General features: G+C 47.3%; 2 protein-coding genes and 1 non-coding gene across 27 annotated transcripts; 2 read left to right on the top strand and 1 right to left on the bottom strand.

The window, feature by feature from the left end:
* Positions 1-6,190: 6,190 nt before the first annotated feature.
* Sbf1 (SET binding factor 1) lies at positions 6,191-33,075 on the top strand. 6 transcript variants are annotated; one of them, XM_028869162.2, is made up of 42 exons: positions 6,216-6,440; positions 13,522-13,607; positions 13,916-14,053; positions 14,231-14,389; positions 14,472-14,582; positions 15,120-15,143; positions 15,365-15,470; positions 15,596-15,728; positions 15,823-15,931; positions 16,010-16,123; positions 16,246-16,323; positions 16,691-16,804; positions 16,883-17,011; positions 17,094-17,192; positions 17,270-17,474; positions 17,557-17,669; positions 18,397-18,546; positions 18,863-18,931; positions 19,019-19,180; positions 19,260-19,528; positions 19,623-19,795; positions 19,876-19,949; positions 20,026-20,221; positions 20,433-20,560; positions 21,150-21,328; positions 21,437-21,573; positions 21,685-21,892; positions 22,219-22,415; positions 22,495-22,647; positions 25,307-25,384; positions 25,754-25,935; positions 26,016-26,195; positions 26,870-26,971; positions 27,046-27,231; positions 27,396-27,522; positions 27,596-27,726; positions 27,796-28,026; positions 31,074-31,181; positions 31,564-31,775; positions 32,247-32,334; positions 32,415-32,546; positions 32,634-33,075. In XM_028869162.2, exons 1-42 carry the CDS (start codon positions 6,386-6,388, stop codon positions 32,730-32,732), a joined length of 5,724 nt encoding a protein of 1,907 aa, XP_028724995.1. In that variant the 5' UTR covers positions 6,216-6,385; the 3' UTR covers positions 32,733-33,075. The 6 variants fall into 6 exon arrangements, with proteins under 6 accessions (XP_028724999.1, XP_028725001.1, XP_028724995.1 ...); XM_028869164.2 differs by having other exon boundaries at positions 22,510-22,647; XM_028869166.2 differs by lacking the exon at positions 15,120-15,143 and having other exon boundaries at positions 6,191-6,440; positions 22,510-22,647.
* A 1,346-nt stretch (positions 33,076-34,421) lies between these two features.
* On the bottom strand, positions 34,422-103,217 carry Ppp6r2 (protein phosphatase 6 regulatory subunit 2). 20 transcript variants are annotated; one of them, XM_028869182.2, is made up of 26 exons: positions 103,062-103,217; positions 101,677-101,828; positions 94,707-94,789; positions 92,519-92,628; positions 85,218-85,449; positions 81,251-81,391; positions 71,677-71,814; positions 68,288-68,353; positions 65,143-65,255; positions 64,673-64,786; positions 60,806-60,932; positions 59,336-59,488; positions 48,007-48,222; positions 46,573-46,637; positions 44,764-44,879; positions 42,650-42,735; positions 42,068-42,148; positions 41,603-41,700; positions 41,363-41,420; positions 40,934-41,058; positions 40,491-40,654; positions 39,189-39,345; positions 39,007-39,095; positions 38,203-38,398; positions 35,433-35,660; positions 34,422-35,342 (listed from the first exon to the last, which is right to left on the bottom strand). In XM_028869182.2, the coding sequence occupies exons 5-26, from the start codon at positions 85,431-85,433 to the stop codon at positions 35,294-35,296; spliced, it is 2,796 nt and encodes a 931-aa protein (XP_028725015.1). In that variant the 5' UTR covers positions 85,434-85,449; positions 92,519-92,628; positions 94,707-94,789; positions 101,677-101,828; positions 103,062-103,217; the 3' UTR covers positions 34,422-35,293. The 20 variants fall into 20 exon arrangements, with proteins under 20 accessions (XP_028725015.1, XP_028725002.1, XP_028725005.1 ...); XM_028869169.2 differs by having other exon boundaries at positions 81,251-81,437; positions 85,207-85,449; positions 103,062-103,216; XM_028869172.2 differs by having other exon boundaries at positions 81,251-81,437; positions 85,207-85,449; positions 92,519-92,632; positions 103,062-103,216.
* LOC114693094 lies at positions 76,932-77,033 on the top strand. Its single transcript, XR_003734508.1, has one exon. It is a non-coding gene; the product is annotated as a U6 spliceosomal RNA (small nuclear RNA).
* Positions 103,218-115,578: the final 12,361 nt, after the last annotated feature.

Raw genomic sequence — 115,578 nt, forward strand, 5'->3', positions numbered from 1 at the left:
GTACTGGAGAGTGAGCCAGGCAAGCACCTACCCCAATTACCTTATTTGCCTTTGTGTGTAGGTCGGGTCTCCCTAAGCTGCTCGGGACCCTCTGTAGCCTAGCGAGGGCTTCAACTCAGAGTCTTCCTGTCTCTGCTTCTTGAACAACTGGGACTGCAAGTCTGCACCCTGCGCCTAGCAAGCAGTCCTTCTTCTTCTCCTCCTCCTCCTCCTCCCCCTCCTCCTTCTTTTTACTTGTTTTTATTAAACTTCAGTGTACAAAATCATGTATTTCATTATGACAACCATCTACCCATAATGGATTCTACGCCAGTGGTTCTCGGTTCTCGGCATCTTTGTCAAGCCTGGTGGACTTAAAAAAAAATACCTCTAACACTGCCATAAGCATTCTCTTCCTGAAAGAACATTTCTGTGTCCATCCTTGTCTCCTCCTCTGTCTCCTCCTGTCCCTCTGTGGGGCTTCCCGGGGACTTGGTCACTCTGTCCCTCCGGCTGAACACACACGGATGCTCAGTAAACATTTGCCAGATGAACCCATCAAAGAGAGTTGAATGTAGGCCATGCTGGAGATCTGGCTTTACCTCCTGAGGAAAATTTTAGCAGATAATCACCTGTTTGCTTATTTCCATCAGTTGTGGGGAGAGTGGTTTTTTTTTTTTTTTTGGTTTTTCGAGACAGGGTTTCTCTGTGTAGCTTTTCGCCTTTCCTGGGACTCACTTGGTAGCCCAGGCTGGCCTCGAACTCACAGAGATCCGCCTGGCTCTGCCTCCCGAGTGCTGGGATTAAAGGCGTGCGCCACCACCGCCCGGCTGTGGTTTTTGTTTATGTTAGAAAAGAACAGTGCTCAGCGCGGCAGTGGTGCCTATCTGTAAACCCAACGCTCAGGGAACGGAGGTAGGGGGACTCATTAGTTTAGGACTAGCCTGGGCTACATAGTAAGACCCTGCCCCCACCAAAAAAAAAAAAGGAACAAACCAAGGCCTGGGAATGGACCTTTGTAGTAGAATGATTTTTCTATGTGTGCAAGGCCCTGGAGTTCCTTTACAACCCTTTCCAAAATAAAAAGGTGACTCTAACACAAATAAACATGGGGCTGAGGCAGGTGCTAGGGAGTCTAGAAAGAAGGGACAGTGGGGTCACAGGACAGGCAGGTCAGAGCAGAGAGAAAGTAGACAGGGACACGAAGGAACGTGAGGTTGAAGGTCTGTACACAGCTCTTCTGTTTGGTAGAGCAGGAAGCTGTGGAAGAGACTGTAAAAGAGGCTACAGTGTGGACATGCCCAGGCTAAGCCGCCTGTGGCTAGAGATGTCTGTCCAGGAGGCCTCCGGTCTGGTGGACCTAAGCGGGAGGGCAGGCTGGAACAGTCTTGGGTCTTCAGGGATGGTTAGGCTCTGAGAACTATTGTAAGCATCATCCAAGGGAAGGAAGAGACGACGACGGTGTGACTGAGTGCAGAATCAGTGTGCCAGCTCTCAAGGGCCAGCAGGGCAGAGGCGAGAGGAGGCTGCTGAGACAGACTCGGCTCTTCAGCTGTGCCTCCTTCTCCAGCCCGGCTCCACCTTCAGCATGTCTCCACGCTGCTGCTGGCACTGCCTTCCAAGCTACAAATGCCATCATGTGATTCACCCACCAGTAAGTACAAAATACATCCCGTGAGCTGGCAAGATGGCTTAGTGGATCAAGGCACTTGCCACCAAGCCTAATAACTTGAGTTTGATCCCCAGAACCCACACAGTGGGGGCACTGACGGCTCTCCTCTGACCTCTACACACATGCCATGGCACACACAATAAAAAACTTCGTAGTAATACAATTCTTGGAAAATATCCCTTGTATTCAAAGAGGCTGAACTTTGGTTGGACCTTAAAGTTAATGATATGCCTTGAGATCACTTAAGGTTTTTTCCCCCTGTTTTTAAAAATGATTTATTTTTATTTAATGCATGCATATTGGTGTTTTGCCTGTGGGTATGTTTGAAGGTTATCTGATCCCCTGGAACTAGAGTTACAGACAGTTGTGTGCTGCCATGTGGGTGCTGAGAACTGAACCCGGGTCCTCTGGAAGAGCAGTCAGTGCTCTTAAACACTGAGCCATCTCTCCAACCCCCCAGCCCCCCTTTTTGTTTTGTTGGTGTTGGTTTTTTTTTTTTTTAAAAAAAGATTTATTTATTTATTATGTATACAGCATGTATGACCAGAAGAGGGCACCAGACCTTATTACAGGTGGTTGTGAGCCACCATGTGGTTGCTGGGAACTGAACTCAGGACCTCTGGAAGAGCAGTCAGTACTCTTAACCTCTAAGCCATTTCTCTAGCCCGGTGTTGGGTTTTTTTGTCTGTTAGTTTGTTTCTGTTTTCTTCGAGACAGGGTTTCTCTGTGTATCTCTGGCTCTCCTGAAACTCACCTGCAGACCAGACTGGCCTGGATCTCCGCCTGCCTCTGCTGCCTGAGTTCTGGGATTAACGGCGTGTACCACCACCAAAGAGCACTTGAGACTTAACCTGCTATCCTTCTGAGAACTCCTTACTTTTTTTGTTTTGAGACAGGGTCTCACTATGTAGCCCTGTCTGACCTAGAACTTACAGAGATCTGCCTGCCTCTGTCTCCTAAATGCTAGGATTAAAAGCCCTGTTAATATATAACCTGCCTTTGGCCAGGCAGTGGTGGCACATGCCTTTAATTCCATCACTGGGGAGGCAGAGGCAGGAGGATCTCTATGAGTTTGAGGCCAGCCTGGGCTACAGAGTGAGTTCCAGGAAAGGCTCCAAAGCTACACAGAGAAACCCTGTCTCGGAAAAAAAAAAAAAAACTAAAGTGTGTGTGTGTGTGGTGTGTGTGTATGTATGTGTGTGTGCATGTGTGTGTGTGCGTGTGTGTGTGTCTGTGTGTGTGTGTGTGTGTGTGTGTGTATGTGTCCTGCCTTTAAAGAACAATTATAACGAACAGCCTTATATGCCTCAGATTTCCCATGCAGTCAGCTTTTACTGACTAAGCTAGGGCATAGCTTTAATCTTAAATCATTCTTCCATGCCTCCGACCCAGAGTAATGTATGTGTTGTAAACATTTGCTGAAAACAGTCAACAGTTCAAAGCAACCTTATACTATAAATATCTAATATAAATGTTGTAAATATTGTGTGGATATAGGTTGATAGCATTTGTTTGCAGTTTTTGTTTACTATTCTGGGCTAGTTGGGAATAGTAATGTTTCTTCCTTGTAAAAACTCTTTACAATTTTAGTAAAGAGCACCTCATTCCTTCCCCATGTGATTGACACTTTCTGTGTTCTTCAATAAATATAGAGCAAAGCCTTTTTTAGGGACAGATGGAAGACACAGGAAGAGAAGTAGAGAATTCAAATTTGAGTTTACTCTTGGTCAAACTAATCCAAGAGGAAGTCTGTGTTTTCCTTCCTTAAAGCATTAACTAGTACACTTAAAAAAAAAAAACCCAGCATTTAAATTCCCTGTTCTTATCAATGTGTTTTTGTTGTTGTTGTTGTTATTGTTTTGAGAGGGAATCTCATTATGTAGTCCTGGGTAGCCTGGAATTTCTGATGTAGATAAAGATGTCCTCAAACTCATAGAGATCCACCTGCCTCTGACTCTCATATGCTTGAGTAAAGGAGTGTGCCATCATGCCCAGCCTGTCTTATCAGGGTTGTGTGTGTGTAATATTTAAAAGTTTATTTTTACTACACGTATTTATGTGTGTGTGTGTAGTGACCCACAGTGCACATGTAGAGGTCAGAGGACAACTGGCAGGAATCAGCTCAGCTCTCTACTTCTATCATGTAGGTCCTGGGGATCAAACTCAGGTTATAAGGCTTGTTGGCAAGTATTTTTACCTACTGAACCAGCTCACAAGCCCTTTATCTTTTTGTTTGTTTGTTTGTTTGTTTTGTTTTTCGACCCACAGGTCGAGGACTGCTGCTTTAGAGAAATTTTCTTAGGGTAAAAAGGGTGGCAACTTCATCAAGAGATATTTTTTAAGGTGTAAATTTGAGGTTTGATCCTGATGGCAAGGGTTTTGAAGACAGGAAAAGACTGGGTGTGGGAGAACTGATAGGGAGCAGTGGGAAGTGGATAGGTAGGTGGGAGGGGCGGGCTGTCTCTGGAAGGAGAGTGGGTATAGATGGGCAGGTTTGGGGTCTATCATATTATGGGTATGCTTTTTTTTCCCTAGGGAAAGCTAACTCAAGCAGCTGACCATATCTAAGACAAAGTAGAATCAGAAGATAAAGACCAAAAGACAACTGTACATATCAGCAGGCCAGGGGAGTATGTTTGGGGAGTGCCCATCCATCATGGGTTAGGACCACTGTGTCACTGTGGGTCATTCTACTCTACAGGGGCATCCACCCATCTCAAGTTGAGATAGTTGTGTCATCATGGGTTCCCTCTGCCTTCTTAGGTCTGTCTGCAGGATATAGATGGTTAAGATAGTACATGGCTGGGTTAGGCATGAACAGTGAAAAACGGAGGCAGCAGTTTGCAAGATGACAAGCATTTGGAGGCATGCATACGTGTAGTGGTCGGGTCAAAGAACAGATGCAGGGAGCCAAGGAGCCTATGGGATAAAGACAGTGTCTTCTTAGAGGAGATCTGACTGGATGAAGAAGGGAGGATCTGAGGAGACTACAGGCCCTTGAGGAGAAGAGGCCAACAGCAGGTGACCTGGGAAATGTAGGGTCAGGCATTCAACTCAGTGGCAAGAGACTTGGGGATAGATTGGACCTTTGCCAGGATCAGGGTTCTTTCAGGTAAGGAAACAGGGCCTGGTGGTTATGGCAGCCATGGGGTACAGGGCCCTAATAGTTTCTAAGAGCGCCAGCCCGGGGTTCAAGCACCAAGTCAAACTTGCCAGTCACCATGTCTTCACTAAATGGTATAGAGAGGAGTGATTGACAGAAGCCAACTCAAGCAAGTTCAGATACATGTTAAGCAGAAAGGAAGATGTCACAGCCCATATCACCTGGCAGTGGCAAGGAAGAGCCAGGGCTATGTCTCTGTGCACAGAGTGTTCCTGGAAGAGTCTTCTTCACTCCCCCCCCCCCCCTTTTACAAAAGACACTTTCATTTTATGTGCTTTGGTGTTTTCCCTGCATGTGTGTCTGTGCGCAGTGCTCCTGGTTACCAGAAGAGGGCGACAGGTCCCCTGGAATCACAGTTAAAGATCGTTGGGTGCTGGGAGCCCAGCACAGGTTCTCTGCAAAAGCTAGTGCCCTTAACTGCTAAGCTAATTCTCCAGCAGGCCCTCATGCCCTGTTTATTGTTTTGTTTGCTTGTTTTTTGACACAAGGTTTCCCAGTGAAGCCTAGGAGGCTGGACTGGACGTCGTCATGGTCTACCTGCTTCACCCTCCCAAGGGCTAGATTATACACCTACACCACCAACTGGACTTCTCTCTCATTCTTGAGTTTGGTTTCAATTCATTCTCCAGATCCTGCAGGTGGAGGAAACAGGATGCTAGTAGGTGGAGGTAGCTTGCCTTTCAGTTCCCACAGAAACTAAATCCATCTACACAAGTCCCGCCCTCCGCTTGGACCTCCCTGGTCAAAGACTTTGCCTCTCCTACTGTGCCCGGCCCGTGACCCATTTCTGTGTCTAGACCACTGCTAGAGGTCTGGCTAACCCCCTGACCTCCAGGGTGGTCCGACCTGCCAGGAAGGTGACCCACGCTGGGACATGCTGCAAATGTTTTTTGTTTTTTTGTTTTTTTTTAATGCAGGTGTTGGACATCCCACCCACCCAAAAGTGAAGTCTCTCCCTTGGCAGCGTTTGAGGCGAAGCCCTGACGCCCCAACTTGAACCTCTAGTTTGGGAGACGAGCTGGACAAGGCCCGGTCTCCAGTGGCTTACTTCAGCCAAAGTGAGCCGGAGCCTCGGGACCACGCCCCTAGCCCTCGGGATTAGGATCTCCTAAGGGTGAGTTCCAGGCCTCTTTTCATTCCGGGGCTTCAGTCTGGACGAGGAAATATGCCCTGGTCCTGACCCGTGTCTCAGGTCGAAATGTTGGCTGCAGGATCAGGGTAGCTGACCCGCCCCGGCCGCCGTCGGCTTCACCCGCCCAAAGGGTTGAGCTGGTCCTTGAGCGTGAAGTAGTGGGCGGAGCAGCGCTCTCGGGACCCGCCCCCACGCCGGGTGGACCAATGGAAGCGTGTCGTACAGGGCCCCGCCTACACGGGAGGGGCAGAACTGCGCAGGCGCACGGAGCGCCCGGGCGGGCCGGCTGGCTGGGAAGATGGCGGCGGAAGCCCTGGCCAGCGGCGCTGCAGAGGAGCGGGCCGGGGGTGTCCCAAGTGTGCAGCTTAGGGCCAGCGCCGGGCCATGAGCGCGCCGCCATCGAGTCCTCGAGCCGTGGAGCCCGCCTGCGCCCCTTGCCATGGCGCGGCTCGCGGACTACTTCGTGCTGGTGGCGTTCGGGCCGCACCCGCGCGGTGAGTGCCGAGGCTCAGTGCCCCGGGGAAGAGCTGGGGTCTGAGGGACTGGGACGGAGGACTCGAGGCTGAAAACACCCGGCCGGAGGCAGTGTTAGAACTTGGGGCCGAGCTCTCCGGGCCTGCGAACAGAGGCCTCCGAGGTTATCGGCCACCGTGGCGTCCGGGGTAGCTCGCGAGGACCCCAGACTGTTTGGCCTGTGTCAGGGCCGTCCTCCCGCACCTGGGCACCTGCATCGGTCTCCTGAGGTGGGCAGGGGCGTGTGCCCCGGCGGCGCGGGAGGTGGGAGGGCCCTGCTGCAGTTCAGGTCTCCCCGATTCCAAGTTGGGTGGGATGGGCGCACCCGCCTTGGCCGACTGCCGGTGGCTGTATCTGGGAATTTCACAGAGGGGGGCGGGAACGTTGGTTTTCCAGCTTCTCTGACCCAGTGCTAGTTCTGAAACCTCAAGCACGCTTGGTGGGGTGCAGTGGGAGGGGAGGGGCTCAGAAACTGCTAAATGGATAGGTGGTATTGAGCTGGACTTCGGAAGAAAGTGTCAGACTTGGAGAAGAGCGTTCCTGGTGCTCGCCCTTGCTGTCCAAGCCTGCAAGCCAGGCCCTCCGTGGGGGATCAGTGTGGTGACTGGTGCTCATGTCTAGGAGGCCCTGCTCTGGGGTTAGCACCTGTGTCTGAGAGCCCTTCAGCCCAGGGGGTAGGAGAAAACGGAGCCTGACAGTGACATCAGCAACAGCCATGGAGACAACAGTGTTGGGGTGTTGGCTAGAGTCGTCAGTGTGCCAGGCCCTGCACAACCCTTTGTGTGTATGATCTCATTCCTCCCAAGAGCCCACTGATGTTGGCTTGCTGTTGCCCCTATCTTTAGAGTAGAATCGGGCACAGAGAAGTTGAGTGCCGTTCTGGGACAGAGACTGGGGACTTGCAGTCTAGCTGTCAAATCCCACCTGTAGAGGGGCAGTATCTTAGGGACAGCTGTGTGGCCAGACTAGGCAGCCCTTCGTTCCTAGAGGTCATGCCTCCCACCATGTTCTTCTACCATCATCTCCTCCACACAGTTACCCTGCCGCCTCTCAGTCACTGTCACCATTTAGGACCTAAACTTTCCTCCTGGCCTTCCTTCTTGCTAAGTCTTCAGTAGGACTGTTCCTTTGTTTAACGTCTACATGCTGGACCCCAGACCCACCAGGAAACATCTGCATCACCATCATCTTTGTCTCCAGCCCCTCTTCAGTGCCCTCTCATTGAGCACCTCCTTCTCTCTGTTCTCATGTATTCAAGTCTCTATCTCTTGGCACTCAGTCGTGAGCATCTGCCTTTCTCTCCAGAGAGGGAGTTCTCAAAAGCAGAGACCACATTGTCTTCCTCTCCCTGTCCTCTTCGAGCAGGAGGCTTGCCACCAGTGCTGTGCTGTCGCACAGAGGGAGAGCCTGGGCTCCAAGGCACATGTGAAGGTCAGCGAGGCTCCCCCTGGAACTGGAGTGCTGCTAGGGAATCAGGGAACAAAGCTGGCTGAGGGGCTACCTTACTCTTAGGGGTCTAGGGCTGGGTGCTGGGCCAGGGCTGGAGGAACAAAATGGACTTAGTTGGTGGTGAGAACAGTATGAAAAATGTCCCGTGAGGCCGAGACTGCAGGCAGAGACCAGGTCGGATAGGTGTGTGTGTGTGGGGGGGGTGAAGTTGAGGGTGACATGAGGAGGTGTAGGTGGTCTCCTCGAGAAGCTTGCTGTGATGCATGTGGACTCACTGATGGAGCCACACGAGAGATAGGTACCTCTGACCTCTGAGCGGGACAGAATAGAAGGCTGAGGCCAGAGGTAGCTACTTGTCCTGAATGATGTGAAGGAGTAATTCTCAAATTACCCATCATTGTGGAACCAGAAGGCCATGGAGCCCTCTAAGTGTTGCCTTCTAGGGTCAAAATTGACTAGTTGCTGGCTAACCACTCAGCCTCGAGGCATTTCTTGGAGGAATCAGTCCAGAATTGGGTCCCTGGGTGGGCTAAAGACAAGGGGTATGCGCATGGGGAGCTAAAGACTCAAAGCTGAGGAGCACACTGAAAATTAGTTTGTTGTGGAAGATTACTTTAACTGTGTAAAGATGTGTTGCATTTGTTTATGTAGCAGAATAGTTGTTTAACTGTGTAAAGACGTGTCGTATTTGTTTATGCTGCATTTGTTTAACGTGTAAAGATGTGTTGCTTTGCCTGCCTATGGCACCTGATTGGTCTACTAAAAAGCTGAATGGCCAGTAGCAAGACAGTAGAGGGATAGGCGGGGCTGGCGGGCAGAGAGACTAAGTAGGAGGAGGAACCTAGCGGGGAAAGAGAGAGGGGGCCCAGGGCCAGCCAGCCAGGCAGCCGCCAGCCAGACATGGATAGGACACACAGAAAGAAAGAGAGGTAAAAAGCACCGAGGCAAAACGTAGATGAACAGGTTAATTTAGGTTACGAGCGCTGGTGGGACGAACATAAGGTAAGTCTGAGCGTTCCTAACTAATAAAAAGCCTCCGTGTTGTGATTTAGGAGCTGGCTGGTGGGTCAGAAGAGAGCCTGCTACGTCGGTTGTCCTTCTTTGTCACTTGTCACCAGCCTCATGCCAGTCCTTGTGCTCTCTCTGCCCCAGTCTCCTCATCTTGAGATGGACGAATCCCATCCATCTAATGAGGCTGTCAGGAGCTCTCGCATACGAAGCTGTGGCACAGGACAGGCTGGGTAGCCGATGTGTGAACATTGCTTGGTGGGTGCCTCTGAGGAGCGTGAAGGACCCGCTGTACTGGCTACCTACCCTAGGACATTGGGGTGGGGATGCAGGGTCTTTTAGGGTGAGGAGTATGAGGGAGAGGATACTCATATTATTTTTGTTCTGAAGCAGAACTTTTTCTTTGGAGCTGCTAGGTATAGGACCTGGGTGCTGGGTGCCTTTTTGTCTAGGTTGGGTCCAGAGCCTTACCTGAGGTAGCATCCTGGTTGCTAATGGTTACAGTTGGTGACCTCTCAGGGAAAGTAGACAAGGTTACAGACAGTAAATGGCTGGGCTGTGTGTGACCCTTCCACTTTAGGCCCTAAAGTTTAGAGGATGCCGGCTGGCACAGCATAGGCCCCTCACCAGGTGAGTCAGGGAACACCCTGTGTGTGTGTGCCTTGTCTTATCACTGAACTAGACACCTTCCTTAGGATGAGGACCAGACAGCTTAGCTTAAGACCCCTTGCCCAGCTCCCAAAAGTGGTCAGTTAATTGTTGTAGCTTGGCCAGTGCTCAGTTATCAGACACTTTACCTGGCCTAAGCCTGGCAGGTACCCCCCTCCTACTGCTGGGGAGGAAGAGCTAGATCTCCATCACCCACGAAAACGACTTCTGTTCCATGACCCGGCCTCCTTCAGTTCCGATGATAATGAGGTGGCCACATTCTTGGGCCCCATCTATTGTCCCCACCCATGGCCCTGCCCTCCCTCTGGATCAGGTTGGGGCTGTTTGGGATGGCTGCAGTTCCCTCCCAGCCCCCCACCCCTGGAGTTTAAGGGTCCAAGGTTTTGCTGGGGTGGATTAAAGCTTCTGTGTCTGTTTATTATGGACTGGGGACAGGTCAGAGAGAAAAACTGAGAAAGCTGTAGGCTCCCTCTGCACATGTCCTCTGCTGCAGCTGGCCTGGGGCATTGTCTTCGTCTTGAAGTCTGATAGTGAGAAAAGCAGGAAGGTAGTATTCTTCTGTTCCCTCCCTTTTCCTAGAGCCGGGCTCCTTAGAGGCTGCAGCTGGTGCTGTCCAGCATGTGTGGTGAGGTGTGCGGTGGGCCAGGAGAAGCTGCCGTTCCTTCTTTGCCTTCCCACAGTGCACACTGTCCACGGTTGGCCCTCCAAGCCTCGGAGCCTGGCACTGGTGATGGGGTGCTGCCAGCAGATGACAGAATACATGGTCTGTGTTCTGCCACTCAGGCCCCCAGCCTGCATGGGCCTGGTTGCTGGAGGAAGCTCTTGCTGAGGTGCTTTGAGTACGGGAATCCCAATGTGTTTTCCTAGTATGGGCCCACCCAACCTGTGGGTTCAAGAGTGGGTCAGGGACTTCCCATCTCTGCTTCAGTGGACCTTGGTGTCTATCCTCCATAGGCTCCCCAAAGAGCACTGCTTTGCAGTGTCTGGCTGTACTGTTGCGATTAGTCCCAGCACTGTTGGGTTAGCGAGGGAGGGTGCTCATTCTCCTCTCTACCCAAAGTGGGCAGTACTTTGGTGGGTCAAGTATAGCCATTACAGGTTACTCTGGTTGCCAAAAGGTTTTAGTGGATGACAGACATAGAGACATGGCAAAACCCCTCACCTAAATGCAAGCCAGCAGTGTGGGGTCTCAGAGAAGCCAAAGGAGAGAGTTACAAGTCTTCCTTGTAAGGAAGACTTGGGAGGGCCTGCTGTGCCTCAGGGCTCCGGAAGTTGTTCTGCACTTCTGACTGAGGAACCTGTTTGTTGTGGGGTTGAGTTGGGCTGGGTGTGGGGAGCATGGTCATATAGCTGACTACATGAATTCAACAAGCCCTAATTAGGCTGTAGTCTGTGCCATGCACAGGAACTTGTTGTCTGGTCAGGCTACTGACAGGTGTACCAGTTGCCTGGAGACAGGGGCTATACTTGTTGGAGGGAAGGCTTCAGGGTCCTGCTACAGGCCCCCCGATTTAGGTTGAGAGTGGATAGCAAGCTTCTTAGAGGAGGAGGCACTAGACTGAAACCTGATGGTCAGATCCTGGGCTGTTGAAGGTACAGAGAAGGAGCTCAAGAGAGATGACCACTGGGCTATCTACCCATCTCCCCTTATGAGGCAGTTGGAAGTCTCAGGAAAGGACCTCTTTAGAGTGTGGAACCCTCAGAAGACTTGAAGACTAGTGGGAAGTGGGAATTAAGATTTCACAGGATGAGGGATGCTGGCAATGGATGATGACCATCCTGTGCCCATTCCCCTGGGAGGAGAGGCTGTAAAAACAACCCTCAGAAGGCTACTAGCCCTCTGGCCTTGGGAAGGCTGCAGAGCAGAGGCTGCTCTCCCTGGCTGCACACCCCCCTTCCTTCCTCCGCCTGCTGCCTCGTGGCAAGAACTGGGTGAGCCCTGGGTGCCAGCCAGGGCTGGGCCCAGATGGTGGTTTAGGGCCGAGCACAAGGAGGCTCTTGCCTGAGTGGGTTGGGGGAGGAGCCACAACTGGGGGAGTAGGTTGTGTGTGCGCATGTTGTGTGTGTGCTTGTGTGTGTATGTGTGCGCATGCATGTGTGTACGTGATCATGTCTTTGTGCATGCACTGCCCAGGCCTGTTGAGGGTGGGACCTGAGGGACCCCCTGGGGGTTTTGTCTTGGTGGGACAGGTGCGTGGGTGTGTGTAGGTAGGCATGACACCAGCAGACACCTGTCCCTTCCTTGTCTGTTGCCTGTCGCCTGCAGGGTGTTGGTGGTGGGAGGAGGGGAGCAGGAAGCTGAGGTTTTCTGAGTCATAATAGGCCCCTGCACCCCACCACCTCCAGCTTAGCAGCAACCTTCGTAGTATTCACATCCTTGATATTTTCTCCATGGTTCTAGAGGCAGAAGCATGGGTGATCTCCCATGGTTGCAGCTGAGTTCTTTTGCTTTTAGGGGACCTGGGGATTATGTCCTGTTGTCTTGGGCTTGTGTGTTCAGCACAACTGTGTCTAAATGTAGGCTGGGTGGATGTGAGGCCATATTCTAGCAGGCCCATTGCACACTGAAGTTTTCTGGGACTTAGGCTAAGGTGGGAAGGATCCATGAAAAGACTTCTTTTCTTTTTCTTTCTTTCTTTTTTTTTTTTGGAGACAGGGTTTCTTTGTGTAGCTCTGGCTGTCCTGGAACTAGCTCTGTAGACCAGGCTGGCCTCATACTCAGAGATCCGCCTGCCTCTGCCTCCCGAGTGCTGGGATTAAAGGCGTGCGTCACCACTGGCTGGCATGAAAAGACTTTTATGTTGAACACCCTCCCCTCACTGTCTGCTTCTGCTGCTTCTACTGGTGGGAGCATCAGCAGCATTGAGTCTGGGCCAAGTAAAGGATGGGAGAGCACTATGCCTTGGGGATCTTGAAGTTGTGTATGTGAGAAGCAAAAGTGAGGACGCCTGTCTTTCTTGCCATACCACAGCGGTTCTCAACCTGTAGGTTTCGACCCCTTTGGGGATCACATATCAGATATCCTGCATATTACATATTTCCATCATGATTCATAACAGCAGCAAAATTACAGTCATGAAGTAGCAATGAAATAATTTTATGGTTGGAGGTTCACCATAACGTGGAACACCATAACAAAGGATTGCAACACCATGAAGGTTGAGAACCACTGCCATACCATGTTCCATCTTCCATGAGTATATGAGGCAAATGGTATCCTATGTCATCGTTGTTACCATCACTTGGCCTCCTGATTTGGTGGTTTAGGAGTGAGCCCCAGGCAGGGACCTTCACTCCACCTACATAGACTATACTTAGAAGTTCTTTCCTTGCTGGTGCAGACAGGGGCCTGGGAGCTCCAGCCTTCAAAGGGGCGGGTCCCTGCTCAACTCTTGACTTCTGAGACTTGTGCTCTGGGAGGAACTGTCTCTGAGGTACTGTGGATAGGTAGCAATTTGGAGCCATGGTTGGTGTTTCTACCTGTGTAAGAGAAGCTGGGGCTTGAATTCCACACAGATAACAGTTGTGAGCATGGGCCCAGGACAGACAGGTGACAGGGATCACCAAGGTACCCAGTATATATCCAGACATGCCCACTGTCTGGCAGGGGCTTGAGGGCTAAAGCTGCAGGTTGGCAGTCAGGGAAGATGTTGAGTTAGCTATAAGTACTCTGCTCCCCCCTGAGAGGATCCTATACAGTGAAAGACTAGGCTGGGCTAGTAAGTGGGAGGAGAGGTCTGAGGCCTTCTCCATCTTCCTTATGGTGGCCTCTCTGCACAGAAGTATGTTTAGAGAATGATAGATCTGGGAGCCTAGGCTGATAGGATGCCAGATGAGAAGGAGCTGTTTCCATCCTGGGCCAGTCTTGACAGTATGAGGGGTCGGGGTGGGGATGGGAATTGGGAGGGCACTCTGACCACCTGCTCTTGTTCTCAGGGAGTGGGGAAGGCCAGGGCCAGATCCTGCAGCGCTTCCCGGAGAAGGACTGGGAGGACAACCCTTTCCCCCAGGGCATTGAGCTGGTGAGTGTGGAGGCCTAGCATAGGGGATATCAGGTCCACTGGGGGGCAGCTGGCCTGACAGGCAGGGTGTCTTGCTCATGTCACTGTGTCCCTTGTAGGCTTCACCCTAGATGGTAAGGCCAGAGCCCTCCTTCCAGAGGGCTAAGGCTAGGAGGCTAAGGTGTTCCCTGGGTAATAAAAAGGTGCTTCGTATACCCTGCAACTCCAGGTCCCGGCAGGGCAGGTGCTTGAGGGCAGGTGGTGAGGGAAGGGGCTGATTCTTACTGTGGGTGTGGGTGCAGGCACTGACTGCTGATCCCTCCCTGTAGTTTTGCCAGCCCAGTGGGTGGCAGCTTTGTCCCGAGAGGAATCCACCAACTTTTTTTGTGGCTGTCCTTACCGACATCAACTCTGAGAGGCACTACTGCGCCTGCTTGACCTTCTGGGAGCCAGTGGAGTCCACACAGGTCAGTTGAAGCTCTGCTGTGCAACATGTGAAGCTGAGCCTTGAGCCATGGCCAGCTTGCTCTACCTCTGGGGGTATGTTCCTGTTTGGGAAGACTGCACCTGAGTCACCTCTGTCTTCCACTTGGGCTCATGGAATGACTCGGATGAGAGCCAGGAGGATTGGTTTCTGTCTGCAGGAAGTGGTGTTCAATGAAGATACCACAGAGCAGGAGGAAGAGGCAGATGAAGGAGGCCAGGCACGGCTGTCGTCCACAGCACCAGCCCAACCCAGCCAGCTTTTTGCTCCAAAGACTCTGGTGCTGGTGTCCCGCCTGGACCACACAGACGTGTTCAGGGTGAGGAGGGCCACCGAAGCGGCGAGGCAGTACGTGGGGTGCCCTGTCAGCTGTACCACTGTTCCCTCTCTGCTTGTTGCAGAATAGCCTTGGTCTCATCTATGCTGTCCATGTGGAGGGCCTGAATGTGTGCCTCGAGAATGTGATTGGGAACCTGCTCACGTGTACTGTCCCTTTGGCTGGGGGATCGCAGGTAGGTCTTGGAGACAGCTGGGTGGCCCCAGGCCCTCCTGGTACAGTCATAGGAGGTGAGGGTGGGTACCTGTTGGGCACTCATAGTCCTGCCTGGCCAAGCACACAAGCCAAGGCCTTAGACACTCCCTTCTGCTCTCGTGCCGTCGTCTGTCGTCTCTTCTTAGCCCTGTCTGCTTACTTGGCTTTGAGCCTGCCTTTTCCGTCTCTGTCCTCTTGATCATTGGGTGTGTGCCTGTCTCTGGATGCCGTTGTCCGTGTATCTTTTTTTTTTTTTTGGTTTTTCGAGACAGCGTTGTAGCTGGAGAGCAATTTCACCAATACAGGGTTTCTCTGTGTAGCTTTGCACCTTTCTTGGAACTCTTTGTAGACCAGGCTGGCCTTGAACTCACAGAGACCCACCTGCCTCTGCCTCTGCCTCCCGAGTGCTGGGATTAAAGGCGTGCGCCACCACCACCGCCCAGCTCCATGTATCTTTCTGTCTCTTACTCTGTGCCTTGTGTCTAATGGTGTCTCTCTGTCTGTCTGTCCTGTGCAGCTGGACTCTGTTGAGGAAGGAGCGGTATGGACTCTTTGTTTCTTCTGCCCACTCAGGCCCTGCCCCACTCAGATCAGAGGCAGACCCCCCTTACCTTGAGTTTTCTCTGCAGAGCAGGGCGGGACCTTCCCCTCCAGCCGTCTAAGCCAGTCCCATCTCAAGACCTGTCAGCTTACCTGGGGCCAAGTGCTCAGAGCTGATCCCGGCTGCCCACACTCTAAGCTCTGGTCGTTTTCTTCCTACAGAGAACCATCTCTTTGGGGGCTGGTGACCGGCAGGTCATTCAGACTCCACTGGTAGACTCACTGCCTGTCAGCCGCTGTAGTGTGGCCCTCCTCTTCCGCCAGCTGGGTGAGACTGCCTCTTATACCCCACCCCCAATTTCCTGTTCTGGGACCAGTGGTCAGAGGTGAGGGTGCTCCCTGTGTACTGGAGTAGGGACGTGGGCCCTCACCAACCCTGTCTCCTTTCTTCAGGCATCACCAACGTGCTGTCTTTGTTCTGTGCTGCCCTTACTGAGCACAAAGTCCTCTTCCTGTCCAGGAGCTACCAACGTCTTGCAGATGCTTGCAGGGGCCTCTTGGCACTGCTGTTCCCTCTCAGATACAGGTGCTTTTCTGCCCAGCCCTTCTTCCTGGCCTCCCCGGTCCCTCTGTCTACCCTCTGTCCTCCGGGGCTTACAGTGTCTTCTGGGCCGTTGCAGCTTCACCTATGTGCCCATCCTGCCAGCACAGCTGCTAGAAGTCCTTAGCACGCCCACGCCTTTCATCATTGGGGTCAATGCAGCCTTCCAGGCAGAGACTCAGGAGCTGGTAAGGGCTGTGCTTTGTGTCTGCGTCACTGCCTGGGCTTGCTGATCTCTCACCACTTGCTCCCTTTGGTGCACACAGCTGGACGTGATTGTTGCTGATCTTGATGGAGGGACGGTGACTGTCCCTGAGTGTGTGCACATTCCACCCCTGCCAGAGCCACTACAAAGCCAGACCCACAATGTTCTGAGCATGGTGAGGGTTGGGGCCAGGGTGGGGCTGGAGCCTTGGGCTTGTGGGAGCGGTCACCTGACAGCCAGGGAACCCAGAGCCTAAGGTCACCATGCAGTTGTCTCTGCTCCTCTCTGCTTCCACAGGTCCTGGATCCAGAGCTGGAGTTGGCTGACCTTGCCTTCCCACCCCCTACAACATCTGCTTCCTCCCTGAAGATGCAGGTGAGGGTCACTGCTGCTTTGATACAGAGATTCCAGTGCCTCGAATGGCCAAGCTCATGGTGCTCAGACACTCGGCTTACCTCCAAGCTGACCTCAGGTTTCTGTACCCTAGGCAGGAAGGAGCCTGGGAACGAAGGAGCTATACAGATAGTTAGGTGTGATGATTGTGTCTGAGCCAGTACAGTGAACCAGTCAAGGGGCCGTGGACAGGAGCCACTGTTCAGCACTTGGAGGACTCACTTGACTGCACTGTAGGGAGAGGCAAGGGGGGCAGCAGAGGTGCCTGGGAAACCCAGGGCCTGGCTGTGAATGGGGATAGAGAGAGGACTTGAATGGACCCGATACCTGCATTGACTTGTTCTCTCAGGACAAGGAGCTTCGTGCTGTCTTTCTGCGGCTCTTTGCTCAACTATTGCAAGGTTACCGCTGGTGCCTGCACATTGTGCGCATCCACCCAGAACCAGTCATTCGTTTCCATAAGGTAGGCTCTGGGGCTGGGGCTGGGGCTGGAGACAGCTCCGTGAATCCACAAAGAGCTAACTTCTCAGTGTTCTCCCAGGCAGCGTTCTTAGGCCAGCGTGGGCTGGTGGAGGATGATTTCCTGATGAAGGTGTTGGAGGGCATGGCCTTTGCAGGCTTTGTATCAGAGCGAGGGGTCCCTTACCGTTCCACAGACCTGTTTGATGAGGTACAGCCCTGCCCCTGCCTGTCTCCCTGTCCCTGTCCAACCCGCTCAACTGACCCTCACTGTCTTGCCTCCTCCCCCTTAGCTTGTGGCTCACGAAGTAGCGCGGATGCGGGCGGACGAGAACCATCCCCACCGTGTCCTGCGTCACGTCCAGGAACTAGCGGAGCAACTTTATAAGAATGTATGGTGGGTGACATGGAGGGCATGCTGCCACTTTGGTCCTGGCCCGCTAGCCAATGCCTGCCTGTGTTCCCTCAGGAAAACCCATACCCAGCTGTGGCAATGCACAAAGTGCAGAGGCCAGGTGAGGCCAGTCACCTGCGGCGGACTCACCGGCCGTTCCCCCGGCTAGATGAGGGCACAGTTCAGTGGATTGTGGACCAGGCTGCGGCCAAGATGCAGGGTGCACCCCCAGCTGTCAAAGCTGAGAGGAAGACCACTGTGCCTTCAGGGCCCCCCATGAGTATGTACCTCGAGGGGGAAGACAAGCTGGTTTAGGATGGGTACAAGGCCAGGAGTTGAATGAGCATGTCCTGTCTCTGTAGCGGCCATACTAGAGCGATGCAGCGGGCCTCACGTCAACAGTGCGCGTCGCCTGGAGGTGGTGCGGAATTGCATCTCCTATGTGTTCGAAGGGAAAATGCTTGAAGCAAAGAAGGTGAGGCTTGTCAGGTGGAACGAGCCTCTAATCTGGGCTTGGGGCAGCGGCTCTTGGGAGACTCAGTTCTTTCTCCCAGTGCGGTAAATGCTGAGCCTGTGCAGGGGCTGCATGGACAGGAGGATGCTCCTTCGTCTGAGTGGACGGCAGTATAGTGTACCCACTCTACAGTGTAGACCTGTATATGCCATGGATGTGTGGAGTGTTTGTTTGTTTGTTTGTTTGGGGAGGAGTTTTTCAGACACAGTCTTGATAGCCCAGGCTGGCCTGGAGCTCACTATCTAAGCCCAGTGGGCTTTACTCTTACTCTGTCTTGGCCTCTTCAGTGCTGGGATTAGAGGCATAAGCCACCACGCCTGGCTTGGTTGCTTTAATAATCTTCTTGCATGCCATTCTGCCCTTCATTGTGTTCGCGAACACCTCCGGGGTGTTGTGTGGTGCTCCTGGGGCTCCCTCCAGAGCCCATGTCCACACTTGGTTGGGAGCCAGCACCGTGCATGCCTGGTGTCTCTGTCCTCTGAACTGTCACTTGTGGGGTTGCTGGGTCCGCTGGAGCCTTAAGTCTGTACTGGTCAGTGAAAAGCAGAGCCTGAGCACACCTGACTTACATCGGCTTTTGGGCTTTTCTGTGCTTGGAGCCTGGGCTTGGCCGTCTCCAGTCTGACGCTGGGTGAGGACTCCCCCGTGGTGCCTTGTGTTCTACATTTCCCCTTGTCTCTGCCTCCAGTTGCTTCCAGCTGTCCTCAGGGCCCTGAAGGGGCGAGCTGCCCGTCGCTGCCTCGCCCATGAGCTTCACCTGCACGTACAGCAGAACCGTGCAGTTCTAGACCATCAGCAGTTTGACTTCGTCGTCCGCATGATGAATTGCTGCCTACAGGTGAGGCCGGCCTTCATCTTACCAGGGATGTCACATGGGTGGGTAGACATGGGGCCTCTAGTGTCCCTGGGACTCTGACAGGAGAGAGTGAAGAGGGGGTGCAGGGGTCTCTCCCATGTGATGGGGTCGGGGAGGTCCATAGTCCGTGGAGAATGGGGAGCTGAAGGGAGCTCTTGTTGGCACTGACTTTGAAACCTGAGGGAACGGTTCCAGGTGGCAGTGGTGGGAGACACTGGCCTGTGATGGCCAGAGAGGTGGGATTGGGTGTGGATGCTCTCCGAGAGGGGCTCCCTGTCACTCGTGGCTCTGCTCACAGGACTGCACTTCCCTGGATGAGCACGGCATTGCCGCTGCACTGCTGCCCCTGGTCACAGCTTTCTGCCGGGTAAGTGTCAGGAGGGTGGGGGGGACGAGGTCTCCTCGCCAGTCTACGCTTGCTGTGTGCTCATGACCTTTCCCCTTCCTTCTGTAGAAGCTGAGCCCAGGGGTGACACAGTTTGCGTACAGCTGTGTGCAGGAGCATGTAGTGTGGAGCACACCGCAGTTCTGGGAGGCCATGTTCTATGGGGACGTGCAGACCCATATCCGGGCCCTCTACTTGGAGCCTTCTGATGAGCGTGTGAGCCCCTCCCAGGTGTGCAGGACTCCTGGGCCGGGCCGGGCCGGGGGCGGGCGCCTTGGTCCCCGCTTACTCTTGCGGTGTGCCCTGACAGGAGGCGGGGGAAGCGCAGTCTCAGGATGATGAACGATCTGCCCTGGATGTGGCTTCAGAGCAGCGGCGCCTGTGGCCAACCCTAAGCCAGGAGAAGCAGCAAGAGCTGGTCCAGAAGGAGGAGAGCACTGTGTTCAGCCAGGCCATCCACTATGCCAACCGCATGAGCTACCTTCTGCTGCCTCTGGACAGCAGCAAGAGCCGGCTGCTGCGGGAGCGGGCAGGGCTAGGAGACCTGGAGAGTGCCAGCAACAGCCTGGTCACCAACAGGTGGGGGGGGGCCGGTGGTGAGGCCTGGGCCAGGGAGAAGGTGTATGGTGGGGGCGTGGGGGTGCTGGTGCCCACACATCCCCTCCTGGCCCAGCATGGCGGGCAGTGTGGCCGAGAGCTATGACACAGAGAGCGGCTTTGAAGACGCAGAGACGTGTGATGTGGCTGGGGCCGTGGTCCGCTTCATCAACCGCTTTGTGGACAAGGTCTGCACAGAGAGTGGGGTCACCAGTGACCATCTCAAGGGACTGCATGTCATGGTGCCAGGTATGGTGGTCCTGGGCACGGGAGTACTGCTCAGATGGGTGGCTGTAGGGGCCCAGGGTATGAGACCTGCTCTCCCCTAGACATTGTCCAGATGCACATTGAGACCCTGGAGGCTGTGCACCGTGAGAGCAAGAGGCTGCCCCCCATACAGAAGGTAAATAGTGGCTGACAAGCTGTGGGTACCTGAGGCCTGGGCTGTGCTCTAAGTTTCTGCTCTGTTTGCTGAATAGCCCAAGCTGCTAAGGCCACGCCTGTTGCCTGGTGAGGAGTGTGTCTTAGACGGCCTTCGAGTGTACCTGCTGCCAGATGGACGTGAGGAGGGTGTGGGAGGCAGCGGAGGAGGCCCTGCACTACTCCCAGCCGAGGGTGCTGTCTTCCTTACCACATACCGCGTCATCTTCACGGGGATGCCTACTGACCCCCTGGGTAAGCCTCTGGACCTTTTTTCTGTGCCTCCCCAGCTCTCGGAGTAGATAAGACTTTCTTTTCCCTTCCCTTTTCTCAAAGAATCAAAGCCCTATAGGAGATAGGCCCCATGACGCTCCTTCCCTACCCACCCAAGACTTCCATGTCTGGCACCCTGAGATATGTGCCCTTGTCTTCTCCTCCCCCTTCACTACTGCCTGACCTGTCTAAGTGGGGGAGCAAGTGGTAGTCCGCTCCTTCCCCGTGGCTGCATTGACCAAGGAGAAGCGCATTAGTGTCCAGACCCCTGTGGACCAGCTTCTGCAGGATGGTCTGCAGCTTCGTTCCTGCACATTCCAGGTGAGGAAACTTACGTCTGCTGCAGCTAGTTTATGCTCTGTAAGTGGGTTCCTGCCAGTGGGTTGTTGACTTGGGGCTGTGACATTGGCTCTCAGCTTGGTATCATCTGACCTTTTGAAATAGTGGCCTCTGTGTATTTGTCTTTTTTTTTTTAAAAGATTTATTTATTACATATACAGTGTTCTGCCTGCATGTATGCCTGCAGGCCAGGTGAGGGCGCCAGATGTCATTACGGATGGTTGCTGGAGTTGAACTCAGGACCTCTGGAAGAGCAGCAAGTGCTCTTAACCCCTGAGCCATCTCTCCAGCCCCTGTGTATTAGTCTTTATCCTTGGGGCACTGACCTGAGTCTAAGTTTTGAGTGTACTGCCTAAGCTGAGAGACCTCGTCAAGTAGCCACTGAAATTTACAGTTGATACGCATTAGGACCCTGAGTTACATGGACATGATGCCTTTCCTTAAAAGGCACAGTTGGCCTGCCTCTGTGGTGTTGCGTGCCATCAGAAGGGAGCCTGTGAACTGAATGCTATCTGATTGGGGGGGAGCCTGGTAGCCACTTAGAGCCTGAGGGTTTATTTGTCTGACCCAGCTGCTGAAAATGGCCTTTGATGAGGAAGTGGGGTCTGACAGTGCTGAGCTCTTCCGTAAGCAGCTACACAAGCTTCGGTACCCACCAGATATCAGGGGCACCTTCGCCTTCACACTTGGCTCAGCCCACACAACCGGCCGGTCGCCACGGGTTGCCAAGGACAAGGGTCCTTCCCTGAGGTATGGAGTTGGGTCCCAGAGCCAGGGCAGCCAGGTGCTTACTGTGCACCTAGCATAGTCTTCCCTGGACCTCCTGCCCTCTCAGCTTTGTTGGACTTTTATACCTAGAAACTTCTCCCGGAACCTGGTGAAGAATGCTAAGAAGACCATTGGGCGGCAGTATGTTACTCGGAAGAAATATAACCCCCCTAGCTGGGAGCATCGGGGCCAGCCACCCCCTGAGGACCAGGAGGACGAGATCTCAGGTGGGAGCAGGGTCAGGGAAATCTGTGTGCTCTCTATCAGAGATGGTCCCATGGAGGCCGGGGCCTGGGTTGGTGGTCTTTAGAGATGGTCCCCAACTATACTGTTTGCAGTGTCAGAGGAGCTGGAGCCCAGCACACTGACCCCGTCCTCAGCCCTGAAGCCCTCTGACCGTATGACCATGAGCAGCTTGGTGGAGCGGGCATGTTGCCGTGACTACCAGCGCCTTGGACTAGGTACCCTGAGCAGCAGCCTGAGCCGGGCCAAGTCGGAGCCCTTTCGCATCTCTCCTGTTAATCGCATGTATGCCATATGTCGCAGGTGAGGGCTGGCCAGGACACGCCAAGAAGATTTTGCCAGGGCCGACTAGGGTGGTAGGCAGTGCTTGAACACCTTCCCTGCTTGCCATGGGTCCCAGCCGTGGATCCTGGAGAAAAACAGGGAGCCTGGGCAGGGGGTGGAGAGAGGGTTGGGCTGCGGGTTTGGTGGAGGCACCCAGATAAGCATAAGGTGCCTTTGGCCTTCCGATTCTGGGAGCCACGGGTTTGTGCCACTGTGCTCACCCTGTCGGCTCTTCTTACCTACTCTGTGGACAGGCACGGGGCAAGGCCTTAGAGCTGCCCTCCTGACACCTCCCACTCCTGCAGCTATCCGGGATTGCTGATTGTTCCCCAGAGCATCCAGGACAATGCCCTGCAGCGTGTTTCCCGCTGCTACCGCCAAAACCGCTTCCCTGTGGTCTGCTGGCGCAGTGGGCGCTCCAAGGCTGTGTTGCTGCGCTCTGGGGGCCTGCATGGCAAGGGTGTCGTCGGTCTCTTCAAGGCCCAGAATACACCTTCTCCAGGTACTCCTCCTTTGTTCTGCCTGCCTGCCTACCCTGCTTGTCCAGTCTCCACCTCCTGCAGCTCCAGCTCCAGCTCCAGCTTCTCCTTTCTCAGGCCAGACCCAGGCAGACTCCAGCAGCCTGGAGCAGGAGAAGTACCTGCAAGCTGTGGTCAGCGCCATGCCCCGTTACGCTGACTCATCGGGACGAAACACGCTTAGTAGCTTCTCCTCGGCCCACATGGGTGGTCATGGTGAGAGGGTGCTTTGGGGTGAATGGTGGCCGTAGAGCAAAGAGGACTTTAGGCTGTGGCAGCCAGCATTCATGGTGGGCTAACGAGCAGGGGCAGAAATGACTCTTTTGTGGGTGTTGGGTATGGGACAGAGGGACTTCTCTTCGTGTTCTGGGACAGGCAGGAATACTGCCCAGACCAGGTAGGTGAGTGTCCTGAGGCCCGCTCTCCTCTGACCATAAGCCTGTCCTTTCCTCTCCTTCCCTAAACCAGGACATCTCCCAGAGGTCTCTAGGTCCGGCAGGTGCTCCGTCCATACCTTGCTGTGTTTGCTGATGCCTAGAGGAACACCCCCAGTCATTTCTCCATCCTTCCTCTATCCTCTCCCTTCCAACTGCCACTCCGCCCACTAGGGGGCCTTCATGTTCTTCTGTCCTGGCTAATTGGATCTTGTCTGCTCTGCTCTGCTCTCAATGTCCTTGTCATCCCCTCCACAGCACCCTGAACACACACTGAAAGGGGTGCCAGGCCAGCCTTCTTCCCATGCTGACCTCTGCTTATGAGGCACCCACCCAGTTCCTTGCCTGAGAACTGCTGTCATAATTGTGTGCAGTGTCTTCTGTTGTTCTGATCTATGACAGCTGCGTCTGCTGTCTGAAGGAGGCCCAGGGATCAGGGGTGTGCCTCTGGCTATTCGTTGAGCCCCTTCTCGTGCTGCCCGGCACTAGCTTTGGGCTGACTGTGTTCACGTAGTTGTCTAGGTGGCAGCTCTAAAGGATGCGGCCCTGTGTGTGCTCTCAGCGCTCTCGGAAGGCGGACAGCCCGTGTCCAGTGGTGGTTGGCAAGTGAACTGTGGGGCGTGGGCACTGCTCTGGTCGGGCTCATTCTCACGGCCTGCCGGTAGATGCGGGGGTCCTTAGCAGTTGATTCTTTGATGACAACTCTAGCCACTCACTTGCATACCAAACCCAGTGGGTGTCAGGCTGGGTCCTTGTGCTTGGAACTCTGTCTCAGCACTGGGTGTGGCGTCTGCCAGGCTCTCAAGTCATCTTACCAAGCTAATGTGACAGTATCACTTGGAAGTAAGTTGCCCCAGTCCATCTGGTCTGCTCAACCTTAAACTCCAGTCCTTCCCTCCCCCTCTTGAAGTTGTGGGGCTACATTTTCTCTTCTGGGATCAGCTTCTGAGAACACAGTGGTACTGGGGCCTTTTTTAGGCTTGGTAGCACCTGCTATGAACAGAGCTGTCCTATGGCCCAGGGTCCTTAAGTTTGTCTGTCTTGTCTCTCTGGTTCCTAGAAGCTGACCACCCAGGTCCATTGTGCTTTTTGTTATTGCTGTTTCGAGACAGCATTTCCCTGTGTAGCCCTGGCTGTCCTGGAAATCACTCTGTAGCCCAGGCTGGCCTCTGACTCACAGATCCACGTGCCTCTGCCTCCCATGTGATGAGATTAAAGGTGGGAGCCAGCACACCAGGCCAGGTCTGTTGTTCTTGCCTGCAGCTGTCTGTCTGTCCTTCCCTCTCTCTGCACGCTCTCTACCCCAGGCTTCTTTACTCCCTGTTGAGCCCCTGGTTCTCATATGGACTCACCAGTTTGTCAGTGATCTTCATCTCTTGCTGGCCCCTAGTGCTAAGGACAGGGCAGCAAGCTGGCTCTCCTGGTCACCAGGCGACACCAGTCTGGTGGATAGGCCAAACTGACCCATGGCGCAGTTTCCTGAGAATACCTGATTTCTGTGTGATTTTTCTTCCGGAAATTCTGAGTGGTACTTCAGGCAGCATCCTCCCCTCAGAAAGTATCAGCCTGCACCTTCCCGAGTGTCCCCTGAGCATCTCTAGCCTTCCCTGGGGCTACTGTCGCCACCTCTGGTGTTGTGAGTTCAAGGTGTAGGGCCACCTTCCCTGACTGTCCAGTGATGAGCAGGAGTCTGCTTCCCCTCAGCCCTGCTTGGATCTCCAGCTTGCAACCTAAGTAGTCTGATGCTGTGGGCACTGCAAGCTGGGTAACTGCCATCTGTAATGTGGAGCTGTCCGAGAAATCAGGGTGTGGAAGACTGGCCTGGAGCTTGGCCGTAGTGACCCTTGCATTGGATGGGGTAATGGTGTCTTGCCCCAGACATTTTTTCTGTGCACTGCATGAGGCCTCTACATAGTCAGGTAGCCTGAGATATGACTCAGGCTCCCCCCAGACACTGCCACATTGTCGCAGCCTCTAACTGTGGTGGATGCAGTCCTGGGAAGAGATCCGCTTGTGTCCTCCTGTCCCTCTGGCCCTTCTTTCTTCCTCTTTCAGTTGCCTCTGGGTCTCCTCCAGGCCGAGGCTCTCAGGTACCTCTTGTGTTTTGTTCTGGGTAAGGCTACTACATGGTTGTATGTTGAACGCTTCTATCAGGAATTGTCTATCAGACAGTCCCTGGCTTAAACTAAAGGAAAGAGGGTCTAGGAAAAATCTGAAGACAAGATTGCTTGGAGCTGTTTGAAGGAGAGCCCCATATGGCAAAGCCTGACCCTTCCCAGCATCACAGGCCCTCTCTGCCGGGCTGCCCCTGGTGGGAAGGACCCTTCCTTGACAGACAAGGGCCGGTCCTGCTGCTGACCCCTGGGAGTGGGACTTGGTGGGAGCCTCTGGTAACCCAGGCCTGGGACCAAACCTGAGCCTTCTCTCTGCTGTGCCCTCAGTGCCCAGCCCCCGAGCCAGGGTCACCACGCTGTCCAACCCTATGGCGGCCTCGGCCTCCAGATGGACTGCGTCCCGAGGTACCGTACTGGGGCTTTCCCTCCCTGGCACTGACGGCCCCTAGTAGGAGTATGTCTTGGGCACTAATCTCTCCCTCCACACCCAGCACTAACGCCCCCTCGGAGAGACTAGCACAACTGACTTCCTAGCCTAGTCACTCACTGCCCAGCACCTGAGCCCACTCCAGATGCTAACATAAGACACTAACATAGCACCCCTCCCCATGTGCCTCAGCATCTGTGTGTTCCAGCCCTGCTCCCTCTCACGGCCTGCCGACCACTCTGCCCTGCCTGGAAACTCAGTCCCCTCCCTGGAGGCCAGGCCCAGCCAGCCCCAGGTAAGTGGTGCCCTGACCTCAATCCAGTGCTTACTTGGGGTGTCCTTTGCAGGCAAGTGGAGCAGTGTCCGAGCCAGTGGCCGCAGCAGTGGACTGGGGGCCGATGTGGGCTCGAGGCTGGCTAGCAGAGATCTCCTCAGCACCCCCCACACCAACGGAGCTCCACCCGATTCTGGCTTTCTCCGGCCACAGCGGGCAGCCCTTTACATCATCGGTGACAAAGCTCAGCTTAAGGTAACTGGGATAGGGACGCGGGGCCAGGCAGGGAGCACAGGCTAGGTGTGGCTCACAGCTTTTCATTGGCCTTCTTCCAGGGTGTGCGCCCAGATCCCTTGCAACAGTGGGAGCTGGTGCCTATCGAGGTGTTTGAGGCCAGGCAGGTGAAAGCCAGCTTCAAGAAATTGCTGAAGGCCTGTGTACCTGGTTGCCCTGCCACTGAGCCCGGCCCAGCCTCCTTTCTGCGCTCACTAGAGGACTCAGAATGGCTGACTCAGGTCTCTACACTGCCTCTGCCTCTCTGCCCATCTGGGTGCTAGGTCTCCCTCTAGGTCTGAGTTTCCTCATTTGATATGTTGGGTACTGGGAGGAGGGCGAGGTGATGTGCACTTCCTGTGTAGTATCCTAGTGTCCGGGAGGCAGCTGATGGTCTGGGCCTGTTCGAAAGGGATGTTGGAGCCTGTCTGCTGTGTTGGGGGTGAGGGGAGTTGATCTCCACTGTGGAATGTGGCTTGTGGACAGGGCCCTCTGCTGCTTTGTCCTTTCTGGAGAATGGAAATGGGTGTTGTGCCATTGGTGCCCTGTGACAACTAGAACACTTAGGGATGGGACTGCTGGGCACCTGAAGGGCAGGGACTTCCTCTCTTTCTGGGACAGGGTCTCACAATGCCGCATTGGCTGGCCCAGAGTTTGTGGCAGTCCTCCTAGGTGCTGGGATTACAGACATCTACTACTACACCCAGCAAGGACAGGGACTTCTGAATCTGCCTTCCTCGTCACGGGGGTTTGAGGAGGGGTGGGCAGGCTGGAGGAACAGTGTAAACGTGACCAGAGCAGAGCAGATCAGTCCATCCAGTGCTGTAGGTACTACTGGCCTTAGAAGGATTCTGTGGCTATGGGAGCCTCTGGGACCCGATTGGCTGTAGTGTCCAAGGGTTGCCTGTCCCTGCAGATACACAAGCTGCTGCAGATATCGGTGCTGGTAGTGGAGCTGCTAGACTCGGGCTCCTCTGTCCTGGTGAGCCTGGAGGATGGCTGGGACATCACCACTCAGGTATGTGGCAGATGCAGGGAAAGGGGTGGGGGCGGGGTCCTCAGATGTTCTCTGACATCTGGTGGTTCTGGCAGGTGGTATCCTTGGTGCAGCTGCTCTCAGACCCCTTCTACCGCACTCTGGAGGGCTTCCGCCTGCTGGTGGAAAAGGAGTGGCTGTCGTTCGGCCATCGTTTCAGCCACCGTGGGGCCCACACCCTAGCTGGGCAGAGCAGCGGCTTCACGCCCGTCTTCCTGCAGTTCCTGGACTGTGTACACCAGGTGGGTGGGTAGGCAGGCTGGAGGGAGGGAGGGTGGGAGGCTGCCATGCAGGCAGGCTGGTGGGGGGGAGGGAGGGACGGAGGGAGGGAGGGAGGTTGCCATGTAGATAGGCTTGAGCAGTTAGTTCTTCCCTCACCTGACCTCTGACCCACGACTTCATGCAGGTCCATTTGCAGTTCCCCATGGAGTTTGAATTCAGTCAGTTCTACCTCAAGTTCCTCGGCTACCACCATGCATCCCGCCGTTTTCGGACCTTCTTGCTGGACTCTGATTATGAGCGTATTGAGCTGGGTATGTAGGGAAGAAGGAAATCTGGGGTAACTCTGGGTTAGAGGGGCCTAAGCTCAGTGCTACTCTTGTGTAGGGCTGCTGTATGAGGAGAAGGGTGAACGCAGGGGCCAGCTGGCGTGCAGGTCCGTGTGGGAGTACGTGGACCGGCTGAGCAAGAGGACCCCCATGTTCTACAACTACACATACGCACCCGAAGACACCGAGGTGAATGGGGTCTGGCGGGGGCAGCAGCTCCTGCGTGGCCCAGCTTCTGAACGTAAGACTTGCTCCCAGGTGCTGCGACCCTACAGCAATGTGTCCAATCTGAAAGTGTGGGATTTCTACACCGAGGAGACGCTGGCTGAGGGCCCCCCGTATGACTGGGAGCTGGCCCAGGGGCCCCCGGAACCCCCGGAAGAAGAGCGGCCTGACGGAGGTGCTCCCCAGAGCCGGCGCCGCGTGGTCTGGCCTTGCTATGACAGCCGTCCTCGAGTCCAGCCTGACGCCATCTCACGCCTGCTGGAGGTGCGTGCTGCCCCGGAGGAGGGCCTGGTCTTCCCTCCCCCACTGGTTGAGACACCAGGGCCATACCTGTGCATATGTGCGTGTGTCCCTTGGGAACTAGGGCGGCTCTGACTCCATCTACTACCATATGACTGCTTGCTTACTTAGGGGGTTGTGGTTGCTAGGTCTCTGTCCATGCTAATAGATGTTTGCAGATAGTAGTGATGAGAAAGCATTTGTCAGACACTCTCAAGACCTGCGCTCTTGGCATGTGTGTCCTTGACCTGGTATATTAGTCATCGTTGGTCATTGTGAGGAAATACTGGAGATAGGCTAACTTACAAGGTAGAGAAATGTATTTAGCTTGCAGTTTTGGAGGCTCGAGGGCATGTACTCAATTCTGGTAAGTCTCAGGGTTGGGTCACATCAAGTTCTCTGTGACCCAAGGACCTTCCACCAGGCCCCACCTCTTAAGATTGCAGTACTTCCTATTCTGTTACCCAGGGACTAATCTTACTTTCCCATGGACCTTTCCTGTACAGACTGCATCTACCCTATGGTACCTTGCTTTAAGTAACTTAGGTAGCTCCCAGGCATCAGTGCAGGCAGGGTTTCCCCAGGAACCATCCGCCTCTGCTTGTCAGTGAGTAGCAGCTCATCTGAGTTCCAGCTCTGGAGCTTAGACGTCACTGTCGCCTCTCATTTGCCATCTTTTCTGAGCACATCTGCTCAGGAAACGAAATCAAACAAGGGCCAAGTGAGCTGTGGGAGTTTGTTGGTGTGTGGTAGTTGGGACAGTGTACGGGTGGCAGGTCCTGTCTGTGGCATGGCCTCCCTCACTGGTTCATCAGGGGCTGAGCAGTCAGGAGGGTGTGGGCCTCAGGTCCTAAGCAGGGGAGGGTGCGCCCTCCTCTGTGCTGGCTGAGTTTCCTTCAAGATTATCTGAGCATCTCAGGATCTTAGAGGGACCTGGTCCAAAGGGCTTATTACTGGAAGAGAAAGGGAGGGAGGGAGGGAGGGAGGGAGGGAGACAGGGAGACAGTGTGTTTTGTGAATGAAGGTATGGAGGACGATAGTACAGAGATCAGAAGAGTCCTTTATCTCTGTTGTCAGCTCCATCCGATGTTACTGCAGTCACTTTGCTTTTCTGGGGCATAAATGCACATAGTACTTTATTTTTGTTTGGTTAACTTTGTTTAAAGAAGTTTTAAAAATGAGAGAAAAAGCTTTCTTTTTTTGCCATTCCCAGTATCTTTTCTTTTCCGGTACTGAGAATTGAACTCAGGACCGTTATGTATGCTAGACAGGTGCTCTACCACTGAGGTAGAACTGTCACTTGGTGGGCTGTTTTGTTTTGTTTTTTGAGACAAGGTCTCTCTAAGTTATTCTAGCTGGGTACAATTTGAGATCCTCCTGCCTCAGCCTCCCCAATAGTTGAGAGAACAAGTATACTCCAATCTGGTCTCTAATAATCACTTTTTTTTCTGTGTATATCTAGTCTAATCCCAGTTCCTTTTTGTCGGAAAAACTTGCAATATTTCCTGTAATACAGGTCTGCTGGTCACACATTTCCTCAAACTTTGATTATTTTTTTTTGGGTCTGAAAACGTCCCTCCACCTCCTTTCCTTTTCGTGGTGTTGTAGATGAGTGAATCAGTTCTAGCGCCTTGTATACACATGGCAGGTGCTCTGCCGCTGAGCCATGCCCTTTGCCTGCCTATTTATATCATTATCTACCTTCCTACCTACCTACCGTCTTTCAAGTGTGGTGGTGGTGTTTTGGTTTGTTGGTTTGAGGCAGGCTCTCACTCTAGCCCAAGTTGACCTGGAACTCACACTTTATTCTAGGCTGGCTTCAAACTCAGTAATCCTTCAGCTTCAGCCTCTGAGGTGTGGGATTAAAGGCAAATGCCATTGTGCCCAGCTGCCTTTATTCTTTCAGACAGGTCTTGTAACTAAAGAGGGCCCTGAACTCCCTTCTGATCCTGCTTCAGCCTACTCAGTTTTAGGATTACATTTGGGAACTACCACCTCAACTCTCATTTATTTTTAACTCCTGGGCTCAAGCAATCCTTCTGTTTTTATTTTAGCCTCTCGGGTAGGTAGAACTACATGGGAAACATGGTGCCTGGTTTTGCCTACCCGCTTCCCCCTCCTTTCTCTTTCTTTCTGTTATTTAGTGGTGCTGGATACTGAATCCAGAACTTGGTGCATGGGAAGCAGGTGCTCTCCCAGAATGTATACTACACTCAGCCCATAAGTCACTGTTGTGAAGGGTATTTTCTCTGAATATAGAATTCAGATGTGGCAGCTTTTTACATTTAAGCCCCCAGTCTACACCCCCCATTGAGAGAATACTAATTAAACCCACATACTACATTCAGTTTTACGATATCATTACATTGTTTTCTTGCTTGCATTACTTACACTATAATCAGTGTTCATTCATATCCTTTTAAACTATATAATGTCATTTTTATTTTTATCATTTGCGATAGGGTCTTGCTGTAGAGCTCTGGCTAGCCTGTAACTCACAGAGATTGGCCTGTATCTGCCTCTTGAGTACTAGGATTAAAGGCATGTACCATCACTGGCCTGGATATATATAAAAATTACATTTACTTACTGAGTGTGTCTGTGTGCGGTGGAAGGTCTGCTTTCAGGAGTCAGGTCTCCTATCCCATCATGTGGGTCCTAAGGCTGCACTTCAGTTGGCAGGTGTGGCGGCCAACATCTTCACTGGGAAGCCATCATGGCCTCCCAGTCTGGAGGTTTTTGCTGTTGTTTTGTTCTTAAATATTTTTTAGATTGAAAAAAGTCTTTAGGGTATGAGTGTTTTGCCTGCATGTATGTCTATGTACCATATATATGCCTGGTACCTACAAAGGTCAGAAGAGGGTGTCGGATCTCTTAGAACTACCTGTCGGATCCCCTGGAACCACAGATAATTGTGACCACTGTATGGATACTGGACATCAAACCCAGCTCCTTTGTAAGAACTAGTGTTCTAAACCGCTGAGCCATCTTTCCAGCTCTTGGATGTTTTTTTGTTCACCAATTCTCCCCAGGAGCTGCAACGGTTGGAGACAGAGCTAGGCCGACCTTCTGAACGCTGGAAAGATACCTGGGACCGGGTGAAGGCTGTGCAGCGCCTTGAGGGCCGGCAAGATGGACGTGTGAGTGGGGTGGGGATAGTAGGCTGGGCGGAGGAGCACCAACTGTGTTGCCAGGAGATGGAGGCTGGCTGGCTTTGATTCTGCGAATGTCTACCATAAATCAAACAGTGAAGGGGAAAATGAATAGGAAGCCCACTTACACAATTTAAGTAAAACATAGCTCTCTGAACAGATGAAGATAGGTTTATTCTGTATCCCAGAATCTAATCAATATTTATATGTATAATTCAGCTATCATTTGGCTTAAAAGGGCTTATTGGGAAATGTTAGCATTTGTACTGTTTTCTACAGAGGAGATATTTTCCTGTTTAAAATAACCCTGGACTTTAGAATTATAACCTGTCTTACGTGAGGAGAACACCTTCCACCCTGCCCCCTCCAGGGCGCCTCCAGCTCGCTGCTGCTGTCGGCCGTGCCTCACCACCGGCGCTCCTTAGGTGTGTATCTGCAGGAGGGGCCTGTGGGCTCTACTCTGAGCCTCAGCCTGGACAGCGACCAGAGCAGCGGCTCCACCACGTCCAGCTCGCGTCAGGCTGCCCGACGGAGCACCAGTACCCTGTACAGCCAATTCCAGACAGCTGAGAGTGAGAACAGGTGTGAAAGGCACTCCTGCTGCATAGCCACTTCTGGACGGGGGAATGGGGCCCACACAGGACTGTAGTGGGGCTAGGCTCTCTGGGGAGCTTTAGTTTAAGTAGGAGGACGTGTAGAAGCCATGACAGCTGCCTGAGCGGAGGACAGCATCAAGAGAGGTTTGGCTTGTCGACCTGGTGACTCTAGCAGGGCTGAGATGGAGCCAAGGAGCACCATAAGACTGACTGCCACTAGAGGACACTGAGCCGGGGGCATCTTACTATGGTTGCCGCCAGATTTGACTAAGTGTTCCCCCTCCTCTGGGAGTATTTGTGTCACATGAGACTGCTTTCCCAACACCCTTAAAGTTCTGGTGTTTGGGACCCAGTGTCTGTCACATGGCAACTATAGAGAGACCAACCAATCATCTCATTTCTAGAGGTAGTCCCCCGCCTGTTAGTTAACTTGGCTCTGATTCTGGTACAAATGCAGGTCCTATGAGGGCACCCTGTACAAGAAAGGAGCCTTCATGAAGCCCTGGAAGGCCCGCTGGTTTGTCTTAGACAAGACCAAGCACCAGGTGAGTGATGAGTGGCATGGACAAAGGAAACCGATGGAAGGTGGACCTGCCCTAACTCTGCCTCTTACTCCTCACCCCAGCTGCGTTATTATGACCACCGAGTGGACACAGACTGCAAGGGTGTCATTGACCTGGCAGAGGTGGAAGCTGTGGCACCTGGCACACCCACCATAGGTGCCCCTAAGACTGTTGATGAGAAGGCCTTCTTTGATGTGAGCCTCTGCCCAGGGGTGGGGAACACCTGGGGCAGGGGGCTTGGAGTCGTAGGGTCCGTGGAGTCAGTAACCTGCTCTTCCCAGGTGAAGACAACACGTCGCGTTTACAACTTCTGTGCCCAGGATGTCCCCTCGGCCCAGCAGTGGGTGGACCGGATCCAGAGCTGCCTGTCGGACGCCTGACCCTCCCGGCCCTGCCCGGGCTGCTCTGCTTCCAGTCGTTACAGACCACTAGGGGTGGGCAGGGCCGCCCCGGCCATGTTTACAGCCCCGGCCCTCGACAGTATTTGAGGCCCTGAGCCCCCCAGCACTTGTGTGTACAGCCCCCGCCCCGCCCCACCTGGCCAGCTCTAACTTATTGTAGTGTCATGGCTGAGCCGTTTAGGGCCGAGGCCATGGTACAGCCCTGTACCGGGCTTGTAAATAGTCCACCCCACCCGGCCCGTCAGTGTGCTGGCCCTGGCCGGCTGGCTGTACTGTTGTTTCTAGAACCAGAGTCTATATAAAGAGAGAACTAACGAACACACTCCTGTCCCTGCATCAGCCAGTGTGTCATGGGTCTGCCCAGAGGGGCTCCTCTGTCCCAACCTTGGGGTTTGCTGAGTGGGCAGAGAGTTGCTATCTTTCTTGTATACTTCTTCTGGAGCCTGAGTCCATCTTCCTCCAAGATCCTGTGGTCATTAGCAGCTCTGCTGCAGAAGGGGACTTCATGACACCCTTGCTAGCACACGGCCACCCAACTTCTGCAGGCCTACAAGCCAGAGAAGACAGCCCTGTCTTTTCTACCCAAATAGCTCTGCAGCATTAGTTGACATCAAGGAGGCTCCAGATATTGGAGAGAGAGAGTGTGTGAAAGACTTCAGGAAATCGTTGTGAAGCTGAAGGACAAAGGCCGCACTCCTGGGCAGAAAGGAGCATGGGCTCTTAAAAAAACAAACAACAAAAGGTCCTCAAGGCAGCTAGGAAGGGGAAAATGTGGCTAAGAGAAGAGGCAACACCCACAGTGATCTGTAAGTCACAGATCATGGGTCTTATGCTGTCTACACCTCCTCCTCTTCCTCCCCTGGGGCTACCATGGAGGTCCCTGATCATCCCATCCAAGGACGTTGTGATGATTTTTGTTGCTGGGCTTGTTACTGTCCTTTCCTGCTTGCCTGTGAACCTCACCAAGACTAGACATCATTAGCTGTGTACTTGCAGCCAGGGCTGGGGCAGAAGGTAGGCAGAGAGCTATGGTGCTGCAGAGGTTGGAGGAATGTCCCAGGATGGCTGTTGGTGTTGAGGGCTAGCCACTGGTGATCTGGACCTGCCTGTCTCTAAGGTGGAGGTGAGCAGCAGGTACAAAAGACCCAATGAAGATGCCAGAGGTGTGACCCTGCTGTGGTGGAAGGTTGAACCCCATCATGTCCAGTGTTGTTACTACTTCTGTTCCCCACAGCTGCCCCACAGTGAGATGATCTTAGGTCTTTCCTGGAACCGAGTTAGACTGTGGTTCAGAAATCCATCCGTAGGGCACATTCTGGGGAGGAAACGGGCTGCTGTCCACAGTCAGGTTCGAGTCAGGGCTGCGGGTGTAGCCGAAGCACTACTACCTGAGCAGGTGAACGCTGGCAGAGGCCGGGGCAGAGCCACAGGGCCCAGGTGAAGGTGCTGCTGGGAAGGAGGAACGTGACCCTCGGGTCAGTCACTTCTGGATGGGCCCTGGGGTTGGGTTGGGGAAGCCGTCACAAAACGGTGTCATTGGTCTGACTACTGAGGTAGAGCTTTTCATTCTGTTTCAATAGGAGACCCAAGTACTATGAGTGAACTCGGTAGGATAGCAAAAGTGTCCACATAGGCTGGGCTCAGCATCTGCAGCTTAACGATACACACTTTTTCAGTAAGAATGATACTTTTTATTGGGGGTTGGATGCCCTGTCAGAAGGTCAGAACATTTAAAAAAAAACAAAAAACAAACAAAAAAACCAGACTTTTAGACTCTTCCTGGACAATATGGGCCTGCCTATCTCTGAGCCTCCCAGTGCTCTGCTGTGTCCACTCTTCTATGTCTGATGCTGGCTACTCCCAGGCACCTCGAACCACCCACTCAAGCGTGCTGGTCCACCCTGCTGATCACAGAGACAACCCCATCTGGTTCAAATGGTCTTTTGTTTTTAAGGCAGTCAAAAATTTGCAGCCTGATTCAAATACCAGCTCCCAGGACCCCCTGGGCAGCTAGAACTGGGGTTTGACCTCATGTGGCCAAACTAATGCCAGACCCCCATGCATTTGTGGGGATCAGGTCTCTCCAACCCAGGCCTTTGCATCTGCCCTGAGCCAAGGGAGACCCTGTACTGTAGCTGGGTACAAAGTGCAAAAAAAACGGCTTTTCCTCCATGCGTTAAAAAATACAGGTGAAACCAGAGCCTGGAGATCCACACCCTTCCTGCCCATCTGTTGATGCTGGCACTTCAGGATCTTGTTCCTCCCCAACTCCTGCAGGTGAAAGCTGCATGCCAGGGACTTCATTGCCATACCAAGGCCTGGCCCCGGGGGTGGCCAGGTGTATCCTGTCTTCCAATGGGACCAAGGGCAGGCAGGAGAGATGTGAGTTCGGTCATCCAACTGGTTCCAACTGCCAGCTTTACCAAATGCAGCATTTATTTTAAAGTTAAATTAAAAAAAAAAAAAAATTGCATCACCAGGTAGTTTTCTTGATACAGGAAGCAGCCTGACCAGGGCGGGTCACAGCTGGGTGGCAGCAGTTACACAGGACCGTTTAAGGCAGCTCCTTCTGGCAGGGCATCTGTCTTCCTGCATGAATGGGGAAAGGCAGAGTTGGAAGCATGTGGGTTCCTGGGGTTCATCCAGTCCCATCCTACCCTCTCTGGCCAATCTACTCACCTGTCCGTTGTCACTGTCCCCGGGGTGGCAGCAATGGCTGGGGCTGCTGTGGTTACTGCCATGATCGGCCCTGGGGGGACTGCAGTGGCCAATGAGGGAGAGACAGCTGGGGCGGCTGTGGGGGGGCCTGCCTTGCTTGGTGCTGTGGTGGCCACAGCAGGACTGACAGTCACTTCTGGAGATGTAGGGCAGGCAGGGGCCAACACGGTGCTGTCCGGACATTCAGCCCTGTGTGGCAGATAGGCTTCAGTTATGGGTGCCCCAACCTCCCTGCTGCCTACATCATATACCCAACTGACCAGTAAAATGGCTTGAGCTAACTAAGGGCATGGGAGCAGCACACAGCTACAGCCAGGTGGCTCTGGAGGCCTGAGTCCCAAACAGTGGGACAAGCTACATGATTGCCATGACCTGAATCCTCCCTACAAGCAACAAAGTCCTGACAGTGGTGGAGTTTCGTTTACCGAAGACCCCAATGTTTCTTCTTAAAGTCAACTCCACCTTTACCCTATCAAAAGGGTCCCAGCGGGCCGGGCATGGTACACTCCTTTAACCCTGCACTTAGGAGGCGCAGGTAAGCAAGTCACTGAGTTTGAGGTCAGCCTGGGCTATGAAGTAAGACTTCGTTAGAAAGTGGGGGTGGGGCGGGGAAGGGACTATATAGGCACTAAGGGTCTTCATACCCAAGGCCAGCCCAGCCTAGCCACAAGTAGCAGATGGATCCTCCACTGGCCTGCACACAAAGATAGCTAGCTCTGTAGTCTGAGCCAGGCAGGGGTGCTCAGATGAGATGCAGGACAAGGGAGGAGAAGGGAGTTCTCAAGGCTGTATAAAACCTGGCAGTGATGCCGCCATCTAGCAAGTTTTAAGAATGGTCTTGGAAAGGATTGACTTTGCAGAATGACCCTGTCTTTTTCAACAGGGTTAAAGTAGTTCCCTAGGAAGGATTAAGGAAAGGAGCATTATGGTTTTGACAATCTCAGTAACCCTAAACTTTGAAGACAGGCTATGACATGGGCATGGCGGTGTACTGTGACCGGAGCACTGCAAAGATGGAGGCAGGAGGGCTGTGAGCACACAGACTGTCCCAGACGAGCACTCTCATCCAGGAGCTCGGGACTAGGCTTTCCCTTTGGTTAATTTCATCCCATCCAAGTGAGTGACTATGTGAGCCCTTCTCCAAGTCTTGGCTCTACTTTTCTGCAAATCTTTTAGTATTGGCTTTAGGGCTATGTCTTGCCTGGGGTTTCTAGAATATAGGGTCAGGGGCTCAATGAGCTTTGGACAGACACAGCCAAGGGGCTGTGGGCATAGAATAGTCAACTAGGAGCCCAACCTGGATATAGTGGTTCTCAACCTGTGAGTCGTGACCCCTTTAGAATTAGACTTCATAACAGTAGAAAAGTTACAGTTATGAAAATAATGTTATGGCTGGGGTCACCACAACATGAGGAACTGTATATATTAAAGGGTTACAGCATTAGGAAGGTTGAGAACCAATGTGTTATACCAACCATGGATTCCAGCTGGTTGAGCTCCCAGCTTTCCTGAGGGGACCCCAATATCACAGAGGACCCTCCAGAACCACATATCGTGGCAGGCAGGGCCTACTCTGCTTGTACAGGAGTAGGCAGGGCTGGTGGGATCTAGGGCCTGAATGCATGCATGCATGCATGATGGACTTGTGCTAGGCAGTATGACTAATGCCCACCTGTCAGGTACGAGCCAACATAGAAGAAGTGTAGGCAGGGACAAGACTGGGAAGCCCACGAGTGCATGTCTCCTGGTAGGGTTCCTCCACTGCACCCTGAACTTAGGTGGAGTCCTGCCTTTCTTTGTACAGCTGCAAGCCATTTCCAGAATCCTGTCAATAGGCAACTCCTTATGCTCTCTAGTCTCTGAATGCCAGGAGGCATGTCAGTTCGCTGATGGACCCCAGGGACTGAGCCTCTGGGGAGTGAGTGCCCCGAGTCAGGTAACTCCTGGAATGCCTTGGTCCTGTCTTCTCATCTTAACCACTCAAAACAGAAAACAAAACAAAAAATCAACCGTGGTCTGGGTTTGCTAGAGGGGCTGGCTTCTTTGTAGGCAGGATGACAGTCCTATTTTCTTCAGACTCCTCAAGGGGACTTTGACTTATCTACCTGCAAGTTGCTTCTACCACCCAGCTAAGGCTCATACTACAGACCCAATCCTCAACCCTGAGAAATGCTTTATCCTATAGTGGGTGTGCAGGGCACCTGACTGGAGTCCACACATGCCCTACCACAAAGCGGGCAGCAGAGGAGGGTTGGCCAGCCCCAGAGTCATGAGTTTGCCCTATAGAAAGTTAAGGTTGTTCACTGTCTAGAACAACCCTAGACAACAAGGAGATTAGCCAGTCCCAGAGCCTGAAAACAGGTATTCTCTGTAACTGGCTTCTGTAGTGGAGGCTGTCTTCTCAAGTTTCTGGGGAGCTCTTAGTACATCCAGGTTCTATCTTCTATCTGAATTACTTAAAACGGAAAACATGCACTATTGTCAAAGAAGTCCCACACCCTCAGTCCAGCCCTCCCCTTAGTAAAGAGGCATTGTCTTTTCTAGAGATGGCTTCACAGGATCATTAGCTACTGGCTTGGGCAGCAGCAAGGGATTCCAGCCTAGTGGCTACTTGTTCTCAGAGAGCTGAGATCTGGCAACTGAGCCTGGCTCTTAGTGGGTATAGGACCAGAGACTTGTATAAACCACACAATATTCACTGCCCCCAGGCAAACTTGCCATCCCTTCACACCTGCTGGCAGCAGCCTCCTCTGTCTTGGGTAGTGGGGAGGCCTTTCCACCATGGCCTGTGCACACAGCTTCCACAGCACCAGCTGCCTTCTCCTCATCTTCACTGTCAGACCCCCCAGAGGAGCTGCTGTCGGAGGCTACCAGTGGGGCCTTCCGGGTGACACACACGTTCCAGGCACAAGGCGAGGTAGGACCAACTGCAAACGAAGGAATCCTGCGATATTTGTGAGGGCAGAGGGGCCAGAGAGCACAGCTACCATGGCCTGAGGGATCCCAAATTTGCATGTGCCGGGTGAAACATGAGAGGCAGAAAGAGCTCACGTTGGCCACATGAGTGTCACACCTGTGCACCTGCTTGTTCACAGGAACCACATGAACTGCTGTGTGCCCTCCCTCGGGACTGCCCCCCCCACACACACGAGAGGAGGAAGGCACTTGAGGAGACTGCTGTCACTGCCCCTCTCTAACCTGGTCTAACCTGGTCTAGTTGCCTAGGAAGGAGGAGATGGAGGCCAAGGACTTTTCCATCAGTGACTCTCTACATACTTAACAATGTGACTCAAGGGTGCAGACCTGGCTCTGAGGGCAGCCTAATGGCTATGTTGCCCTGCCCTGTACCCCTAAAGCTGGAAGACCTCCATCTATACATGACAACTCAAATCCCACAAGTATATATGGACCCCAATACCACAAAGGCATGGTCACACCTGGGACCTTGACCACTTCCCATTTTCCCAAGGGGGTCTGGCCTTGCATTTAGGCCTGGGAACTAGTCAGAGCAGGTGCCCGAGCTGCTGCTACTCACAGGCTTTCTCTGGGCCTGGACTCTGGCCACCCTCAGCATGGCTGTGGCCCATATCAACAGGAGAGCTGCACCGGGGCCCTGACTCAGAGCTACAAAAGAAGATGGGGACAAACTGAGCACACAGGGCAACACTGGTCCTGACACCCAACAGGCATTGCTCTACATGCTGATGTGTTTGTTACCAGCAGAAAGGCTGGAAGTCGGTGAATTTGGCCCAGCCTTTCTCTTCCGGAGCTGAGGGACCAGCTGTCCATACACTAGACCCCACATCCTTCGCAGCTCCTGGGGCTGCAGACATCGGGTTCACTGGCTCATCAAAAACTGCTGTCCATGTAGTACCTGCCAGGGGGAGATACAGCAGCCATAAATAGGCAGGCCCAGGATGTGATAGACAAGGGAGAAGCAGCATCACATGGAAATTGGTAGAGGGATCAGCAGAGCTCAGCAGGAATACAAGATGCTCTCAGTTAAGAAACCCCAGAGGAGAGCTGGAGAGATGGCTCAGTGGTTAAGAGCATTGACTGCTCTTCCAGAGGTCCTGAGTTCAATACCCAGCAACCACATGGTGGCTCACAACCACCTGTAATGAGATCTGGTGCCCTCTTCTGGCTTTCAGCCATATATGCAGGCAGAACACTGTACACATAGTAAATAAATCTTTAATAAAAGAAAAGAAACCCCCACCCCACCCCTGGAGCCCTCTCTGTCTGAAGTGTCAGAGATAGCAGGACATCCTGGTACCTACTGGCTTTTTGCAGAGGGTAGTATGGCCCTCAGACCCTGGAACGCTTGGGTGCGAGGGCCTCGAGGGTTCTGATAGATTATCAGATAGGTTCTATTATCAGATAGATTATCTGATAGATTATCCACATGTATGGGCGTCAGTGCCAGCTGTGTGGTGCTTCACAAGGTACCCGAGAGACAAAGTAGGTCGTCCCGCCGGAGGTCACAGGCACTCTGCTCTCTCCTTGGCCTCGGCATGGGTAGCCCTACTGCGGGTGTTCTTGCCCTTGGCCTTGCAGCTTCTTGTCAGCCCCAGCTAGGGTGCTGACAAGTCCTAACAGAAAGCTGCTTCTTGCCCATGTCCTGAGTATCTCAGCACCCCAAAGCAGAAGTAATAAAAGGGGTCTCTTAAGAGGTAGTAGAAGGGGTAGGCTATGCTACTGAGTACATCGGAGGGGTGGCAAGCAACAGCAGACAGATTACATGGGGTATGCCTTCCCTAGCAATGACAATTGATGCCAGCTGTGCAGATGCAGATGCAGGAAACAGGTGCCACAACAGAAGGGAGTAAGAACACCTTGCTCTTGATTCCATGTAGAGAAGAACCCTACCCATGATGGTCGGACCTCCCAGAACATTTCATGAAACCATATGTAGATGGGGAAGCTGGAAACAATGGCTCCCAAGGGAGCTCCTAAGACATACAAGTCAGATCACCTGTCCCCCACACCCATGTCCCTTGCTGGATCTTGAGGTATTACCTTCTGAATCACTCTCTGAGCGAGGACCTTCTTTCTGTGTAGGCGATGAAGGAGTGGCCAATCCAGGCATATTCCTAGCTGCTGCTAAGCCAGCCTTCCTGTCCTGCCCTCCATGCTCCAGGGCATTCTTTGAGTAATTTTCTGAGACATGAGGGGCTCCAAACCTGGGCAAACACAAAGGTAGTAGATGCCTGGTAAGCCTTGGTTAGATGCCCAATGCTGGAGAGCCATGGCAGCTCAGGAATTGGTGCTAGGGAAGGTTGGGCACAGGGTATCCAGATAAGCACTGCTTGGCCCCCACCAGCTTCTAAGCTCTGGTCTCTTCAGTTAGGGTCACTGCCTCTCTGGGTATCAGAACTTTAACAGTAGCTGGATATCCAGTGCTCAATCTTGTGCCTGCTTCCCACTGGTGGAGGCTTTGAGAGAATATGTGAACCCCACACCTGGCTCTGGCCATCACCCGGGCAGTGCATCGAGTCTCCTCATCCTCCCAGATATCTTCTTCCTCCTCATCATCGAAGGGCTGGATTCGATCACTACAGCAGGCTTCAAACAGAGCTGCACTAGGCTGTAAGATGGAATAGGAGCTGGTTTCTGCAGAACCTGGGGAAGCCTTGGTCCCAAATGACTCCCAGAGGGGCTCAGCTCAAGAACAAGGCTGACAAGACAGTATGGGAGGAGGCAAGGAGGGAAGCTCTGCTCTCACTCCCATGGAGGGCTGCCTCGCAGTCCTGACACAAATACACGGGCCAGGGCCTCCATGGTCTCATCCACCTGTGACAAGGACCAAGTTGTGGCCACAGCTTGAGTGATCTGAGCAAGTGGAACAAATGATGCTCTGCCCTGCGGCCCTGCAGCAGCCCATCACTCACACTGTCCTCATCGGCTTCAATGTTGAAGTTGATCTCTGCAATCCGGTCAAATGGGGCACTGCAAGAACAAGGTCCCTCAGTCCCTCCTCTGCTCCAGGGGGCCTGGTTGCCCTCAGACAGGAGGTGGGACGTTCACTATCTCCTCAGGGACAGTGGACCCCATCCTGGTGAGATCACTTGGAGCGTAGGGAAGAGGACTCGCTAGCCCAGAGCCTGCGCCTTCATGGTGTCTGCACTCACTTGATGTTGTCATCCTGGTCTGCAAATTCCTCATCATTGAAGCCAAACTGATCCACAAAGTTGGCTGTCATCTGCTGGATCTGGTACTCAGAGAAGGCCTGGGAGGAGAGGACGCTGTTATAGAACAAGCTGGAGCTCTGGAGGAGGCTGTTCCTTGGAAGCCAGAGCTCTAATGCTCAGAAGCAGGCAGTGAATTTTCCCATAGGCTGAATATTGAGAGTGGCTGAGCAGTTGTGTACAGAAGAACACCTCCTTACTCAACTTTCAAGCTCAGTGTCCCCAGGAGTCTCACCAAGGTGATGTGACTTTGGGGGGTGTCCCCCCAGGCCTCCCTCTCCCCCAGATATGCTTGGGGATGAGTTACATTTTTCTTTTTGCTAGGCAATGTGATGGGAACTAAGCACTACCAAGGACACAGGCTCCGGAAGGGCCCGGCAGGGTGCAGAGTGCCGGCCATGCCCTCACCTGCTGAAGGGACAGCTCGTTAGGGAAAGTACCCTCAATGTCCTCGTCCTCACTTGAGGAGTGAAGGTGGTGAGTGCTCACCTAAAACACAGGCCAGATGGGGTGGGCATGTGAGCTAGCCAGACCCCACCCAGTCCATTCCAGCCAGCGCCCAGACCCACCCAGCCCAGCCTGGGTCTCTCCCCAGCACCCTCCCATACCACCAACCCCCTGGCACTTGTGGGCCTGTGTAGCTTACTGCAAAGAGATGCCAAAGCCTCATGAAAGAAAGCCTAGCCTCCCTGACCCAGGTAATAAATACCCTGGGTCCCAAGCATGAAGAGTCCTTCACAAATAAGCTATAGCTGTGGGAGGGAGGAGACTGAGAGATAACACCAGCTTTGCAAAGAGATCCTGAGAGCCAGCTCTGCTGTGACACTGCCAAGGTCATGCACAGACCGCAGGCCCAAGGCTGGACTGGGTGCCCAGTCACAGTACTGCCCTGGGGCTTCCCTCCTCCCCCTGGGCTGCAGGGGCCTGTGGGACTGACTGTCAGTGGTCCTAGCTGCAGCCCTGCCATGGCAGTAGCCCCAGCTTCCTCACCAGGTCCACAGTGTTCCTGCGGTTGGTCTCCATCAGGGTTTCTTCCACAAAGCTCTCCCATCGCCCACGGCAATCTGCAGGGAGCCCTGCAAGATAAGTGCTACCTTGTAAGTCCTTGGGGTGTGTGCAGACAGGGCAGGGCACTCAGGAGCCCTAGCAGGCAAATGCTGGTCAGAGAGGGACAAGCTATGCTTCTATGGCCAGTCCACTTGAGGCAAACAGGGGCTGCTGACAGGAAGTAAGCCCATCCAACAAAGGGGAGGACAGATGTCCTGCAGAGCCTGTGACTATAGCAACCCTACAGGTCAATGCTCACCTTCTTGGTTTTACAAAGATCTCAGGGACATGAGAGTTGTCGCTTCATTTATTTATTTACTTGCAGTTCATAAAAATAAATTTAATATATTGACAATATAGTTTCTTTTTTGTTTGTTTTGTTGGTTGGTTGGTTGTTTTTTCAAGACAGGTTTTTTTTTTTTTTTTCCTTCCTCTGTGTAGTCCTGGCTGTCCTGGAACTCGATCTGTAGGCTGACCTTGAACTCAGAGATCCACTTGCCTCTGCCTCCCCAGTGCTGAGATTAAAGGTGTGAGCCACCACTGCCCAGTTTGTTTGTGTTTTGTTTTTGTTTTTGTTTTTGTTTTCAAGACAGAGTTTATCTGATTTTGTTTTTGTTTTTGAGACAGGGTTTCACCATATAACTCTGGCTATCCTGGAACTCAATATGTAAGCCAGGCAGGCCTCAAACTCCTAGAGATCCACCTGTCTCTGCCCCTGTCCCCCAAGTCCTGCAATCAAAAGCATATGTCATCACACCTGGTGGCATGAGGACTCTGAGGCCACCTGCTGGTGTATGTTTACATGCCGAGGATCTAAAGCAGCGGCCTTCCCACTGTGCTCCTTCTAGTTCTGAATGTGGTCTACAGCTGGGGCCTGATCCGGACACCAGAGCTTTCTGTTCACCCTCACCTCCCTACACTGTCCTGTCCTGGGCTCCACTCCCATTTGATTTTCTCTTCTAGCTACAAGGGAGCCACCCCCAGCTTGCTCACTCTCCTGCTCGCCACTTCCTTATCATGTGATGATGGGCCGGCAAATCCAACTTCACCAGAGACTACTCAAGTGTAACTAGGAAGAAGTATAACCAGCAGACAGGCAGGTGGCCTGAGATACCACAGAGAAAGAAATTCCTCTGTCCTGCTGGGTCATGGGGAGGACCACCTGGAGCTTCCTTACTCTAACTTGTTGGGGAGATATTGCACAAAGGGCCATGGGGCCAAGCAAGGAGCTCACCCCTCCTCCACACAAATGTGCACAGGACCCATAGTTACCTCTAGTGCAGCAAAACTACCTTTTCACCTTCCCAAGACAGCTCCCCACCAGCCAACTCAGGGTGCTGAGCAAGAATTATCTCACCCATGTACAAACTAGTTCCTAGACAGGCTGCAGGGGATCTGGTATGCCCTATCCAGGCTTGCTGGTAACCTCTCCTTCCCTCACCCAGTACCCCCTCACCCATGCACTTAGGTCAAATGAGAGAGTATATGATATAAGGATGAGAATGTGGTCACAGAGTCATCCTGTGCTCAGGACATGAAAGGGTCAGAAAGGAGTGCCCTGCTTGAGGGGGCACAGAGCAGCGGGCACCATGGCTGAGGGCAGGGGCTCTGCTGTTCTGTTTGGGACCCAGAATGGTACTGCCCACCCTGTAGGGCTCAGGGTTCCAGTCTTGGTGCCCACCACCTGCTTCTAGGGGCAGGCTATCACCTACACTGATGGTCTCCAGATGTGCATACGAGGAAGGCCCTCCAAATTGCTAGAGTTGAAAACAAACCAGGAAGGTGGGCCAGGGTCTCTAGTGAAGGCACAGCTCTGGGCACAGCTCTGGGCAGCCCCTGAGCACAAGAGAGCCTAGAGGGTAGTTCCTGGCTTCTAAGCCCAGCACTGGAGCCCGTCCTTGGCAGGCTGAATCTCCTATACTCTACAGATGTCTGTTCCATGAAGAGAACATCCAGCTTATATTGAGATGACAAAGAAGGCCGCATGGTTGTCCCTATCAGTGTAGTTATCACTGCTAAGGACACAGGGCAGAGGGAGACGGAAGTAGTGGGCTCACCTCGGATGACTTCACTGATATGGGTCTGCACCGGGCCCTGCTCCAGGTTCTGTACAACTGCATTGGCGATCCGTGTGAGGTGACCCATATTCCCACGTCTCATGCCACCTGCTGCCCTGAAAGTAAAATGAACTATCATGGTGGTCACTCAGTCGAGCTCTGCCCATCCTCACTGGGAGGGCCACTACAGGCTTTCTGAAGCTCATCTCCACTGCCACCTGTAGCCTAAGCCTTTGGCTTCTCTGCAGCTGTCACCCCAGCTTAACTGTGGGGGAACAACCTGACCAGTCGGTGCCTGACCAACAGCCAGCCTCTAGGATACTGCTGATTATCGATCATCTGGTATGCATTATGATCAGCCCCAGCTCCCCCGTCAGACAAGAAACACTAACGAGACAGCTTACTTCATGGCCCACGTTCCACCAGAGTAGCATGAAAGAGGAGCTGAGTCAGGACTGATGCCAGTACAGCTTGTGCTGGGCGCATTGCTTTTAGGATACTGCCCACCGTTGGAGCTGGGTGGGGCCTCCACAAGTGAGCTGGTCTAGCCTCTACTTGTGCACCACACAGGTCCTGAGTGACAGTTCCACAACTGTACTTAGACCCCTCTGGGCTCCCATGAGCCCTGCCCAACACTGCCTAGAGACCACTGTTCTCAGCAGGACAATAAATGAATGAGGGTGACCACTGACTCCTGAAAAACACAGAGCATTGTTTCTGAGTGGAGAGATGCTCAGCCAGAAGATGCAGGAAAGCTAAACTGCGCCCTGTGCACAAGTCCCAACAAAGTGTGCTCCGCCAAGTTTAGGAAGATCCAGAGTGTTAGAGACGGCTCAGCAGTTACGAGCACTGGCTGCTCTTCCAGAGGACCTGGGTTTGATTCCCACCAACCACAGGGCAGCTCGCAATCACCAGTAACTCCAGTTCTAGGGATCCAATACCATCATGTGGCCTCCGAGGGTACCAGGCATACACTCATAGTGCACAAAAAAACATGAGACAAAACCCTCACATATAAAATAATAATTTTAAAACAAGAGAGAAAAGAATGGTGGCAGCCAGCACATGGGAAACTGAGGTAGCAGTATAAGAAGTTCCAGGCCAGCCTGGGATATGTAGCAAGACACTCTTTCAAAAAAACCAAAACAGTGGCTGGTTGTGGTGGTACATGCCTTTAATCCCAGAATTTGGGAGGCAATAGCAGGTGGATGGACCTCTCAGTTTTAGGCCAATCTGGTTATGTGGTAAATTCCAGGATAGTCAAAGCTATATAATGAGACCCTGTCACTGGGGAAAAAGTTAAAAGAAAAAAAAAAATCTTAAAAAGAGAGAGAGAGAGAGATCACAGGTTCACAAAGTCCAAGCAAGGCTGGGTGATGATGGCACATACCTTTAATCCCAGCACTTGGAGGTAGAGGAAGTGGATCTCTGTGAGTTCAAGGCCAGCCTGGTCTACAAAGTGAGTTTCAGGACAGACAAGGGTACACAGAGAAACCCTGTCTCAAAAAACCAAACCAAAACAAAGTCTAAGCAAGGTAAGTTGGGGAGGGTCACCTACCTACACTGTGTGGCCCAGCCAGCCATCACTCAACATGCCACTCTCCATGCCTGCCTGTATCCCCCTTCCTGAGAAGCCCTTATTGCTGTTTACCCAGTAGCAAGATCCCTTCTAGAACAGTCCCAGGCACATATCTTTGTTACACACTGCTGATGCCTGACATGGAGCCTGGCGTCTTGCCGTATCCAACATCCTGGTGAGATGCATCTCTGCATCCCTAACTGGCCAAGGGGGTTCCTCGGGGTCCTTACTGTGTGTGGTCGTTGGCTTCCCAGGCTTCCAGGATCCTCTGTACCAGGCAGCACTTCTGGAACAGCTGTGAGAGCAGAGCGGCAAGCAGTGTGAGTGGGAGCCCAAGGTTCACACTGCCTCCTAGGTGCTGCAGGTAGTGAGCTGGCAAATCAGCACTGAAGACCCTGTGGCCATGACATCACTGATGCTCAAGGGCTCCAAGTCTCATGCTATTGAACGCCCTGAGAATGAAGACCAGTAAATATAGTAAAGGAGAGTCTATGCTCCTCCAACATGCTAGAATGTCTTCTACCTTCCCTCCTGTGGGCCTCACCTACGCCTCTGGCCACTCTCCCATCAGCTTTCTGGGGCCCTTAGCATTTTCTTCTCCCATACACAGGCTGTTTTCTCATACACAGGATGTCTGTTACAGATCCCAACTCACACCTTCACCGTCACTATCTGGGGGTCCCTGTTGGTCTATATGCACTGCCCCCCCCAACAGTACTCTGTCCCCATGTAGCTCTTGATGCTGCAATCACCTGTCTCATGGCTGTTTATTCACTGGGCCTTAAACTGTGGGCCAGACTGCATGCATCTTATCCAGTATTAGCTCCTGCTGGGTCTGTCTGCACACAGGTTGCCAAGATACCTACCCCAAGCAAGTAACATTGAGACCTTCTAAACCCAATCAAGCACTGCTGTCTATGAGGCCTCTGAACAGAGACCCAGGAACACTTTCTCAAGCTTCTGCCCTCCTGTCAGCCCTGTAGTATGGTCCAGAATGTCCTTCATCACTGTAGAACTGGGCAACAGTCACGGTGGGTCTCAGCTCAGGTACAGCTTATGATTCCAAGCTATTTTCTCCCTTTCTTCCCTGGAAAAGGTCCATTAGGGCTGCTCTCTACCAGGGACGGTATTAAATGCTGCCGTCAAAAAGAGGCTGAGTTGCAGGCTCTTAGCCCTAGGGTGCCGACCCAGGTGAAGGGGCAGGGTGACAACTGTATGGTCATCCTACGAAGAATACAGGAATTCACAGAGAAAGCTGGTGCACCTGGCTTCTAGGAGGTCCAAAGTTCCAGAAAGCTTTCTCATGAGAATTTAACACTTGTATTTCCCCTTGTGTTTAGTTATAAAGGTGGACTGAATGGGGGTGTGGGGGTGGGGGATGGGGGGGTGGAGCTCCTTGTGAGCACAGCCACACAGGGGGAGCAATGTCCAGGTGGCTGCCTGCCTAGAGCCACTACCCACAACCCCAAGATCATCTTTGCAAATGCTGGCTTGCAGAACTTCTCTGTCTCCAACTGTGATCCTGTCACACCTGAACACTTCTTCTTCACAATTTTGTGTTCTTGTGAGTAGCACCTCTGACCCACGGGGGTGAGGGGATGATACCCCAGATCCTGGGAAGTGCTGGCTCAGCTGACAGTGAGGAAGAAGGGCCCTGGACTTACATGGGTCACCATCGTGTTCTCAGGAAGGCTGGTGACGGCCTGGGGGGTCTCCAGCTTCCCAACCCCATCTCCACTCCCCTGCAGAGGCTCCACCTTGCCATCCGATCCACTGGCTTCTGCCTGCTCCTCCCGGGCAGCATGGGAAAGAATAGCGGCTATGCATAGTTCCACTTGGAAGTGCAAAAAGTTATTCCAGGTGTATTTAAAAAACAAATCCTGAGAAAACAGAGGACAGAAAAAAGTCTTTAGATGGGTCTTCAGCTGAACTCCAAGGTGAAGGGGAATCAATCTCAAAACTTCATCTGCTAATTTCACAAGTGTGCAGCTGTGGTGTGCTAGGGCTCCCCTGAGGCCCATCTCTCATTTATCAAGTTCCCTGAGGATCTGACCTGCCCACCGCCCTCTTGCTTGCTACAATCTCATCCACCTCAAATCCTATCCAAATAGTTGTACTCTACTTTCTATGGATTTATTCTTTGTTCCTTAATTAGAGATTTATCTAATTTGGGTTTTTTTTTTTTTTTATGGTGTCTTGAAAGGGCTATGTATTTTCCTATAAAGCCTACTTTACACTTTATATATTTTACTACATAGTGTTTTTTAAATTATTATTCAGTTCTAAGAACTTAAAAGTATACTAAAGTTGGGACTCCACCAGGATGAGTGACATCCATCTTCTCCACATGAATATGAGACTGGGGTGTGCCAGGTATCCTTGGAAGACTTGGAGCTAGAGCATCATTGGCAAAGCCTAGACCAAGAGCAGCCTCGGGCCTCCTCTGAAGCACAGAGGATTAAAAGTATCCCGTCTCCCAAGGAGCCTTTTCCAGACCAGGTAAGGAGAGGAAGAGAGGCTGAGTCCTCGGCTCTGGACCTTCTCCATTACTGCCATCTCAGCAGGCCAGGGTTGCAGCAGCCCACAGTCCCAGACCCAGCTGAGCAAACAGACACGTGTTGGGGGAGAGGGGTACAACTTCAGACCCTCCTTTACAACAAAGATTACATCATCAAACAGAGAAGTCCTCTGTTGACATTCTTCTCCAAAAGATACATAATCCCTTTCTGAGTGTGTGTTGCACACTTTTAATCCTAGCACCTGGGGGGCAGAGGCAGGCATATCTCCGTGTGTTCGAGGCCAGCCTGGTTTACATAGCAAGTTCCAGGCCATCTAAGGATACATAGTGAGATCCCCATCTCAAAGACAAAGAAAATAAATAAAATAAAAAAATAAGTAAAAATAGAGAAAGAAAGTAACAAACAAACTACCCCAGTCCTTTGCTTTACTTTTTGGCTCTGTGACCTTAAGCCATGCAGCAGACTTTGCTACCTAGATCACCTTTCAACAGAGAAAGGCAAGAATACACGACCTAAATGATGAATGCTACCAAACATTTAATTAAAACCTTTTTGTTTATTTTACATGCACTTGTGTTCTGTCTGCATGTATATCTATGTGAAGGTGTTGGATTCCCTGAACCTGGAGCTACAGACAATTATGAGCTGCCATGTGGGTGTTGGGAAGTGAACCTGTGTCCTCTGGAAGAGCAGCCAGTGCTCTGAACTGCTAAGCCTTCCAGACCCTTAAATTTTTTTTATGTGCATGGATATTTTGCCTGCATATGTTTATGTACCATGTGTGTGCCTGATGCTTGTGAAGGCCAGGAGGAGGTGTCAGATCCCCTAGAACAGGAGTCATAGATGGTTGTGAGCCACCATGTGGGTGCTGGGAACCAAACCTGGGTCCCCGGCAAGAGCAGCCAGTGTTCTTAACTGCTGAGTTGTCTCTCAGCTCCTCTACCACAGTATCGATCTGATACTAAAATGAGATAAGGATATGAAAAAAAAAACTTTATATTGCCTTATGCATACCAATGCAAAATACTAACAAAATGAATCCAGCTTCCCATTAAAAGAATGATTCACCATAACTAAATGGGACTATTCCTGGAAAGCAAGAGCAAGGCCAGTTCAACATAGGAAATAAATCAAAACAGAGAGGGAACGATAAAAATCAAAAGACTATCTCTTTCATAAAGAAAAATCATTTGATAAAATTCAAGTCTTATTGAAAAAAAAAAAAGCTTAAAAAGCTAGGGATAGAAGGAAACTTCTTCAAGATATCTACAAAATGTTCATACCTAACATCACACTCAACGCTGTAAAACTGAAAACTGCTCCAGGAACAAGACAGGAGAACCTTCGACTCAGTGTAGTGCTGCAATCCTCACCAGAGCAGTCAGGCAAGAACAAGAATCACAGGTCTCCAAATCAGAAAAGAGTAAGTACAATTATCCCCACTGCAAAATGACATGATCTTGTTTTAAAAAAAATCTAAAGACTTCACATAACTATTAGAGGTAAGAAACAAGTTTACACACGAATTTAAAAGTAAAAAAAAAAATTGAGTTATTAAAAAAAGAAACAAATTCATGAATATTGTAGGATACAAAGTCACCACACACACAACTTGTATTTCTACACAGAAGCAATAAACAATTCAAAAAAGAAACCAATACTATATTGTAATGCATGATAACATTCAAAAAGAATAAAATCCTTGAGAGTAAACTAAAGAGGCAAAAAACAGTGTACTGAAAACTGCAAAACAGTCCAGGCAGTGTGGCGTACACCTTTAGTCTCAGCACTCCAGAGGCAGAGGCCCTTGGAGAAATGGCTGGTGCTAGGAGGTCTGGTAGGGCCTCTGAGGTAAGTTGAAAAACTGTCCCCAAAAGTCCTCACTGCAACCGGGCAGTGGTAGTACATGCCTTTAATCGCAGCACTCGGAGGTAGAGGCAGGCTGATCTCTGTGAGTTCGAGGCCAGCTTGGTCTACAAAGTGAGTTCCAAAGTTACACAGTGAAACGTTGTCTCCAAAAACCAAAAACCAAAAACCAAAAACCAGAAAAAAAAAAAGCATCAGAAATCTAACACTGATGATCTAAGAGTTCAATCCTTAGGACCTACATGATAGAGAGAACTGACTCCCACAAGCTGTACTCTGACTGCCACATGCACATGGTGGCACCTGGGACCACACACACATACATACATAACAAATAAATATAATGCAAAACATGCTGAAAGAACTCAAAGAAGACTTATATATTTATGATTTACATTACTAGGAGCTGAACACAGGGCTTTATTGGTTTTTGTTTGTTTCATTTTACTTTTTTTTTTAAAGGTTTATTTATTATGTATATAATGTTCTGTCCACATGCCAGAAGAGGGCACCAGACCAAATTACAGACGGTTGTGAGCCACCATGTGGTTGCTGGGAATTGAACTCAGGTCCTCTGGAAAAGCAGTCAGTGCTCTTAACCCCTGAGCCATCTCTTCAGCCCCCTCACTTTACTTTTTAAAAAATAATGTGTATAAGTGTTTTGTCTACCTATATGTCCTTGGAAGCCAGAGAGGACATCTGATTTCCTGGACCTGGAGTTATAGATGGTTGTGAGCTGCCATATGGGGGCTGAGAATTGAACTTGAGTCCTCTGGAAGAACAGCCAGTGCTCTAAACCCCAAGCCATCTCTCTAGTGTGAACAGGCTTTGTGTATGACATAAGTGCTCTGCCACTGAGCTATTTCTCCCTAGTCCCAAAGAAAATCTACTGAAACAAAAGGGAAAACCACCAATATTCTCTTAATTAATGTTACATTATATGATAAAGAAATAGAGAGGAAAGAAAACACAAATATCTATACAAACACATTCTTAACAAAATATCACAGAAACACTCATGTCAATTATAATCAGTTCTATAACTGGTCTCGTGACCTTTGTAACTATCTTCCTCTACTACCCATTCCACATTTCCTCCACTTTCAGCAAGAACCTCAGCATGTCTTGGCTCTTTTCCTGGAGGAGTGACCAATACCTTTACTTGTAAGGTCCTGGCATCCTCCCATATTGAGTAAGCCGTTGCCTGCTTGCCGACCTTGACCAGATGTCCTCCCTATGCTAATTCCCTGCCGGTATCCACCCTCCTGAATGCTTAAGGGAAGTTCCTTGTCTGTGTATCCTGCATAATGGGCATTAACAGCTTAGATGCAAGAATGTAGAACATTCTGTATCGAACTTCTGCCCTCTGGAGTTCTCCCCATTGTGCTGTAAGCCTGTATTTAAGGTTTCCTCCCTCTTTCAATAAACGGCATTCGGCATTCTGCTGTGGTGAATGACTCATTGTCTTCGTCTCTGTTTTCTGATCCACAGCCCCTCGCTTGGACATGGTGAATGGGTGGTGGTAGCGCGGGCTACATTTATTCTTTAAGGATCTATGTCCTTTGTCATCCTGCCTGGATTAGATTGTTACAGTGTCCCATTGATGTGGTAGCACCAACAGATGTCCTAAGGGATCTCCTGTACTCCAGACATAATCTTTCTTACCTCCATTGTGGAGAAGCAATTCAATTTCCCCATGGTAACCTGGATCAATCACCCCTCATAACACTGTTATTCCTTTAAGGACATTAGAAGCCACAGTGGCCAGAGAGAAGTCTGAGCTTCCATTTTAATGGAATGTTTGTTGTGGCTCCTAGAAGGAGCACTCCCAACTCTGGAACCAAAACTTCTACTGCAACAGAATTTTTTTTTTAAAGGTATTTTGTTTGTCTGTTTTATTTTGTTTTTTTTGTTTTGTTTTTCTTTCTTTCTTTTTTTTTTTTTTTTAAAGATTTGTTTATTATGTATACAATGTTCTGCCTGAATGTATGCCTGCAGTCCAGAAGAGGCACCAGATCTCATTACAGATGGATGTGAGCCACCATGTGGTTGCTGGGAATTGAACTCAGGACCTCTGGAAGAGCAGTCAGTGCTCTTAACCTCTGAGCCATCTCTCTAGGCCCCTGCAACAGAATTTAAGGTCAAAGAAACAGGAAGCAAAAACTTTCCTAATGGATCACTGGGGGTGATAATGAGTGGAACTACTCCTTTTTCCATCCCTTGATTCCTGGACCTATGGATCCTTGTTATGGAAGAAACATGCCATACAGTGGACACTGAGTCCAAGCATATACTGTTTTCTGGGAAACCCTGCCCCAGCCCTCAGGCTGCTGCCACCTACTCGGTGCTGTAACTTGATCTTCAAATGGCCCTTCCATCACTCTACCGGGCCAGCTGCTTCAGGACAGTGGGCACATGGTGAGATCAGTAGACTCCAGGATCACGGGCCCACTGTCAGCACTTCTCTGGCTGTGAAGTGAGTTCCTTGGTCAGAAGCCACACTGTGTGGAGTTCTATGATGGCAGATAAGGCATTCTTATCTGGATGGTAGTTTTGGCAGAAGCATTCCATGTAGGAAAGGCAAATGCATAACCAGAATAAAAATCTACTCCAGTAAGGACAAAGTCTTGTCTTTTCCAGAGGAAGCAGTCCAATGTAGTCAACCTGCCACCAGGTCGCAGTCTGCACACCCCAGGGAATGGTGCCCTACTGGGGCTCAGGGTTGGTCTCTACTATTGGCAGATCTGGCACTCAGCAGCAACTGCAGTGAGGTCAGCCTTGGTGAGTGACAGTCCATGCTATCAAGCCCATGCATAACCCCATCTCTGCCACCATGGCCACTTTGTTCATAGTCCTCTGGGCAATGACAGGGATGGCTGGGGAAAGGGGCTGACTATCCATAGAACAAATCATCTCATCTACTTGATTACTGAACTCCTCCTCAGCTGAAGTCACCTTTTGATGACAGTTTACATGGGAAACAAGTATCTTCACATCCTTTGCCCATTTTGAAAGATCGATCCACATACTTCTTCCCCAAATGTCTTTCTCATCAATTTTCTAATCATGCTCTTTTCAAGTTCCTGACCATTTAGCCAATCCATTGGCTACAGCCCATGAATCAGTGACCAACTGAACATCTGGCCATTTCTCCTTCCAAACAATATGTATGGCTATGTGTATTGCCTGAAGGTTTGCCCACTGTGAAAATTTCCGTTCACCATTGTCTTTCAGGGTTGTCCCACAACAGTGCGGTAATGCTGCAGTTGTCTACTTCTGGGCGCCTGCATAATGTACAGAACCATAAGTAAACCAGGCCCTAGACTTTTCTTCCGCAGTCAACCAATCACAGGGCATAGCCATGAGGCTAGAGGTGCATGCTTGGCAGCAGCAGATGACATTGCCTGGCTCTGCCTCCCAAGTGCTTGGATTACACCACCACCGCCCAGCTGGACAACTTCTTTATGTAACATGATGGTGCCTTCAGGACCTAACCGAGCCTGATAAAACACACACACACACACACACACACACACACACACACACACACACACACACACACACTTCCATTTGATAATATTGCTGCTGTGCACCCAGCTCATGATGGGCAGCTCAGGTCACATGGTAACTTGGTGGCCCACTGTCAAATGTTCAGTGTCCCCTATCGCCTAATAGCAAGCTGAGAGCTGTCTCTCAAAAGAATAAAATAGTTGAGAATAGTTGTCTGCCAGTGATGGTAGACCTTTGCTCCAAAATCCCAAAGGTCTCTTCTGTGATTCATCTATAAGGGCCTGCCAGCCAAAGGCTCCAAACAGCATCCCTATCTGCCACTGACACCTCAAATTTCATCAGGTCTGCTGGATCATATGGTCCAAGTGGTAGAGCAGCCTGGGCCTGTTGAAGAGCCTTCTGTTTCCAGGCCTCACTGAAAGCTAGCAGCTTTCTGAGTCACTTGGTCTATGGGCCAGAGTAACACACCCAAGTGAGGAATGTGCTGTCTCCAGAATCCAAACAGGCCACTAACAGTTGTGCTTCTTTCTCGGTGGTGGGAGGGGCCAGGTGCAATCAACTTATCCTTCACCTTAGAAGGAATCACTCTGCATGCACCACACCATTGGACTCCTAAGGATTTCACTGAGGTAAAAGGCCCCTGAATTTTGGCTGGATTTATTTTCTATTCTCTGATACACACATGCATTACCAACAAGTCCAAAGTGGTGGCTACCTCCTGTTCACTTGGTTCCATCTGCATATTGTCATCAACACAGTGAACCAACGTGACATTTTGTAGAAGAGACAGACAATCAAGAGCCCTTAAATTAAACTGTAACACAGAGCTGGAGAGTTAATATATCCTTGAAGTGAAATTGTAAAGATATACTGCTGGCCTTGATAACTGAAAGCAAATTGCTTCTGGTGGTCCTTATGGATACACAGAAAAAGGCATTTAATAGATCAATAGCTGCATACCATGTACCAGGAGATGTGTTAATCTGCTCAAGTAAGGACACCACATCTGGTACAGCAGTCACAGTCACTACCTGATTGAGTTTTCGATAGTCAACTGTCATGCTCCACAATCCATCTGTCTTCCGCACTGGCCAGACAGGAGAATGAAAGGGAAATGTGGTGGAAACCACCACCCTGCATCTTTCAAGTCCCCAATGGTACACTAATTCCTGCAGTTCCTCCAGGGATGTGATACTGGCTTTGATTCACTATTTTCTCTTGTAGAGGCAACTCTGAGGGCTTTCATTAAGCCTTCCCAACCATAGTTGCCCTCCTCAACCCACAGGTCAGGGAACCAATGTGAGAATTCTGCCAACCTCTAAGTCTATCTATCCCAATTATACATTCTGGAGCTGGGGAGATAACCTCAGGATGAGTTGAGGGACACATTGAGGAACTGAGTTGAGGAACTGAGTTGAGGAACTGAGTCAGATAGCAGCCAAAACTCTATAAATCACATGACCTCTCTAAGCCCATACTGTAACTGAGGGCCACAATGTTTCTTGGGGTCTCCCAGAATCAACGTCAGTTCAGAATCAGCATCCAACAGGCCCAGGAAAGCCTGATTGTTTCCTGTCCCCCAGTGTACAGTTACCCTTGTGAAAAACTGCAGATACCTCTGGAGAAGGACTGGGGAAAGGCCAAGGGCAAAACTTTTAGGTATTTTATCAAGGGCCTTCCTCAGGGGAACCTGGTTGTTCTTTCCTTCAAGGAGTTCTGTGCTGTGGAATAATCCTCTGTACACTGTGTAAATCATGCTGTGATTGGTTTAATATACTGGCCAATACCTGTACAGGATAAGGTCAGGTGGGAAAACCAGACTAAAAACACTGAGAAGAAAGGCAGAGTTGGGGGAATCTCGGAAGATGCAGAGAGAAGCAAGATGAATGTGCCTGGCTGAAAGAAGGTATAGCCACATGGCAGATGGTAGATAAGAGATATGGGTTAATCTAAAATGTAAGAGTTAGCTAGTAACCAGCCTGAGCTATCAGCCAAGCATTTATAATTAATATTGAGTCTCTGTGTTGGTTATTTGGGAACTGGCAGGCAGGAAAGAAAGTCTGCAAACTGGATCAAGTCTGGAAATTAGTCCACAGGCTGGGATTCCCTTTTACCACTATACAATGGAGCCTTTCTTTCATTTGGTTAAGAACTTTTCTACCGAGCTGGGTGGTGGCACTCCCTTTAATCCCAGCACTCAGGAGGCAGAGTCAGGCGGATCTCTGTGAGTTCGAGGCCTGCCTGAGAAAGGTGCAAAGCCACAGAGAAACCCTGTCTCAAAAAAAACAAAAAAAAGAAAGAAATTTTCTACAGGTTTTATATAGATCAAATAAAACTACAGTAGACTTCTTATATGTTTTGTGCCTGAAAACACCATGATTGATCACCCAGTACCAACATGAGTCACGTCATCATAAAAATCATTTTGCCCATTATGGGTTAGGCCATTATGGACATTGCTTTGTCTGTACTACCCATTAGCCTCACAAGTACTGGGGTGGTAGGCATGTACATCATTTAACTCTCATTTTAATTGTTTTTACATGTACAATGTAGTGGCATTAAGCACTTTGCACCTATCTATCTCCAGAACTTGCTCCCCTTTCCAAACAGAAACTATACCTTTTAAACACTAACTCCCCAGACGCTGGAAGTTTCCATTCTTTCTGTCTTTGAATTTGGCTATTCCAGTACACTCTGTGTCTAGGTGGAATCACAGATTGTTTTTCTTGTGAGTGGCACATTTCATCAAGTATAGTGGCTTCAAGGTTCATTTACATTATGGCATGTATCAGGATTTCCTTTCCTTTCAAAGCTGAAGCATTTATATTTATAATCATATATATATATAGTTTAATCACTCATCTATCAGCAGGTGCTAGGATTATTTACACTTTTTGCTGCTCTGACCTTGAGTGTACAGAGATATCTGTTTAAGGTCTTTAGATGCATAACTAGGAGTGGATATATAGGATCTCATGGCAATTCTACAGTTAACATTTTGAGAAACTTTTCCAAAGCAGCTATATTGTTTTGCAATCTCACCAATAGTATACAATATACAAGCTTTCCAATTTCTTTGCTTAATGATTTCCTTAAAGTGGGGGCAAGTAGATAGTTCAACAGGTAAAACTTCTTATTGTCAAAACTTACAAACCAGTTTGAGTCCTAGGACTCACATGGCAAAGAGAAATCTATTCTTGCAAGTTGTCCTCTGACTTCCACATGCATGCCATGGCATTTGTGAATGAACATGCAAACACATACACACTCCACTACCCCTACTCCCCACAATAAATACAAAAATGAATGTGAAGGAAAAAGGCCAGGCATAGTAGCACATGCCTTTAATCCCAGCACTCAGGAGGCAGAAGCCCCTCCCCCCAAAAAACCCACTATGGTTGGGCATATAGTTCAGTCATAGAGTGCTTGTCCAACATACGCAAGCCCCTGGATTCAGTTCCTAGAATTGCTGAGTGGATGAATGAATATACAAGATCCATAGGGAAGCTCAATGGTGGAGTACTTACTTGGGTTTTAGTCCAAGGACCAGAGAACAGTAGTAAGTAAGTCAGTAAAGTACTTGCCATCCAAGCATTAGAAACCTGAGTTCAATTCCCAGTGTCCATGTATAAGCCATGCTCAGCAGCACACACTTGTAGTCTCGGCACTAGGGAGATGAAGGTGAGAATCCCTGCTTGCTGGCCAACCACTAGCTGAATCAGCAAGTTCCAGATTCAGTAAGAGACCTTGTCTCAAAAGGTAAGGTGTAGCCAGATGTGGTAGCACACACCTGTAATCCCAGCACTTGGAAGGCAGGGGTGGAAGAATCTCTCTCTGTGAGTCCAAGGCCAGCCTGGTGTACTTAATAAGTTCCAGGCCATCCAGAGCTACAGAGTGAGACCTTGTCTTAAAAAACAAGCAAGCAGGGCCAGGCAGTGGTGGTGTATGCCTTTAAAAACTCAGAATTGTTTTGGAAAGAAAAGGAAAATAAGTCCTTTATAAACATACCCCTGATACAAGCTGGGATCTGTTGTAGCAGTGCCAAACTTTTGGTGGTGGTGGTGGTGGTGGTAGTGGTGTGTGTGTGTGTGTGTGTGAGAGAGAGAGAGACAGAGACAGACAGAGAGAGAGAGAGAGAGAGTCTCATATAGCCCACTATCTCCAGAGTATTTGACACCACACCTAGCAGTGCCAAATTTGAGGGAACTTCCTGCTTTCTGGAAGTAGAGGCTGCAGGGCATGCCAGAAGGGACTGTGCATGTCAACAGTACCCACAAAGGGCAATGCCTCTTCCCTGTCCATATCTTCCTGCTCAAGGAAATGGCCACAAGCTCTTTGTAGTAGCATCTCCTGACCAGAGCCAGTACAGGCAGGTCACTACTGCCAGCTCATCCCTCTCATCAGAAATCTATAGCATTCTGACCAGACATGGTGACACACGCCTTTAATCCTAAGCACTTGGGAGGCCAGCCTGGTCTACATAGCAAGTCTCAGGCCAGCCAAGGCTACATAGAGATATCCTGTCTCAAAAAACAAAGACAAAAACAAAAACAAAACAAAAACATACACCAAAAGACCAAAAAAAGTAACCTACAGGCCACTGGGTAGTTTCTACTGATGGAGGGGCATTTCCTACTGGATTTGACAAGAGCCACAAGGATGACTATCATAAAAGACAAGGACCATCTCTCTCTGGACCCTTTATTTTTGAGACAGGGTCTTACTATGTAGCTCTGACTGTCCTGGAATTCACTATATAGACCAAACTGGCCTCGAATTCAAAGATCCACCTCTCAGGACACTTTGATTTAAGAGATGACAAGACCAGACACCTGTCCTCTGCCATCAGCCTATGATGTTAGGCTACTGTGAGCCGAAGACTGAATCACATCCCTGTGTTGCTCAGTGTGCTCCATCAGAGACCCTTGATCAAGCCTTTGCTACCAGCACCTCTCCTTGGCAGGTCTTTTTGCCCAGATGCTGAAGTGTCTGCCCTAAATAACCCTGTCCAGTGTTCCTGACCCATCTCCATGTTCAACTGCAGACTGTGCATGGCACATATAGACAAGCAGAGCTGGCTATGGTGCTGACTCACCAGCAGTAAGTCCATGGTGTTGAGCCGGCAGAGCTCCTGGTTGATGCTGGGCGTGTTTGTATGCAGCAGTGCAGCCATGAGGCGTGCACCATGAAGACGAGCATTTCCCAGGGGCTCCTCTAGCACGCCAATAGTGGTCAGGATTGCTTTTTTCTGCAAACACAGGAGGTACCACCCAGTTGGAGTCTTATAACAAACAAGGCCACTCACCTATGACATGCCTGGCCTGGAGAGAGTAGGGTGTGATCAAGACAGGGCTTCCTGCAAGAAGAAGTGAAGAAATCCACAGGATGAAGGACCCTCTTCTCCCCTCATAGCCAAAAAGAGTGGATAAGGGGACCAAAGGCTCCTAGGAAGCCCAGGGACTCTTGCCTGTGCCTAACAGGCCAAAGGACCACTACTATGGCATATGAAATGTGTCCAGTTTCCATGATGGAGCTAGCAGTGCCAATCTGAAGGCAAACAGCAAGACCCAACTATGGCTGAAGCCCTGGACATGACATTTGGTTATGAATCCCACAGAATTCTTTGGGGGCATTCTGAGCTAAGAGCTTGCCTCATTAGCAGTATAGCTTTTCTCCCCAGTTTAAAAAACAAAACAAAACATAACAAAACAAAAAAAACCCACAAAGGTTCATGTGTATATATTATCTATGTGCTTATGTATGTACTGTGTATATGTGTGTGTGTGCTCCTGGCACATGTATGCCACAGTACATGTGTGAAGGTCAGAGGGCAATTCTGTGGAGTTGAGTCTCTCCTTTCACCTCTCTATGGTTCCCAGGAATCAAACTCAGGTCATGAGGCCAGCACAGCAAGCATTCTCCCACTTGGCTACCTCCCTAGCCCCGAGCTTGCTTCAGTAGACTGGATCAGGAATTTCCTGACCCATCTCTGTCCACTTCTCCATAAACTGAATGTTTGAGGCTGACAAAACAGAGCTCTTGCCTCCATGAATCCCTCTTTATTAGTGGGAAAACAAGACAAAAACCAAGTCAGTAAGTCAGGTGGGTATACTATTTGGGAAAGAACTGGAATGTGAGGCCAGAGTGCCAGAGAAGAAGCCCTGGTGGGCAGGAGGCGGTTGAGGACCTTTGTGAACTTCGCCCTCCTCAGTCGAACCCAAGAACTACCCTGAGCTGTTGACTGAACAAAGGGCTCCCCTGGGATCTTGGCCTCCAGGAGCTGAGCCACCCTTGGCTAGGTGTGCCCCGACCCCGAGGCTAGTTAACCTCATGCTTAGTTACCTGGGGAGTCTGCAACTATCCCGCTCCCAGGCCTCTCCTAGTAGAGGCGACATGGGTATTCCTAGCTAGCAGCGTATTTTGACATCTGCCCAGAGGTTGGTTCTCCAGTTAGCATCTCGAAGGGCAGCATCAAAGCACACTTAACTCCATACTCTGCCTTATCCTGTACATTATACTTTCATATGTCTCTCAAGGTCCCTAACAATCTCCCAGGGCCGTTTACCTTTGGAGGGTGGAGCAGGAGCTGATGGAAATTCTTCAGCCAGGGCTCGATGCCGTGCAGGATGCTGCTGTTGACAGAGTATGACCTTTCCAGTCCCTGAGAAAAGGAGTCCACCAAGCCTTCTGTTCTGTGGATAAAGATAGCAGGCAGTCTTGGCATTTATACCGTGTCCTGTGCACTCCCCATTCATCTTGTCAACAATCTACTCAGCATCTTCCAAAAGCTCTTGTTGGGTTTCCCAAAAGCCAACCTGAAAAGGGTCATTACTGAGGACTTCTACACACGATCTGGTGACTGGTGTACTGGGAAGAAGGCGGCCCTCAGCCCTGTAGCAAACACTTCTAGGTGAAGTCCAGGAGCACAGGGCAAGGGGAGTGACACAGGACTTGCTACCCTTCAGTCCCCTTAACCCCTCACCCCTAGCAGGGGTCCCCAGTCCTCCAGTGAGAAACAGGAGACAGGCTGGCCACAGAGTTTCTTTGCTTTTTCAAGACAATTCCTGAGAGATAGGTTTAAATATATTTTCCAATTTATGAAAGCAATATGAAATCAATGCAGAAAAAAAAAACCCTAAATAAAGGATCAGGGGCTGTCTCTGACTGCTTTGCTGGCTTTTGGAACCCTTATCCTCAACTGTCCAGCCTTCAACTTCAACTTGATATGCCACCCTTGGTTGATATCCATGGGAAGCCTGCCCTCCTCTGAATAGAAAGGAGGAGGAGTTGGGGGGGGGTGCAAAAGGGAGCAGGGCCAGGAGGAAAGGAAGGAGGAAACAGTGGTCAGGCTATAAAAGTTTTTTTTAAAATGTAAAGACATTATCCTTGACTTAACAGCTATAACTTGCCTTTGCTTGATATCCCTGGGAGGCCTGCCCCTCTCCTTTTTTTGGTTTTTCGAGACAGGGTTTCTCTGTGTAGCTTTGCACCTTTCCTGGAACTCACTCTGTAGACCAGGCTGGCCTCAAACTTACAGAGATCCGCCTGCCTCTGTCTCCTGAGTGCTGGGATTAAAGGCGTGCGCCACTACCGCCCGGCTTTTTTTTTTTTTTTTTTTAAGGAAAACAGAGGAGTAGATCTGGGGGAAAGAGGAGAGGAGGGCCTGGGAAGAGTGAAAGAGGGGAACTGGGCAGGATGTAATGTATGAGAGAAGAATAAAAAAATTTTTTAGGGGCTGGAGAGATGGCTTAGCGCATAAGAGCACTGGCTGCTCTTCCAGAGGACCTGAGTTCAATTCCCAGCACCCACATGGCAGCTCACAACTGTCTGTAACTCCAGTTCCAAGGGATCCGATGACACTCACACAGACATATGCAAGCAAAGCACCAATAAAATAAATTTAAAAAAATGTTTTTAATGTAAAGAGAAACAGTTAACTATTTCTATTTTGTCTTTCTTTTTTAAAACATTTAAAAATTTATTTACTTATTCATTTCCTTTACACCCCAACAGCTGTTTCTGTCCTTCCAGTCCCTTCCCCCACCTCCTCTCTGCCTCCCCTTCTATGCAGGCCTCCCACGTATATCAACCAAACACGGCGTATCAAGTTGAAGGCCAGACTAGGGAGCCCTTAGAGGATAAGGATTCCAAAAGGCAGAAAAAGAGTCAGAGACAGCTCCTGCTCCCACTGTTACGAGTCCCACAAGAAGACCAAGCTACACAAGTATAACATATGTGCAGAGGGCCTGGTCAGTCCCGTGCAGGCTCCCGGGTTGTCAGTTCAGTCTCTGTGAGCCCCTAGGAGCGCTGGTTAGTTGATTCTGTGAGTTTCTTTCTTTCTTTCTTTCTTTTTCTTTTTTCTTTTTTTTGGTTTTTTGAGACAGGGTTTCTCTGTGTAGCTTTGCACCTTTCCTGGATCTCACTCTGTAGACCAGGCCTGCCTCTGCCTCCTGAGTGCTGGGATTAAAGGCTTCTTTCCTCTCTTTTAAAAAGAAAAAAACCATTGAACCAGGATCTAAGTAGCGCTCAGGGGCCTAAGCCCCACTTCTCCGCCTCACCACTGCTGCAAGTACAGGCATGGGCCTCCATGCCTGGTCCTAGTTCTGGTTTTCTAAATTTTACATTGTTCCTTCCATCACATGCAGGGCTGAGTTTGGCTTTCAGAAGTGGTGTAGGCTTCCTGGATTTGTTAAAGAAATCAATATTCTAGTTGCATAAGTAGAGAAAATGATTACTTATTTTTAGGCAATACACTAATATTAATGTGTTGAGGTAGTTTTGGAAAGAGATTTACCCAGTTTCTTGTCATTTTTGCACGTGCGTGTGCATGTGCACATGTTAAAAAGCACAAGGCTATCAGTACCAGGAAATAATGAAGTTCTCCCCAACACGGGGAACTATGACAACTGCCTTGAGGGAGAGGTGGAACCTTAGCCCCAACATGTGATACGACAGTTCAGAAACATCCTAGGGATGGCTCAGTGGTTACACAGAACCTTAACCCACTGATGAGTTTGATGGTCCTCTGAAAAGGCTGAGGGGCTCAGTGCTTAGCAACATCAAGACCCTCCTCCACTGTCTCCTGTGGCCTGCCTTCCATCGGGCTCCTGAGCCAACAACTCTGCTACTGACTCCCCAGACCCTGCTGTCTCACATACCTGCGGCTCACAGGGTAAAATCAGACCATCTTTGTTTAAGTGGCTGTGGCCACATCTAGCCTGCTGGGATCTCAGGGACAGTCTGGGCTGCAATTTATATTTGGGGTCGTAGAAAGTTCTCAATCACTTGTATTTCCAAATAAATTCAACCTTTCACACCAATTCATGTCTCCTGCTTTCTCCTGTCTTAGGAAGTGGTACTTTGCCTCAGAAGGCTTCCAATAGCAATACTGAGGATAACCAGTATGGTGAGCTTCAAGCTTCACACCTCCTTATTCATATATTGGCAGTATGCTTTTGCTAATACTGGGATCTTCTTGTCAGGAACTATCTTTGACTAAATAGGGCCTCTCAGAGAAACTCCCTGAACAGCACGTCTCTATCTTCCAGGCCTCCATAGACTTTCCTCATGGATCATGTATTTTCTATACTGAATCATCTGTCCCCATAATGATCTCCTGGGACAGAGAGGAACACTGGAGGAAAGGGGGCTATATTTTGGTTGTTTTTGTCTCTTAGGATTCCATGCTAGGTATTCAGACAGCACCTGATGGATGAAAAAGAGGTGAAGGACAGTGGCTGGAGAAATGGCTCAATGGTTAAGAGCACTTACTGCTCTTGCAGAGAACCTGGCTATGGTTTCCAACCCTATATGGCCGCTCACAACCACCTGTAACTCATGTTCCAGGAGAATCTGTTGCCCTCTTCTGGCCTCCATAGGCACTGCACCCACATGGCACACATACATGCAGGCAAACACTCATACACATAAAAATAAATACATCTTTAAAAAAAAGTGAAGGCCAGCCCAGAAACAAAGTGTCTTACTGAACACTTAGCAGAGAAATTAGCACCTGTGGGTGACAGAATAACACAGCATGCTTCCTTCCCTAGCATGGGAGATAGCCATGTAAACACCAAGTGGCTACATGCTGGAGTAAAAGCCCTGCAGGAGGTACACATGCATACACACTCATGCATTGTGGACAGTGGCCAGAACAGTCCTAGAAAAACCACACTCATCCATATGCATCTACAAACATACTGCAAACTGGCAACAGCTGAGTGCCATCAGGCTAGGGTGAAACTATGCCTGCTAGTGAGGTCAAAGAGGACCTAGCTACAGCTGCAAAGGAGACCTTTCAACCAGGGTGTCTATCCACATTTGTATAACCAAAACTTAATTAAAAAAAGAGCTTTTCCTGGCTCCTCTTAGACATCTCTATCCTGTGGCAGAGCGACAATGTATGCTGCTTTTCAAGGGAAAGGCTCACCCAACACGCCTTGGTTCCAGCAAGGCAAGCAGCACCTGCATCCCACTGACCAGGCAGCTCTCCATCTGATCCCCATCAAACATGTTCTTCAGAAGCTGCTCCACACAGTCCTGCCTGTTGGGCACATGCAGAGGTCACTGCCTGGCAGAGCAGACACACAGACATAATGCAAGGACACTCTCTTCCCCAGAGGATACCACAATACATTGAGCCAGATGGGGCCTCATTCTGGCTTTGTCCAGGTTCAAAGCCAGGATAATACTCAAAGCTTGCGTAATACACAATCCCACTAGTCCCAACTGCCTGGACCACCAGGGCTTCCAGTGGTATCCCTTTCTGGGCTCTGAACCTGAGGAATTCATCAGATTCTGAATTAGAGATGGCAGGGTCATCTCCTGTGTTCAAAACAGGTTCCAAGACAGGCCCATGATTTAGTGAGGCCCACCATACCATGGCCCACTATCACTCACGACTCCAGTGTTATGAGGAGGGGGTCTGGCTCCACAGCCTCCTGCAGCTGACTGCCCTGGTCTCTGCCCAGCCTGATGATGTCACAGAGTGCCTGAGAAGCATTTGACTGCCTCTGAAAAGACAAGGGAAACAGGCCCCCTCAGCAAAGACACCCATCAGCCAAGTGAACCCTGCTGATATATTCACACTTCTTATGAACCAGCTTTCTATAAAGATTCATGAAATGGTTCATTTGAAAGTGGCATGTGTCTGCTTTGTTCCCCATCAAGATGTGGATTCAGTTAGATTTTTTTTTTAAGATATACTGAACCCATCCCCAGGAATTAAAAATGGGGCCTAAAATAGCCAAGTATGTTATATGCCTTTGCACCTATTCTATACCTTTGGTTCACATTCTAAAATGTATTAAATATGTAATCATATTATTCTATATTTTAAATTTAATATTAAGCAGTTACTATTATTTACAATTAGTCCCAGGGGCTTAGAAAAGTAGGATAACCTGCTGAAGAAAAAAAATAGAGAACTCAACACTCCTAGGGAAACATCAATTCTGACCCCATACCTTCAACTCAAACATGTGCTTGCTGAGAACACTTGTGGGCAGAGATGAGAGCAATCAAGAGAAAAACAGCTTGATCTTTGCAATATCATACACACACAGTAGAAAAACCGAGATTTAAAAAAAAAAAAAGCCACTTGCAAGGCTTTCAGGGAAAATGAAAGCAACCAGGTTGGCTCTGTGGCCTTAAGCTTACCTTTAGGTCCAGGGACAGGCCAGTCACCCTACAATATCCACACCACTGGTAGGCTCTACCTTTTGGGACACTAACATAGGAAAACCTCTAAACTTCAACAATTTTTCTCCAAGCTGTTTGGTAGGCTCAATGGGCAGACGGGGCCAAAACACAACGGTCAGGCAGCAGTGAGGACTTGGGACACATGTCATGTATTGACTGAAGACTGTGTGTGTGTGTACAAATACTCACAATGCAGGGCAAAGCCCTTACTAGGATATAACTCAAGCTCTCTCAACAGTGATTACTGTAGGGAGGATGAAGATGGCTCAAAGCACCTGTGATATTATGTATGTTGACATATATTTTTTGCTCTCTGTCCACAGTTCCTGGCTAATGGTCTACTCTGCAGTAGATTATAATATCCTCCTTATCCCAGAGGGCTCCTACTCCATGACATGGAATGGGTAATGCCTCACAGAGTCCAAGAAGAACCTGGACAGGCCTCACTGGGTTTTCCTACCAAATCTATTATCAATAATGACTGTGCAGTTAAGCCTCAACAACAACAACAAAACTCAGAAAGACCTGGTTTGGGGAGTTTCTGAATAGCAAAATATGTGAAGGTTCCTTCAGGGTAGTATAACTGGGAAAGACAGGGAAGCTCCACACCCATTCTTCCACACATTACACTACACAACTCTTCTTACTGACATGTGTCATAATAAACTAGTAAATGCAACAAATTATCTGTACTGAAGGAAGAGTGTATAGAGAATCCATGTCTAGCTGGCCAGTCAGAAGCACAGACGTAAGGCAGTAGCAGGTGGGGTAGTTTTGGTGACTAAGTCCTCAGACCTGTGCCATCTGCTCCTATATAAGAACATATGTCAGAGGTGAACTGAATTTTAGGGTGTCTGGCTGGTGTTCTCTGAGAACTGACTGTTTGGCTTGAGTGTGAGGAGCCTGACTCCTCACTTGCATCAGAAATAGTCTTATATAGTGAAAGGTTAGTAGGAGACATTGAGTGAGAGCCAGCTTTTCTTTCTATGATTCCATCATATGCTTCTAGGGAAGCTTCTAGAAGGACCCTAATCAACCTCTCCTGGTATTCATGCCTATAACCAGAGGTTCTCCTTTGCTTCTCTGATTTTTCAGCTTTTACCCTGATATCTGACTCCGGGGTTTTTAATTATTCAGATTAATGAGGATCTCGCATTACCCTTGTAAGTCCATGTCCTTGGATGTAGGCTAGCCCTGGATGTGCAAGTCTAAAGTGAAAAATGCATTAGTGCAGTGGTTATCAACCGTGGGTTGTGAGCCCTTGGGAGGTGAGGGTCACATAGTCTGTATATCAGAATCACATTATGATTCATAACAGTAGCAAAATTATAGCTATGAAGTAGCAACAAAATAATTTTATGGCTGAGGGTCACCACAACAAAAGGAACTGTATTAAAGGGTCACAGCATTAGGAAGGTTGAGAACCACTGCATTAGAGCAAAGACCATCATTTCTGAGTTCAATTTACAGAAGTCTGGTGTAGGTCCAGCTCACTCCTTAAAGCCAGCTACCTTAGTGTGAGACCTGCTGTCCACTCAGAAGCCCACCTCGCATAGAGCTAAAGGGTTACCTGGTTAGCAGCCTCTGAGGAACTGAATGCTGCTAAGCCACTTGTAACTATGAAATGGATCTTCTTTCAGCTGAGTCCTGAAATGACTGTAATCCTGTGAAAGACCCTGAGCAGAGGAGCCAACAGACCATGGCCAGATCCCTGACCAGAGAAACCGATACTGACAGAGATAAAAGGTACTTGTTAGAGACAACTCAGCTACAGGGTGACTTGTCATGTAGCCATGGTTAACTAATACGACCCTATTACAACAGTTTTATTATACACATATATGAAGTAATATGTGCATACATAAGTGTGTAGATAGACACATGAACACACACACAAATATGCATGTATATGATATATATATATATAGAGAGAGAGAGAGAGACAGAAAGAAAGGAAGGAAGGAAGGAAGGAAGGAAGGAAGGAAGGAAGGAAGGAAGGAAGGAAGGAAGGAAGGAAAGAAGGAAGACAGGCAGACAGACAGATTTTAACTGTTCTCACTATGTAGCCCTGGCTGTCCTGGAACTCACTCTGTAGACCAGGCTGGCCTTGAACTCAGAGAGATCCACCTGCCTCTGCTTCCCAAAGAGCTGGGATTAAAGGCGTGCGCCACCATACCTGGTCTATATTTATTTTTAGTAGAAACAAAACTGCCTCGACATTAGAGAAAGGAAGTATCTGATGGAAAAGAAGTGCCTTGCCCCCCTCACCCAGCAGCGTGCGTTCTAACAGCCTAGTGTGGGACTTTTCGTGGAAGAGGGTGGGCTTTGAGAGTGTCACACTCACATCTTCATCCTGATGGGGATGGATCAATTCCACAAGTCTCTGGATGATTTTCTCATCATTAAGCCACTAAAAAGAGAGGGAAAAAAAGTTGAGTTCAGTATCTGCTCACATCCACCAAATGGAAGAAAGTCCTTTGGTATAGCAGAAACTCATGTGCCCAGATCTCCTGGATAGACTCTGACATGCCTGTCTAGACCCAGAAAGAACCAAAATGATGCAATAAACCCTGGGAATGGCCCAAAGAGTTTAAATGGGTGGGCCACTGTCCATCTGTCTTAACAGTGCATACTCTCCACCTTCAGGACACCTTCTGAAACCTAAAGTACACAATGAGCAGAATGGAGTCCAGAGGCCAGCCAGCTGTGAAAATGAGACAAATTCTAGCTCCCTGTGGCATCAGGGCTTTCCTAGGTCTGGAAGGACAGAAGGACTGTGGTGTGGTGGTAGGAGCACTGGGAGAGCTGAAGCCGACACTTTTCAAGGTCAAGGGCAACGGAGACCCAGTGAAATGCTATCAGGCCACAGCAGAGCTGGCAGACTCGTTCTACTAGTGCACTTTGTACTCTGCGCGTCAGACTCCTCATGCAAAGATGAAATGCCCCAAAACAGGGATGCTTTACAGTGTGAGTGAGGCACCCAAGTGAGAAGTGAAAGGCTATGTAGTCTTCTGTGGTGGTTTCAAAGAGAATGGCTTCCACAGGATCTTATGTTTGAATACTTGGTCCCCAGTTGGTGCAACTGTTTGGAAAGGATTAGGAGGGGCGGCCTTGTTGGAGGAGGTGTGTTACTGGGAGTGGCTTGAAGCTTCAAAAGACTCCTGCCCTTCCCAGTGTGCTCTCTCACTGCCTTCACTTAGGGTTCAAGACATGGGCTCTGAGCTGCTCCTGCCACCATGTCTTTGCCCCACCATCATGGACTCTAACCTTCTAGAACCGTAAGTCAAATTAAATGCTTTCTTTTGTTTGTTTGTTTTTGAGACAGGGTTTCTCTGTGTAGCTTTGAAACCTATCCTAGAGGAACTCACTCTGTAGACCAAGTTGGCCTCAAACTCAGAGATCTGCCTACCTCTGCCTCCTGAATGCTGGGATTAAATGTGAGTACCACCACCCCTACTCCCCAGTCTCCCACTCTGGCTAAATGCTTTCTTTTAAATTGCCTTGGTCACTTCAGGTGTGGTGGTGTATGCTCTTAATCCTAACACTCAGGAGGCAGAGACAGGTGGATCCCTATCTGGTCTACAAAGCAAGTTCCAGGACACCCAGGACTACACACAAACAAACTCTGCCTAGAAAAACAAAAACAAACAAAACAAAAAAAAAAGAAAGAGAGAGGAAGGAAGGGAGGGAGAGAGGAAGGAAGGAAGGAAGGAAGGAAGGAAGGAAGGAAGGAAGGAAGGAAGGAAGGAAGGAAGGAAGGAATTGTCTTGGTCATGATGTTTGTGATAGTTATTCTTGAACGTCAACTTGACTACATCTGGAATTAAAAACCCCAAAATGGGGCACACCTATGAAGACATTTTGTTTAGTTTGAAATGAGAAGATCCACTTCTAATCTGTATCTGAGATGGGAAGACCCACCTTTAATCCAGACCTTCTGAGATGGGAAGATCCACCTCTAACCTAGGCCACACCTGATGCTGGCAGCCTACTTAAAGGACGGAAGAAGGAAGCTCTCTCTCTTTGCCTGCTTGTTCTCACCTCACTACCAAGTCCATTACTTCACTGGCACTACCTACAGCCTACTTCTTTAGGATTCCAGTGTATACTGAAGAGCAGCTGAGACATGCAGCCTCATGCACCAAACAGCTACTGCATTCTTGGACCTTCTATTCATAGGCATCCATTGTTGGGTTAGCTGGACCACAGCCTGTTAAGTCATTCTAATAAATCACCTTTCTATATATAGATTCACTCTATAAGTTGTTACTCTAGAGAACCATGACTAATAGATGTTTAAATGAGCAATAGAAAAGTAACTAAATTAGCTCCCAACAAATACTTAACAACAGCTAATATACATGCTGCATTCACTGAATATGCCATAAGGAAATGAGTTATGAACCTAAGAGTGAGAATAACTACCATTTTATTTTATTCTTTTATTTCCCTTTTATTGAAAATAGACTCTTTTCTTATACAATGTATCCTGAGCACAGTTTCCTCTTCCTCTATTCCTCCAAGTACCTTCCTCCCCTGATCCCCCTCCCCCAAAATCTGTATCTACCGAGACCCACAGCCAAACACTAGGTGGAGCCAGAGGGGTCAAGGACACCATGAGAACAAGGCCCACAGAATCAACTAAGCAGGGCTCCTTAGGGCTCACAGAGCCTGAAGTGACAAATACGGACCCTGTGTGGGTCTAAGCTAAGCCCTCTGCATATGGCTGTGTAGCTTGGTGTTCTTGTGGGAATCCTAACAGTGGAGTGCGGGGTGTCTCTGACTCTTTTACCTATACATGGGACCCTTTTCCTCCTCCTGGGCTGCCATATCCAGCCATGATATAAGGGTGTGTACCTAGTCTTATTGTATCTTGTTAGCCATGTTCGGTGGACATACCTGGGAGGCCTGCTTTTTTTTTTTAAAGGGAAACAGAGGAGGAGGTGATCTGTGGAGAGTGGAGGCAGGGGCAACTGCAGTCAGGATGTAATGTATGAGAGAAGAATAAAAGTTAAAAGAAAAAAGAAAACGACAGGCTTCTAAGAGATAACAACATAAAATATAATAAAAAAGAAAAGCTATCACATCTTGTATTTATTTTATGAGATAGGGTAGGTGACCTATATATCATGAGGCACTATGTAGCCCTTAGTGGCCTGGAACTCACAATCCTACCTCTGCCTCCCAACTGCTGGGATTACTGGCTTGTAGCACCATGCTCAATGAGAATGGCCATCTAAAGTGACACTTGATTCTCAGAGTGAGAAGATGAACAAAGGTCCAACTGCTTTCTTTGTTTGACTTTAAAATGGGGAACAAGCGAGCCTCTAGGCTGGGCATCCTGCTCTCCCCAGGGACCACAATGTCTCTCCCAGCAGCACAGCAGGACCCACCCTCTAGGTAGAGACGCACCTCTGCCTGACTAGCCAGCTTGTACTTTCCTCACACCCCTCATTGAGCATCAGCTCTAAGGACTGTGGGTGCCTGGGTAAGGGAAAGGGCAGGAGAGAGAAGAGGCCATGTGCTGGGGAGAAGGAGCCTCTGTTCTTTGCTTCTGAATGGGCTGAAGCAGGACAAAAGTATAGAAAGAAACAGGTGGTGCTGAGGGACTGAGTGAAGAGCTTGGGGCCAGGCATCTGGTGCTTCCTGATCCAGGTGGCCTGGCCTGGTACACCTTCCCATGGAGAATGAGATGGTGTTTGAACACATTCACACAAAGTCCCTGGCACTCACATGTAGGACCTCTTGCCGGAGACCAACTGGTTCCACACAGCTGACGAGGCGTAGTAGCAGGTCCATGAGAGCAGAGGTACCTATGTGCTTCAACATCAGATTGATGAACTTGTCCTTCTTCTTCAAAAACATGATCACCTGAAGTCAAACACACCTAATAAGTAAACAGGTTCCTGACAGGAAGGAACACTCCTTAAAGAACTTTTATGAGAAAGATAATTAACTTTCAGTTATCCTGAGAAGAAATGATAGAAAGACCAGGTAAAGGCTATATGAAAAAAAAAAAAATCCCAAGACAGGCAGCATCCTAGAGGCCAGCAATGCAAGTACCAAGTGGCAGTGCTATAATTGGACACCTGTCTGGAGAATGGTGCAAGTTACCATGCTAGCTCACGTGTGCGCAACAGAAACAAAAGGCACGGGAAGAACTAAGCTGGGAGATGAGGGTCATTGGTGCAGAGCTACACAGAGGAAGCCTGTCTGAAAAAAACGTCCTCCCAACTCTACATGCTGTGGTATACACCCTGTCTTACATCATACACACATATACAATAATAAGGAAATTTGTAAAACCATCATGAGAAGTTAATATAAATAGTTGAATACCAATTTGTATGCATCCTTAAAAAATAATTTTTAAAAATCCAATTAGCAGTACAGTGGCCCATGCCTTTAATTCCAGCACTTGGGAGGCAGAAACTGGTGGATCACTATGAGTTCAAGGCCATCCTGCCCTACATAGTAAGTTTCAGGACAGCCAGAGCTACATAAAAGAGAGACTCTGTCTAAAAAAGGGGGTGGGGGGAGACAAACAATCTAATTAACACATGCCACTAATCCCAGCACTTGGGAGGCAGAGGCAGGAAGATCAGAAGTTCAAAGTCATCCTCAGCTACATAGCAGGCTCAAACCAGCCTGAGCTGCATGAGACATTCTGTCTTTAAATAAATAAATAAGGAACACTGTTAAAAGGGGGTGACTCCAGGGCTCAGTGGATAAAGGCACTTGCTGTCAAGCCTAACAACCTAAATTTGATCCCTAGAATCAATATAAAGGCAGAAAAAGAAGAGTAACTCCACAAAGTTGTCTTCTGACCTCCGTATGTGCAGCACAGCACATTGTGTACCCCTCCCCCAGCATCACACACACACACACACACACACACACACACACACACACACACACACATGAACAAAAACAAGAAATTTAAAAATATTTTTAATCTTTATTTTTATTTATGTGCATGGGCATTTTGCCTGCATGAATGTCTGTGCACCATGTTTGTGTAGCGCCTGTGGAGACCAGAAGAGGGTATTGGATCTCCTGGGACTAGAGTTACAGTTTTGAGCCACAATGTGGGTGCTGGGATTTAAACCTGGATCCTGTGGAAGAACAACCAGTACTCTTAACCCCTAAGCCATCTCTACAGCCCCCTTAAAATATTTTTTTAAGATTATCTAAACTGGCAAGAAGAAAATATGGATGAATATTCCAGATCAACATCAAAAGAAATACAACTCACTGGGTGTAGTGGCACACCTCTCTAATCCCAGCACTCCGGAGGCAGAGGTAGGAAGATCTTAGTGAGTTTGAGGCCAGCCTGGGCTACAGAATGAGTTCCAGGACAATCAAAACTACACTTGTCTGCTGGGCAGTGGTGGCGCACGCCTTTAATCCCAGCACTTGGGAGGCAGAGCCAGGTGGATCTCTGTGAGTTCAAGGCCAGCCTCTACAGAAAAAGACTGATCCAGAACAGTCACTAAAACTACACAGAGAAACCCTGTCTTGAAAAACCAAAAAAGAAACAAACAAACAAACAAAACCCTACACTTGTCTCACCCCCCGCCCCCCACATCCTGAAAAACAGGAAATTAAAAGCCATCTCACTAAAGACCATAGCACAAGACTCAAAATAGAAAAGAAAAATAGAACCAGGCTTGGTGGTGCATGCCTTTAATCCCAGTGCTTAGGAGGCAGAGGCGGGTGGATTTCTAAATTGTGAGTTCTGACTTTGAGGTTAGCCTGGTCTACAGAATGAGTTCCAGGATAGCCAGATGTATGCATAGAAACTTGGTCTCAAAAAACCAAAAAGGAAAAGAAAAGGGGGAAAAAAAACCCCAATAATCAAAGCTCAGTCATTCCAGGAATGCAAAGTTGGTTTAACAACATAAGAAGAGCATTTCATTAATTTCAACAACTATTGCCAATACACAGACTTTCAAAAAGCTAGGACTCACTCCCACAAACTGCTTTTAATTTGTTTGTTTCTATGCTGATGATTAATCCCAGGGCCCTGTACATGTTAAGCAATACTCTACTACTGAGCTATAACTACCAGGTCCTTAGGGTTGGGTTTTTTTAATTTATTACATTTATTTATTGTATGTAGCAGGGCATAAGTGTGTCAGAGCACATGTGCTGGTCATACGGGCCCCAGGGTTTGAACTCAGGTGGTCAGGCGTGCCAGCATGTGCCTTCACCCACTATGGCATCTCTCTGGCCCCTTAGGCTTGATTTTTTTTTTTTTTAAAGCTTTAGAGCTGCAGATATAGATCAGTTGGTACAGTACTTGCCTAGCATGCATGAAGCTGAGTTTGATTCCCGCAACACAAACAGGATTCGGTGGCACATGCCTATAATCCCGGGATTCAGCAAGTTGTGGCAGGAGTTCAAGGTTATCCTCAGACATAGTGGGTCTGAGGTCAGCCTGAGGTACAGGAGAACTTGTAGATAATGATCAAAATATATTTTATATGTGTATGAAATTCTCAATGAATAAACAAATTAAAATTTAAATAAAAACTCTAGAAACCTTACAATAAACATCTTATGAAATTTTTTTCATCTAAGGCAATAAATAACACAAGGAAATTCACAATTAGCATCTCTCTTCAATATTGTATTAGAGGCTCCAGCCAATTCAGTAAGACATGAAAAAGAAATAAAAGGTATACAAATTATAAAGCAGAGCCGGGCGGTGGTGGCGCACTCCTTTAATCCCAGCACTCGGGAGGCAGAGGCAGGCAGATCTCTGTGAGTTCAAGGCCAGCCTGGTCTCCAAAGTGAGTTCCAGGAAAGGCGCAAAGCTACACAGAGAAACCCTGTCTTCGGAAAAAAAAAAATAATAATTATAAAGCACAAAATAAAACTGTCATTAATTTGGGGCTGGAGAGATGGCTCAAAGGTTAAGAGCACTTGCTCTTGCAGAAGACCCAAGTTCAGTTCCCAGTACTGACATGACAGCTCAGAACCATCTATAACTCCAGTCCTGGATCCAACACCCTCTTCTGACCTCCATGGGCACCAAGCATGTATGTGGTGCATATACATGCACGCAAGCAAAATACATACACATAAAAAAGTTAGATCACCATTAATCACAAATAATATAATCTTGTATGTAAATAAAAGGATATGGATTATTAGAATTAATAGCAGTCTTATTTCTCATCAATAAAAAGGGAAAGCACAGTAGATATCTATTATAGAATATTATTTTAAGGTGTGTTACATTTGTTTATGTTGCATTTGTTTAACTCTGTGAAGCTGTGTTACTGTGCCTGTCTAAAACACCTGATGGTCTAATAAAAAACTGAATGGCCAATAGCGAGGCAGGAGAAATGATAGGCAGGGCTGGCAGGCAGAGAGAATATATAGAGGGAGAAATCTGGGAGGAAAAAGAAAGAAGTAGCCAGAGGAGGAGGAGGACTCCAGGGGTCAGCCACCCAGCTACACAGCAAGCCACGGAGTAAGAGTAAGATTTACAAAAGTTAGAGAACTGGAAAAGCCCAAAGACAAAAGGTAGACAGGATAAGTTAAGGAAAGCTGGCAAGAAACAATCCAAGCTAAGGTCAAGCATTCATAAGAAAAAGCCTCTGTGTATTTATTTGGGAGCTGGATGGCAGCCCCCGCAAAAGAGCAGAAACAAACAACAGATGTCCTCCAACACATAAATGTTGGTTTACCCACACCATACAATATTAAATAGCAATAAAAAAGGAGCGAATCGTTGATACACACAACTTGGCTGACTCTATTTTAACTTGGATGAGATGACACTCAGTGAAAGGCTGAGTCCTGAAGTCACAAGGCACAAGGCTGGGATATAGCTCAGTGGTTCAGCTCTTGTCCTGAGTTCAGTCTCTAACTTCATGAAATAAAAATGTGCAATTTAAGTTTGAGGTCAGCCTGGGTTATACAGCAAGTTCCAGGGCAGCCAGGGACACATAGAAAGACCAGAACAACAAAATGTACACAGTTTAGGTATTAGTGTAATTCCTGACAATAAATAAGGGAAAAAATAATGGTATACCAGAATAGGCTCAGCCAATCCTTCTTGTAGTCAAAAGCAGATACTGTATTGGCTAGGTTTTGCTTGGTTTTTTTTTTTTTTTTTTTTTCAACTTGACCCAATTTAGAGTCATTTGAGAGAAAGGAACTTCAACTGAGAAACCGCCTCCATAAGATCAGCCTGTAGGCAAACCTGTAAGGTATATTTTTAACTTTATTTTTTAACCTTTTTTTTTTTGGAGCTGAGGATCGAACCCAGGACCTTGAGCTTGCTAGGCAAGCGCTCTACCACTGAGCTAAGTCCCCAACCCCTTTAACTTTTTTTAATGACTTATTTATTATGTATACAGTGTTCTGCTATGCCTGCAGGCCAGAAGAGGGCACCAGATCTCATTACAGATGGTTGTGAGTCACCATGTGATTGCTGGGAATTGAACTCAGGACCTTTGGAAGAGCAGCCAGTGCTCTTAACCTCTGAACTACCTTTCGAGCCCATAGGGCATTTTTTAATGTGGGAGGTGCATTCTGGGTGGTGCCACCTCTGGGTAGATGGCCCTGTGCATAATTAAAAAAAAAAAAAAAAAAAAAAAAAAAAAAAAAAAAAAACCTGAGTAATCCAGGAGGGTGCAAACCAGTAAAAAGTACTCCTCCATGCCCTGATTTCCTTTGTGGTGGATTGTGATGTGAACTGTAAGCTGAAATAAACCCTTTCCTTCTGCAAGTTGCTCTTGGTGTTTTATCACAGCAACAGAAACCTTAAGACAGAAATCGGTATCAGGTTTATGGGACACTGCTGACAGACCTGACCATGTTTTTGGATGGTCTGTAGAACTTTGAAACTTTGGGCGAGAGAAGCCATTGCGTGTCCAAAGCTTGATAAGCTGTTTTGTGGGAACTTGGAGAATGTTGAGAGCAGTGCAGACAACAGAGGCCTGCCTTATGAAGTTTCAGAGACTCAACAGGAAGCTCGCTTTGGCAGCACAGACTGAACTGGACAGCTACAGAGGAGACCAGCACGGCTCCTGCGCAAGCATCACCTGCAAGTCTGTGAAGCGCTCCATATTTTCAGGATGCTGAAGGGTAACTCTCCACAACTGATGGCTTCCGATAGGGGTAGGGGTAGGGAAGGGCTTAGTCGTGTGTGTGTGTGTGTGTGTGTGTGTGTGTGTGTGTGTGTGTGTGTGTGTGTGTGTGTCCCCGCTTCCATACAGGGTTTCTCTGTATAGCCCTGGCTGTCCTAGAACTCACTCTGTAGACTAGGCTGGCCTTGAACACACAGAGATCTGCCTACCTTTGCCTCCAAGTGCTGGGATTAAAGGCGTGAGCCATCACCACCTGGCAACTTAGCTTTCTTTAAGGGGCTGGCCACCGGAGTTTAACCATGCTCCAGTGAATATACGGACAACACAATTAGACCTTTTTTTTCCTCCCTTCCTTTTTTGGGTAGGTGGGTAGGGGTCACAAGGGTAGGACACAGACCTGGAAAGTGAGTGTGATCAGGATTCATGATATGAAATTCCCAAATAATCAATAAAAATATTATGTAAAGAAAAAAAAGTCTCAACCAGGGCTATCAAACCCAGGTCCTCTGGAAGAGCAGCCAATGCTCATAACTTCTGAGCCATCTCTCCAGCCCCTGGTACTGGTTTTAAAAGCATGAAAGGGGTCAAAGACATAAAGGCTTAGCATCATTTGAAAGGGACAGAATCCCTGAAGAGAGCCCAAAAGAGGATACTGATAAAGTTGTAGCCAGTTGCAGTGGAGACCCCAACATTTTAGAGATGCCAGTACCACAAGATGACCACCAAGAACAGCAGCAGGTGTGGAGCCAGCCTGAGGTTGTAAGCTGCATTATGTGTGCTGTGGCAAGCCCCTTTGTGGAGCCCAGAAGATGGTGAGTCCCTGAAGTCTGACACTGAGCTTCACAGTTGGACTCTGGTTTGCTCTGACTGTACCTGTGTTCTGGCTCTTCCTTTTTGAAGTGGGAAAAAAATATAACATTTATTTATAGGAGCGCAGAGTTGAGAGACTCTGAAGTTATAGTGGCTTTAGACATTTTAAAAAGGCTTTAAACTTTGAAAGAAACTTCAAATGGTTTCAAGAGACTGAACTTTTAAAGTGTTTCAATTTTTAAAGACTGGGACTTTTTTTTTTTTTTTTTGGTTTTTCGAGACAGGGTTTCTCTGTGTAGCTTTGCACCTTTCCTGGGACTTACTTGGTAGCCCAGGCTGGCCTCGAACTCACAGAGATCCGCCTGGCTCTGCCTCCCGAGTGCTGGGATTGATTAAAGGCGTGCGCCACCACCGCCCGGCTTAAGACTGGGACTTTTAAAAGTTGAAATGTTATAACCAGGTGTTGTGGCACACACCTTTAATCCAGCACTTGGGAGGCAGAGGCAGGCAGATCTCTGTGAGTTCCAGGTCAGCCTGGTCTACAGAGCGAGATCCAGGACAGCTAGGACTATTAGAGAAACCCTGTCTCAAAAAAACCCAAAAAAGTTGGAATGTTTTATATCGTGGTATTGATATTAATATGAAATCTTGGGGGTGAACAAGAAAGAAAAGGTTATAGTTTAATGGTAATGTGTTTATGTGTCAGGTTGGCAAAAGTTCAATTGTGCTGGTTAGTTTCTTTGTCAACTTGACACAAACTGTGTCATCTGAGAGGTGAGAACTTCAATTGAGAAAATGTCTCCATAAGGTCAGCCTATAGGCAAACCTATAGGGCATTTCCTTAACGGATGATTGAGGGCAGTGCCACCTCTGGGCACGTGGTCCTGGGTGTATAAGAAAACAAACCTAGCAAGCCAGGAGGGAGCAAACTACTAAGAAGTTCCTCCACGGCTTCTGCTGTAATTCCTGACTTCAGGACTGTGCCCCGAGTTCCCACCCTGACTTCATTTCATGATAGGCTGTGACGAGGAACTTTAAGCTAAAATAAACCCTACCTCCCAGTTGCTTTTGGTCATGGCGTTTTGTCCCAGCATTAGACACCTGAACTGAGACACAGGCCATTTTGAGATGTCAAAGGCAACCCATACATTGCAAGAACATTTAACCAAATTAAGGTATTACTGTTCATGTTTTATGTGTAACAATGGTATTGTAGTTATACCTATAAAAGACATCTCATCTTTTATCTGTATATCTCATCTCTCATCTGATATTTGTAATTTTCTTCAAAATAATCTGATGAGACTGAAAATAAGGAGGTTCAAATTGGGTGGTGGTGGTGCATACCTTTAATCCCAGAACTCACTCGGTGAGTTTGAGGGCAGCCTGGTATGCAGAGTGAGTTCCAGGACAGCTAGGACAACACAGAGAAATCCTATCTTGAAAAACAAAACAAACAAACAACCCTGCCCCCCCCCCAAAAAAAAAGAAAAGAAAAGAAGGAGGTTCAGAAAAAAATATTGGTCCTAACAGATAATGTGGAAGCCCATCTATGGAGACATGAAGGCTTAAAAACTAGTTTACATAATTTACAGAGACTTGAAAGCACTGCCAGTCCGTTCCCTAACAGTCCTGTCTCTGAGTCAGTCTATACTTTCAGGAAAGCTCCCCTGCCTGCCACAGCTAACCCTAGCAACAGGCCAGCTCCTGGGTGACTGACAACAAATTTTGGTACAATAATACAAGGGACTGTCAAAATGAAGCAGGTATTTCCAAAGAAAAAGACAATACAAGACTTATGTATATGTAAGAAAAGCAATTTATAATACTCAGTATGATATCATTACGTGAAAGTTAACAACGTGTTATCTACTGAAAAAGTAGTTATTGTAAGGAGTACAGAAACTAAATGTTTCAGTCTTAACTTGAATTCCACATAAGTGTATTACATGTCTGTCAGCACAATACTTTTTTTTACTTTATTTAGATAACATTTTTTCATTTACTTTACATACTGACCACAGCTTCCCCTCCCTTCTCTCCTCCCATGCCTTCCCCCCCCCATCTCCATTCAGAAAGGGGCAGGCCTCCTATGGGCTAGAACAAAGCATGGCACCAAGGGAGGAGCTTGATCAACTTGATGTATAATAAAATTTTTTAAAGAGTTCATTTCATATTACTCTAATGCAGTCGGCACTAGATAAAGGAAGAAAAGAGAAATGGTGAGACAGTAACTTTATAAAGAAACTCTGAAAGTGGCCAAAGAATATGACCAGGCTACAGTAAATTATGAGATTCACAAATCCAGCACTGGGTGGCAAGGTCTAGACACAAGAGGTCTCTCTGACACTCAGTGAACCCCCACAGCACCTTTCTTCACGTTCTTCCCTACAGCCCTGCCGCCACACCATTGCACATACAAGTGGGAAGGGGATGTGCAGGCACACACATACACACACACACATACATGTGCATATCATTTCTGCTTTTCAAAACAAATATGAGATAAGACAGTCCTCTGGAGTCCAAGACTCAAGGCACAAACAAAATACAGGTTTGTTTGCTAAATGGATATTTAATGGGATTAAACAATTATATCTAATATTTTAGGAGTATAATACTTAGCAATATTAAAAGAAAAAAGTCCTTATAATTTAGCCACATCCTGGACTATTTACACAAGACATTATCTGACATCTGAGATGTGTGTTTAATTACCCAATGGGAACGGGTAAATGAAGTGAAAGGACAGATGCTGAACATGGCGGGAAGCACAAGCTGCCGTTACACTCCCCTGTTCACACGCACGCTTGATTGATTGATTGATTGACTGATTTAGTTTTTTGAGACAGGATTTCTCTGTGTAGCCCTAGCTGTCCTGGAGCTCACTCCTGAGTTCTGGGATTAAAAGTGTGCACCACCCCCACCCCCTGGCTTCACATCAACACTTTACACGTAAGGCAGGAGGAAGACAGTGTTACAGCTGAAATACTAGTGTGTTTTCCCACAAAAGCCCAATTCTGAACGTCATCTTTTGTTTGTTTTGAAACAATCACTATCCTGGCCACACAGGCATGCCACTCACAAAGACCCCAAAATGTAGATGTTCCAGGTCGCTCCACAGTGAAGGCATGTTATCAGATCTCATGTTTATGCCTGACCTGGAGCTTGCAAAGCACCCAGAGAGCACAGGAAGTACTACTTATTCCAGAGCTGGCGACGAGAACATCTTTGAAACTTTTTTTTTTACTTAAACAACAGTTCACATATCAGCCAGCCATACTGTTCATCTGTGTTCTGTTAAGCAAACAAAATACTGTCCCAAGAGCCTGGTGACAGTTTCACAGTGTCAGCAGTGATTGTCCAATACATTTGGCTTCACGTATCATTACCTGTTCAGTTTTCCTTGCAATAAGATTGCCAATGGTCTTGCTGAAGAAACTGGCAAGCAGAGGGTTGAGTGGTGGCTCCTGGTCCAGGAAGTCATAGAGAAGGTTCAGCAGACTCTCATCCTCGCCTAGTCTGTCACTGATCTGCGGCACATCACAAGTCAGAAGCTCACAGGCTGTGTTTGGATATCTAAAAGGGCACAGTCCAAGCACTGGAGGTGAAATGAGACTTCTCCAACTCTTAGGAAGCTGTCTAAGAAAATGCTGCTTAGGAAGCAGGCATATGTCAGGGCTGGAGAGAGCTCAGTGGTTAGAGTATGTACTGCTCTTCCAGAGGGTCTGAGTTCAACTCCCAGTGCCCATGTCTGGTGTCAGAGCCACCTGTAAGTACAGCTCCAGGGGATCCAACGCCTCCAGCCTCTAGGCACCCACAAACATGGCACACTCTCATAGAGACACACACAGACAGAACTAAAAATAAATACATTTAGGCTGGGCGGCGGTAGCGCACACCTTTAGTTCCAGCACTTGGGAGGCAGAGCCAGGCGGATCTCTGTGAGTTTGAGGCCAGCCTGGTCTACAGAGCTGGATCCAGGACAGGCACCAAAACTACACAGAGAAACCCTGTCTTGAAAAACAATAAATAAATAAATAAATAAATAAATAAAAAACATTTAAAAAAAAAGGAAGCAGACCCATGTGATAAGAGCAAAGTACTGCTCAAAGAACAGACCTCAGAACAGAATGAAGATGATACTCTGTAACAATTATCATTTCTGACTATTGGAACTTCAAAGTTCTTAACATATCTTTTATGGGCTCCATATATCCTGTACTCTAATATTCTAAATTTTCTGACTCTACTTCTATTCTGTAAATAACTCTAATTTTTTTAAAAACAGGATTTCATGTAGCCTGGACTGGCCTCAACTTCACTATGTAGATGAGGATGGCCTTCTCCTCCTGCCTTTACCTCCCAAGCACTGGGATTACAGGTATGTACCAGCAGACCAGACTTAGATAATCTCTTTTTCTCCTGGATTCTCTCTGCAGGCCTTCCTGCTCATCTGCCAGACCTCTCCCTGTTGACTGTCAGTGAGGCCAAGTGCCAGCCATGCTCATGTTTCTCCTTGGGAAATCGCCCTTCATTTTCTCCCCACTTCCTGTGCCTTCAAATCAGTAAGCACAGACCACAACTGTTCTACACTAGGAAGTATGTCTGCAGCTATGAAACAATATCTGCTATGAGACATCATACAAGTAATTTACTATTAAGAAATGCTAGTATGAGCTGGGTGGTGGTGGCACATGCTTTTAATCCCAGCACCAGGGAGGCAGAGGCATGCGGATCTCTGTATGAGGCCAGCCTATAGTCTACAGGACAGCCAGGGCTACACAGAGAAATGCTGTCTTCAAAAACAAACAAAAACAAAAACAAAAAAAAAAAGAGAAAGAGAGAAAAATGCTAGCATGTGTAAATGTACTTTTCATTTAATGAAAGTGACTACAGACAAGATAAGCCATTGTGTGATTCCATGCTATCACTGTTTCTTCTTTAGCAGCTGGTCCACACAGGATAGAAGACAACAATGTCCCAGAAACAAACAGTTCTTCACTAGCTGTGGGATGGGGTGCTCCTCCCCAGCCCCACAGGAAGAAGCAGCCTTCAGAGCCATGAAGGAGCTGTCAGTCATACAGACCCAGCAGGACCTGTGAGACAAGTAGGCCTTTGGACAAAATAGTGTGGGCAGTGTTCAGGGCTACAGGCTGGGTGTGGGAGGGGCCTAAGGGTTAAGTGGGATGGCTCCTTCCTGGCTAACCTCTCTGGCCTTCGATGTCCTTGTCTGTGAAGCGGGGCAGCCAGGGCCCACCTCATGGGATGGCTATCACCGTGCATGAGTGTTTAGTGTAGGGATCATACATGACCAATGAGGGCAGGGAGACCAGAGCCAGCAGGGAAAGAGGCCACGTGAGCAGCAGGGAAGGCCACAGAGACACTCTACCAGATCCAAACAAGACACAGCTGGGCAGAGCAAGAAGTCAAGTCCTAGGGTGAGGGAGCAAAGCAGACCGCACGTTTTCACAGTCTGCTTTAGCTTAGTACTCAGGCAGTACTACTCTCTCTCAGACTCCGGCTCTGCAAGTCTCGAGTCATTAATGCTATTCTAAGAATCCCTGTCTTGACCCCAAAGCCCCTTAACTACACCCCTCCCTCACCCATCACGTTGTTCTCATCTGTCACCCAAACTGGGAGACAATTGTAGAGAAGATGGCAGGTAGGCTGTGTAGTGATACTGAGAGCACACCAGCCTCCAGCTGTGGCCACCTGCCCACAACGCCATGGCTCCTGACAGCAGGCCTCTGCTCTTCCTACAACTGTCTCCCATCATGGGACCCTTGTCAGACAGACTGACTGCCTAGAGGAAGTACTGACAGCCTACCACTCAGACAGACTGACTGCCTAGAGGAAGTACTGACAGCCTACCACTCAGACAGACTGACTGCCTAGAGGAAGTACTGACAGCCTACCACTCAGACAGACAGACTGCCTGAGGAAGCACTGACAGTCCCCCACAGGCTGTCTCATCATCCAGGCTTGCCCTGTTTTCTTCCAAAGGACAAAGGTCAGCAAAGATTTGTTGTGAAGGGCCAGGTTACAAATATTTTTTGTTAGTCTCTTTGCGACTGGACTCTGGTTGTATAGGGATTAGTGTGATATGTCCAACAACACTAAAAAGGTCATCAACATGTGTAACAAATTACTCTCCCTGTAACTTTTTTCAGACATTTAAAAATGCAAAAGCTGTCAGGCATGCAGTATATCTGAGATCTAGCACTTGGGAGGCTTTGGCAGGAGGAATGGAAGTAGACTAGCATGTGCTACACAGTAAGTCTATGTTGGGAGGGAGGGGGGAGGGAGGGGGGAGGGAGGGAGAGGGAGGGAGGAAAGGGAGGAGGGAGGGAAGGAAGGAAGAAGGAGGAAGGCAGGCCGGACAAACAGCATATCACGACTTACCGCCCCTATTCTAAGGCCTCCTACCATGCACACGTACAGGGGCTCCTCTTCAGCACCTGGATCTATGTCTGTTGTGTTATTTGTCCCTAGCTCGCCCCAGAAACACTACAGACCATGTGACCTATTCATGACGCCAAACTTTCTAAGCCTGACTCGTCCTTCTTGCTACCCAAAGCATCCTCCACTTTAGACTCTGCCCTTGCTCAAAACTCCGACCATCCTGTAATGACACTGTCCCTTCCTTCTGTCAGCTCCCAACATCCTGGTCAAACTTAAAATATTTTAGGAACGGGGCTGGAGAGATGGCTCAGAGGTTAAGAGCGCTGACTGCTCTTCCAGAGGTCCTGAGTTCAATTCCCAGCACCCACATGGTGGCTCACAACCGTCTGTAATGAGATCTGGTGCCCTCTTCTGGCCTGCAGGGATACGTGCAGGCGGAACACTATATATACATAATAAATAAGTAAATCTTAAAAAATAAAAAAATAAATAAACTATCTTTTTAAAATATACATATATATATATATATATATATATATATATTTTATAGAAAGAATTTCTAAAGGTTTAGTATCACTAATGATAATGACACACTTCTCTCTATTAAACACCCCAAAGCAAAGTACTTCTTGGGTCTCAGAAGTCAGACATCATACTTCTATGATGTGGCACAACTCTACAATCTCAAGTACCTATTTATCAAGAGGTCTTTCTTTCATCAAATTGTTCCAACATGTGTTAACTTAATATAAACTCACCTATAACTCAGAATGAGAAAATAAACACACGAGATTCGAAACTCTTAAGCCTCACAAACAACAAACTGCACAATGGCCTCCTCACTTGTCATGTGCTGATGGCCTGGCTCTAGCTGGCCTTAGACACTACCCATAGCCTCCTTAAGCACTACCCAGCTGGCCTGGGAAACAGCCTCAGTACATACTTGAATCGGACCTTCTCTTCCATGTCCAGGGGTGGGTCTTGTGTGATGAGGTTCACCAGCTCCTCCATACACTGCTGCCTGCACAGGAAGTCCAGCAACTTCTGGTTCTGAGCCTTACACTCTTGCAGGATGTCATCTTCATCCATTAACTCCTGCAATGTTACATGTTCCTTGTCGAGCAGCTTGTCAACATGGGACGTGGTATTCAAGTCAAATTTCCAGAACATGATGGTGGCCACAGAGCTGCAAGCAAGGACAAAAAAGGAGCTCACTCCTCCCTACTCTGTGAACCCACCCTCAGCCACGCTATACCAGAGTCCAAGAAGTTCATCCCCAACATACACACAAGCAATCCTGGGGACCAAGTAACTACTCTTATCTATAGGTCCCTTAGGTTCCTCTCACTGACTTACCTCCTCCCCACCCACAGGAACCCCCTCATCTGACCTATCTTCTCCCCTACCCACAATGCTTAAGTCCCTGGAGGCTCTCATTTCGATCATGGCTTTGAGGGGCCCATATATCTGTCTCCCAAGTATCAACACCAGGAATACCCTTCCATCCTAAAAAAGTTAACTCAAACCAGAAACCCACCGTCCCAGTATTTAATCCTTCCTGAGTGAACACTAGACATGTGTTCCCAGAAGACTCTCAGAGCCTATACTCAGCAAGCCAAACTAAGGACCGCCTGTTAAGTTTGATCCTGCCATTTTCTACAGCCATCTGTCACCTAGTCCCTCAGTTTATGGTGGCCACTTGCCGAATAACATCGAGGTTACCCATGAGACAACCATCTCATTCACATGCACACAAATTGTGCACAAAGTCCTAACACAGCAATCTGAAGACTGCCACTAACCCTGCCCTTCTCTGCCTTCCCAGCCCTTCTTCCAACTTTTGGTGTCATACCTAGACAAGAATGTCCATCCCCATGGGGTTCAATGTTAGTGTGCAGCCCAGGGTGAGTTAGCTAGTCGTTTTTACTGTTCTGATAACAAAAAGAAAACATGAAGCTTCATCTTGAACAAAGCTAAAAGCTTATCTTTAAATTATGAATCTTTTAAAATTATTTTTACATTTATTCATTTGTTTGCCCACATGTGAACACCATGCGATCAGGAAAGCACACATGTGTGGTGGTCAGAGGACAAATTGTGGGAGTGAGTTCTCACTTTCTATCATGTGGGTCCCAGGGACTGAACTCAGATCATAAGCCCTCACCTGGTTAGCCATTTCATTGGTACAAATTATAAATCTTTTTAAAGTCATATGAGGTTATTTACAAAATTATAGTAAGATCTGAGGGGCTTATCTTACTTGGTATTTTTTACTTTTAAAAAAATCTAAAAGATTGGGGGTAGAGAGATGGCTCAGTGGTTAAGAGTCCTGGCTGTAGATCCAGAGGACCTGGGGATTGATTTCTAGTATTAAAACCACAACTCCCATCAGTCTGTAACTCCAGTCCCAGGTGATACAACACCATCTTCTGACCGCTATGGGCACTGTACACCTATGATACACAGACATGCATGCAGGCAAAACATCCATATACATAAAATAATGTTTTAAGACAGAATCTTACTGTGTAGCTCTGGTTGCCTGAAACTCATTATGTAGACCAAGCTCAACTCAAACTCACAGAAGTACACTGCCTCTTCCACATAAATGCTGAGATTTAAGGATGTGTGCCACTACACCTGATGCTAAAATAAACTTAAAATGAAAAAACTAAAAGACTGGCTGCAGTTCTTAAATGGGTTGGCCTGTTTGTGAATCTGAGATATCAGTGGGGCCCTGACACAGCAGCCTCTGATACTAGTATGTATTCAATTAATTTTCAACAAATGTACAAAATCAATTAAAAGAAAAGTGTGTTGTTGTGTGAGTGTGTGTGCATGCAGTCTTTTTCAAAAATTATTCCAAAAAACTAAATACACATAAATAAGCTGATGTTCAACACTTACTTCACACCAAACCCCAAACTAACATGATATAGATCACAGGTTTAATCATAAAACCTACAACTAGAAAATCAAGAAGACAATGTTTGGAGACTGGGAATGCAGCTCAGTGGTAGACCCATTGCCGAGCATATACAAGGTCATAGAGTTTGTTGCCCAGCACTATGGAGGCGGGGTGGGATAGAAAGGGAGGGTCAGCAAGATGACTTCAGTGACTAGGGGCACTTGTCACCACACCTGAGAACCTGAGTTTAATTCCTGAGACCACATGGTGAAAGGAGAGGACCACTCCCATAAGCTGTCCTCTGTTGGACACATACAAATCAAAGCAAGCACATAAACACACACACACACAAATAAATGTGATATCCTCCAGACATAGTATTGCATGCCTTTAATCTCAGCATTTGGGAGGCAGAGGCAGGTGGATCTCTATGAGTTCAAAGCCAGCCTAGGTCTACATAAAGCATTCCAGATCAGTCAAAGACACACAGTGAGACTATCTCAAAACAACAACAAAAAGTAATGTGACTAAGTGTTTTAAAAAGCAAGAAATGAAGGCCAGTCGGTGGTGTCACACACCTTTAATCCCAGCATTAAGTAGACAGAGACAGGTGGATCTCTGTGAGTTTGAGGCCAGCATGGTCTACATAGTGAGTTCCAGAACAGCCAAAGCTGTTATACAGAGGAAACCCTGTCTTGGAAAAAAAAGAAAGAAAGAAAAGAAAAAGAAACAAGAAAAGAAAAGAAACAAAAGTTGGAGGTTCATAAGACACACTAAACATAATTTATGACGGAAAAAGTAATAAGTAAGACTCCCACAAAATTGTGCACTTCTGAGAGCCAGCAAGATGACTCAGTGGTTAAAGGCACCTGTCATCAAGAGTGACAGCTTGAGTTCAATCCCTGGGACACACATGGTAGGAAAGAACTGTCACTTGTCCTCTGATCTTTTTATGTGTGCTACTTGCACAGCACATGCATGCGCGCGCGCGCGCACACACACACACACACACACATGCATGTACACAAACAATAAATAAAACTAAACTTTGGGGTTCAAATGATATAAGAAATCAATTTATGGAAGGAAAAGTAATGAATCAGACCCCCACAAAATTATAATCTTCTGGGGCTGGCAGTATGACTTAGTGGGTAAGAGATCTTGTGGCCAAGCCTGACAATGAGTTGAATCACAGAAACCCAAAAAGGGCAAACCAACTCCTTCAAGCTGTCCTCTGACCTCTACACTTGTGTGCTGTATGTAACACTTGTGTGTCCCCTCACTAAATAAATAAGCAAATAAATGTTAAGAGAGAAAAAGAGAGAGACAAATAGTGAGACAGAGACAAAGAAAAGAACATTTCTGTGCCTTAGCCACATCCCCACTCAGAAGGCAAGGCCAGATTACCACACACTGAGAGCATCTATAAAAAAAAATTAAAAAAAGAAGGGGGTGGGGAAATTCCTGGGACCAGTAAGATGATTCATGGGGCTGGAGAGATGGCTCAGTGGCTAAGAGCGCTGACTACTCTTCCAGAGGACCTGGGTTCAAGGCTCGTTAAGGAAGGGAATGGCTCAGTTGCCTTTAGCCTGCTGGCTATGGGTGGAATAGGACCTCTGTTGGTCTTTTCTGTGTCGAATACAGATTGCAAGCCCAGCGCCACTTTGAGATCCTTGGCAGCAGTTAACTCTGCAACTCACACATGATTGAGCCTGTATGGTAATGAGTATTCAGAGACGGGTAATACCTGGGGGGCACTCACCAACCTAAGACAGAGCGCCTGTGTGGCCTAGGCAGGCGTCTCCATGACGGGTAAGGTGACCTGCTGATGTCCCATGCAACCTAAGTCAGAAGCTCATTTTTTAGTAAAAGGGGGACCTGTAGGGCCCTGGCCCCCATTTTGGGTAACGGTTGCCTTGCTTGCTGACCTTGACCTTGATATCCTCCCTATGCTAATTCCCTGCCAGGTTCCACCCTCCTGAATGCTTAAGGGAAGTTCCTTGTCTGTGTATCCTGCATAATGGGCATTAACAGCTTAGATGCAAGATTGTAAAACATCGGTAGTGAACTTCTGCCCTCCAGGGTTCTCCCATTGTGCTGTAAGCCTGTATTTAAGACCTCCTCCCTCCTTCAATAAACAGCATTCGGCATTAAAAATAAATATATAAAGAAAAGGGGGAGTTAATATCTCTTAGTCTATTTAATTTAAAAAATATTTTCTTGTTACTTAAGTGGATTAATGTTATGTTTTGTATAGTTCTATTAAAAAATTGCTTTTGGGGGGTGGGAGGAAGGAGGACAGGGGAATCTGCGGCTGATATATAAATTTAAATTAATTATAAAATAAAAACATTAAAAAAAAAAAAGAAGGGGGTGGGGAAATTCCTGGGACCAGTAAGATGATTCATGGGGCTGGAGAGATGGCTCAGTGGCTAAGAGCGCTGACTATTCTTCCAGAGGACCTGGGTTCAATTCCCAGCACCCACATGGCAGCTAACAACTGTCTGTAACTCCCAAGATCTGACACCCTCACACAGATATGCAGGTAAACACCAATACACATAAAATAAAAATAAATAACTTTAAAAAAACAAAAAACAAAAAAACATTACATTCTTAAAAAAAAAAAAAAAAAAGATGATTCAGCAGGTAGAGGTTTGCTGCCAAGCCTAATGACCTGGGTTCAATCCCCAGGATCCATGTAGAAGAAAAGGAGAACTTACTCTCACTCTCTGAAAATTTGTCCTCTGATGTCCACAAATATACCACAGCACATACATGAAATAAATAGATGTAAAAAATTCAATTCCTTTATATTGTTAGTAAAATAAAAATATAAGTCACAAGCTGGGAAAAATATTAATGTTCAGTTCAGATATAAATCTATACTAATTTCTGACATATATCTGAAAAGTTATCCATATTCACATCATAAAAATTTTTTTACAACTCAGCTATAAGACAACAAAACATTAATTTTAAAAATTGGGAGATACATTACTTTAAAAGACATAAAAATATACATGCTAGCTTACACCTTTTATCCCAGAATTTGCAATGCTGAGGCAAGAGGACCATGAACTTGAAGCCATCCTTGGCAACACAGTAAGATCCTGTCTCAAAACAAAACAAAAACCCATCCAGTAAGTGCATTATAACAGGATCAGTATCACAGTAACGAGCAATCTGCAGTGAGGCTGTACTGCATACATACCTACCAGAATGACTAACATCAAAAGCCACCCATGTGCTGATGAAGACACTGAACAACTCAAACTCCTATCCACTTCCAGGAAGAGAGCTCTAATGTGGTACAACCACTCTGAAAAGAGTTTAACAGCTTTTTTATAGAATTAGGCATATTCTTACCATGTGATCTACCAATTCTACTCTCAGGTCCAACATAAGAAAAATTAAATACTATGTCTGTACAAAGACTGAGTGAAGGCTGACAGCCACCTTATTCACAGTAGTTATACACAGGCAACACCTCAGATGCCTATTAACAGGTGAATGATCTCCCCATACAATGGAACCTTACAACACACAACAAGCACAACACAGATGAGTGACAGGGGATGAAGGCCAATATTAAATGGTTCCATTTATAAGAGAGTTCAGAAATATGTAAAACATATCCAGGGCAAGGAGAGCAGAGGCTGTTCAAGGACAGGGATATGGCATAGAATAACTATACTGTGACTAAAGGGAATTTGGGGGTAATGTAGAACTGTGTCTTAAATAGGATCTCTATTGCTGTAATAAAACATCATGATCATAAGCAATTTGGGTTTTTTTGTGTTTTTTTTTTTTTTCTGTTACACTTCCACATCACAGTCCATCATTGAAGGAAGTCATGGCAGAAACTCAGGGCAAGAAGTTCTGGTTTGAAGTTCTTGCCCTGAGTTTCTGGTTTGCTCAGTTTGGTTTTCTTATAAGCCCCAGGTACAGCCTCAGCTCCCTCTATACCAGAGATTCTGTGTACTGACATTCAGGAAAAAAACTCCCAGATACACTGTTCTCAATGTTACTGGTTTCTTCTTCATCACCACTAACTTCTCAGCTCCAGCTAACCAGCAGCAATTACCCCACCAAAACAAAGGTTTCACTTCAGTGGTTCTAGTCTCTTGTTAATTACAGCCAATTCTTCAGCCTCAGCTGACCAGGACCACAGATTCTTAATTCAAAGTATCACATAAACAGCCCTGAGTCTCTGCCTCCCTCTGGAACTTCACAAGCCAGGCCTCCATCTCATGCAGTGCTTTCACCGTCGTCTTCTAAGTTCCTACAGAAGAGCCCATGGAGCTCTGAGCAACTCAAAACACATGGTCAGGACTGTCAACACTATACCCCATGGCCTTTTACCAATCCATCTTAGTTAGGGTTTCTACTGCTGCTGTGACAAAACACCATGACCATAAGCAACTTGGAGAGAAAATGGTTTATTTCAATTACACTTCCACATCACAGTTCATCATTGAAGGAAGTCAGGGCAAGGACTCAAGGCAGAAACTGAAGCAGAGGCCTTTATTGGAAATGCTCTTTAGTGGCTTGCTCCTCATAGCTTGCCCAGCCTGTTTTCCTATAGCACCCAGGACTACCAGCCCACAGTGAGCTGGGCTCTCCACATCAATCATCAATCAAGAAAATGTCCCACAAGTTTGCCCACAGGCCAATAGAATGGAGACATTTTCTCAACTGAAGTTCCTTCTTCCCAAATGGCTCTAGCTTGTGTCAAGTTGACATAAAACTAACCGTCACAAACTGAAAACTTAAAGGGGATCTGTTTATTTACTATAAATAATACCTGTGTGGTATACAACAAAAACCAGTAAAGAATTATTAAGAACACCAGGTGGTGGTGGCACACACCTTTGATCCCAGCAATTAGGAGGCAGAGGCAGGTGGATCTTTGAGTTCAAAGCCAACCTGGTCTACAGAGTGAGTTCCAGGACACCATGGCAACACAGAGAAACCCTGTCTCAAAATAAACAAACAAACAAACAAGTAATTGCTGATAAAATACCTATGAAATTATATATAAGATTTGGAATGAATTCCAAGCAAAGAAGTGCTTACTATAAAATAATCTATAATTTAGTGTCTGTATGACTCTGGCTGGAGAGATGGCTCCGTGGTTGTGAGCACTTTCTGCTCTCCCAGAGGACCTGAGTTCTCACAACCTTCTCTAACTCCAGCTCCAAGGGATCAAATGCCTCTGGTCTCCATAAGCACTGCATGCATGTGCACATACCCACATGCAGGTGTACACACCTACATATAATTACAAAGAATAAAACCAAATTTTTTAAAAATCTGTGTGACTGCTGGGGATAGTATTGCGCACCTTTAATCCCTTTAAACTCAAGAAGCAAAGGCAGGTAGGTTTCTGTTAGTCCAAAACTAGCCTGATCCTCATGGCCAGTTCCAGCCCATCCAGGGCTACACACAGAGAGCCTGTCTTGGAAAGAAGAAACAAACAAAACAACAAAATCTTTATGACTTAAAAACAGCAAGACAGAAAAATACCTGGCTCATCATGCTCATCTCAGGCAATCTATATTTTGTTTGGTTTTGTTCTTCATGATTTTTTTCAGGTTGGCTTATACAACATAGCTAGAATTGGTCTCAAACTCAAAATTCTTCTGCTTAACCTCCACAAAAGTCTAGGATTCCAGGCATGTGCTACCATACCCAGCTATTATTCTATCAACTAAAGATTCATTCTTTTGGACAGCCATTTATGTGACCAGAATGATGTTCAGTAGAGGCTTCTCTACCTGTTGATATGGCAAGGAAAAGAGGCTGTGTTACTGGGAAAACGGAAGAGATATTTTTAAGCTTAAAAACTATGTAAGTGGAATAAAGGTCTTAATATCCACAACAAAGGGAATATTGCTGTTAGTTATTTTTGCTCTTTTGGGGGGCCTGCCACTCAGCTCCCAAATATATCACATGGAGACTTATTACTACTTACAAAAGCCCATCCTTTAGCTTGGCTTGTTTCTTACCAGCTTTTCTTAACTTTAAATTATCCCATCTACTTTTTTTTCTTACTTCTGTATATCTTATTTTCCCACGTACTCTGTGGCTGGCTATGAGGCTGTAAGGCTGGGTGGCTGGGTGGCTGGGTGGCTAGGTGGTTGGCCTCTAACATCCTCCTCTCATTGTTCTCTTCTCTTTCTTCTTTTCCTCCCAGAGTTCTCCTTCTATTTATTCTCTCTTCCTATCATCCCTGCCTATCCTTTCTCCTGCCTCACTATTGGCTGTTCAGCTCTTTATTAGACTGATCAGGTGTTTTAGACAGGCACAGCAACACAGCTTCACAGAGTTAAACAAATGCAACACAAAAGAATGCAATACAGCCGGGCAGTGGTGGCGCACGCCTTTAATCAATCCCAGCACTCGGGAGGCAGAGCCAGGCGGATCTCTGTGAGTTCGAGGCCAGCCTGGGCTACCAAGTGAGTTCCAGGAAAGGCGCAAAGCTACACAGAGAAACCCTGTCTCGGAGGAAAAAAAAAAAAAAAAAAAAAAAACACAAAAAAAGAATGCAACACAGCTTTGCATCATTAAACAAATGTTCCACAGCATAAACAAATGTAACACACCTTAAAATAATATTCCACAACAGAATGCATAACTAAGAATAATCTAGCATATGGAAAATAGGAAAGAAAAAATAAAGACAAAACTAAAATATTAGTAAATAAAAAATATGAAATAGGGCTGGAGAGATGGCTCAGCAGTTAAGAGGACTGGCTGTTCTTCCAGAGGTCCTGAGTTCAATTCCCAGCAACCACATGGTGGCTCACAGCCATCTGTAATGAGATCTGGCGGCCTCTCCTGGCATGCAGACAGAACACTGTATACCTAGTAAATAAATAAATAAATCTTAAAAAAAATATGAAATAAAATGACAGAAACTAGCACTAATAATGTCAACAACCATATGTGGGATAAAGTTATCAAGGAAAAAGTCTCTCAGACTGGATATAAAAAATTCCAACAAGGCTGGAGAGATGGCTCAGCAGTTAAGAGCATTGGCTGTTCTTCCAGAGGACCTGGGTTCAATTCCCAGCACCCACATGGCAGCTTACAACTGTCTGTAACTCCAGTTCCAGGGGATCTGATACCTTCATACCAATGCACATAAAATAACGTTAAATAAATTTTAAAAATTCCAACAATGTTCACTCTAAACAATATACTTTAGCTGGGCATAGTGGCACACACCTTTGGTCTTATCACTTGGAAGGCAGAAACAAGCAGATCTCTGTGAATTCAAGGCCAGTCCGGTATACATAGAGAGTTCCAGGACAGCCAAGGATATAGAAAGGAAGCCTGTCTCAAACAAAGACATACTTTAAAAACTGAACAAGGCAGAAATAGGACAACTGAAAAACACAGTGGGCAAATAAGAACCAAAAACTGAGATACAATTTTAATATCTGATAAACTTTAAGGCAAAAAACAATAAAAGGCAACGTTATACCCAGGTAAGAAAGAAAAGATCTAAGCATGATAAACATACAAACCTTAAGAGATTCTGCAACCTCTATAGTGCAGCAGTGAACAGAAATCCATACAAATAAAACTGCCTTGGCCCTGGACATTGATCCTAGAGAAACAAAAACTTAAATGCACACAAAAACCTTCACAGCAGCTTTATTTATAACAGTCAAAAGCTAGAATAACAGCAGGGTACGCCTTTAATCACAGCACTCAGGAGGCAGAGGCAGGTAGATCTCTGAGTTCGAAGCTAGCCTGTTCTATACTGTGAGTTCTAGGACAGCCAGAGCTACCTGCTGAGATCCTGTATCAAACAAAACAAAACAGAAAGTGAGAATCACATTTCTTTGTATGCTAACCAAAAAAAGGGGGGAGGGGAGTTAAAGGTTGGCATCAGCTTGGACAGTCTTCAAAATACAAACTAAACGCAGCATGTGGAGCCAACACAGTAAGGAAAACAGGATGATTAAAAAGTGCTATTGTGCTCACCCTGATAGCTCATGTACTAAAACCACAATGATCTGGGAAAGTTAACATGGCCACCAGGCCAGCCTGGGCTACCAAGTGAGTTCCAGGAAAGGCGCAAAGCTACACAGAGAAACTCTGTCTTGAAAAACCAAAAAAAAAAAAGACCTTTTTTGGTTTGTTTTTGTTTGTTTTTTGAGAGAGTCTCATGTTTGTCAGAATAACCTCAAACTTGACATACAGCTGAGGGTCACCTTGAACTCCCCATCTTTCTGCCTCTGCCTCCCTGGTTCTGAGCTGGGCTCAAACCCAGGGCTTTTCATGTTAGGCAAGCATTCTATCAACAGAATTACATCCCCAGCCCCCAAAAGGAACTACTGATGGGTACAAAAACTGAATAAGTTTCTAGAAATTTATTACTAGGCAAAGTAAACAAATGCCGAAAAGTTGTATACTATGATTCCATTGATGGCTTGGTGGATTTGGTTTCGTTTTGTTTCGTTTGTTTGAGATATGATCTCACAATTCTCTCACTGCAGTCTCCTGAAAGCTTAAGAGTATGCCACCATGCCTAGCTCCAGTGCAACATTTTAAGTGATAAAATTTTAGAAATGGCGCAGTGGTACATACCTTTAATCACAGCATTTGGAAGGCAGAGGCAGGCTGGATCTCTGTGAGTTCAAGGCCCACCTGGTCTATATAGCAAGCAAATTCCAGCACAACCAGAGCTACTAAAAGAGACCGTGTCTCAAAAAAAAAAAAAAAAAAAATCTAGAAACAGAGGCTGAAGATGGCTTGGTAATTAAGAGAGCACTAGTTGTTCTTGCAGAGACCTGGGTTTGAATCCTAGCACCCACATGGTGGTTCACAACCATATGTAACTCCAGTTCTGGGGGATCTAATGCCCTTGCCCTCTTCTGACACCTGAAGGCACCAGGCATGCATGTAGTACAGACATACATGCAGGCCATACACTCATACACACAAAATAAATAAAACTTTAAAAAATATTAGAAACAGGAGGACAGTGTAGTGGATAGTATTAACTAACAGGATCTAGTATCACCTAGAGAGAGACAAGCTTCTAGGCATACCTGTGATGGAGTCTTGTGGTGACATTTTGTGTATGCTCTATCAAAAAAAGCTTGCCTAAAGATCAGAGGGCAAAGCCAGCCACTAGTTAGCCATAAAGACCAGGCAGTGGTGGCACACACCTTTAATCCCAGCACTTGGGATCTCATGCCTTTGCTCCCAGTACTTTGGAGGCACACATGCCTTTAATCACAGCACTAGGGAGGCTGAACAGGAAGTGATATGGCGGAGCGGAGAAAAGAAATATAAAGGGGAGGAAACAGGAGCTCAGTCTTTTCGGCCGAGGAGTTGGTGAGGTGAGAGGTAGCTGTGGCTTGTTCCTTTGTCTCTGATCTTTCAGCACTTACCCCAATATCTTTTTATTATAAGACCAATTTGAGCCAGGCGGTGGTGGCGCACGCCTTTAATCCCAGCACTCGGGAGGCAGAGCCAGGCGGATCTCTGTGAGTTCGAGGCCAGCCTGGGCTACCAAGTGAACTCCAGGAAAGGCGCAAAGCTACACAGAGAAACCCTGTCTCGAAAAACCAAAAAAAAAAAAAAAAAAAAAAAAAAAAAAAAAGACCAATTTGGATTCGTGCTATAGAGTCTCTTGATTAGGTTAACTGAAATGAGCAGACACACCCATGGAGTGGGGAGCATGATTCCCTAGGCTTTGGTTCTAGACCACATAAAAAGGAGGAAGCCAGCTCAGCACAAGCATTCATTCATTGCTCTCCTCTTCCTAACTAACTGAATGTAACACAGCCAAGACTGCACCGGGTGCTTGACGGACTATACCCTTAAGCTGTGGACCAAAATAAACTATCCACCTTAAATTGCTCCTATCAGGATATTTTATCACAGCAACATGAAAAGACAGATTCTTGGTTTCCAGTGGCTGGGAATTAGAAGAGGAGAAAAAGGGAAGTAAATATGGATATAAAAGTGACATGAAGCCGGGCGGTGGTGGCGCACGCCTTTAATCCCAGCACTCGGGGGAGGCAGAGCCAGGTGGATCTCTGTGAGTTCGAGGCCAGCCTGGGCTACCAAGTGAGTTCCAGGAAAAGGCGCAAAGCTACACAGAGAAACCCTGTCTCGAAAAAAAAAAAAAAAATTAAAAGTGACATGACAACTGGGCATGGGAGTGCACACTTGCAATCCCAGCCCTAGGGAGGTGAAAGCGGCAGGATCAGGAGTTCAAGATCATCCCTCACTACAAAGCAAGTTCAAGTCCATGACTACACACACACACACACACACACACACACACACACACACACACACACACGCACGCACGCACGCACGCACGCACAGAATGAACTGGGGAGGTCAAATTGAGTGTGGTAGCACACATTTGTAATCCCAGCATTTGAAAGGCTGAAGCAGTCAGATATCTGTGAGTTCCAGGATAACATGAACTACATACAAGCTTCAGGCCAACAAGAATCAGCCTAAAAACAAACAAACAACTGGGAGGTGTGAATAGTCAGTAGACTGTGACAGTCCCACTTCCTGGTTAGAACTCTGTAAAACATTTCTACTATTGCTGGCCTGCAATCCTGCCACCTGGAAGGACAGGCAGAAGAAAGAGTAGTAGTTCAAGCTTAGCCACAGCTGCATAGGGAGGTGACGGACAGCATGGGCTATTTGAGAGCCTTTCTCAAAACAAAGTTTCATTATGGGGGAAATGGGTAAAGGGCACAAGAGATTTCTCTGTTATTTCTTACAGTTGCACTGACTAAGCTCAGGCTGCTAAGGAAACTTAAAGACCTAAAAATGGAATACAAAAATTTCCAACATCCAATGTAACATTTACAAATATAAGCAACTGGGTTGGGAAGAATGCTCAGCCATTAAAGGCTAGGCTCACAACCAAAAATACAAATATAATCCCCAACACAAGAACTTCAGATGACCAGTGTCATACAGATTACTTTCTCTAAAAACAATAAGATATGGATGGAAACTAATATCAAAAGGTTTTTTTAAGATTTTGTTTTGTAGCCGGCAAGTGGTGGTGCACGCCTTTAATCCCAGGACTGCGCAGAAAAATCTTGTAAAAACCAAACAAAATCTTTTTTTTGGGGGGCGGGGCGGTCAAGACAGGGTTTCTTCGTGTAGTTTTGGTGCCCGCCCTGGATCTTGCTCTGTAGACCAGGCTGGACTCGAACTCACAGAGATCCGCCTGCCTCTACCTCCTGAGTGCTAGGATTAAAGGTGAGCGCCACCACTGCCTGGCTAAGATTTTATTTTTATTTCTATGTATATGTGTCTGTGTATGTGTGTGCGCGCGCACACACACAGATGCTCTGGAGCTAGAGTTATAGGTACTCATGAGCTGCCTGACATGGTGCTGAGAATCAAAATCTTGTCCTCAGGAAAAGCAGCAAATGCTCTTAACTCAAGCCATCTCTCTAGTCCTAAGGACTGGGTTTTTTGTTGTTTTTTAAAGAAAGGGTCTTCTGTAGCCCACCCTGGTTGGCCCTAACCTCTCTGTACAGCTGAGAATCATCATAAATCACTGATCCTGTGGCTTCCACGCTCAAACGGTGGGATTATAGGAGTGTGTCACTCACTGCATTTAGTTCAGGTTTTTGTTTTTTTTTGTTTTTAAATCCTACCTGTGGATGTGACTATAGGCACGTGCCACCATTCTCCACTTAGTTTTTTGTTTTGTTTTTAAATCCTACCTATGACCTCACAAGCTATTCGTAAAATTAACACAGAAATGCAAGGAATTCAGCATAGACAACACAATGGTGAAAAGAAAGAACAATCCTGGAGGACTCACAGGTTCAGCTTCTTTTTCCCCTTACTCTATTTATACTGACTTTTTTTTTTTTTTTTTTTTTTTTTTTGGTTTTTCGAGACAGGGTTTCTCTGTGTAGTTTTGCGCCTGTCCTGGAACTCACTTGGTAGCCCAGGCTGGCCTCGAACTCACAGAGATCCGCCTGGCTCTGCCTCCCAAGTGCTGGGATTAAAGGCGTGCGCCACCACCGCCCGGCTATACTGACTATTTTTAACTTGTTTTCAATAAGGACTATCGAGGGAATTTAAGGACATAAACACTTCACTGAGGAGCCCACTTTGCTCCCATGCCTATTTCCAAACTGGTGGTCACCGATTAAGACGTAATGTAGGTAGAAAAGGGCCTGGTAGAGTGGGGTAAAGGGGCTGGGAGGGTTCAGAGAAGGTGGAGGTGCAGTAAGCTGAATGCACTATGGATGTGGTAGTCTGAATGAGAATGCCCCAGTATGTAGGCTCATATATGCGAATGTTGGTTCCCAGTTCACAAACTGTTTGGGAAGGATTAGGAGGTGTGACCTTGCTGGAGGAAGTGTGTTCTTGCTAGAGACAGTGTGACCTTGTTGGAGGAGGTATGTCACTGGGGTTGGGGCCTGAGGTTTCAAAAGCCCATGCCAGGCCCAGTGACTTTGTCTACCTGCTGCCTGTGGATCAGGATGCATAGCTCTCAGTCACTACGCACGTGTCATACTTATGTGCTCCCCACCAGAGATCAACGGGAGCTCAGCCTCAGATAACACAGCTCCCATATCTATGGCTCAGAGATCATCTCAGAAGAGGGAGTAGAAAGGCTGTAAGAGCCAGTCTCTCCTAGAAATGGCTGCATAAACAAGACTATAATGACGGCCATGTCAACAGACATGGTAATGTGGAAGGAGGAAAATTTCATGGATCCCACTTCTAGATAAAGAACTACAGGCAACTAATAACTGTGGGGAGAAGAAGAATTAGCCTCTCCCAGAGATGAGCACCTTAACTGGTTGTCCAATACAGAGTGGTCAGCCTGGAAACCATATACACGCACAAACAAAAACAGACTCATTAGGTTATATTTATATATTTGTGCATACACACACATATATACATGTATATGTACATAACAATAACAATATAAAAAAAAAGAGGCTAGCCAGGTGGTGATGGTGCACTTTTTTAAAAAGATTTATTTTATGTATATGAGTGTTCTATCTGCATGTACACCTGTATGCCCGAAGAGAACATCAGATCCCACTATAGATGGTTGTGAGCACCATGTGCAGAGGACCTCTGGAAGAGCAACCAGTGCTCTTAACTATCTCTCCAGCCCTGGTGGTACACACTTTTAATCCCAAAACTCGGGAGGCAGAAGCAGGCAGATCTCTGAGTTTGAGGCTAGCCTGGTCTACAAAGTGAGTTCCAAGACAGTTAGGGCCAGACAGAGAAACACTGTCTCGAAAAATGAAAACAAACAACAACGAAACCCCAACAATACAAAATGTATTTTTAATTATGTGTGTGTTGTATGTCACATGTGTGGTTGCCCTTGGGCCAAAAGTGGGAGTCAGATCCCCTAGAGCTGGAGTTACAGGCATTTGTGAGCTACCTCACATGAGGGCTGGATAAAAACCTCAGGTCCTCTGGAAGGGAAGCAATTGCTCTTAAACATGATCCTATCTCTCCAGCTCTTAGTTTTTTTACATTTACTTATTTATTTGAGTGAGTGAGTGTGTGAGTGAGTGAGTGAGTGTGTGTGATCAATTTGTGGGCATCAGTTTTCTTCTTTCACTATGTGTATTCCAGGAATCAAATTCCTATCTTTGGACACAGGCCATCACACATGTCTGTGGTCAGAAGAAAACTTGAAGGGATCAATTCTCTGCCTCCATCATGGGTTCTGGGGATCAAACTCAGGTCATCAAGCTTGTGCAATAAACGTTTTTACCCACCGAGCCATCTCACCAGCCCATTTTCTCTTTTTAATTCATATTAGTCGGGATACAACATGCTTCATAAGTCTATGGACTTACGTATTATTAGTTTTTGAAAAGTCTAAAGCCCTTGATACTTTGAATAATGCTGTGCCTCCATTTTCCCTATTTTTACAGTGGAATCCCAACTATCCATTTATATCATTTTTACAGGAACTCTATTTTTCCTTAATCTCATTTTCTATTTTCCATCTCTCAGTTCAACAACTCTGAATATTTTTTTCAGATACATGTTACGGTTCACTAATTCTGTCTTCATATACGTTTCATCTGTTTAAATTCACGAGTGTCTTTAGCTGCTAAACCATCTTGCAGGCCCAATTCTTGAATATTTCTTTTTCAAACTTTTGTTTGTTTGTTTAATTGAAGCAGGGTCTCAGTAGCACATGCTGGTCTTGAACTTATGGTTATACTCTTACCTCAGCCTCTCAAATTCTGAGATTACAGGTGTGAACTACCATGCCTGGTCTCTGTATACCGTATCTTCCATAAAGATGCTTAACTATGGAGAAGGCCATACTCTTCCTTCCACAGATGCCCTGCTGGTCACCACTGTGAGCATCCTTATTCATAAACCAACTTTGGACTTAGTATATCAACACAGCAGGATGCTTTTCCCGTTGTGACAACTATTCTTGAGATTGTGTCAAGAACAACATGCGACAGGCAACATCTCCTACCTGCTTACCCAGCACTGAATGAATGAAAGGAGCCTCAAGTTCTGCTTCTTTATTTTTCCAGGGTGACACAATCAGAAGACAGAGGGTAGGATTCAAACACAAGTGTCGCCCGTATGATCATATGATCCTACAGTTCCACGAAAGAGTCCAACAGAACATTCTGTGGTAGAGATTGTTGCCAAGAGAGAATTAGAATCTAAACTGAAATTTATTATCTGTCCAGCCACAAATTAGCTCTTATTTTTTTTTTCTGTTTTAACTTTTTAAACTTTATCACTGCCAGGTATGGTGGCCCATGCCTTTAATCCCAGCACTTGAGAGGCAGAGGTGGTTGTCTCTGTGCGTTGGAGGCCAGCCTGATCTATGTAGTGAGTTCTAGACGGCTGGGGCTACATACAGACACTGTCTCAAAAAAAAAAGAATGAATGAATGAATAAATAAACAATAAGCTTTATTTATCATTAGTGTGTGTGTGTGTGTGTGTGTGTGTGTGTGTGTGTGTGTGTGTGTGATGTGTGTTGGTACAGGAGCAAATGTGCCATCACACATGTCTAAAGATCAGAAGACAGCTTTTAGGAGTCAATTCTCTCCCTCCACCATGGGTTCCAAGGATCAAACTCAGGTAAGCCATCAGATTTGTGCAGTAAGAGCCATCTTGTCAGCCTATTTTCTCTCTTATTTCATATTAGTTGGGATACAACATGCTTCTTAAATCTACGAACTTATGTCTCATTCGTTTTTGAAAAGTGGTGCTTTATCACAGCACCAGAAAAAGAAACAGGACACAGAGTATGTTTTATTCTGAAGAAAATCAATGCTTTCTTTAGTACAAAGCAAAAGAGTTGCCATAATGCTCAGTGTCCTGTCTTTTGCCCTTTAGAGTGTTATCTGAATTTCTAGTACAACAAAATGCTGGCAAGAAATTACATGTTGTGATGTCCACCCAGAATTCCAGCATTCAGGGCACAAGGGAGAAGGATCATAAGTTCAAAAACAGTTTGACTATATAGTGAGATCCTGTCAGAGAGACAGAGAATTCCAACATCAAATTGGATTATAAAAGAAAGGCTTTCAATGGGCCAGTGAGACCCCCACCTCAAAAAAAAGAAACAAAAGATTTCACTGTCATCCAATCTTTGAATGTCCATCTATACAACGTATTTGAGTAAACTGTACAATGAAGTAGAATTTGAGCCAGGCGGTGGTGGCGCATGCCTTTGATCCCAACACGTGGGAGGCAGAGCCAGGCAGGGCTCTGTGAGTTCAAGGCCAGTCTAGTCTACAGAGCGAGATCCAGGACAGGCACTAAAACTACACAGAAAAACCCTGTCTCAAAAAAAACCAAAAACCAACGAACGAAGTAGAATTTAATTGAAAAGAAAGATCAGCTTACCTTCAATGGCTGTACCTTGTTTAAATCTTGTGTTCAGGCAAAATAAAAAGCATTTGGGTTTTTTCTTCTGTATATATGCAACTTTAAAAAAGATGTTTTCATTCAGGTTAGAGTTTTAGTCTGTTTACCTGAAAAATAAGAGAAAAATACTAATTTTCCTTTATAAGTTAATTTTCTTAGTTTCTTTCCTGTTGCTGTGATAAAATATTTTCCAAAAGCCACTTAAGGAAGGGTTTATTTTAACTCGCAGTTCAAGGTCCATCATGGTAGAGAAATCAACGCAGCAGGAACCTGAAGCAGTTAGTCACATTACATCCACAGTCAAAGAAAAGATCAACAAATACCTGTAATCAGCCCACTGTCTCCTCCCATACAGTCTAAGAGCACTGCCTACAGAATGGTGCCACCCATGGTGGGCAGGTTTTCCCATCTCAATTACTGCATCAAGATAATCTCCTACAGACATGCACCAGAAGTCCATTTCCCAAGTAATTCTAGATCCTGTCAAGTTGACAACATCATACTAATAAAAAATGTTGAAGGTTGGTGGTGTACATCTTTAATCCCAGCATTCAGGAGGCAGAGGAAGGTATCTACTATGATCTCTATGAGTTTGAGGCCAGCCTGGTCTATAGCATGAGTTCCAGGACAGCCAGAAAAAGTGAGGCAAAATACAAGGCAAACAAAAGAAATCAAGAACTGTTATTTTTGATTGTCATCTTGATTGAGACCTAGGAGAGCAATAAAGTACCCCTGGGTGTATCTGAGGGCATTTTGAGAGATGATTTAAGTTGTGGAGAATTGCCTTGAATGTATAGGGGACACCATCTCATAGGCTGAGGGCCTGGACAGAATAAAACAGAAAATGGAGAAGCTAGCTAAACAGTCATACTTTCCTTGATTTTTTCTTTCTCTCCCTCCTTCCCTCATTCTTTTCAGTCCTTCCTGGCTCCCATGATATACAGACTATGATCTGAAAGACTATGGTAGACGAACACCACTATGACTGGGTAATACCACTCCAACTAGAGACTAAATAAGTCTCTCCTCCCATAAATTGTTTACATGGGTATTCTGTCACACAAGTGTAAACCAACATTAAAAACTGGTACTGGGGTGGGGGGGCCCTAGAACTATGGCTCAGCTGTTTGTTATGAGCACTGGATGCTCTTCCTGGGTTCAATTCCAAGCATCTACCCGATGGCTCAACAACCACAGCTCCAGTTCTGGGGAATCTGACATCCTTTTCTGGCCTCCACAGTTACTAAACAAGCACATGGCATACAGACATATACATGCAAGTAAAACACTCATTTAAAATAAAATGGTATGCGGTAAAGAGGTAGGTATTGCATGACTAAAAACATGGTTTTTTTTGTTATTGTTGTTTCTAGAGACCATTAACTAAGAGCTATTAAGACCTACCCTGGCCAGGCAGTGGTGATGCACACAAACAGATCTCTGAGAGCTCGAAGCTGCCTGGTCTACAGAGTGAGTTCCAGGACAACCAGGATTATACAGAGAAACCTTATTCCAAAAAAATCAAAGAGAGAGAGAGAGGGACCTGCTCTGAAGTAGGCAGCACCAATTCTTTTTGTTTTGTTCTGTTTTGTTTTGTTTTTTTTTTTTTAGTTATGAATGTTCAGTCTTATCTTAGCTCTTATTTCTTGCTAGCTTTTATAACTTAAACAATCCTGTTTCTCTTCACCTATGTTTTGTCTCAGGCCTTTTTTTTTTTCTTTAAACCTTTCTTTCTGTATTTCCTACTTTCACTGCTTCTCATGTCTGTCAGGCGGCTGCCTGGCTTCTGGCCTGGGGTGAGCCCTTGTTCTCCCGTTCTTCTTCTCTCTTTAGCCTAGATTTCTCCTATTGCTTATTCTCTCCACCCGCCAGCCCTGCCTATCCCTCTCTTGCCTAGCTATTGGCCATTCAAAGCAATATTCTGCAGCACAAATGTAACACAATTCTACATAATTAAAGTAATGTGGGTTGGGGATTTAGCTCAGTGGTAGAGCACTTGCCTAGCAAGCACAAGGTCCTCAGCTCCAGGAGAAAAAAAAAAAGGAAATAATGTTCCACAACACTGTATCTCCTGGCTTAAGAGGGTGCTGGGATTTAAACTCAGTTCCTCATGCTTACCTGCAGGCACTTAGAAATACCTCCTAATTCCCAGCCTCCCTCCCCCTATTTTTTTTCTTTGCTTCTTTTTTTCTTTTCTTTTCTTTTTTTGGTTTTTCAAGACAGGGTTTCGCAGGGTGGTGGTGACACATGCCTTTAATCCCAGCACTCGGGAGGCAGAGGGCTACAGAGCGAGATACAGGACAGGCACCAAAACTACACAGAGAAACCCTGTATCAAAAATCAAAAAAAAAAAAAAAAAAAAAAAAAGACAGGGTTTCTCTATGTAACAGTCCTGCTGCTGTCCTGGAACTCACTCTGTAGACCAGGCTGGCCTCAAACTCAGAGATCCATCTGCCTCTGCCTCCCGAGTACTGGGATTAAAGGTGGGCAGCAGCAATTCTTAAGGTAGAAATCCAAATGGAATAAAAGGAGAAAATGAAAGAAACCACCTAGTCCAGGCATTTTCTCCCTCTGTTTCCTTAAGAGCATAATGTAAGTTACTGTAGCAGGAATCTTAAAAAGTCTTACTAATAAAAACAAACCTAAGCCAGGTATTGGGGTGAACGTTGGAAGATCAGAGAGACAGAACAGGCCACATCCACCTCGCCTTGCCAATTCCACAGCTGATCCTGTTTCCTCAGAATGGAAGCCTCTGAGTCCTCATCCGAATGGCTCTCAGCTGAACTTAACAGCCTAGTTCCTGGTTTTCACGCCTTATATACCTTTCTGCTTTCTGCCATCACTTCCTGGAATTAAAGGCGTGAGTCACCATACCTGGCTGCTTCCAGTGTGGCTTTAAATTCACAGAGATCCAGATGGATCTCTGCCTCCCAAGTAACAGGATTAAAGGTGTGTGTGCCACCATTTTCTGGCCTCTATATCTAGTGGCTGTTCTGTTCTCTGACCCCAGATAAGTTTATTAGGGTACACAATATTTTGGGGAACACAATATCACCACAAGTTACTTTGTTCCACCATACCCTCCCTGACAAGAGAGACTGAAAACTCAGAAACTATGTTTAGTTGTATCCAAATCATCGGAACATTTCATAATTAAGGAACTAAAAAACTCTTGTTACTTATTCTAAAGAAAAAAAAATATTACTAGCAATATAAATCCACTCCATATTTGACTAACTGGTTCAGTGGTTAGAATGTCACACCAAACAATCCAAGGATAATGGGTACTGTGAACATGGTTATAGTGCCACCTACTTAGGAGGCTGAGGAAAGAGGATCTCTTGAGGCCAGGAGTTCAAGGCCAGCCTGGGCAATACAGCAAGACATTGTTTTCTTTCTTTTTTTTTTTTTTAAAGATTTATTTATTTATTATGTATACATTGTTCTGTCTGTACGTATCCCCACAGGCCAGAAGAGGGCACCAGATCTCATTACAGATGGTTGTGAGCCACCATGTGGTTGCTGGGAATTGAACTCAGGATCTTTGGAAGAGCAAGCAGTGCTCTTAACCTCTGAGCCATATCTCCAGCCCCCATTGTTTTGTTTCTTTGCATCTAGAGATACTCACATTAAGTGAATTAAGCCAGTCTAAGAAAGATAGATGTTGCATTTTTTCTTTCATTTATGGCTCCTAGACCTTATAGATACATAATGTCATATATGTATTGATGATATGAAAGTAGAAGTAAATTTGTCTGGGGGAACAAATGGGAGTGAGAAAAGAAAAGGGAGAAAGCAGTGTAGAGAGAATGTGCTCAAAGAATATTATACAGTTGCAAGAAGTTGGTTTTCAGTAACCCTGTTTAATTTAAAAAAATAAAAAGAACCTAAGGATATGACAAGGACTTCTATTGAAGCTGCCAGTTTCATAACAGAAGACTGCTACCATTAACAAATGCACATTCCTGGTGTGGTAGTTTGAATGAGATTGATCCCCATAGGCTCATATATTTGCATGCTTAGTGTCCACTTGGTGAACTATTTGGAAGGATTAGGTACGTCCTTGTTGGAGTAGCTGTGTCACTGGGGATGGGCTTTGAGTGATCTTTCTTTCTTCCTTCCTTCCTTTCATTTCTTTCTTCCTTCCTTCCTTCTTTCTTCTTTTCTTCTTTCTTTTGGCTTTTTTCAAGACAGGGTTTCACCACAGAGCCCTGGCTGTCCTGAAATTCACTAAATAGACTAGGCTGGTCTCAAACTCACAGAGATCTGCCAGCCTCTGCCTCCCAAGTGCTTAGACTAAAGGTGTGTGATATTATACCCAGCTCTTGACTATGAGGTTTCAACAGCCCACAGCAGTGTCCCTGTCTCTCTGGCCTGAAGCCTGCAGCTCAGGATGTCAGCTCTCAGCTACTGCTCCTGCACCATGCGCCCTGTCATGATGAGAATGGACTGACCCTTTGAAACTGCAAGCAAGCCCCAGTCAAAAGTTTTCTAAGAGTTGCCTTAGCTTGGCCGGGCGCACACCTTGAGTCATAGCATTTGGGAGGCAGAGCCAGATGGATCTCGGTAAGTACAAGGCCAGCCTGGTCTGCAGAGCGAGCGAGATCCAGGACAGGCACCAAAACTACACAGAGAAACCCTGTCTCGAAAAACAAACAAAACAAGACAATACAAACAAACAAACAAACAAACAAAAAGAGTTGCCTTGGCCATGGTGTCTCCTCACAGCAATAGAACACTCAGACACCTGATCACAAGCTAAATGATAATCCTTCTCAACTCCTAGAGGAAATGCACTATAAATTGTGCTCTTCAACCACCATTTTCAAATATAACAGTCTCCAGAGAAATGAATAACTCCAAGGACTGGTGCAAATATATATATATATATATATATATATATATATATATATATATATATATATATATATATATATATCAGGTATATAAATAAAGTACAAGCAGCTGTGCAAATTGGCTGTAATCCCATCACTCAGCAGGCAGATCTCTATGAGTTCAAGGCCAGCTTGGTCTACATACTGAGTTCCAGGCCAGCTAGAGCTATACAGGAGACCCTGTCTCAAGAGAAAAAAAAGAGAAAGAAGGAAAGAGAGAGAGCTGGAGAGATGGCTCAGAGGTTAAGAGCACTGGCTGCTCTTCCAGAGGACCTGAGTTTAATTACCGGCAACCACATGGTGGCTCACAACCATCTGTAATGAGATCTGGTGCCCTCTTCTGGCCTGCAGTGCAGGCAGGCATGAGTGCAGGCAGAACACTGTATACATAATAAATAAATAAATCTTTTTTTTAAAAAAAGAAAGAAAAGAAACCAATGTTTTTCTTGAATACAAGACATAAACAAAATATTTCCATAGAAGGTAAGGTGATTTTCCTTCTTTCTTGCAAAATTCAAGATTTTCCTTATTGTGTAATTTATATAAACATATATACAGGATATAAAAGTAGAAGAGCAACTATGCAGGGAAAAGAAAAAGACAAAACTTCATGCGGGTGGTGGTGGTGGTGGTGGTGGTGGTGGTGGTGCACGCCTTTAATCCCAGCACTTGGGAGGCAGAGCCAGGCAGATCTCTGTGAGTTCAAGGCCAGCCTGGTCTGCAGAGCGAGATCCAGGACAGGCACCAAAACTACACAGAGAAACCCTGTCTCGAAAAAAAGCAAACAAACAACCCTTCATGTCTCCCCATATAGAATCTAGATATTTATATATTTAATGCATACATACATATACATAAAGATGTGAAAGCAAAAAGGAGGGACTCTGGGAGGAAGGAGATCAGCATGGGGAAGGACATGGAAAGGTTTTGGAGTATGAATATAAAAAAGTACAATGATATGTATACATGAGAACATCATAATGAAATCCACTGTTTTGTTTATTAAAAATTAATACTAAAAATGTGGAAAGATCCTGTCTCATTAAAAAAAGAAGGCCGGGCAGTGGTGGCGCACGCCTTTAATTCCAGCACTCGGGAGGCAGAGCCAGGTGGATCTCTGAATTCGAGGCCAGCCTGGTCTATAGAGTGAGTTCCAGGAAAGGCACAAAGCTACACAGGGAAACCCTGTCTCAAAAAACCAAAAAAAAAAAAAAAAAAAAAAAAAAAAGAAGAAGAGGAGGAGGAGGAGGAGGAAGAGGAGAAGAAGAAGAAGAAGAAGAAGAAGAAGAAGAAGAAGAAGAAGAAGAAGAAGAAGAAGAAGAAACTGGAAGATAAGAGCCTAAAAGTACAAACAACCCAAGTGTCCATCAACAGATGAATGAATAAACAAAATAGGACACAGGTAGCTGAGGGGTGTAGCTCAGTGGTAAGGTGTATGCTTAACTTACATATGACATTGCATCAATCCCCAATACCAAACAAGATGGGTATAAACAATGGAATATTACTCAATATCAAAAAAGAAATTCAGAGGAAGAAGGCTGTCTGTGAGTTCAAGGCCAGCCTGGTTACAGAACATTCCAGGAAAGCCAGGGATACACAGAGAAACTCTGTCTCAAAAAAAAAAAAAAAAAAAAAAAAAACAGGAAGAAAGAAAAAATACCATATAAACCCATTATATGAGGAAATTAGTATCAAAGACAGAAAGTTCAACAGCAGTTAGTTGCCAAGGAGCTGAGGGAAGGGTGAGTTAACAGCTATGATATAGTAGGTACAAAGTTTCAATCTGACAAGATGGGGCTGGACTATATTTCCATGATGGAGTGCTTGCCTACCATGTACTAGATTCCGAGTTCATCCCTAACAGTGCAGAAGCTTCAGGAATCCTTCTGGAATAAGCACTCCAACATCAATGAGAGTAGATGAGAGGAAATGTATTCACCAGTGGACTAAAGCCCAGATAGTTTCTGAAAAGCCTAGGTTTGGGGTCCAGTTTGCATTCTCATTTTATACTCAAAAACCACAAGGTGGGGAGAGTTAGCAAAACTGGTCAGGTTGTTACTGGGCAACAATCTACTATTTTATGCCATTTCTCCAGGTCATTCTGTTCCAGGCACCATGTGAAGTCATGCTTGGCAAAGGGTAGCACAAGCATCGCTTAAGGTGAACCACTAAATAAATCAGTGTGTGTTCTAACTGGTCTTTCCTATCTTATTCTATTTCAAGGGGGTAAAGAATTGGGAAGATAAAAAGTTTTGTGAAAAAAAAAATTTGTTTTTTAAGTTCTGGACTTGAATCGTGATGATATATAGTATGGATTGCTACAGTGTTAGATTTCAAATTACATAAATTTTATCACAACTAAACATTAGTTGAACTTGGTAGTCCCGTGACTTGAGAGGCTCAGACAGAAGGATCACTACTAATTCATCACTAACCTAAGCAACTTGATAACACGCTCTCTTTTAAAAAATTCATTTAGCTATGCATGATGGCACACACTTTTAATTCCAACACTCAGGAGGCAGGAGCAGGTGGATCTCTGAGTATTTCAAGGCCAGCCTGGTCTACAGAATGAGTTCCAGAATGGCAGGGTCATACAAAGAAACCCTGTCTCAAAAGAAAAGAAAGAAGGAGAGAAAAAAAAAAAAAAGGCCCCGAACAAATCTAGTAGCCTCTCTTTCTGTCTCCATTTTCCTTGTCTTTGAAAGGATAATACATACTTATAATGAAAAAGGATAATTTAGCCAGGCATAGTGACGCATGGCCTTTCATCAGAGCACTGGGGAGGCAGAGGTAGGTGAATCTCTGTGAGTTCAGGACCAGTCTGGTCTACAGAGTGAGTTCCAGAACAGCCAGAAATATACAGAGAAACCCTGTCTTAAAAAACAAAGCCAGACGGTGGTGTCATATGTCTTTAATCCCAGCACTCGGACTGGAGAGATGGCTCAGAGGTTAAGAGCACTGACTGATCTTCCAGAGGTCCTGAGTTCAATTCCCAGCAACCACATGGTGGCTCACAACCATCTGTAATGAGATCTGGTACCCTCTTCTGGCCTTCAGTCATACATGCTGTATACATAAAAAATAAATAAATAAATAAATAAATAAATAAATAAATAAATAAATAAATAAATAAATAAATAAATAAATAAAAATCCCAGCACTCAGGAGGCAGAGCCAGGAAGATCTCTGTGAGTTCAAGACCATCCTGGTCTACAGAGTGAGATCCAGGACAGGCACCAAAACTACACAGAGAAAACCTGTCTCGAAAAACCAAACAAACAAAAAAGATAATTTAATGTAAACAATTTAGAATAACTAATATACAGAAGGCCTTTAAATACAAGTAGTTACTTTTTATTTCATTAACTTAATAAATAACTAAGAATTAAATACCTACAGAATTTGAATGTAGTAGAACCAGCAAAATGGCTCAGTGGGTAAAAGGTTGCAAGCCTGGCAACCTGAGTTCAATCCCCAGAGCCCACATAGAGGTGGATAGACAGAGGCTGGGCATGGCAGCGCACATCTTTAGTCCAGCACTTAAGAAGCAGAAGCCAGGGGCAAGGATGGGAATCTCTGTGAATTTGAGGCCAGCCTGGTCTACAGATTGAATTCTAGGCCATCCAGGGATACATGGTAAGCCCTTCTTAAAATTAAAAAGAGAGAGAGAGAGAGAGAGAGAGAGAGAGAGAGAGAGGGAGGGAGGGAGGGAGGGAGGGAGGGAGGGAGGGAGGGAGGGAGGGAGGGAGGGAGGGAGGAAGGAAGGAAGGAAGGAAGGAAGGAAGGAAGGAAGGAAGGAAGGAAGAGGGCGGCGGTGGCGGCGGAGGCGCACGCCTTTAATCCCAGCACTCGGGAGGCAGAGCCAGGTTGATCTCGGTGAGTTCGAGGCCAGCCTGGTCTCCAAAGCGAGTTCCAGGAAAAGGCACAAAGCTACACAAAGAAACCCTCGAAAAACAAAAAAAACAAAAAAAACAAAAAGAAAAAGAGAGAGAGAGAGAGAGAGAGAGAGAGAGAGAGAGAGAGAGAGAGAAAGTAGATGGAACAACCAACTCCGAAAAGTTGTCTATATGCATGAATGGCATGCATGACCCGCCACCACGCATGATGCACACACATACACAATAAATAAAAATTTTAAGATTTTATTTTATTTTGTCTATTTATTTATTGAGGCAGGGTCTCTATATACAGTACTGGCTATCCTGGAACTCATGCTGGGATTAAAGGTATACACTGCCACACCCAGCTTTTTTGGTTAAAAAAAGTTTTTATGTGCATGGGTGTTTTGCCTGCATGTAGGTCTGTGTAATATGTGCATGTACTGCCCTGAGAGGCCCTGGGATTGAAGTTATAGATGGCTGTGAGCTGTCATATGTGTGCTGGGACTTGAACCTGCTGGGTCCCCTGTAAGAACAGCCAATGAACGCTCTTAACTTCTAAGCCACCTCTCTAGCCCCAACAGCTAGTGCTTTTAACTGCTGAGCTATTTCTTTAGCTCCCTCATTCATATTCTTTTAAAAAAAAAAAAATGCTATGGGGCTGGAGAGATGGCTCCGAAGACCTGAACTGAGTTCTGAGCACCCTTGGAAGACGGCAGCTCAACCACCTGGAGCTCTAGCTCCAAGAGGACTTGAAGTCTCTGTGGGCACTTCCATTGCTGTGATACACACATACATGTAATTAAAAACAAAATAAAATATTGGGCCAAGCACCTTTAATACTACTACTTGGAAAGCAAAGGCAGGCAGATCTCTGTAAGTTAGAGGCCAGCCTGGTCTATATGAGTTCCAGGACAGCCAGGGCTACACAGAAAGACCCCGATTCAAGACAACAAAAACAAAACAAAAAATTTGTTTTTAACGAATTTGAATGAACTAGCTTCTATGGAACAGAACTAGGGAATGGGGAGGACCACATTTCTAATTTTAAAATTCTAAATTAAAAAAGGATAGATTTTTTTTAAATTAGAAGCCTTGTGTTTTTTGTTCTTGCCAAGCGGTGGTGGCGCACACTTTTAATCCCAGCACTCAGGAGGCAGAGCCAGGAGGATCTCTGTGAGTTCGAGGCCAGCCTGGTCTACAGGGTGAGATCCAAGTGGGGGAGGGGGGGCACGTTCTCACAGCCAGGTATAGTAAGGCATGCTTTTTTAAGGGGGGGTGCATGGTTTGAGACAGGGCTTCTCTGTGTAGCTTTGGAGCTTGTCCTGGAACTTGCTCTGTAGACCAGGCTGGCCTTGAAATCAGAGATCCACCCGCCTCTGTTGGGATTAAAGGTGTGTACCATTTCCACCTGGCATAGTACATACTTTTAATCCAGTACTTGGGAGGCAAACTAGGCCAATCTCTGAGTTCAAGGCCAACCTAGTCTACAAAGTGAGTCCAGGACAGCCATGGCTATATGGTGAAACTTTGTCTCAAAAATAAACCAAATTAAATTTTTTTTGTTTGTTTGTTTTTTGAGACAGGGTTTCTCTGTGTAGTTTTGTGCCTTTCCTGGATCTCGCTCTGTAGACCAGACTGGCCTCGAACTCACAAAGATCCTCCTGCCTCTGCCTCCTGAGTGCTGGAATTAAAGGTGTGCGCCACCACTGCCCAGTCACCAAATTAAATTTGAAGAAGTGTGTGTGTGTGTGTGTGTGTGTGTGTGTGTGTGTGTGTGTGTGTGTGTAAGAGACAGAGACAGAGCAAATACTGCTCTTGCAGAAGATCCAAAGTTCAGTTGCCAGCATCCACACTGAGTGACTCACAAGCACTTGTAAATCCAATTCCAGAGGATCCGATGCCTCTGGCTTCCAAGGACACCTGCACTCATATACACAAACACATAACTAAAAATAAAATTAAAATCTAGCCAAGTATGGTGGCATACACCTTTGGGAGGCAGAGTCAGATGTGTTCCAGGCCAGCCATGACTACAAAGTAAGACCCTGTGTCCAAATACAAATTAAAGTTAATTAAATTAAAATTAAAAATATTTACACACACACACACACACACACACACACACACACACACATCAAACAGCCTGATGAACAAACTTGTCTGAGTATTGGGCCAAGAGCAGGGAAAGCACAGTCTGGACTAACTCGAGACACAAAAAGAGAAAGGGAAATGGGAATAATGGTTTTAATTGGAAGTGAACATCCTAAAACTCCAGGCCTCTATAATGAAAACTTTCCTTACTGTGGCAATAAAAAAGTGCCAGCCACCCAACTGTTGATTCTCCTGTCATATCCTAAAACAAGGATTGCAATACAGAGACCTTTAGCACAGGGCAGTGTAGGGAACAGAGGAAACCCTGAGAAGTTCTGAGGGGACTGTTTGACATGAGCCTGCCATGTCAAGGACCGGGGCCTGGGATCAATAGGAAGTGGAAAAGCCTTTCCTCTGGGTCAGGCTCAGAGAGGCAAAGCTGCCTTCTGGTCCAAGTGCCCTAATTACAGACAACTGACCAGTATATATAAAAAGCCCTAGCAACTGCAGGTTCCCTCCTCCCGGGTGTTTCCAGTTTCAAATCTCAGGCATCTGCGTCTCCTGCAGACACCTCCTGCCTACCTCTTCCCCCCATGCTGTACAAAATAAACATGCTGAACTTCCCCAATGTGGCAGCTGGCACAACTCCATCAGAGTGCATGGCCCACCTGGCCCCATATCTGTCCTTTCTTCATTCCCTCATTCTGCTCAGGGTTCTAGAACCAAGACACTCCAGAGGAGGAGCAGCAAGAGGTAAGCGAAAGGAAGGAAGCTGGATGGAGAAGACACACAGGATGAGGCTGCTGGACAAGACAGATAAGATGCTTACCCACAGAGACACCAGGTAGGTGACAGTCAACAGGGATAAAAAGGTTTTTTTACATCTCCAAAGTTTTTGTTTAGTTTTGGTTTTGAGACAAGATCTCACTGTGTAGCTGGGCTGGAACTCAGAGAGCTGCCTGCCTGTGCTGGGATTAAAGGTGTGTGCTGCTGTGCCCAGCATGATCTCCAAATCTTCTCATTGTTTGTTTTGTTTGAAACCGAGTCTAGTACTATAACCCAGGCTCGGTCTAAACTAGCAGTATTCTTTCTGCTTCAGCCTGCTGAGATTACAGGTATGAGTCACCACCACCACCACATCTGGCTCAAAATCTTCAAATGTTAATTACTCTACTTTTTAACACTGCCCAGGCCAATACTATGCAGGATACATTCTGAAGCCAACAGAAGTTCTAAGGCCAGCAGGTTTTCCTGCCCACCCTTCTATCCCAGCCAATTAGACTTTGAGTCCTCCACTGACTGATATCTTGGCTCAACTTGTTATGCAAAACACAGGCTGGGGGGGGGGATTAAAACAGCATTTATTTCTCATAATTTAAGAGTCTAGTAGAAGTCAAAATCAAGGTGCTGGCTGGTTTTCTTCCTAGTACAGATAGCTGCCATTTTAGCTAATCCAATTTTGAGATCCCTACCCCCATGTCTTCATCTATCTTAAATCCCCCGCCTCCCCGTCTTTGATTTTTTGAGACAGAGTTCCTCTGTGTAGCCCTAGCTGTCCCAGAACTCACAGAGATTGCTTTGTAGACCAGTCTGGCCTTGAACTCACAGAGATTTCCCCTAAAT

This window comes from Peromyscus leucopus, chromosome 20, assembly GCF_004664715.2.
Source record: "Peromyscus leucopus breed LL Stock chromosome 20, UCI_PerLeu_2.1, whole genome shotgun sequence".
In the NCBI taxonomy this organism is placed as follows: Eukaryota; Metazoa; Chordata; class Mammalia; order Rodentia; family Cricetidae; genus Peromyscus; species Peromyscus leucopus.

Coding starts and splice junctions, on each gene's coding strand:
- Sbf1 (XM_028869162.2), top strand. CDS start 6,386: ATGGCGCGGCTCGCGGACTACTTCGTGCTGGTGGCGTTCGGGCCGCAC. Junction 25,936..26,015: donor GTGACAAAGCTCAGCTTAAG/GTAACTGGGATA, acceptor GCCTTCTTCCAG/GGTGTGCGCCCAGATCCCTT. Junction 26,196..26,869: donor ACTCAGAATGGCTGACTCAG/GTCTCTACACTG, acceptor CTGTCCCTGCAG/ATACACAAGCTGCTGCAGAT.
- Ppp6r2 (XM_028869179.2), bottom strand. CDS start 85,433: ATGTTCTGGAAATTTGACTTGAATACCACGTCCCATGTTGACAAGCTG. Junction 64,787..65,142: donor CTCCTCATAACACTGGAGTC/GTGAGTGATAGT, acceptor TGTGCCCAACAG/GCAGGACTGTGTGGAGCAGC. Junction 35,343..35,432: donor GGGACAGTGACAACGGACAG/GTGAGTAGATTG, acceptor CCATTCATGCAG/GAAGACAGATGCCCTGCCAG.